We start from the raw sequence: 140025 nt of genomic DNA on the forward strand, positions 1-140025 counted from the left end.
CATTTTTTATTCAAAAATCTAACAATCCAAATGAAATTTATTACATCCCCAACTAATTCAAAATTTCACCAACTAAGTGAATCTTACTACAAAGTGTTCACTAAGAAACAATAATAAAATCATAATGTAGAAATCCGGAAATCTCCTTCTCTCACTGAGCCTCCTTTGCAAGCTAATCCATATGCACCTGAAAGTAATGAAGGGGTGAGCTCACAAGCTCAGCAAGAAATTGCTAAACACTATCATCGTTCAGCAAGCTAATCCTTACTTAAAATCCGTATATATATACATATATAAGTGACCGCGAAATATCTACTAATCATCGTCATTCTATAATATTAACTCAACCTGTGAACTTGTGACCCATCTAGAATTTAAATTACTAAAATTCCCACTTACCTCACATGAGCCCCTGGCTCCCCTTAATCAGTTGGCGTTTTAATGCCATTACCTCACATGAGCCCCTGGCTCCACTCCGAATAAATGGTGTGCATTGCATAGTCCCTGACTACCAAATACACACATGTGGCTGGGTTGTACGTCTACTCACCCAGATGGCCCCTGACCACGTCCACATACTAAGGGCACCTTTAGCCCCTTGGCCATATCAAAAGAGTAATTTAACTCCTGTAGACAGTCCCTGACTGCGCTCAACAAACTCATCATTGTATAAGTCTCAGACTACTACTCCAACTAGTTTAATCACATCAATTAAACACTAAATATGTTTAAATAATTTCTCCTCATAATATCATGAGTTTATCAATCACCTTAATTAATAATTAATTAATTAATTAATATTAACATACCAGTACCAACTTAATAGTCCTAATTATAAAAAATTGTAAACTTATATTCTAAATTTCAACCTCAATATCACTCCAATTGTTCTGCCATTAATTGTATATAATACTCCATAATAAACAGAACCAAATCCATGAATTCCACTCAAACATAACGACAAGTGTAACAATCTATTTCTTATTGTCGTTCTACCTTACAGTTACTAATCGATTCCATTGTTTGGATCATTTTTGTATTCCCAAAGAAGTCCCTACTTCCCTTTAAGCTTCAATCTCAATCAAACTTAATATATATAGCACACATGTATATATATAAGTGCATACCTTGGGACAATAATGCAAACCCAATAATTAACTTTAAGTGAGTGCACAACTTATCATCACTAAGTTCATTCTCTTATTCTGTTATTTCCACACACAAAGGATATATTCTTACCCAGCATATCAGAACATGAATAGTGTCAAACTCCACCAAATTTACTACATAAATAACACCCAAGTGGTGGACCCCACAGAAGCACATTTCCATTTGTTCTCCACACCACAATTTCGGCTGCTAGCATGCATGTGCACCAATATATATATATATATATTATCAAAAACCAAATCAACCTCTTTAGACATTCATTTAAGTGGCACCCGCACAAGCCAAATTCAGTTTTCTCTTCATTCCACATTCCAGGCTTCTACGGATTCCTTGCCTTTTCTTTCATATTTCCTTTACTAAATTAGCACTAAAAAACAAAACTATCATTAACCCTAATTACTAAATTTCTTTTATAACCCAACAATCAATCAGTATAAATCTATGCTAATATGCACCTCCAAATAAACAAAAGAAATAATGAAATAGATATAATTTCTATTCAATCAATAATTCGTTGTATAATCCCCATATCACTAAAAAAATAAATATCATGAGTCCTACAATTAAATCATATCTAATAATCTAACCATTAATACATGAATAAATACAGAATTAGAAGCAAGAATTAACTTGCCTGACAATGGAATCTGCTTAAGCTTCTTCGTTACTCACAGAATAGTATTGCCCGTAAAAAAAATAATGTCGATACACCAAGTCTAGATATATATCTAGTAGTTGAGTTCTATATGGACTCTTAAAAAAAAAAATAAAAAAAAATCAACTAAACTGATAGCTTGATATCTCTCAAATTCCGTTATACGATAACCCTCATAATTCCACATAGATATATATATTATATGGATAAACATGAATTCAAAAATTAATATATATATATATATATATATATACACACAATATATATCTGGTTGTTACAGGAAAAAAGCAAATTCTGTTTATGGTATTGAAACTAATGTGGTAGATTCAAATATAAGTTCCAAACTTCTTATTAGAAACTATTATTTTTTTTGGTTCTGTTATCTCTAGACAACTTTTTATGACTTGAAATCCCTACAAGGCACATTGCTATGCAGTTCACTTTTCTCTGATTTCATATGTTCCTAAAAGCCAACAATAAATGTTTTTTTTTTTTTCATGAAGTGGTGAAAGCAGGGATATATGTTTTTTTTTTTTTTTAATTCCTTATGAAATAATAATTCCTTATGAAGGATTCTCCGATTCATGAAATAATAATTCCTTATGAAAAAAATAATAATAATTAATTAATTTTCAGGTGATTGCACAAGTTACAGAAAAAAGAAATTAAAAATCCCTTCAGTATGAAGGATTACAATTCCATTGGGTAAAGGGTTGAATGAATATAAAATTTAAGTTTGCAATACACCAGTTAGCAGATAAAGATAACGTTATCATCCAAAAGCAGCAATAAATGTTTTTTTTTTTTTTTTTTTTCAAGTAGTGATGGTAACGTTATTTGGTTATATGGTGAGCCACGCAACACATATTGTTTGTTATTATTTTTTGTAACACACTTGTATTAGTAACACATTTGCAACTTTTCCTACTTTTTTTTACAGTATTGGGATGGTGAAAAAGAGGGAGACAAAAGACAAAGGAAGCCACAGTCAAAACCATGCCAGCTTCTACAAGTAACCGGAAAAAGAGTTATCCACCAAAATCTAAAGTGTGGAATCATTTCACAAAAGTTCCGAAAGAAAATGGGAAGCCTCATGATGAGTCTACTTGCAATTATTGTGGGGCTTATATAGTTGTCCTGCTAAGAATGGAACTAACACTCTTGGTCGACACTTGACAATCTGTTCCAAGTATGATGGTAATAAAACCTTACCCAAAAATTTTGGAGGTGATGGTTCTCGAAGATTTGAGTTGGCAACTAAAACAAATGTTGATGTTGAAATGGATGACATTTGAGGACTTGGATGGTATTCTTGGATGGTATTCTTGGTAAGTCCGACTTAGAACGTTACTTGTATGATGGGAGTCACCATACAGATTTTGACATTTTGGAGTGGTGGAAAGTAAAAACATTCTTTTAGAAATGGCTTGAGACATTTTGGCTATTCCAATTTCAACCGTGGCTTCGGGGTCGGCTTTTAGCACCGGGGGACGACTACTTGACTCATCACATAGTTCCTTAACTCATCGTATTGTTGAGTGCTTGACTTGTGCCCAAGATAGGCTGATGAGTTCTTTAACATCTATTGATAGGCTGATGAGTTCTTTAACATCTATTGATATAGAAGAAAAATTAGAGGAATTCAAAGATTTAGAGAAAGGTATTACTTTCCTTCATTTTCTTATTAATTTTATATGTATAGAAAATTATTTTACATATATGGCAGGAAATTTTTTTTACATATATGGCAGCTTTAAAACAATTTTCTAAAAGTAATACTTTTTTCTAAATCTTGGAGTTCCTCTAATTTTTCTTCTATATCAATAGATGTTGAAGAACTCCTCAGCCAATCTTGGGCACAAATCAAGCACTCAACAATATGAGGAGTTAAATAATTACAAAATTAGTCAAGTAATTGTCTCCCGATACTAAAAGCCAACTCAGGAGCTACGGTTGAAACTGGAATTGCCAAAATGTCTTGAGCCATTTCTGAAAGGGCAGGATATGAATGGATTTTTACTTTCCACCGCTCCAAAGTGTCAAAATCTATTCCCATCGAGAATAGATTAATCACCTCCCTTTGCTCATTTCTCAAGTGGTTACGACAATTCCTTCTATTCTCATCAATGATACCATCCAACCTCTTAATGTCATCCATTTCAACATCAACATTTGTTTTAGTTGACAACTCAATTGATGAATAATATTTATAAAGGTCATCCATGACATCTTGTATCTTCTCCATCAACCTTGCTATTCAAACAAAATTTTGCAACACAAAAATTCACAAACCCTAGCTTGTAATTTTGTGCTTGGTGCAACACTTGAGTATCAAAAAGCTTTTGAGGGGTTAGAGGAGCAATATTTAACTTTTGCAAGGGGTGCTCTATTTGAAGAGGATTGATTGAAAGCAAAGAACTTGCACAAGTTCTTGGAGCATGTTTACATCATCACACATCGTGTATCGGGGCCTAAGTATGTCACTTCTAACTCCTATTTTCAAGAAGTGAGTGGAATTCAAACTTTGCAACAAAAGTGGTCAAAAAATGAAATTGCTTCCTTTAGTTATATGGGAAAAAAAAAAAAAAATGACCATAAAGTTTGAGAAGTATTGCAATATTGACAAAATTAATTTTTTTATTGATCATAGCAGTGGTTTCAGATCCTTGTTGAATTTCATCATGTTGGAACATCCAAACATACTGCTATTTTAGATGTAGTCTTCTCCGCCTTAACATAATTCTTGAAACATTGATAACGAAAAGGAGAACTCATAACATATTTTACAGCTTCACGAATCTTAATGATGGAATCACTCACCTCATCTTACCCTCCCTTCAAATAACAGCCCATTGCGCTTATTGAACTTCCTTTTCAAAGTTGGAACTGCCGTATCATTACAACTTGCATTGTCAACAGTTAACATGCAAAGTTGATCAATTCCCCACTCCAACAAACAAGCTTCAACAACTTATGCAATGATGTCACCATTACGTGGAGTTGGAGTCACACGAAAATTAATAATAATTTTTTGTAACTTCCAATCTTTATCAATAAAATGTGCCATAAGACACATATAACCAAGATTTTGGATGGAAGTCCACAAATCAATGGTAAGACAAATTCGTGAAGCCGATGAATCAAAAATCCATCTAAGTTTGCATTTCTCAGCTTCATATATATTAATGCAATCTTTTGTAATAGTAGTTCGAGAAATCAACTTAAATTTTAGCTGTAATACACTTAAAAACCTTTTAAAGCCCACTTTCTCCACAAAACTAAAAGGAGTTCTTCAACAATAATCATTCTTGCAAGCTCATTGTGACAGTCTTCTTGGTCAAACTTCCAATTACTAACACCAGAACCATCACCTCCAAGAATTAGTTATTACATTTAAAATTGCCTTTGATAATCTATTTAGTATATATATATTAATCAATGTTGTACTTTGAAGATACAAAGTGGATTAGTGGTGGCCTAGTAGGAGTTCTTGTCCTTCATGCTCCTGTGTTCGGGCTGTGAAAAGTCATCTTTTCATTTATATTCTATGTGTCACTTACACTTACGGTTGTTCGGGCTTGATTTTTGGTTTCAGTGGGCGGGTTGACCGGGCTTAGCATTTCAGTCTTCATTTTCGGGTTCAGTGGGCTGGCTGACAAGGCATAGTATTTTGGTCTGGGCTCGGGATGAGTTTCGGGGCTACATGACATATCAATCCGAGCCCGGACTGAATTGAATTCGGGCTCAATAAACCTAGCCCAAGCACAGACCGAAAACAAAAAATCATTGTCCAAGCTTGTAAAATATCGTACTGGGCTCAGATAAATTCTGGTTGGACCCACCTGAGTTGTAGCCCTGCACAATTATCAATTTCTCTATCATGTTCTTTTACTCTACCTACTACTTCAACCATTTTGGAATCCTACTCCACAAGAAGTCTGGAAGACTCTAAAACACTGTTGGGATTATAAGCCCTACAAGCCAATTATTTATTCGATATTTTATTAATAAATGTGATATTCATGCATTGAGTTTTACATATATTTGTATGAGATACATTATAGTCCTCAAGTTGCATTATAGGTGACTTAAGTGTGTAAAAGAGATTTATACGCAGGAGATTTGGGCTCACAGGTTTCTTGCACCTTGGCATTGTTCACAGTCAGTGATAAAAGTTGGGTACTTTTATCTGTAAAATTGTAACACACTTGACCTCTATAAGATAGGATGGTTTGTCTCAACTATTGGTGTAGTTGACTATAAGGTAGTGTGTTAGTGTGCTTGGAGTACATTGAACTGGATCACCATAAGATCACACCATACAATGTACTGTCATTATTCTGGTGTGTTTCTTATCTACTAAATTCATAGGCGCTAAATCTTGAGAGATTTAGTGAACTAAAGTTTCAGTACTAGTCACTTTGACTTACCAATGTGTGAGATCTTTTTAAGGTCAATACCACGGTATCTTGGGTGGCTAATAGTGGAGCTCTGGGAACACAAATGCTCAACATGGAATCCACACTCTTTATAAGAGTTAGAATACCCCCTTGATGCAATTTAATAAGTTTGATCACTAGAACCTGGCCAGGGCATTTTAGTAAAATGTTTACTAAATTATTTTTCTATTATTTATTTAGAAAAATATTTATTTTGAAAAATCTTTTTATAAAAGAATTTAATTCAATGATCATAAGGATTAAATTGGTTACTCAAGGAATATAAAATATAAGCCATAGGTAGGACAATATATATTTTCCTGAGGCTACTTATGGATATTCGGTAGTGGAGGGGCTTATATGTAATTATTTAGTAGACAGGGCCTTGTCGTAATTTCTAAATCCTAGAGTGCAATTACAATACTATTGTGGTACTTCTTGTAATTAATAGGATATGATAGAGTTATCTATCTCTATCCAATTGTAGCTAGGATAAGGAAGCCCTCTTGGATCCTCATCTCTAGCCCTATATAATATAAACCATATCTCTGGTCATATATGCTGGATACATCGATACAAAATATTTTGGTCGTACATTATCCAGAATACAGAGATTTTGAGAGAAAAGGTTAGGGTTCCACAAAACCTATATTGGGGTAACAGAGGTGAAGACTCATTGGTGTTCAAGAGCAAAAGAGAACAATCCAATTTATTGTTATTCTCGGAGTATTGACGATTAATCAATCGTCAAAAAGGTATGAGATCCCTTCACAATATTTTTTGATTGATGAAAAATCACATGGATTAGATCCTGAAATTTTTTAAATGCTTCCGTTGTGCCAACAATTGGTATCAGAGCAACCCACGTGTTTTTCATTAAATCATTGTGAATTATGATTTGATTTCTTGATAAAGGTCTATGTTTGATTATTTTTATTCATGATCATGAAATTTATTTTGATAGCATGAATAAATTGATGTGTTGTATTTGACCAGACCCCCTACCTGATTATTGTGTACCTACTATTACGATTTGTATTGAGGGTCAAAGTGACTGCATAAAACAGCCGTGGTAGCGAAAATAGGCTACCCGGTGGGATTTTTTATTTTTGTTATTATTATTATTAGTGTAAAACAGTCCATCAGATGGACATCATTATTTTCCATTAATGATTTAATACCAAAGGTTTTACTTTTTACATGATGATTCATAATCATATAAGGGACGAACAGGCTGGAAAAAGGCTATATATAAAACAGTTTTATATAGGCAGTCCATATAGATTATTTTCTATTTAATACAATGATGATGGGCTTTTTGTGCACAGTAATCTAATAGTTTGAAAGTCTTGTGAATATACAATCACAATTCATGTATATATATATATTAAATTCATTACAGGCCACATTGATAGTCTAATGGTAACTTTTTGACTATCTAGCTAATGGTCAGACTATTGCTTTTGATCGATTACTTTACTGCTCGTTCAATGATATATGCGAAATTAGTATTTCGCCTATGTACAGTATGTTTTTTTTTTTTTTTTTTTAAGTATGCAATCTATTTTATTAATGAATATATATGTGCCATATACATGAATTATTAAAGTTTGATTGCAGGCACAGATTAATTATTTAATCTCTCTCATGGCCCGATTGAATTTTTAATTTATTATTTAATTACAGTTGATGTAATTATTTAATTAGTTCGGTATTTTAAAGGGCTGATCTAATAAAGATTGGTTTTCCCTAACCGAATAAGTTTATTTTATTTTATCTTGTTTAGGATTTCTGCAAGCCCTAAATTGGGTATAGGACAAAGCCTTGTACTATATTTAATAAAATTTAGGGTTGAGAAAGGATTCAAACAAGATAAGAGTTAAAGACTTTCAATGGAGGAATTTGGAGGTACAAGATGATCATGAAATGATATCTAACCGGCCATGAGAGGGGTTTTGCACTTTTTGGTGCAATATGATTTTTACTTATTATGTTTATATTCATGTGATAATTGTCTGCTTGAATGTCATATTTTATCCATGAATATTTTTTTCTACATGTTGGTTAATTTTAAACTAAATAAAATTGGAATGTTTTATTTGGGTAGTTTTAGGAAAATTAGCACTTTCCAAAATAATTTTAAAATATGATTTTCTGAAAATTAAAAAAAAAAATTATTATTAATTAAATTTTGTGAAAAGTGTAGGATTATTCCATAATCAAGCTCAAGAATTGACCTAGTTTGACCCAAATGGTTTAGGCTCATTGGGCCTAATATATTTTAAAAATGGATTCCAATATTATTTTGATTAAAATTAATATATTACATGATGATATTATACATGGGATGTATAAATTTTTTTTAAAACTCTCTAATTTCAAAAATTAAGTGGGAGCGGGATTTAATTTAAAATTCCACAGCCTTCCATTGTCGATCTATTGTAAGGTGGAACAAATACCTCGCCACCAATCTTGGGTGCTCCTCTGGAGGGTATTTGTTTCACTGGTTACTAGATATAGATATCGCATGATAGAACTAACGGCAGACGAATAGAGACGATCACCATCTGGAGGGTATTTGTTTCACTGGTTACTAGATATAGATATCGCATGATAGAACTAACGGCAGACGAATAGGGACGATCACCATTAGGAGACGGACTTTATTCAATTGCACTACTTCTAGACAATGGTATACACTTGACTAAGTGGGAGTACGCTCCACCTTAGGGGGTATTTTCACTTAGAGGCCAAGGATAAATCGGTTGCCGTATTTCATTTGGCATGAGATGCCTAGACAGTGGAATATGGTGGAAATTGTTTCCGTCTAATCAAGGTAGTGATATAATCTCTTGGTAGTGGCATGTTCTTATTGTCCCCTGAGAGAAATGAGTGAATACCTACATGGATTATTATTACCGATGTTTTCATTACATTACTGTTTTAAAGAGACCCACTGAAAGAGTATATGAAAACTAAAGTTTAATTTTTCTAAATGTATTCCCTTTTATTTATGCATGAATGTTTATATTTCAGATGTCAAATATTTTTAATTCGCTTGCTTCCATACTTAAGGACAACAAATTAAACACGTCGAACTATGTTAACTGGAAGAGAGATCTTCACACTGTGCTCACTCAAGAGTGCCCTCCTGAGCTTAGCCCTAATGACATCCAGGAGCACAAAGAAATTGATTCTAGTGCTAGGGTTGTCAAGGTTAAGGGCAATAAGCAATAGAAGTTCAAAGGGAATTGTTTCCATTGTGGCAAAAAGGGACACAAGAAAATGAATTGTTTGGTATATCTTGCTAAGAAGCACTCTGAAGATATTTTTCATTCACTTGTTGCTGAGACATGTTATGTGGCAGGATCTACAGATACCTGGTGTGTAGATTCTAGAGCCACTAACTATGTTTGCAATTCTTTGCAAGGGTTCCAGGAAACTAAAAAGCTAAGTGATGGGGAAATTTATCTTCAACTTGCTTCACAAGCAAGGGTAGCAGCAGTATCAGTGGGAGTGGTAATTTTAAAAATAAATGGTAGGAGTTTATTATTAGAAGATTGCCTTTATGTACCAGAAAGCAGAATAAACTTGATTTCTATTTCGGCTATTTCAAAATCTGGTTTTTCAGTACTATTTGATTCAAAAGTTTTGATAAAGAAAAATGGAAAGTTGATCTGCTCTGGTACATTGGTGGACGGTCTATATCTAATTACTCCTACACCTTATTCCTTGTATGATACTAAAATGATTGATACATCGAGTGTCTTACCACAAAAAAAAAAAGATTCCTTCAAATAATTCTACATATCTTTGGCATTTGTGTTTAGGTCATATTAATCTTAATAGGATCCAAAGACTGGTTAAGGATGGGCCTTTGGGTTTTTTAGTGGTTAAACCATTTCTAGTTTGCGAATCTTACTTAGAGGGTAAAATGACTAAAAGGCCATTTACGGCCAAGGGGCATAGAGCTAAAGAGGTATTAGAGTTGGTGCATACAGATGTATGTGGTCCTATGAACATCAGGGCTAGAGGAGAATATGAGTATTTCATCACTTTCACAGATGACTACTCTATGTATGGCTATGTTTACCTTATGCATCGCAAGTCTGAGGCTTTTGATAAATTCAAAAAGTTTCAGGTAGAAAGTGAAAAGGCAGACGGGTAAAAGCTTAAAAACTCTTCGATTAGATCGAGGAGGGGAATACCTCTTTAGTGGATTTGAGGACCATTTACGAGAAAATGGGATTATATCCCAAACATCTGCACTAGGCACACCACAACAAAATGGTGTTGCTGAAAGAAGGAATAGAGCCTCACTTGACATGGTAAGATCGATAATTAGTTATTCAAGTCTACCAGTATTCTTTTAGGGATACGCTCTAGAAACGGCGATTTATATTCTGAACTTAGCTCTATCTAAAGTAGTTCCTAACACTCCTTAGGAATTGTGGGCTGGGCGTAAGCCCAGTTTACAACATTTACGTATATGGGGGTGTCATGCACATGTGCGGAGAGGAAAGCTTGAGAAGATGGGACCAAGATCAGATGTTTGTCTTTTTGTAGGCTACCCAAAGGGTACAAAGGGTTATTCATTTTATGATCCTAAGGAGCAAAAAGTATTCGTTAGCACGAATGCTGTTTTTCTCGAGGAAGATTATATAATGAATGGTCATCTTGAGGAAGACATCTATATGATGCAGCCAGATGGGTTCATAGCAAAAGGCCAAAAGCATATGGTATGCAAGTTACATTGGTTTATTTATGGACTTAAGCAAGCGTCTCATAGTTGGAACATTCGGTTTGATCTAGCAGTCAAATCTTTTGGATTTGATCAGAATCCGGAAGAATCTTGTGTATATAAGAAGAGTGAAGGAAACGTGGTGGTGTTTCTACTTTTATATGTTGATGACATACTACTAATTGGGAATGATGTAGGAATGTTATCAACAGTAAAAATTTGGTTATCCAATCAATTTGATATGAAGGACTTAGGAGAAGCCAGTTACATTCTAGGGATTAAGCTTTTGCGAGATCGTAAAAATAAAATGTTGGGCTTATCTTAGACTGTTTATACTGATAAGATATTGGTCAAGTTTGGTATGCATAATTCCAATAGGGGTTTATTACCTTTCCGGCATGGAATTGCTCTTTCTAAACAATAGTGTCCTAATACACCAGAGGAGGAAAAGCGCATGAAGGCATTTCCTTATGCGTCAGTAGTAGGAAGCCTCATGTATGCTATGCTTTGTACTAGACCAGATATCTGTTTTGCAGTCAGCATGGTCAGCAAATATCAGTCCAACCCTGAACAAGAACATTGGATAGCGATGAAGCATATCCTTAAATATTTAAGGAGGACCAGAGATTACATGTTGATCTATGGGGGTGATGATTTACTTCCAGTGGGTTACACAGATTCTGACTTCTAGTCAGATAGGGATAACAGGAAATCTACCTCAGGATATGTGTTTACCCTTGGTGAAGAAGCCATTAGTTGGAAGAGTGTGAAGCAATCTTGCATTGCAGACTCCACCATGGAGGCCTAGTACGTAACAGCTTCAGAGGCAGCTAAATAAGCTGTATGGCTTAAAAATTTCCTCTTAGAGCTTGGAGTGGTACCACTGGCACGATCTTCTATTATCTTATATTGTGATAATAGTGGGGCAATTGCTCAGTCCAAGGAACCGAGGAACCACAAGAAGGGAATGCACATTGAACGCAAATATCATCTCATTAGAGATATAGTTCAGCGTAAGGACATTGTTGTCACAAAGACTGCATTTGCAAATAGCTCTGCAGATCCTTTCACTAAGACTCTACCTACTAGGGTTTTTGAGTCTCATGTTGAAGGGATGGGTGTTAGATGTAATGGTAATTGGCTTTAAGTGCAAGTGGGAGATTGTTGGGATTATAAGCCAATTATTTATTCGATATTTTATTAATAAATGTGATATTCATGCATTGGGTTTTAGATATATTTGTATGAGATACATTATAGTCCTTAAGTTGTATTATAGGTGACTTAAGTGTGTAAATGAGATTTAAACGTAGGAGATTTGGGCTCACCAGTTTCTTGCACCTTAACATTGTTCACAGTCAGTGATAAAAGTTGGGCACTTTTATCTGTAAGACTGTAACACACTTGACCTCTATAAGATAGGATGGTTTGTCTCAACCATTAGTGTAGTTGACTCTAAGGTAGTGTGTTAGTGTGCTTGGAGTACATTGAACTGAATCACCATAAGATCACACCATACAATGTACTGTCATTATTCTGGTGTGTTTCTTATCTACTAAATTCATAGACTCTAAATCTTGAGAGATTTAGTGAACTCAAGTTTCAGTACTAGTCACTTTGACTTACCAATGTGTGAGATCTTTTTAAGGTCAATACAACGGTATCTTAGGTGGCTAATATTGGAGCTCTGGAAACACAAATGCTCAACCCCTTGATGCAATTTAATAAGTTTGATCACTGGAACCTAGCCAGGGCATTTTAGTAAAATGTTTATTAAATTATTTTTCTATTATTTATTTAGAAAAATATTTATTTTGAAAAATTCTTTTATAAAAGAACTTAATTCAGTGATCATAAGGATTAAATTGGTTACTCAAGGAATATAAAATATAAGTAAGCCTTAGGTGGGACGGTATATATTTTCCTGGGGCTACTTATGGATATTCGGTAGTGGAGGGGCTTATATGTAATTATTTAGTAGATAGGGCTTTGTCGTAATTTCTAAATCTTACAGTGCAATTACAATACTATTGTGGTGCTTATTGTAATTAATTGGATATGATAGAGTTAACTCTATCTCTATCCAATTGTAGCTAGGATAAAGAAGCCCTCTTGGATCCTCATCTCTAGCTCTATATAATTTAACCGTATCTTTAGTCATATATGCTGGATACAAAATATTTTGGTTGTACATTAACCAGAATACAGAGATTTTGAGAGAGAAGGTTAGGGTTCCACAAAACCTATATTGGGTGGGGTAACAAAGGTGAAGACTCATTGGTGTTCAAGGGCAAAAGAGAACAATCCAATTTATTGTTATTCTCGGATTATTGACGATTAATCAATTGTCAAAAAGATATAAGATCCTTTGCAGTATTTTTTGATTGAGTAAAAATCACGTGGATTAAATCCTGAAATTTTTTAAATACTTCCGTTGTGCCAACAAACACATCCACCACTTATTCCACCATCCAAAGTCCTCCTCATCGGTTTCCCATGGCCGTTTGTGACATTAAGCACTCGTGTTAATCCAGTGTTGATCCCATCAGAATTGATAGGGATATCAATTGGAGATATATCTATTAGTGTAAAGTTGACTATACCAAATCGACATTAACCATTTACACCCGCTCTTTTGAAATGGAAATCAAAAGGCAAGTGGGTCATTCACTTGTATCATTCTTTTTGTAGTGATTTATGAGTTGAATTGCTTTCTTGTCCTTTTCATTTTTATCTTTGTTGTCTTTTTCATCTTCATTCATGTCCTCTTTTATTTATTCTGTAGTTCATCAAAAAGTTTTTAATCTGGTAGAAAGTTTAGCTTAGTCTTATGAGATGATTACTCTTAACTTCGGTTCATTCAATTAAGTGTCCACCACCACCACCACCACCACCACCACCCTGGATGATATGTGCTTTTCTCTCTTTTCTGAAAGGGTAGGTTGTGAGTTCAAAGTTCAAATCCTATTAGGAGCTTTTAACTTCTCGGGAAAAAAAAATTAAAAATTTATTTGTATAAATTGAATAATCGCAACTAAACTCATTTTGATTAACACTGTTTCACGCAGAGTTATTGCCTCTTCACTCTTCTCTCCTCAAAATCTTGAATTATGGCAAGTACTCTCGAACTAGACTTCATAGAATTGATTTGGGACAAGGAGTGCTCATGCAGTCAACCGAAATTGTTTGATTTAAGACTTTGGTTAAGTTCACAAATTTGTAACACAAGTTAAGCAAGTGTTGCTAATAAAAATAAAAAATAAAAAAAACAAATAAAGGTTCACTTTATCTGAAAATCAAATTCAGCATTATCCAAAGAATGATACCAAATTATTTTGACAAAAATGGATTATGATGTTTATATAATTGGTCAAACTTTGCTGCGGAATCAAAATTTGCATCTCAAGGCATAATTTATGATAAGTGCTTGATATCTAGAGTCTAAATCAAGATTAAGGGCTATTTTAAGTTGGAGTTAGTTGGTTATGGCTTGTTTGACTTCAAATTAATATTGATTAAAAAGAATTAAAAAATAAAAGAAAAATCCAATATCTGAATGCGAACATGACACGTGGAAAGCCCAACTTGTTAGTTGGATTGACTTTTCGATTAAGTCGTTTGTCATTTCAGACAAGTAAAGTGAGTTTGAAAAGCATTTTTTCTTTTCTTTTTTATTTTTTTCTTCTGAAAAATAAAAAATAAAAAATTTGAAAGAAGCTAATCAATTGATTAAAAGATCTTTAGACAACATCAGTAGACCTTTTTCAAAAACAGTAAACCTCCAAATTTAGATTTTTAAAAGGAATGCTAAACCTTCTAGAAAAGTAAAACTCCAAATATAGATATTTTTAAAGAATGCACTTTATTCCCAAGGTATTGGTCAAAAGGAACATGACTCAAATGAAATGCGTTAAGATAAATTTTTTGTTTTTTTAGTTAACTCGATGTCTGGGATAACTTGACAATTCCACTAATTTTCAAAAACTCAAAAAGGTATCTTTCTACTCAGACCTGGTAAGTCATTAGAGAGACAGCAAAAATCACCTAGCAGGACTCGAACCTCAGATCTTGAGCTTGCTAAGTTCTAAAATCCGGTAAGTCATTACAGAGACAGCAAAAATCACCTAGCAGGACTCGAACCTCAGATCTTGAGCTTGCTAAGTTCTAAAATCCAATAAGTAAATCGCTAAGCCATATCCGAAGTGAATAAAGATAGAATTATTTCGATGTTGATCAAATATTGATCACGTGGTATAATAATTTGAAGGTCTTTTTGATAACCTTTTTATTTCTTATTTATTGTTTTAGTTTTAACATAATCAGTATTCATGTAAGAAATATTTTTAAGAAAAGAAAAGAAAAAAAAAATGTTGGACTTGCATGTGATAAAAATTTGGTGAAAAAAGTGTGAATTTACAATTTACCAAAATTAGGAAGAAAAAAAAAAATTGAAGGGAAAACCACTAAGATGGGAGTGGCATTTTAGTAGTTGTGTCTAAAATACAAGGGTAAGTTAAATCTTCAGTTCTCATTCTCAATGGTTTGTCTCTGGTTTTAAAATTACGCTTCACAAAAACCATTAACACTGCGCACAATCCGCTAAGAGTATGTGTGTGTGACTGTGTGTACATATATAGAATATTGATTACCCATTTGCAGATATATATAAATATTAGAGAGAGAGAGGCATATAACATATACCCAACCATTCTAGAGAGAGAAACGGCGATTTCTCATATATCTTACATACAGAAAATCCATAGCAAAAGACCACAGAAAGAGCAGAAAAGAAAAAGCTTAGAGAGAGAAGTGGAAAGTTAGAGAGAGAAAGATATCGTATTTACATATGTAATGCATCACAAGAAATCTGAAGAACAAATCGGAAAAGAAAGCAGCGGTGTCTCTTCCGATTTCAACCCTACACCGCCTCTTCTCGGTTCTTCAATTTACCAGAAACACCAAGGCCTCAATTTTCAATTCACTCCGCAAACTCTATCTTCTGAGACAAACCCTCAAGTTCTCATCGACCTAACGGAGTGCCAAAATGACCGAATTACCCCTTCCCCTTGGCCCAAAATTGCTCCTCATAAGCGACCTCTGGTGACCCAAACAACAAAATCTTCAAGTTATCTATCTAAAACCCCAACTTTGTCCAATTCTCTTCATCAATACCCTTATTCTTCGTTGAAGAATCACTTCCCATATCGGTTCCCGAACCCTTTGGCGTCCAAAGCAGCCGCATTTCAACTCTTCCACCGCCTCCGCCTCCGCCACCTGCGCCGCCTCCACGGCCATGTCCGCTTCATTCTGTTGTTGTCTCTTCCCCTTTTCTATTTCTTGGTTTCGCATCCAAGTCACTCTCTTGTTCTTGATTTCTTCTCGGCTTTCGCATTCTCCACTGCCCTTTTAATTTCTCTCAATCTAGCACTTCCTCGCCTTCCATCAATTCGCCTATTGCTTGCCCGTTCGTTCCCAATCAAGCTCACCTCCTCCACTCCGGTGTCCAGACCGCCATTGCCGGTGTTCTGGTCAATTGGGTCCGGGCCAATATCGGAGAAACGGGTGAATTCGGGATGTTCGGTTCAGGCTTATAGCAATGGGGATGTTTACGAGGGTGAATTTCATAAGGGGGAGTGTTCTGGCAGTGGGGTGTATTATTACTACATGAGTGGGAGGTATGAGGGTGATTGGATTGATGGAAAATATGATGGATATGGAGTGGAGACTTGGGCGAGAGGAAGTAGGTATAGGGGGCAGTATAAACAAGGCCTTAGACATGGATTTGGGGTGTACAGGTTTTATACAGGTGATGTTTATGGTGGCGAATGGTCGAATGGGCAGAGTCATGGGTGTGGTGTCCACACCTGCGAGGATGGTAGCCGGTATGTGGGGGAATTCAAGTGGGGGGTCAAGCATGGGCTTGGTCACTACCATTTCAGGTAATTGTGGAGATGGGTTATTGGATTTTATTTTCATTTATAAGAACCTGATGTTTTAGTAGTTAGATTCATTTGCGGTTACTAGATTATTGTTTGATAAGAATTTTGTGATTTTGAATGCTTTCATGCATAATAATTTGGTTTTTGTTCTCACTCATGGAGTTCATACCATATGGGGTTTTGTTCTTGTAGTTTGTTGAATGTGCAGGGGGTTTCTTTGATTATGTAAGCTGTGTAATTGGTTGCATTGTAATGTTTTTATTAAATCGGAGATAAGCTTTAAAGATTCGAACTTTGGCTGATGAATTTGGACCATGAAATTGACGCAATGTGGATATTAGATTGCATGGGTGGTGTTCCTGTTAGTGGGGAAGATTTTATGTTGATGTTGTGATGCGTTAGTGCATTGCTATCTACTCAATATTGTGTTTCACATTTGGTTTCTTAAATACAATATCCTAACTTCTTTATTCTTTTGGGTCAAATGGGCGGGATTGTAATTCTATGAATTGTCTCTTGCATTTTGTTGATAGCTTACAGTTATAGTGTCATCCTAGACGGCTTTTGTTTCCTTTGGGAGCGCTTTCCTTTTGAGTGCCTTTAATGAAATCTTACTTATCAAATATATAGGGTGTGTGTGTGTGTGTATATATATATATATATATATATATATATATATATATATTTTTTGTGTTTCGTGAATGTACTGGAAAAAAATTATAATACAAATTATTTCTGTTAGAAGTGTTTCTATATATAAGTTTATGCTGAGCTGAAATATTGAAATGCAACCATTTTAAAATCAGTCGTGAAATAATGAAGTGAAACAAAATTACTTGTAGTTAGCTTATGTATGACTGGTACACCAAAAAAGGGAGTCTAGTTTTAGTTTACAAGCTCTTAGACAATAGAAAACAATAGTCAGGGGACATGGACGGGACATATTAACATTGATATGATGATGACATTTGTGAAAGACAACCTCTAAATTGTGTATGCTTATATGTGTTTGTGTGAGAAATAGAGAGGGGACCTAATTATTCAGTAGGGGCAAAATAAATTATAAGATTTGACTCCATATAGAATGTTAAATATGGACAAACTTGGCGAAATGGTGAGATTGAGCATGCCAAATATGTTGGATATTTCAGTGATATATTCTTCTTATTGGTATATTTCATATCCTTACTAATAATAGATAAGGTTCATATTCTGAAAAACCTTGATCTTTTTTTAATCCTTTTTTTTTGGTCCCATTTTTTTTTCTATTCCCAAATCGATACTTCAGACTTGGTGGCCATTGTCTGAAGAGTTATTTTTTATCCTCACACATGGCAAATCGACCATCCATAAACTGTTTCATCATGATTCATCTAGAAGAATTTGCTGTCATTCTTGTCTTGGTATTGATTCCTAAAGAAGATATAACTAGCTGCCACATCTCCACTTGGTTCAGCCTGGAAATGATTAGATCTCACCTTACATTGAACACTGAATTTTATAGTTTTCTGCAGCCATAGCTATATGAATAATCACATGCCACAAAAATGCATTTCTGTACAAGGCCACATGTAAAATCATATTTTTTATTCATTTTTTATTTTTAAATCTACATCTGGGCATTTACTAATCTGAATATCATATCTAGAAACGGAGACACATATGCTGGAGAATATTTTGCAGACAAGATGCATGGGTTCGGGATCTATCGTTTTGCAAATGGGCATCGGTATGAAGGAGCGTGGCATGAGGGTAGAAGGCAAGGACTTGGAGTGTACACTTTTAGAAACGGTGAGACCCAATCCGGGCACTGGCAGAACGGGATTCTCAACATCCCAAGCACACAGAGCATCGCATGTCCTTCTTCTCCTGTTGCTGTATATAATTCCAAAGTACTCAATGTAGTCCAGGTATTATTTATATTCTTGCCTTGATTTTTAGGAATTACGCCCTAGAAGTATTTAACTATTAAGTGATTATCCGCATTGTGAGAAATATGTGATCCAGAATGTGTGACGCTTGCCTGATTTAAAGTGTCTGTCTCTTAAACTATGTGTAAGCAACATCTTCATTGGATTTGGTCGATCTCATTCTAGGATCTACATTTAAGTTCACTCACCACAACTATTATTCAATTTTCTTGCACAAATGTTCTGTTCTATATATGGGCATTTTTTGAGGTTTTTTGCTGAAAATTTGTGGTTTTGCAAATATGTTAAACTGAATAGAAGGTTTTCACTTTTCAGCATGTTTTGAAGATAAATTCTCCACCTTATTGTATTTTTCTTGTTTTGGTTAAGGCCAAGGGCATGGCTCAAGTGTAGTCCCATCTTCAAAAGGTTCTAAGTTTGCATGCCATGTCAGCATGAGAACAAAGTGTTAAACCTCATCTATTTATGTGCCTATCATAACATCTTGTAGAGATTTAAAGTTGAGTACAATTTGATGAGTTTTTTCCATAAACTTGGAACATACTTTTTCTTCAACCATCCAGTTAGGTAGGATTTGATAAAGCTAGATGTTGGAAATATCATGTTGATCTGATAGCAGTGTTTCACTACATGACCGTGAAATATGATCCTTTCATCTTGACACGGCATATTATATAATAGTGGGTTGGTTTGGTTTTTTATGTGATTTGCTGCTGGTTCTAATCTTTGGAGAACCAATCAATTCTAAGTCGGCTTGATTTTCTCCTGAGCTATCCAAATGACCCAAGTCATTTCCATGAAAAAAGAAAAAGAAATCAGTCTTATGTACTCTTTCACCGCAAGCTAAAATGTTCACCAATAGGAGAGACCTCACAATTTGTAAAGTTGGAACTGTATGCCTATTCCAAAAACAGGTCACAGGAATGAAGACATAAATTGCATCTACTCTTCAAAATTTGTCAAAACACCTGAGAGAAACACAAATGAAACAATTAAAGAAAAAAAGATGAAGGCATTTCTAATCTGATCTTTCTTACTATCAGGAAGCACAACGAGCAGCAGAGAAAGCCTATGACGTAGCCAAGGTGGATGAAAGAGTGAACAGGGCAGTGGCAGCAGCCAACAGGGCAGCCAATGCAGCTAGAGTTTTGGCAGTCAAGGCTTTTCAAAAACAAATGCATCATAATGGCAATGGTGAGAACATTCCTACGCCTATTCTGTGAGAGACCAAGTAGACCTGATTATATCTGTAACTCAAGTTACAAGTTTCTACTACACAAGGTTGCTGCTAGAAGAGGATGACGCTTTGTTACTTTTCTGTTAAACTCAATTCTTGTTCAGTTTAATTTCCCTCTTACTGCATTTTTCTAGTAGAGGTGTGTCATTTTTGTTCGTTTGTGTAAAGTTATTTTGTGTAAAGTTGACCTAGCTGTAACGCAAGTGCTCGTGCCTAGGTAAAACCTTAACCCAGCTGATTTTTTCTTTTTCTTTTTTTTTTCAGCAAAATGGTAAGTATATAACCCTGCTGATGTTGCTTGTTAATTAGTGACAAATTGTATGGAATTCTCTTGGCATAAACTGAGATTGAGGAATTGTGAATTACAAACTTCTCTCGGATATCATTAGAATCCTTGCAAAATGTAATGATCTGTATTTCGTTACCTTGGGCCACAGGATGAGGGCATGGGCTGTTCATTAGAAAAAAGAACCATATTCTTTTCCAGATATTATGCATGCTTGAAAAAGGGAGGCATCACAGGGTTGAAAATCTCAGCCAATAGCTTTAAACATCCAAGTAATACAACTGCACAATGTCAATAAAGGTCACACACAACCTCATTACATCAATATCTAATGTATTTTCCTTTCCCATTGCACATCTCACAATACTGAACTCTAAAAAAACTAAAAAGATTTCAAAACATATTTATTTTTAAAGTACCACTTAAAAACTTGCAACGCTAGAAATTCTCAGTGCTTAATTTTCCACACTCTATAGTTTTATCAATGACATTCACTTCTGCCCATGACTTGAATGACATTTGCCAATGAAGATCTGTATAAATGTTTAATTTCACAATTACTCTTGGGTATAGGGAAGCCTTGCTTGAAGCTTTCCACCATATTTATGCGCAAATAGCTAGCAGAAGACAACTGTAGCTACCAAGTTACACCAGAATAAATAACATTGAATAACACAGACTTAAAATCTCACCGGAACATGTCACATAATACAAAATAACACCCACTTAAATGTGAAAATATTAAATGGTTCATCAGAAACAATATATCTTTTAACAACCAGTCAAATTTGATTTAACTAACTTCAAAAGCTCTGCATTCAAGCAGATATCCCATAAAACATAAAATGACTAGTATTACACTCATCCACACATTCATGCAAATTTAACTCTCAGTCTGCTCCCTCAGCCTTCGGATGGTGCTCCTAACAGTCACAGCGCTTGCAGTACTGTCATATAATAAAACAGGACGAGAGATTACAAACTGGAACACTTGTATGCTTTACATATTGCATGTGTTTGTGCATGTGTGTGTGAGAGAGAGAGAGAGAGGGAGAGCAGGATAGAGGATAATTACTTTAACGTGTAAGCACCGCCTGCTTTGACTTTGCCGCAATCTTTGCATCCCCAAATTCCCACAGCCTTTCTCTTCACTGCATACTGCATATAACACAACCTTCGATTAAGACAACTGCATGTATTGAATCGACAGGCTCCAAAAACCCAACAATAAACAAGCTAACATAGAGGATGATTCACCTTCCCACAGAACTCGCAGAAGTATTTGCTATGCTGACTAACTTCCATCTTCTTAATCTGCTTCCGCAAACTAGCCCCATAACGGGTACCTGAAATGTTATTAGATAAGTAACTAACCTCTCTAATAAACATGTGCAAAATTACACACTTGCATACATAGAAGCACGTAGACAATCATAGTATAGAAGGAAAAAAATACAATATTCATGCAGATTCAATTAAATAGTTCACGGAGTGGAGGGAAGAAAAATGAGAAAACCATCATTGCAAATTTTCCATTCTGGCACTGTAGTAGTCCATCGGCTCATGTTAGAGAAGGCATAGGAGCTAGGATACAACTGGCTAGAACGATTACAAACATATATACCAATAGGTAGATAGGGAAAACTTATATTCATGCAAGAAACCTCTCAATACAAATAATCATATCCAGATACGAAGGATTGAGGGAGTTGAATGTTCAGATATATGTCTAAGAAGTTAACAACTCATCACTTATTGACTTCAATTTCTTTTAATCATATTCAGATTTATATAAAATTTAAGAATGAAAAGGAAAAATTAAGAACAAAAAGATAAGGGAAACAACTATGTTAGGCACATACCGTACTTCCCAACGATACCAGCCTTCTTGGTTCTTTTTGTCTGCATACAACAAAGGAATAACGTTGAAACCAGAGCACAAAACCATGATAGCATAAAAATATGCACAAATAGATTGTTATGGGTATTCTGAAACGGAAAAATCCACAATGCAAAATAAATAAATAAATAAATCTTATTTCTCTAGTCCATTGGAACACAACAAATTTAGCACCAAATCAAGGTAAACATAGCAATCAAATACAACAAGGAAACTGAGCATTCTATCTTCTTCTCCAAGGATATAAGATAGCAAAAAATGCTAGAAAAGAGGAAAAGACCTCCCCAGGTAATGTACTGTGTACTGCCTCGTATTCTATTCAAAGGATTCACATAGACTCCTCCGCTTGAGCAATTTCGATGCTTTCAAATCCAATTATAAAAAATTAAATGTGTATACATCCATTCATATAAATATAAATATAAATAAATAAATATATATATAAACGAATATGTATGCACTTTTCAACACTACAAATACTGGAATGAGACCGTAATCCAAGATCAACCACTTAAACGACTCCCATAGACCAATTTAAAACAACGAGCTTGATTCCGTACAACTAAACAAACAATATGTTCAAATTTATGAGGTTCCTTCACAGATCTATTCACAAAACCTTAATATGAACAAAAGGTTAACAAATACTAGCAGAAAAAAACAGAAAAATGAACGCTATAATTAGAAAAATCACAGAACATTAAAAGTCTTAACTTTCAAGCTTCTCCGAATCAACAATAAATAACTCCAGATTAGATTACAATCCACAAAAAAAAGTACGTTAACATATATATTGTACATATATATATAGATAGAGAGAGAGAGAGAGAGTACCATTTTGGAGAGCTTAGGTCGGACAAAGAGGAGTGAGAGACGAAGGTTGAGGAATCTGCAAGACCTAGGTTTCGCTGTTAAGCAGTCAAATGAACGATAGTCTCTTATACGATGGTTTCATAACATACAACGTATAAGCGTTGCCCTAGAGCCCATTATAGGGTAATTTGGGCCCTGGCCTATTCCGTATTGTGGGCCAAACTGTTTTAGCAGGCTTCCGTGGCCCAATAAGCTTTGTAGTGGTGGCCCGGTGGATGGCCTGAAAGGGCTAGGCCAGACTTGTTTAAGTAGGCTTTGGCGGCCCAGCAGCCGACCTGAATGGACTGGACCAGACTGGTTGAAGAAGGCTTCAGTGGCCCCATAAATATAGTAAATATTTCCCCACAATTGTTTGTAAGTTATGGTTAAAATAACCCTTTCTTTTTAGAAAATGTCAATTATGTCACTATTCCAGAAAAAATATATATTTTTAAGGAATAGTTTATATATATATATATTCTTTTTTTAACTAGATGAAATAATAATTAAAGGTAAAAACCGACAGAACATCGAAGAATCATTTTGATTGAAAATGTTTTAGTTGTATTGCTAGAAAGTAGAAAGGCATTATCCAACTTATAAAATATACATCTTAAGAGAGGATCTTCTTTTTAATTTTTTAAAATAGCAAGTCTTGAACATAAAAAGATACATGGGTTAAAGATATATATATATATATATATGACAAAATGATTGGGAAGAATAATGATCCAATAAAAATAAAAAAAACTCTAACAACTGTATCAAAATATAATCATTGGACATGATCCTTTTTATCACATTTCGAACGTGGTTAAATTGTACCTGAAACAGGTCTTACAGGTTTTGTAATCCCAGTTGGCTTGCACTTATTGTGTGTGCGTGGATATGGACATACATCACCTTTACCTTAAAATAGGCTCGGATGCATAAATTATCTTGTGCCATAATTTTCTATAATAAATAATTGAACATTAAATTCAATATATAAAATTCTATTTCCACAACCCAAAAGTCTGTATCCACGAAATTATTGTCTAGTTTAGAACATAAAAGAGTTAAAAAAAAAAAAAAAAAAAAAACTCATTATGGTCCCTGCAACAGGTGAAAATAAGTAATGTTCAAGTTTGAAGCAGTTGGTGTTTTTGGGCAATACCATGTGAGATGATATGCTAAATTTTGGAGGCTGAATTGAACTTTTGGCAATTTAAAGAAATAAATATTAAAACATGAAGAAGGATACCTCATGTGAATCTGCCCTCTCTCTCCCCCCTCACAAAGATACATTTCTGCAAATTGAAAGGGTAAGGGTACCCTAAAAGCACTAGAAATGAATATCTTTTAACCACAGAGTGAGCATCAGTATCCTTTAAATGAACTTGTCTAATCTCCAACTTTTGTTAGAATTTCGAGGCCGGAACTTCTCTAGCTGCAAATCGGAGCTTCCACGAATTTCAGCCAAAGCAGATTCTCCCTTGTCTGAATTAATTATCTCCAGGATGCTACCAACTACATTGGCTGCAAGCCCTATCTCTACCAGTCGTCCTTGTTCCTCCCCACCTTCGTATATCAAATGTGCGATCCTTGAAAATGGAATCAAGTTTTCGAGGATCAGTTTTGCCAAGATACGACCAAGAAATTCAGCTGCTCTGGGGGCATCATTTACAACATCCTCCAATTCAGTGAGAACAGATTCAAACCTGGCCAAAGAAAATGCAAAATTACCAAATGAAACAGGAATTCAACTTAAATTTGGGAGTTGGTCGCATCTAGGATGACATTTTCCTACCCTTTGATGAGTTGATCTGTACTTAATGTAACCTCCCGTGATTTTGTAAGGTTGATCAGAAGCTTAGCCAAATGATCCCTCTCCGCATCCTTCCTCTCAAAAGAATCTGTGACCCAGATAGATACCATTGATGGATAGAAGCTCGGAGAATTCAACTCTTTGACACAAAGAGCAACTTCCTTCTCGTCTTTAGCGCTGAAAATAAGAACAGTTCCATTTGGAATTCAAAAAAATGAATATATGCATATAAAAATCAAAGCTACACTCACAATTCAAAGATAACATACAAGGAGCAATGACAGCTAAAAAGATGCACATAATGAATGATCTTCACAGCATCTATTCTCAAACCCACACCAAAGCAAAGTTAAGAGTGCATGTCAATAAAAATTATACTATTCTTCAACACCTCTATAAAAGGATCCACATTAGAGCCATTATATTTCAATTCCCAAAATTTAACACTATTGTTACAAAAGCCATGGCCTAGATTTTGCCTAGGACACAATAAAATGTTTTTTATACTAGAGTATCACATCCAATTTATACACGTAAAGAAAAGCGTGTGAATAGGAGTATTTCCAGAAGAGTACAAGAGTTCGTATAGTAGCTTATGGATTAGAGGAACTTGTGTGTTTGGATTTGGCGCCCATATTCAAGTTCACAATTTCAGATTTTTTATTTTTATTATTATTATAAATAAATAAATAAATAAAAAGAAAGAAAATCGTGTCTAGCCCTGAAATAACAGGTGGCAGATGCCTATCCCGTCATTCCCACCCCCCCCCCCCCCCCCCCCCCCCCCCCCCAACCCACCAACCCAACAACATTGTTCTTTTCTTTATTTGTTTTATTCCTTTTAAAATCAGTAAAGGCAGTCTTATACTAAGTTTAAAGGTTTGCAGATTATAGTAACAAAATTGGCCAATCAGTTGTTTAATGTAAAGAGAAGAATGTACAGCCTTAACGAGACACTGTGGCAAGCCTGAGACCCAGCAACCATCCTGTATCCCTATTGATCTGAGAACCAATTCTTTCAATGGGAGAGAACATTTATGGAGAAAGCCAAGAAGAAAAATTGAAATTCCAAATTAAGGAATATGATTCCCCAAAAGAAAGAATGAAGAGAAAAAATAGAGAGAGAACACCCATGCTTGGAACAAACAGCAAAAAAAGGTGGAATTGATTGTTCAAAATAACTTCTCCAAGGTTATATAGAATTAAACCACAGCATAAACTGAATCCCTATCATGAGCGAGCATAATCATTTAGATCTACGGACCGAACCCCAATTAATAACTAACATTGCTCAGGGTCGGATAATCTACCCACATCCACTAAATTTTCGCAAGCTTTACAACTATCCATGAATGGACCTGAAGCCAGCAGCCTTTCTTTGGAATTAAATGAACCGGTCATTAGATCTAAGGAACTTAAGGAGATTTTCACAAGGTCTATTTCTTTTCTTGGCCCCAAGTAAGATCAACCAGGATGAAAATCCCCGTCTCCTTCCAACCAGGAGAGAAAGCTCAGCGAGCTTTGCCTTAGAAGGTTGGCCCATAAGTATGATCATATGGAGAAATAGTAACCTAGAAGAATACTAAAACATAAATTGGAAAAAAGTGAACCGCTTCAGCCTAGGATAAATTTTTTATGGACCTCTTTTCGCAAATTCATTTGATAGCATGAAAACAGTCAACTGCTAAAGGAAATTCAACACCTCCTCCCTTCTTACTTCCCATTTTTTATTATCAATTCATTTTGGGAAGGACAAACCAATCGAGTCTCACCATGAAAAGATAGAGACCTTAAATTTTTCTCTGAAAAATCTTTAGAAGAATAAACTGACAAAATTGTTGATATATCTCAAGTTGTTTATTTGCCACAACTTGAGATATATATTTCATTTCTTCAGAGATTTAATGAGCCTTCATGATCCCCGTCCACTTTTCAAAATACAATCGCAAGACAATCTGTTATTGTCCCCCTACAATTTACTAGGTAAGGCAACATGGTCAGAAGGTGTAGAAAAAAGATAAACCCCAAACCACATTGAACGAGGACAAGTTTCATCTCCCTTTCCTATGCCCAATTATAAGGAACCTTTCGCCAGTACTCAACCATCAAACATAAAAGAGAGGGAGACGGGGATCGGAAGGATCATACTGCCAGGTGGAGAGTGGATGGTGGAGAGCGGAGAGACAGTGAGCTGTGAACATACTCAAGCTCCTCTTAAGATGACTTGTTCTCTCACTCCATTTATATTCCCGTGACACTAAAAAGTTTAGGCTCTATTCTTCTTAAGATCACTTGTTTCCACCCCAATCATACATATACTTGATCAATTCATAGCAAATGAATGCATGTTCATGTATTAAGTCTTCAAGTAAAAAAAATTAGGGTAAAATACAATGACACCCCCTGAGGTTGGCATAAGGACAACCATATACAAGTTGGCCTATTTTTGGACAATGACACCCCTCAGGTTTTAAAAATTAACAAAGACACCCTGACAATAGTGAATTGACTTTATTATCCTTTGACACATTAAATTATCAATTTAAACAATACAACCCTTTTGATTGACTTAAATACCCTTGAATTAAATAGGTTTAATGGGTTACCGGGTACAACCCATGTGAAAAACCCAAATTTTATCTCTCCTCATTATCTTCTTCTCTTTCCCCTCTCAAACCCTAACCCAAACAAGCCGCCGCCACTACTCTGCTTGTCAAACCACGGCCTCTCCGCCCCTAAACCCCTCACCGCTGTCGCCGTCGTTGCCACCAACAAAGCCGTCGTCGCACACCTCTTAGCGAATGAACCACCACCACCATAGTCTCCATTCCCAAAACCACCACCACTGTGTATTCACCCACCGCAGCCGCCACCAACACAACCACAACCACAACCACCGCCAGCGCCGCCACGTCCACTTCCATAACTACCAATATTCCAACCCACACCACCACCACCACTGTTCATTCCCACAAATAAAACCCGAAATTCACCGAAAATCCAAAAAATCACCAAAAACAATTGTGAAAAAGAGAGGAATCGATGGCTTCAAGACGACTGCAAGAGATCCAATTGGGACTCATGCATCTTTGAACGGCGGCATCACGACGACGGCACTGTGAGACGGTGGCGGCTTCTTCACGACAATGGTAGTCCCCATCGCCCATTGCTAATCCCGTCGTAGACCTCGCCGTCGTCACCGCATATCATCCTCCTCTAATGCAGATCCAGCCAATGAACGACATCTCCACAGCAAAACCCACAACCAGCAAAATCAATAGCACCACCACCATCCCTATCGCACAACCACCACCAGCAGACGTCACCACCGCCATCCCCATTCCCCACCACATCCATCGTCCCCATAGTCAACAATCGCAACCACCGCTGCCATCCCCATAGTCAACAACCACTGCCACCATCCCCATTGCAGACAACCACCGCTGCCATCCGCATTGCAGACAACCACCGAAGTCGTCCCCATAACTGACGGTGATTTAGAGCAGAGGGAGAATGTTAAGAGAGAGGGGGGGGGGGGGGGGGGGGGGGGTTTGGAGTTCAAAATGGGTGGGGGCTTTGCTCTAAGATTACATTAGTGCCCATATGTTTTATGATGTGGCATGCTCTAGTGTGGTTATTTTTGTCCAAACAAATATGGGGACAATCTTATCATCCCCATGAAAGAGGGGATGTTAGAGTTCCCCATATATGTGTGTGTGTGTGTGTGTAGAGAAAGGAAAAGGGTAATTCAGAAATTAATCAAATAATGAAGGGTAAAGTAGACTTTTCACATGTTTTTAAGCTCTGTTTGGATTTCAAATCTTACAAAGGGGTGTCATTGTCCAAAAATAGGCTAACTTGTATATGATTGTCCTTATGCCTAACCTCAGGGGGTGTCATTGTACTTTACCCAAAAAATTTATAATAATAATAAAAACACCCGCCAAGAGGAGTGTCAGGAGGGGTGGAAAAGGTACAACCTTGACCCATGCATTATGAAGTAACAAGCAAGTGAATGTACAAAAACAATCATGCTATGTTTGGGAGCACCGAATCGGTGGTTTGGATTTGAAAAAAATTTAGTTAAAACTTTGAACTAAATTTGCTCCAATTCCAAATCCAAGATGCCGATTCGGTGCTTCCAAACGCAACATCAAGGAATTTGCTTTTTTAGTTTTACATGGCAGTTGAAGCATAAAAATTGAAACTCCCATTCTTAAAATCCTACAAAATAATTCTATGCATGCAATGAAATTGCCTCATATGGTCCTTGGGGTCATTGATTGGTGAATTTCATGTCAAAAAAATCAGCTTTGATCAAATTGTAATTTTGTTAATTTTTGAGTTAAACTTGAGTACGTTCTACATTTGAATATATTCAAGTGAATGTTGATCATCATTTGACAAAGTTTAATGAAGATCAGATAAAAAATCATATGGTGGTCAAGTTGATTGAAATAAACAATTGAGAACAGATTTGATCACACATAAGGATAATGTAAATTTTTTATAAATTTGATTTTTCAAAATTTCCAAGTTGTTTCTGTTTATATAGTTCTCTAAATTGTATCCGAGGCTTGTAGTTCTGGAAAAAAATGTGTCGCAATTGGTTTTAGACTCACAAGTTGAGCTGGTCTGTAAAAAGAACATATTGGAGCAATAGTTATGCACTGGTACATGATCCTAGCACCTCTATATTCCTCAACAGAAGTTATGCACTGGTACATAGAATTTACGTATTGGTACATAGTTTGACAGTGATAAAAAGCAGGAGTTCCCAATTTCGAAATAGATTTTATTTGATATTCACAGAAAGGTAGGTCTGTATCCAATCCACCCCAGCGGGCATTCCTTGATTAACGAGAACAGTGGGTAACGACCCTTGTATTTGATGTTCAGCTTGGGAAATATAGTTCTGAATGATATAAAGGTTAGTTTAAGAAATAGAAATATAAATAAATGCATACACACACAGAGAGAGAGAGAGAGAGAGAGAGAGAGAGAGAGCATACATCTACCAAGAGATTAAGAGACTTAGAACTTATGCATGCATTGATCATTGTTCTTGTTAGAGTATTTGTTTTATTGTTGGGTGCCATATTGTACTATTTTTTATATATATTATTATTGCTATGTTATATTATTATTATTATAATTATTATTATTATTTCTTTTTATTTTCTTTGTTTTACTCAACAGTTCTTAGTGCTGAGACTGAAGATACTACAGAACAATAGAAGTTGATTCATAATTGCTTGAGAAGATTTTGATTGACAATCACTATATAGAAGATGGTCATGATGTACATTGACAACAAGCAATGATAGGACTCGCAAGGCTAGTATGAGGATCGAGTGGAATAACATGTGAAGACATGTAGAACTAATTAAAATGACAAATCGAAGATAAATTAACAGGTCAGTGATTTTACAGAGTATTTTGAGTATTTGACAAGGGTTCCTTGGTATTTCTTAATTTAAGTTTTTTATTTTCACATAAAAGTTATGGGGTTAACTTTGCTGCTTTATTTTTTTTATTGATTTATGGATGATTGATTTGTGCAGTTGCTTAGTTAAGTACTTAGATTTATTGTAATCAATAATAAAAGAAAGAAGAATTGAAAGAGAGAGATAGGGGAAACCTTTCACTGCCCTCTAGGTCTAGTGGCGCTAATCCACAGATCTTAATCACTAAGATTTTCGTTAAGCACAACTTTCACTCGATATTAGAGCTGGTTATTCTAACTCATGAGTTTGATTGTTTTACAAAATCGCAAATATTTGCTTTTGGAATTTGTTTTCCTAAAACATGAATTCATAGGTAAAACAGGGTCGATCAATCTTTGTACCACAAGTTTTTAATGAAGAACATTATTCACAGTAACATGAGAGTGCTTCTAAAATCCATTAATGCAAAAAATGGGTTGTAGGTTGGACTTCTCAAATGAAAACTGAAGAATCAGATATTGAAAAATGGATACACATGCTTGCTCCTAAATTTTCAAAATATCTTCACACAAATCTTTGTATCTAAATCAAAGTTCCTAAAGACCTTCTTTTCCTTATAACATGATGGTCTCACCTTCTCCATATAGTCTCTTAATTATCTAACCCAATACAGCACCTCAAACTCATGCATAACATAACAAAATTATAGTCACAAGTTTGAAGAGGCTAATATACTGGAAATTTAATGGACTTAGAACTAGTGTGGAAATAGCTATCAAAAGTAGATATTTGTTGTTAATTTAACGGCAAATAACGTTATTGAACATCACTTGCAATACTAGGATATCAAGATGCTTTATACTGGATGCCAACGGAAATGGAAGAAGACTGTCATTTCTCATTGTTCCCAACCTAGGAGATTCCTCACTTTTCTCTCTATTTCCTTTTTGTTGATATCTAGAGAAGTAGACTAGGCAAATTTCTAGTGCTACAACTATCAGAAATAAGGTTTTCTTCAACATTTTATTGAGACACATTCAAGCCTCACATACTTCCATTCAACACAGATGTAAAGGTGCAAGCACTCACAAACTTAATTGTTGGTAATGCAGCGCTCCTTGATGATTATATTGAACATGTGGAATATTGGGGAAAATGCAAATATGAAAAATCGCGTATGAGACCACATAATACCTGTAGAATTCTTTAATTGCTGCTATTGACATGTCCCGCAAGCGTTTTTCTTGCCATACCTCCTCTGAAGAAATATTTTGTGTGAAAATTGATCCCTGAACTCTTGTGGATGGTGAAGTTGGTGGGGACCTACCAAAACTATGATCTGCATTCCTTGGGTCCCTGTTCCCATGACTCGTGTATCGTTCTTGTATACTCGATTGGTCATAAACAGATGGACTGGCAAACCTGTCTGAGATGTATCTCTGATTGAGATCCTGTCTTGAGCCAAATGTGGTTCGCTGTGATACAGAACTATAACCATTTAAACCAGCTGTCATTCTCCTGGAGTCTCCAGGACTTGGTGTCTCAGCAAACGGAATGCTTGGCATTGATTGCTGGCCTCTAAAGGACATTCCCCTAGCAAGGCCACCTTGGGGACCAAGGGTAATAGAATCATCACCAATAGGTCTCCTGGAGTCTCCAAGACTTGGTGTCTCAGCTAAGGGAATGCTTGCCATTGATTGCTGGCCTCTAAAGGACATTCCCCTAGCAAGGCCACCTTGGGGACCAAGGGTAATAGAATCATCACCAATAGGTCTCTGGGTCAAGGGATTTGACATAGTCCTATTCTCGAACAAATGTCTATCCTCCAACCGAAATTCTTGAGTGCCATGACCACGGAATTGCATGGGTAACCCTCTGAAACCACCCATCTGCGCATTTGGAGAAATAAACATATTTGACCCTCTCGGACCAAAATCCATTGGTTGACCCCTTCTAACTGAGGAACTCATGCCCGAACCACGTGCCATCCGACCAGCTTGTCCGTGCCGTTCCTGAGCAGCATCCCTGTGCACTTCATCAATCTTCTTCGGCCCTTCGACTTTCCTCCTCTGTCGCCATTTGTTCTTTCTCAGATCAATCGAATCCCTTAACATGAATCTCACCCTAGAAGACAGTTTCATGTTGTTTGATAACTTCTCCATCATATCAAAATATGCATCCATATGTTCCTTGGCTTTTGGATGGTCAATCATATCTCCAATTGTGCTCATTAATTTGCACAGAGCTTCAATATCTTCCTCATCAGGATTCTGATTCTGACCGAGCAACTTCTTAATGCATTCATGCATTATTCTCTCAGTCAACATTTTCTTCTTGTACAACTCCCCAATCAGTCGAATGTTACCCAACATTCGTCTTCTTGCCTGTGTTCTCTTCTCCTCTCTTTTCCCTTCAGATTCTTTAACTTCACCTTCCTCGGCTCTATTAGCTTCTTCCTGCTCCCTTGCCCCTCTCTCAAATTCTTCCTGGCACTTGTTTAGAAGTACTCTTTTAAAAGTGATCTTTTCATTGTCTTCACTGAAATCAGGTAACTCTCCAGAAAGGTGATAACAGAAGTTGGCGTACATTTCACAGAAAGTTGGTTCCATTAGAGCTTTATCAAATATCTGCGAAATCACGCCAGTGAGAGTAACAGCACTGTCAATGTTAACCGCTTTCACTTGCTTAAAAAGTTTTTCAAAGTTCTGTGGAGTTAGCTTATTTAGGATAGCTTTTAACTGCCTTTGCTTGGCCTCTTCTTCATCTGTTATTTTACCCACTTGATATTTCCTATCAGCTTTGTGCATTACTTGTAATGGAGTATGAGGAGAAGGAATTAAACCCTTTTGAAAACCAGTGGCACGTTGCCATCTGTCAGAATCAGGGCTATTCCGATGCATACCTCCCTGAGAACCCAATGATTGCATAGGCCCAGATAGAATGCCGCCAGCATACTGAACAGGTACCTGCACACCTAGATTCCTTATAACACCATAATTTCCTCCTTGGCCAGGTCGAAAACCTACAAAATTTCCCCCATATCCAATATCTAATCGCGGATCCCTTCCTGAGGCAAGAGGACCGGGTTTACTCCATTTCTCATCGTCACCCATGCCACGCCCATGCCAGTCTGGTCGAGATCCCACATTCTGCCTATCAATAACTCTTCCAGGAGAAGGATGTGATTCAAGAGAAACAGTGATATTAGAAATCATCAACGCCTCTGCTATATCAGATCTAATTTCAAAATTCTCTGGAAGATCAGTGCACTGCTCTGAAAATGTAAGTAGGAAATCTCTAGAATACTTTTTTGCCATTACTTCATTTCCATCTGAAGGTTCCAAATTCGGAGTAGAGATGTCAGCTGCGTCTTCCCAATCATCTGGTTCAGCTTTACTCTGCCCACTTTTTTCACTGGATACAACACCTTCCCTAGAAGCATCAACATCTGCCACTTCCAAATTATTGCTACAACTGTTTTCTAAAGAGACAGCAGTTTCTCTCTTTTCCTCTGGACCCTTGTATGCCATATAAAGATCGGAAGTTGTCCCAGCAGCATCTGCTTTTTGTAGAATCTCTTTCCTCTTTTTCTTCCCTCTAGCAATAGTACTCTTTGCTCTGTTAGGTTCTAGCATAAATTTATCCTTAGAACCTAAGGTTGAAAGAGAGACCACACCCAAACTAATAGAATCAGTACCTTTCCTTTCATGTTCCAAAGTTACTTCTGGAAGAGATGAATTTGAAACATTAGACAACTTCAGATCTAGCATACCAGATCCTATAAGAACTTCTTTTCTATCCATGCTATCACACATACTAGAAGAGGTATCTGAAGTTGAAATCTTATAGCCATGAGAAGAAGTAGATAAATCAGAACTTGATAATTCAGCATTTATATCATCAAGCGCAATGGAAGTGGTCATCACTGAATTATCAGCCATCCCGTCATCTTTTGTGCAACAACCCGCAGGCTCTTTACGATCCTTCTGTGTAGCTTGCAAGGATCCAAGCTCATTGCCAGTAATTGTTAGCTCAAGAGTGGAGTTCAGTTCAGTTTGTCCTAAGGCAATTTCATCCTGTTTAGCACCTTCAGTTTGTTCTTTTGTTCCTGCAGTTTCAGGCTTTAATTGTTCTTCATGCAGAGGAAAATCATCTTGCTGATTACAATGATTAGTGTCCAATGTATCAGTCATTTTTCCACCACCACCAATAATTTCCACTGCCACACATGTTGAGCCTTCGCCAACACAATCAGTTTTGGAATCAGAAGCATCATGCCTGTCAATACCGGTGGTTAAAGGTGGGTCCCCAGCAGTTTCAGTGACACCTCCAATAGTACCTGATGAAGCAGGATTTGTACTAGCCTCTCCAGTTTCAGTTCTATCGTTGAAAAAATTAGTATGTTCTAATTCTTCTAAAGACTCAGAAGGTAAGCACAAAGAAGAGGTAGAACGTCCACCAACCTGCAAAAAAAGTACGAAATCCAGATCCACAACTTAAAATAGTCACTACTAGTAGAAATCCGGTAGAAACAAATCACCTGACAGGAACACCCTAGAATACCTGATGCTGCGGTTGGAAATGGCTTTGTCCTTTGTTTCCTGGCTTCTCCTGTTGATCCTTGATTGAGTCAGACCTACAAATTATTTCCCTGATGCCTTCATTACAACTTGTCACAACTGATGCAGACTGCTCAGTAGGAGCAGGAGAAGTAGACAAAGTGTTGGGAGCCAGGGTATCCGCAGAAAGAGAAACAAATGCTGCAACAGATTGTTGCCTAGCCACAGGCAATGTAGTAGTTATTGGTGCGAGACCAGGTTTTGATTGCTGTAAAGAGCTTCTAGAAGTTGTATCGGGATTCCTTTGAGGATCAATTGAGCTAGCCTCCCCGTGTGGCTTAGAAATATTAGTAGACTCACTTTTCTCAATGACAGGTGAGTCAATTGACAATGATGAATCAGCAACCCTTCCTCCATGAGAACCAGCACCTGGTTTCACTGTCACCTGTACTGGAGCTGATGGAGCTGATGAGAATATGTTATGAACATCACGAGTATGTTCCAAATTAGATGGTTCACCAATAATGGGAGATGGGGCCCTAATATTACTAACAGAAAGGGAGTTAAGGGCAGATTGGTTCATCAAAGAAGTTTGAGGGCCCTGGCCAACTTGGTAGTTAAACCTTGGCGCCTGAGAACCGGAAGTAACTTGGGCACTAGTTAGAGGAAGAGAACTTGGAGCTTGGAAAAAGAGGGAACTGGCATTGTAAGAATTAGAGTAGTAGTTGATAAGATGGGCAGGTGGAAAGGATGAAATTGCTTGAGATTGGGGAGGCACATTTGGATGCGACCTCGAGCCTGATGACCCACTGTCCATACATGAATCTGTCCTCTTATCAAGTCTCAACTCTTCATGCGTGTCAGGATGAGTTATCTTGACTTTACGAGGGCCACCAAAGTTTCCTGCCTGGTGTTGAGAAAAGTGTGGGGCCATACCAATTCCCAAATTGCCTAACTGAGCAGGTAACTGAGAACCCATTTGAGATGTGAAATTCAAATTCTGGCCCGGGTGAATGATCCCCTGAGTTTGCACCATATGGGACTGGAGGTTTGGAACAAATACCTGTTGCTGCACTTGGGGATTTCCCATTGGCAACGGCATAGGCAATGGCACAGGCAATGGAGGAGCCCCCATTCCTTGAGACTGAATCTGTGGGTTTGGACCACCAAATTGAATGGCAACCTGTGGTTGCTGGAACTGCATTTGCATTGGTTTCCCAGTCAAAGAATGAACAGAAGACTTCTGCGGCTGGGTTACAGGGGGTGCAGATAAAACTTGCACGTCCTTCTTAGCCTTGGGCATTGGATGATCATTGCTAGTGTCAGATTGATCAACATCACCTGCATCCTTCTTTGGTAATTGCTGCTTAGGAGCTGTTGAACTTGGCATCATAGGTACAGCTCTTAAAGAATCATGGAGCAGCTGCCACACAGAGAATCACAGAGCACAAGGAAAATGCCAATGAGCACATAAAAAACAGCCTTAATGATGTCAAGATTTTGCTACTTGTTTTTATAGCCAAAAAATTACACAAATCATGCTACTAATTTGTTTACATCAAAAGCCAAAATGGCACTTGTTGGGTACACACCACTAACACAGAAGAACATACCATATCCATACCAAATTCAAATTCTAAGTTGATAAACCTTTCGGGTATCAATGGTAAAAGATGTTAAAACAACCCTAAATTGTTATAAACCAGTATTGCTTGATAAACATCCATAAAAGAGGAAGAGAGCCCACAAACCTGGTCACGTTTCTGCTCATCCAAATTTGGGGGTGCTGAGCTAGTTCGAGCAGGTATCTGAAAAAGAAATAGGAACACAATCTTTTATCTCTTATAAAAAGACTACGAAAATTGTTGAATTGCACAAAGTCTAGGAGATCTTATAAAATATACATGAACTTAATAAATAAATAAACAAAACAAATATGCATAAAGTGCGTAACAGAATACTGAAGTACCTGCATTCCATTCATGAAACCAGGACTTATGGACCCAAATTGAAGAGTGAATGATGTCGACTTATCTCCTGGTTCTAAGCCATCAGACAACAGTATTAACATTTCATTGAGTATAATTATAGTACTAGTAGTCTGGTTCAAGTACAAAATGTCAAGAAAAAATAAAGACTGAAGCTCACAAACTATTTCAAAATTAAACAATGCCAAAGTTTTTATAATTTATGGAAACCAAAACACTTATCCACAGCTTATAAACATAATCAAACACTAAATGGATGTTACCCTTCAAAGGTGTCACGGGCGTTGTGGTGTCAGAACTGACAGTAGCAGGATGAGAAGATGGAGGCCTTGGAACAGATCGGGTGCTTTTCTGGGAAGACACATCAGTTGACTTGACAGTAACGCCTGTGACCGGAGCATCAGATGCTGCTAAATAAGAACAAATGAAGAGAAGTTGTAAGAATTTAAAAATCAGATTAAATAAGCAAAACCAATTTCTTTAATTCTCCCATCATATCGCCCAAGATTGTTAATCACATATTACAAATCAAGATAAAATATTTCCATCAAAATGTACAACACACCCACAATAAAACTAAAGGTTTCTCTTCAAATTAAATTTTCTAAAACTAACGCTATTCAAGATTTTACTCAGAAAAAAGAAAAGGGAAAAAAACCACATACCAGGTAACGGTGGTCGTAAATTGGCACCATTCTGTACTGTACGGGCAGCAGAAGCATTATTAGAATCTGAATTCAAACTCACATTGCTTACCCTAGATTGTCCTCCGTGTGCATTATTAGACTTCTTAAAGCTAACACAGACCATAAAAACATACCGTCATCATAAGACCCAAAAAAAAATAAAACCCACAAATCCTAATTTCAAATTTACAAATCTATATGCATTTAGTGCTTAGTGCAGTTAGATGTATGTATATGTGGAAATGGCCTTCTTTTATGTACATATCTGTATGCATAACTGTAAACCCTAATCTACCTTCGGTTGGACGAAAATGAAGATGAGGGTGGAGCGGCGGAGCCACCGCCGCCCTTCCCACCACCGCCGGAGAAATTCCTCGACTGACCGGAGCTCGCGGATCGACCCAATTTTCTATTAGGTAACGGCTCGTTCTTCTCAGCCCCTGATTGATTGAAGGACATATATCCAAACCTTCAAATCGCTCCAATTCTGGTTGTATATATATTATGTGCACCAACCTGAAAGATCCACCGATCAAACCATAAAATTGACCAAAAATCATTCAAAAAAAAAGAAACGCAAAATGACATTGAAAAAACACATAATAATCACATGAATTAACATTACAAAACGAAGTTTATGGTTTTGATCTTTCAGAGTTATGGGTGTTCACCTGGGAGTGTAGAGTGAGAAGATTAGGGTTTTATATGGTATAAATATTGGAAAGATTGGCGGGAACCATGATGAGACTGATAGATATATAAGAAGATAGAGAGAGAAAGAGAGAGAAGAATCAGAAAATGTGTGTTTGTATTAGGATGGAGAGAGAGAGAAAATAAATACTGTGTTTGTAAATTGTTAAACAAAACTGGTCAAAAGAAGAGGTTTTTTTAGGAGATCGAAATCGAAATGTGTCGCGCGTGGACGTACTCTTCGCTCTCTCTCTACATTGCATCGCCATCTCATCAAGTTTTATGTGGGCCAGGAACCGGCTGCAGCCGGTTCAAGTTACCGACCAGACCGGTAAGCATTTCAAAAGGACTTTGAGAAGCAGCCGGTTCAAGTTACCGACCAGACCGGTAAGCACTTCAAAAGGACTTTGAGAATTTAAATGGTTTTGGTTTCAGTGGGTCATCATTTCCCAAGTTCAAAATTGAGTCAGAATCCTCACCATTTTGATGTGTACTTTTATTTTTTTATTTTTTCATTTTGTTTTTGTTGGTAGTGTTACATTATACTTTTATTTATATATATTTTTTTTAACAAATAAATTAACCCTAAAGCATAAATGTCATAATGCATGTTATGTATTTGAATCAAACTTTTAAGAACTCCGTTTAAATCATTTTGAATTTGGTTTAAGACTTTAAGTTATAATTATTCTTATCAGTTAGGTAGTCCGATATTATATCGGTTAAATCAAAATAAGTTTTTAAAAAATTGATCGAGCCAGTATGCATAATTAATAAATTTTACAATTACAATAATAAATTCCGATTTCATTATATTAGAGGCTCATTATTTTCCCCGCACCCATTTACAAACCATGGTTCAAACCCCACTAAAACTTAACTCATTTGACATGATTTCGATTTAATTGTATTAGAGGCTCATTATTTACTCGGCACGCATTTACAAACCATGATTCAAGCCGTACTAAAACTATACTCATTTGACATGTTTAATGAATTTAGAACTAAAACTTGAACTAATTCTTCAAGTCAAGCCTGAGGATAATATTAGTGTTAAGTAATTTTTTAAAAAAATAAATCCGAACAACCTCGAATAAATAAGTATATTTGTCAAGTTAACAATTATAAAAGCTTTGGGCTTTGCCTTCGGCTATATTATTATAAAAGGGGGTGTCTTTATGAATATATTCATATTTGCATATTTGTTAATGGGAAGAAAAAATCAAAGGATTCACAGCATCTCAAAATGATTTGTTGACAGATTTTGGGAACCATTCATTTTGAAGCTCAGATCCTAAATTTTTCCTTCTGTTTTACAAGTGGTTGGCTAAAGTTTTGTCATGCCTTCACAGGTACTCAATAAATCACCAACTTTATCTTTCTCTATTTTCTTTTTTCTTTTTTCTTTTTTTTTTCCCCCTCTATAACTATGAAATTGAGAGGATAAACTGCATACCACCTTCCAATTATGCTTTTTGTTAATACTCACAAATGTGCATTTTCAATCATATTAACTATTTATTTATTTTTGCAAATTCCTCCATAACCCAATGCACTTCTTGCCTTGAAAATATATATATATATATATATATATATATATATATATATATATATATATTAACTATTTATTTATTTTTGCAAATTCTATATATATATATATATATATATATATATATTTATTTATTTATTTATTTATTTTTATTATTATTTGAAAGTTATGTTGGTCAATATCATTTAATCCATAATCCAAGGGGCATTATCCAGTAGCAAGTCAAGCTGGTAGACTGCCCAGTTGCCCAGTTCCAGAGCGGGTGTGCCCATGTTCCAGTCCCCTTTCCCCTAGTTTGCCAATATATATATATATATATATATATATATATATATATATATATATATATATATATGTCATTAAATCCAAGAACATGGACATATACCTAAATCAAACCAGAGCATATGTGGCAGCACAGAACCTGCATACAGGCCATACACCCCACACACTGCCCATAATAACATACAACCAGCACTCATCATATCAGCATTTTCAGTCCTCAGCGTATTAACACCAAAACATGTCTGCTCAACAGAGATAAGCACCATCTAGCATACAGAATAAATCACATCACAACACCATAACTCAACCTAAGGGTTCGAAACAGAAAATTCGGGCTGTTGAATTGCCCTCAGTTCTTCATTTCCAACTGATCCTGTGCATCCATGTGTTGAATGGAAAGAAGTCTGAATCTAACATTCCGAACAATTTCTCTCAAAATTGTATCACTGTCCCTCTACTCTTCAGCATACATCCTTTTACCAGCTTGTTAATGACAGCTACAAAATATTTCACTTTCAATGCTAGCATAGCCCGGTGCATCATACCAGACCGATATTAGGCCACTGTAAAGCACATTTACCGGCTAAGTATCTCCGAATTCTATTAGAGAAACTGCAATAAAAGAATAGCTGCTCCCTATCTTCAATCCTACTTCTGCCCAACAAAAAAAAATGCAGCTCCCTGAAGAAATTAAGCCCACCTGCATCATTCTTTGCTTAGTCCACTGTCTACCAAGAATTACCATCCATAGAATCATAGCATGCTTTGGAATGCTATACTTAAACCAAACTACATCCTGCTAATCAACTTTATAGTTTATTCTGCTTGTACCTCAAGAACTCCCATGCTGATTTGATGGAAAACTTGACATACTAAACTAAGATAAAAAAAACCCGGCTGATTTTAAGGAGAATTTTCTAGCTAGTTCATGTCGATTCTTGCTAGGTGCAAATAATTCTTTGGAGGGAGGATGTGTAGGTATCAACTAAAAAAAAAATTGTTTTGCATCTTTAGTTAAACAACAATTTATAAACTATTATTATTTTTTATTTTGTTAACGATTGTAGTGTCGGGTCTCTTAAAGTACTCTATAATTTACCACTGAACACATACAGTTCCGTCCCACATGCACCAAGTAATTATTGAAAAAATTCCATGGAGGTGGCCCCAAAGGGATTCGAACTCCCAACCTCCAAGATGTGAGGTGAGAGTTTTTGACGTTATAAACTATTATTGACTTGTTAAATACATAGTTTGTTCTGATAATTAATGACTAATAACTCAAATTGATAATTTTATGAGCAACTAGCTTGGTTCCAGTGTAGGATCATTAATGTTATACAATTTAATGATTAGTAATAGTTAAAAAAATCTGTAACTGAACATGAAAATGCATGCCAACACTCGGAAGAAAATAGTGATTTTTTTTCCCCATATATAGCCATATGGGCCATCTTGTAAACAAAGAAATTTTTCTAGAATTAAATGCACAGGGCATTTTCTTCAGGAACATTAAACAAGCACAATAAGCGTAAGACATATATTGCATAAAAAATATATTAAAAATACAATGAATACATATATATACATTTATGGATATATAAATCTTATATGAAGTTCAAAAGAAATTATAATCCTACATTATAGCTGGGTTTTTTTTTTCTCTGTATTTTTTTTGGCTTATGGCGACTCAGCCTGAATAGCATTGTTCATATAAAAAATACCAAATCCAAAACATTAAACAAACGGTCAATCAATTTATACACACTTGGTATAAAAAATACTTGAATTCTTTTGAGAGCAACAGGCAGAACAAAATGCAACAACAACACTTACAATTACCTCCATAATTACAAAGTAAATGAAAACTATTATCTATCCAAATCCAAAACAATCACATTTTAACACTTTTTTTTAATTGATAATACCATTAGTTATGACATTTATAATCTGGTAGCAATACTCAAGAATGACTATCACAAAGCTTAAATGAAGACTCTCACAGTAGTAAATGTAATTAAGTTTGGGTCAATAATATATAAACAAAAAATGTTTCTCAAGTTGAGTAGGCATATGGACTTCACTACCCTTCGTGAGAAACTTAGCTTATGGCGACTCAGCCTGAGTAGCATTGTTCATATATATAATAACGAAACTGAGTATGACAAACTTATAATTCAAAAACATTAAAGAAACTATCCATCAATGAATTTATATGTAACTGGGATAAAAAGTGTTAATATATTATAAATTAAGATTTCAAAACCTCTTTGAACGGTTCCTCTAGAATCCTTTTAGTTGAGATTTTTAAGATGGAGACTTTCAACGTTGTTACGATTATTTCTCAACGTTATGCATATTTTTCTCACACTATCGTTGGACTCTTAATCTATAAATAGGAGTCCAGCAATTCAGAAAATATAACAACGTATCTAACTATTCTCTTGTTTTTTTTCTTCCTTACCTATCATTATTGTAATACTTTCTTTTGGGCAACTGATACACGACTTGGTTATATACTTCCTGTCAACGTGCTGATAGAGGAGTTAGTGGCTGTGGGCGATTGGGGTTATATCTTAGAACTACTATAGCCATCACCACCTGCACATAAGGAGAAAATAGCAGTTTTAGGACAGTGTGTCCAACACGTGTCTCACCATATCCAGCTTTCTTTTACCTTTATATATATATTTGTTTTTGTTGTATTATAAAGATTAATTATGCAGTTCACTCTTATTTGAATTTCTATTAATATATGTTATAATAGTGTTTGGGTTATTTAAGTGTTTGTATATTATTACTATTATATTATCAGTTCTGACGCAACAATCTAAAACTGCTATTTCATATGAGTATATATATATAAAAATATATATATATATAGTCTGTTAGATATATATCGTACCTGTAGCAATTTTATAAAAACTCTATCACTTACTGCATAATAGTAATTGTAATATACAATACATCAAATATATATATATTCATCACACTATTAAAATTATTTTTGAAATGTGATATACGATATATACTATATATATATATATTTAACCTTTTCAAAGTGATTGAAATTCTGTGTATATATATGATTTATAATAATACTGTTCTTACTGTTATAGAATATTCGTTACTGTAACATTTTTTTTTGCTTTGTAACGTACTGTTTCCTTTTGTTTATTCATTAAATCTATGTTATTTATTATTGTTGTAGAAATTACTTGAATATAAATTAGGTTGAATCCTATAGTGACATTTTTTTTTTATTATTACAATTCTACAGAAAGTTCAAATCAACTTTGCCTATAGGATATTTAAAAAAAAAAAAAAAATTGTTGAGCAAATTTGATGAAGCCAATAGTGTTAACCTGAGAAGTTTTGTAGTCAAAATTTTAAGCGTTGGCAGAAACAAATGAGGTATTAGCTAACCGTCTTAGGACTTTTATCAGCCTTTGAAGAACCTCTCACTACCACTCCATCACAAACTCAAATTGTCTCCACCCCAACAACAACAACAACTGAAACTTCAACCACTAGAGAGTCCACTACTTCATGTATGACCAAGGAGCAAATTGATTACCATTGTCACAATAGAATACTTAGTGCATTATCTGACAATCTTTATGATATCTACCATCATACCTCTAGTGCTAAAGAATTATAGAATGCCCTAGAAGCTGAATATGGGATTGACGATGCTGGTATAGAACGATTTGTGGTGTCTAATTTCAATAATTACAAAATGGTAGATAATATGACTGTAAGTGAACAAATCCATATATTCCAAGATCATTTGAGAAAAGTGGAGAAAAATGGCACAAAACTTAGTGAAGATTTCAAAGTGTCATGTCTTATTGAGAAACTTCCTTCTAGTTGGTTTGATTTTTCTAGATCCCTTAGACTTAAGCAAGGAGAGTTAACATTGATTAAAGTTATTAATTCCATCAGAGTTAAAGAAAGTCATAGCTCTAGATTCAACCAAGGTGATAAGTCAACTAAGGTGAACCTAGTTGAAAACAAATAAAAATTCCAATCATTCTATTAATAGAGGTCGTTACCAACCTAGAGGGAGGATTTTCAAAAATAACAAAACCAACCAGCGTACTAATCAAACCTTCCGCCACAATTATAGTAATAATAGTAAACCCAAAAATCCTAAAGGCAAAGGTGATCACAAATTATGCTTTGTTTGTGGGAGGACCAACCATGTGGCAAAAGATTGCTACTACAAAAAGACTGAGCCATACAAGCCCAAGACCATTTCAAATGAAAGAGGTCCAAGAGATCAAGTTAATATGTTGTTGGACCAAGAAAACTCGTGTGAACCCTCCTTAAGGTATCTTAATTCTTTATATATTAACTTTACTTATCATAATGATGATTGGTGGTTAGACTTCGGTGCTAGTGTGCATGTTTGTTTTAATCATACTTGTTTTAAATCTTATTAGAACACAAGTGGAGGAAGTGTAACTCTAGGAAATAATACGGTCACACAAGTACACGGTGTTGGAGATGTGGAATTGAAGATGACATCTGGAAAGATTTTAACTTTAAAGAGAGTGCAACATGTTCCTGAAGTGAGGAGAAATCTAATTAGTGGATCATCCTTAGTAAAACAAGGATATAAAGTTGTTTTGGAGTCTAATACGGTTGTTATTACAAAAAATAATGTATTTATTGGGAAAGGATATATTAGTGAAGGATTGTTTAAATTAAATATAATTTTGGAGGTCAATAAAAGTACTTCTCATGTTTTAATTATTGAATCTTGTGATGTATGGCATAAGAGATTAGGACATGTGAATTTAAAGAAAATTAAAAGAATGATGGATCTCAATATAGTACCCAAGTCCTATGTTGATTTCAAGCAAAAGTGTGAAATATGTGTACAAGCTAAGCAACCTAGGAAACCTTTTAAGTCTATAAATGGAAAAAATACCCACCTCTTAGAACTCATACACAGTGATGTGTGTCATAATTTCAAAACATTGTACAGACTGTCAATCAGTTTATATGCACCTGGGATAAAAAGTATTTGAACTCTTTTGAGGGCAACTACACTGAAAAAAATAGAACAAGAGTGGTGTTGTCGAGTACCTGCATAATTTCAAAGTAAATGAAACATGATTAGCTATCCCGATACTGAACAATCACAATTTTTTATTATTATTATTTTTTGACTGATAATACCATTTATGACATTATAGATCAATCTGGCAACAATATTCCAAATATATTATCACTTTCACAACACTCATTAGGTGCAAAAAAAAAAAAAAGAAGTCAATTTGAGTTTTGTAATAGAACATAAAGAAATACCTAAGTTTTACACAAACCTTCAAGAAGAGTATCCAAACTCTTTGGAGATTGCCAAGTTTGCTGAACCCAAGCCAAAACTTTCAATTAAATTAGTCTCCTTTGGCTGGTAAACTATCTTCTCAAACATATCCTTCAGCTTTTCATGTCCTATCATCTCATCCAGAATTTTGTCATTGAAAACTGCAGTAGAATCCCTATCCTTCTCCTTGTCTGTGGAAGAGAAAACCAGCTCAGATAGACGATCCTTCTCGGCCTGTCTACAATACTTGTCTCCCTCTGTTGTCCCGGATGTCATGAGATGGTAAGTATAGACAACTTTCTTTTGTCCAAGCCTGTAAGCCCGACTTATAGCTTGCCTTTCTACCGATGGATTCCAAACAACATCAAGCAGAACAACTCTTGAAGCACCAACCAGATTTATCCCCTCAGAACAACAATTTATTGATGCTAGCAATACCTTTGCATCACTCCTTGGACAATTGAAAACGTTTATCATATTTTGCCGGTGCTTCTGATCAAGCTTTCCTTCCATTTGCAACACTTCGCTCCCTTCATTCCAATCAAAAACTTCTCTAAGCTGGTCCTTTATTAATTCTAGTGGGTGGATGAATTGACTAAAGATTAAGACCTTCTCGTTCATTACAGCACTGAGACGGATGAGTTCCATGACAAATCTTCGTTTTAACACCTTTGTCAGGATTAAGTCTGAGCTGCTCTAATTTATTATGGTCCATGATGGAATTCTGTGTGTCAAACAAAGAACAGTATAGTAATAGAGATGGGTGGACAGAAGCAAGAGCCACCTTATATTCATATTCTAGCATGGATGGTCCTTCTATTCTCTCAATGAGGTGTTTTTGCAGTAGGGGTGGATTTAGAAGGACTACACAGTCTCGCAAACCAGGAAGACTTTCTTGAAGAATGCTGCCTTTGTGAACATGAACAAATGGTGCTATGGTGGCTTTAAGCCTCTCTATGGCTTCATCAACAACTTTTCTACTTGAAACAGCCCTTTCTTCCCTCTATTGCTTTCTACCGTATTTCCCACCTCCCAATGAAATCGTGTCTGCAAAAGTCTTTTCTTTCGCAAGAAGGCCTGTAACAGTTGATCTTACAAGACGCAATGTATTGAAGAGCTCGCCAAAATTGTTCTGAAACGGGGTTCCTGAAAGTGTGATCCGCCGTCCGGTCTGAAGTTTCAAAAGTGTGTTCCAAATGCAACTCCTTTGATTGCGAGGCGTGTGCCCTTCATCAAGAACTACCAAGTCAGGCAACCCAAGTAGCATCTTTCTCCACTTTTCAACTTTCTTATCAAGAACAACCTTCTTCGGCTTCTTTCCTTTACCTTTTATGATTTTTTCTCCAGCAAGCTTCTCAAACAAACTGTAGCTTACCCCTAAGATGCTCTTGTCCTTGCTCCATGAATACATCTTCACCATACGAATTGCATTTTTATTTTGGCACTTGCTCTTCGGTAGAAATCTAAGAGCTGTCTTATTTTCCTTGCCCGACAACTCTGGATTGTTGAGGTTGTGGAATGGAAATTCAACTTTCCATTTTCTGAATTCTTCTTCCCAAGTGAGAAGCATACTAGCTGGAGCAATAATGACTGGCCTGCAATTTGGGAATAATTTTAAGAAGGTCTTGATAAAGATGATTGTCAAGCGGGTTTTCCCAGTTCCAGGAGCATGTGATATAATGCAGCCACCCACTCCACTTGAATTGGAACTCTTTAACTCATCAAGCTTAATGGTTCCTGCCAAATTATTCCATAAGAACTCGAACCCTTCTCGCTGGTGAACATACATGCTCTCTCCAATACCAGGGATAATGTCCCAAACTGTGCCCTCAGTATGATTAAAAGAGTCCCTGAAAGTCTCCCTTGAAGCTTGAATATCAAGTTTGTCAGACAAGTCCTCGCCACCGATATAATTTTCTCTCTCTGATGCTTTAGCAGTATATATTCTCTGCAACCGCAAAAATAGAAATTATAAGTTTCATTAACATAGCTCTTCTGAGACAATGAATGTCATACAGTTTATTGATTGTAAGATTACTGTAAAACATTACATTAATAAATGGCAGGTGAAAATTGCTTACCAAAGGTGGTAGAACATATTTACTCTCAAGGTCAACATAAGAACAATGGAGGCATCTTAATCCAATTTCCTCATCAAGGACAAGATGATGTTTCCCTAGCCGGCAAAGGGTGCTTTGATTTGTGTCAGCTTCTTGAACATTTGTCTTGTCATTGTCCTATAGAAATCACAAAAGGTAGTCACAAACATTTCTCAAGACAATTTGAATGAAAGTTTAAGAGGATTCATGAAAATAGATCAAACAAAGTGCAGTTTCATGCTCCATTCAACTGCTCACAAATGTCATATTTGATAGAAATAGAGTCTGATTCAGTCTTGCTGCATTCCATATTTTCTCCTTGTTTCTTTCTATCCAAGTAAATAAAAAGGAATGCACAAGCATGAATGTTTCAATGCAATTTTAAAGTCATTATAATGTCAATATTTAGTTACAAAAATAAAAAATGAAAAAATAGAGGTAAAAAGTAATGAACATAGCATTTACAAAACACCATATAAATATATCCCAGACGCTGGACCATGTATTGCAGATAGAGAGAGTTTTTAAAGATAGACCCCAAATTGATTTAAAGTTCCACTGGTTTAAACCGAATAGGATCTTGAGAGAGTGTTCTGTCATTCAAGGTTTTGTTTGTCTCAATGGAAAATTATCCGATAAAAAGAGAGTCAAAATCTTAGATGCATAACTCAAGATAGACAATCAGTTGTCCTTCGTTTGGAGAATTATGATATTCGTTTAAAGAATTTGCAACACGATTTCTAAGCTTTTGTCCAAGGACAGAGGAAGATAAGAAGAAATAAAAAATTACAATAAATTAATAAAGCCAATATTTAGTTCACAGAAATTAGAGTTCTGTAATCTTTTCTGTTTATAGGATGCAAAACCTTCATGCTTGTTTTATGCTAAATGCAACTAGTTTGTAAAAAGGCTTTGTTGAGTTGAGTATGCTATTCAAAGCAGTAACACTGTTTCTATAAAGAAAATTTTCATTTATTAGTTTTAATTGCAAGTTTGTTCTCGGCAAACAAGTTATCCACCATATAATCATAGTCTGACAATTCTTCCACTCTTCTTATCCTATTTTCATATTTTAGTTCTCTACGATCTATAGAAAAAATGCCACTAATTAGTGTTGATCTTAATCGAGGCTGCTAAAGAGGGAGAGACTGGGTACAAAGTGACAGCTCTCAGAGTAAATATGCATTTAGATGTTTGCCAGTCCAATCTTTTAACCATTGCATCAACCACTGATCAAAACTCCAAAATAAAAATAAAATGCATACAAAAGAGGCCACCAAGCAATAAAAATATACACCACTTAAGAGTGATAACAAAAAAGTTATCTACAATAAGTAGAAATTTTAATTATTTAATCATATGTCGTTTTTTGTTTTCAAATTTAAACAATATAGTGAACTATAATAGTTGAATGCAGTTTTAGTTAGGCTCCTTTTGTTTCAATGGTACTCATTTTCTGACAGAAACTTATATTACTCTCATTACCTTTCTAAACAAGTATATTTCTAGTGGCATCTTGAAAATTTTTCTAAGTGAACACTTTACATTGTGTAAAAATTGCTACAACTTAAATATTAATTCAGCCGATATGTATCTGACACAAAATAGGCAAAATTAGCGCACACTTTTTTTAAATTTCTCACGAGTACGCAAAAATACCTCCAGAGACTCAAAGCAACTTAAGAAATTTACCTCAGGAGGATCAAAACTACCCATTTCCTCGGATGTAAGAACAAAATTCATCTCGGCGAACAAGTCATCCACCATTTTCTCAAATTCCGATTTCTCCACTGGTTCAGGCTCCTCATCTTCAAACTTGAACTTCAAGGGGAGGGTATACTCAACTGAAGATAACTGCTTAATTTCTTGTTCATCAGCCCCACATTGAAGTGCTTCATCATTATTCAAAATAGAGTCAGCAAGAATTCTAAAGATATCATAACCTTTCAATGTACGAACCCCCTTCCTCTCAGTAGACCTTTTATCTCTCTTTTCTACACCATCAACACTAAAGTTATCATTATTCCGAACAGGACCTACATCATTATCTTCTTTTACCCTTGCTTGCTTTGTATTAGTTGACTTCCTTGATTCCACTTCTTTCCAATATCCCTTTTCTTTGCAAAGTTGCTCATTATGGGCACCATCGCCATTGAACTTATCATTATTCTTCCCATCTTTGGAAATTCCATTGGATTCTTTATCACCCTTCACCTCATATGTTGAAGAACCATGCTTCTTCTGCTCCAATCGTTTTCTTCGCTCATAGGTCCTAAAAATCTTCCTTCCCACATCACAGACTTTGAGTGCACCAGCTTGCTCCACGTTAGCGGTGTTCCTCAATTCTCCAATTTCTTTATCTTCCACCACCTCCCCTTTCCGTTTTATATCATAGTTTTCACATGCACGAGCTCGCTTCAAGTCGATGGAGCTCCTTGATTCCTTGGCTTTCCTAATTCCATTCTCTTCCCCCAACTCTTGTTTATCCCTTTGATTGCATTTAAAATTACTTAATTTTTCTGCATGAACTCCATCCAATTGATTACAGTTTTTCTTCACATTTGCCTTGTCTGAAAAATCAAGCCTTGTCTGATTCCTCTTTCCAGAACATGCCCTCCTCTTTGAAGCAGGAGTATCACTCATTTCTTTCACATTGTCACTACCCTCGTTCACTTCTTCATCAACTTCATCATCTATATCGTAGTCTTCTTCATCAAGCTCATCATCTATATCGTAGTCTTCATCTTCACACTCCTCTGAGGAAGAGCTACTAACACAGGAAACATAGTTGTCCGCATCAAAATCCTCATCATTTAGATCATCATTGTCAGTATCGCTAGAAGTAAGCGATTGTTCTGAGTTCGGATCAACAATGTCAGTATCACAAGAAATCAGCAATTCAGTTTTTCCTGTTTGAGGACCAAATGATAATAATAGCTTCATTCAAAGCTGATCTTGTCACAATTTCCACATCTGATTCAGCACTCTTCGATCCAACACCACCATCCTGATCATCTAATTCTACTTCACTTTTTTCATCATCATCAACATTCACAGCTTTACTTTCATCAAGTTTTGGTTTCAGTTTAGGATTCATCACCGAATCAAAATTTACCTCGTAACATTTTACATTACTTCCTTCAAATTCCATTTCCTCACAGTGATCAACATCAATCTCCGGGATGTCTTCACTTTCATTGAATCCTAGCTTTGACTCAAACTCCATCTTAGAGTCGTAATCATTTTCATCATTTTTTTCGGCTTTAGTCTCTTCACATTGATCATCATAACCTACCAGAGAAGCAACAAAAATTGTCACAAGCAAAAAAGAAGCAATAAAAAAAATATATACCATTAGTTTCTGCTCTGTAAAATGTTTTGAGAACTGTATACCACTGCAATTTATATCATACAAACTGAAATTTTAATGAAATTCACAAATCTGGCCTAAGAATTGAGGGAAATTTATTATTTTTTCACTTTTGCATAGCCATATTTTGGACTGAAAATCATTTTTGGATTTGTTTTATTGACAATCAGTTCCTTCACCATAGATAGTTGGATTCAAGAGAAACAAAGGAGAAGTTCCCAGCACAGGCATATCTCAGACACACTAAAAAATACACACTCAATTAGTCAACTAAAGTTCAAGCCTTATATTGATCTCAAACTTAAGTCACATACAGCAAGAGCGAGTACGAAAAAGTAGCAAAATTTAAGTCACACACGGTGAAAATAATAGTGTGAGAGCATATGGAGCTTGAGAGTGACACCCGTTTATTTGGTGTGTCACTGCTATATCAGCAGCTACATCGCCAGTAACACTTATTTAGAATAATTGCGTTAGATCGTCATGATCCATATCACCAAAACTGAATCATGATGAGTATCATTTTCCTTTCGATTTGAACATCAAACAAATTAGAGTAGTGATTCAAATTTCGAACTAAACGAAAGCTATACAAGTCAGTGATCATAACGAAGTGAAAATACCAAGTAATTGTACAAATTTAAACCATTTTCATATCTTAAATCTTACCTAATTTGGCTTTGCTCTTTGGTACACAAACTCTTGGAACCCATCGTTTTCTCTTTCTAGTGGATTTTGGCAAAGACTCTTCTGTGTTCTTTAACATTTCAAAAAATTGTTGTTTATAAGATTGCCATTTTTGAGACCTAGTCGTTTCTGCTATACAATAATACAGCTCTTCTTTGTGGTACTCCATGGCCTCAAAATGCCAGAGACAGAAAAGGGTTGATCAAAGATGTACAGTATTGTGATTTTCAGTTAATTACCGAAAAGAAAAATACAGTATTGTGGTTTAGTGAGAGAAATAGGAGGGAAATTAGAGACAGAGGACGAAAGTTGGTAATGCTGTAGTAATCTAGAGAGATAGTGCGTGCGTGCGTGCGTGTGTTTGTGTTTTGAGAGAGATGATGTGATGTGAAGGAGTGTTTCCCAGGAGCCCCAGGACTACTTGGCATGCTGGAGAGAAGCAGATTTTTTTGGCTTTTCTTTGGAGAAGCAAAAGTTGACGATCTTTTTCGAGAAGACAAGGGAAGCTACTCGTTTCTGTGTGTAACTATGTTTTTTAATGCAGCTCCATCTAAAGTGCAGTCGATACAAAATATGTGGGGGCTAAGTACATAAGTCTCCCTTTGTCTTTAAAAATAAATAATAAATAATAGGGTTAATTATAACGGCATCTAATGAGGTTTACCATATTAACAGCCATATATAACTCAGTCCCTTTTTAAACAAAGATATCCCTTAAGTTTGCAAACTTAAATAATGACACCCTTTTAAAAAAACAGAACCAAACACAGCCTTAAATGACATAAAATGTCTAATATGCCCTAAGATATATTTTAATCATTACCCAAAATGACCAAACTACCCTCTCATCTCAGCTCTCTCTCGTTTCTCTTTCAGTCCCTCTTGACCAAACACAGCCTTATGAATAAATATTTGACAAAAAAATGTGCTCCATATCTGTCCACCCAAAATACACGGTTGGTGAAGAGCTCGGACGGTGAGGACGGGCTGGTTCGGGCAAGGTGGTGCCGGCGATGGGCTGTAGGAAGGACTCAGCCGTGATGGTCTGGTTCACGACGAGATGGCAGCGGCGGTGGACTTGGCCATGGATGATGGCGAAGGCGGCTTACGGCTGTGGAGAAGGCGACGACCGTGAAGGAGTCAGCCGTGAAGAAGAAGATCGGTTTTGATGGAGGCAACTACGAGCTTGGTTTTAATGGCAGCCGACTAGGATGGTGGGGAGATAGGGACGGCAGACAGCTGGGCCGTGGAGGACGGGCTGGTTCGGCTCGGAACTGTGGTAGAACTGAATCGTGGGGAAGTAATTGAGGGGGACATTGGGAAGCATTTTGATTTGAATTTGGATGAAGTTGTTGCAAACCAGCAAGTGATTTTGCAGTGTAGTCATGAGAACCCCGAATCGGACGGTTGTGAATCCGTATGTTCATTTTGGGCAACGATCAATTTGGCCTAGGGGTTTGCCATTAGAGAATGTAGGTGAAGTTGGACATGAAGAGTTTTACAATGAAATGTCTGGAGGAATGCAATTTATACAACAGGGTATATCGAATGGCCTACCGGATGTAGATTCAGTTTTCTATTCCACCAGAAAGTTGGGTTCAGAAGCATTCGATATAAGGTTCGATGAGCATGCCCCGAAAGTGGCTATGCCTTAAGGTAAAATGGTGCCAATTAATTCATTCAATACTTTGTTTCATTATAATGCATTTTGGGGTTTGATGCTTCCGGTTTCTATTAGCACAATGGCTTCTGATGTATTGAGGGTTTACTGGGCACAGAGGCTGTTGTGGGAGATTGTTGGATTTGTAGCAGTTTATCCTCCAACAGTTCATAGGTATGACAATATTAAAGCATATCCATTTTCAGAAGAGAGGGATCTTCATGTAAATGTGGGTCGTTTGATTAAGTTCTTGGTCTCTTGGAGATCTGAAAAACATTGATTGTTTAAGAAAATTTTGGAATTAAGTTATTCCATGGCGAAAGAAGGGTTTTGGACTGAGAAGGATGTGAAATTTACTACTGCTTGGCTGCAGGACTTTGTTGTTATTAGGTACCAGCAGCCGAGGTTGATGGCAATACTAACTGAGGGTAATAGATTGCGGCTGTGGATGGCTCGGATGAGGGTGACAGCGGGACGATGATGAGCTGCGGGCTGTGGCGGCTTGATGGACGGTGGGGAAGAAGGGCTCACAGGAATGAACGGGAAGATGGAAAATTTGGAAGAAGGGATTTTTTCAATGAGGGTAATTTGGTCATTTTACGTGGTCAAAGGGTAAACATGTACTTTCATTATGTTTGGGTGTCATTGTTCAACTTTGCAAACTTGAGGGGTGTCTTTGCCCAAAAAAGGACTAAATTGTATATGGCTGTCAATAAAGTTAACCTCATGGGGTGTCATTGTAATTAACCCTAAATAATAAATGTTCATTTTAGAGAGGATAAATTTTTAAGAAGCCCTTAAAATGGTACTCTCCCCCAAAAAGAAATATTCGTTTTAGAGAGTATAAATTTTTAAGAGGCCCGGAAAGTTATTAACTTTTTGTTTAAATTTTAAATATTTAATTTTGAAATTTTAAACTCTAAGAATATATATGAAAAGATATAAAATATAGGATTAATTTTACCGACACTCCCTGTGATAACCTTGTGGGCGGGTGTGTCGTGAACGGGTGCGAGAAACACTGTCAGGCTACCACACTGGCGAGCTACGGGTGCACAATTTCCACATCACCTGGGAGAAGGAAAGGTGAAGTGCTTATATATAAGTGTGTCATCTCCAATTGGTATCAGGCATTTTGGGGTAAAGCCCAAGAGCAAAACCGTGCGGGCTAAGGCCCAAAGCGGACAATATCATACTATGTGGTGGAGTGGGTCGTTACAAATGGTATCAGAACTTGACCTAGCTAGAAGTGTGCCGACGGGGACGTCAGACCTCCAAGGGGGGTGGATTGTGATGACCCTGTGGGCGGGTGTGCTGTGGGCGGGTGCGAGAGACACTGTCAGGCTACCACACTGGCGAGTTACGGGTGCACAAGTCCCACATCGCCTGGGAGAGGAAAAGGTGAAGTGCTTATATATATGTGTCATCTCCAATTGGTATGAGGTTTTTTGGGGTGAAGCCCAAGAGCAAAACCGTGCAAGCTCAGGCTCAAAGCAGACAATATCATACCATGTGGTGGAGTGGGTCGTTACACTCCCTCAGATTTGGCCAAATATCACGTTGAAATAACTTTCGATTTGTTCCGTTTTTCACTCACACCAGTTGACACCATATAAAATGACTTAAATACCCTTTGACTTTGTCAATAAAAACTTTAACCTAAAGAAATATACTAAAAAACTAAACTATTCCTAAATATTTTGTAAATTTACAATTATACATATATATATATATATATATATATATATATATATATATATATATATATATATATATATATATATATCTGACTCATGTGAGTATTATATACCGTGTATATATATATTTGATGTACTATATACATATTACCCTTTGCATGTTGGAACCAATATATTAAAACAGTGAGTATCGAGACTTATAAACGCGTAATCGCTTCTCGAAGATAGTTGAAGCCTCTATCACTTTCAACGGAAGACAAATGGCAGTACTATCTCTGGGATTCAACTAACCCCAGATATCAAATATGTGCGTTTATGAAGGTAACACTTCTTCTTCATGAACCTATGTACTTATCTCCATTCGATCAACATAAAATATGAAACTCACACACTTAAACTCAATAATTTGAAAACATTTTTTCAAATCTCTTTTTCTCTCTTACTTGTATTGAGAGTGTGTATTTTGTAGGATTCGTAAACCTAGATAATGTGAACGATGGAGATCAGTTCTAAGGTATCATATTTCTTTCAACATATATGAAAGACCACTTTATTTCATATGTTACTTATATCCATATAGGTTTTACCATAACCTTTTGATCAATTCCTAACAGATCCTTTGATAAAATGATTCAGTTCATTGACCATGTTTATAACACGTTATTAATCAATGACTTTGGCAATATAAATATAAATTATTGCACAAATTTAGACATACCTTTAATGAAAAGATTATTTTAAGGAACATAGCAGATTCAAATATAACCATGAAGCCACACTCGAAAGGAAATGAATTATAAATCATATTCATATGAATATTAGGAATATGGTGTTTATCATTTAGAATGACCAGCTTACTAGAATTGCAATTTCATCTAATTGCCCTTGTGCCCACCAACATAGGATATTGGTTACATGATTCCCTCACTAGGCATGGAAGAATTCTGGTCACTTTTAGTATAATGAGATGCCAATTCAATCCACATTGTGATCTTCTCATTAATCAAATTAAAATTTGATCAAATAGTGTTTTGTCATCCAGAACAGCTGGACATGGCTTAGTTATGGCATAAGCGATTTTCAATTATCGAAGGAAAAATAAAATTTTCCTTTCCACCGTTGATATATATATTACCATCAAAAGCCTCAATATTCGATTGAGAAACCGAATAACCAGTGTTGGATAATAACGAAAATGAATCAATTGAGAGAAAACTATCTTCAAATTGTTGGAACCAATATAATAGATTGAATGCATCAAGTGAAAACTTAAGTTTAAAGTTTGTAAAATCAATACTTTGTCTTCATAAATATAGAGTTACTATATTAATTCGAAACATAACTCTAACATTGCATAGCCAAAGATTAGCAATGGCTCCAATCAGAGCAATCTGCAGAGCGCTCCTAAGCCGTTTATTTCCGATGAAGTAACCCTTTGCATGACCAAAGATTAGCAATGCCCCCAAGGTAAAAACGATGGATGCAATGACAACCTTACTAGCAACTGGGATGAACATGTAAGGGATAAGGGGCACTAATTTACCCACGATGTAAGCAATTGTTTTTTTTTCATTGTGCTCTGAAGTGCTCTCTTTGAATCCGGCTTCTCCAATCCAAAGTTCAAATCTGCACTTGTAACAACGGTTTTGTTCAATCACTAGTTTTTTTTTTTTTTTTCTTTTCATCCCGTTGAACTTGGCAGGCATGAAAAATGGACTATAAGCTATAAGATTTATGAGGAAGATCAAATTGTATGTAAAGATGAACAACAAAGAAGAAGCTAGAATAGTTTTTTTTTTTTTTTTCTTTAATAAATTATTTTATGAAATTGAGATTAATATATATATATATATATATATATATATATATATATTGTAACGACCTACTCCACCACATGGTATGATATTGTCCGCTTTGGGCCTGAGCCTGCAAGGTTTTACTCTTGAACTTCACCCCAAAAGGCCTCATACCAATTGGAGGTGACACACTTACATATAACCACTTCACCTTTCCTCTACCCAGGCGATGTGGGACTGTGCACCCGTAACTCACCAGTGTGGTAGCCTGACAGTGTCGTTCGCACCCGCCCACGGCACACCCTCCCACAGGGTCATCACAATCCACCCCCCTTGGAGGCCCGACGTCCCCGTCGGCACACTTCCGGATGGGTCAAGCTCTGATACCATTTGTAACGATCCACTCCACCACATGGCATGATATTGTTCGCTTTGGGCCTGAACCCTCACGGTTTTGCTCTTGGGTTTCGCCCCAAAAGGCCTCATACCAATTGGAGGTGACACACTTACATATAAGCACTTCACATTTCCTCTACCCAGGCGATGTGGGACTTGTGCACCCGTAGCTCGCCAGTGTGGTAGCCTGACAGTGTGTTACCTCCAATTGGTATGAGGCCTTTTGGGGGGAAGCCCAAGAGCAAAACCGTGCAGGCTCAGGCCCAAAGCTGACAATATCATACCATGTGGTGGAGTAGGTCGTTACAAATGGTATCAGAGCCTGACCCAGCAGGAAGTGTGTCGACGGGGACGTCGGGCCTCCAAGGGGGGTGGATTGCGATGACCTTGTGGGCGGGTGTGCCGTGGGCGGGTGCCAGAGACATTGTCAGGCTACCACACTGGCGAGTTACGGGTGCACAAGTCCCACATCGCCTGGGTAGAGGAAAGGTAAAGTGCTTATATATAAGTCTGTCACCTTCAATTGGTATGGGCCTTTTGGGGTGAAGCCCAAGAGCAAAACCGTGAGGGCTCAGGCCCAAAGCGGACAATATCATACCATGTGGTGGAGTGGGTCGTTACATATATATATATAAGTTTTGCATTTGGTTTTTTGTTTTGAAATTATCTTAAAATTATTAAAACCAAAATAAAAAATTTATATCTTTTAAGTTTTTTATTCTACATAATGGCATATCTACTTTGAGAATAATTTTATGGGCATTCTTAATTAGCTTGTGAGCACAGCAACACATGTATTTATGATGCACTCATATTAGTTGTCCTTTTTTAATATTATAACTTTTTAATTACATTGTTTCCTTTTAAAATTATATCATTGTGGCTTTAAATTTAAATGTTCATGTTACCAAATTGGAAATTTTTTGAAAACTCAAACGGTAATTATAAAAAAAAAATACATTTTTTGTTTTGACTTCAAATAGTATAACTAATTTGAACACCTAAAAAGAATAATAGAATATTAATATAGGACAGGGGCAATATATAATATGATGATTGCTTAAGAAGAGAGGATGTGTGAATAAGGGTGAGCGTGGGGGTGATGGGGTAATTTCTTCTTTATAGGTTTTAAAATAAAAGGTATTAAAAAATGAGGGTAAAAATGTCATTCCACACCCATTTTAACGGTGTTAGTAACGAAAAAGTTATTTGAGGTGTGAGTGATATTATTATTCGAAAGATGTTTTAAGGTAATATTTAGCAAAATCTAAGAGGGTGTTAGTGAAATTAACCCTAAAATATATTGTTTGAAAAAAAGAAGTGGATATTTATTTTGAAACACCTTAAAAAGAAAATATGATATTTTTTTATGGAAAAGAGAGAGTATATATATTCAAAGTAGTTTTGAGGATATTTTTTCATATCTTAAAAAATTCAGAGACTGATTCGAATAAGCATAGTGTTGTATCAATTAAGCTATTGAATAATGTCACAAAGTGGAATATAAATGGAGAAATAAAAAAAAAAATAATGCTATCAAGGGTGCTAAGGAGAAGTCCCTGCCAATTGCATGGGTTAGTGGTTAGAAAAAGTCAACACAATTGTATACAGCCATATGGTTGTGTGATTATTCAGGATTATGTATCAAGAGATCTCGTGACCAGTGATATTTTATTAAATTTTTAAAATGAATGGTGAAAATTTAAGTGCCCAAAAAGATAAAATGGGGGATGCTTATGTTTCTTGTTAATGACAAAATTAAAAAAAATAAAAAAGTTTGGGACCATGTCAAATTTTATTTTGAGAAATATTTTTCTGCACCAATAATTTCATCTATGTTATCAATCAATTATATCTTATCATAACCTTTAAAAAAAAAAAAAACCTTATCATATATACTTTAATGGAAAATATAGCACTTGATTAATATACAAGGAGCATTCTAAGTATTTCTCCTCCCTGTTATATTTAATATATGATTTCTACAAAGTTAATTATTTATATTTAACAAGCACACCTGGAGTGGAATTTTAAAATTAATTTAGATAACATGTGTTGGTTAACGAAATTAGTCCATTCGTCCCAAAAATAAAAAGTATCTGTCTTTTCATTTTCTGTTTTTTTTTTGGTATCATTACTATTTCATTTTTCTTGAATTAAATTTAGGATTAAAATTATAAAACTCCCATTATTTTCAAATTTTAATCATAAAACTCCCAATCTGTTTCAAAAATTTCGTACACTTTTCAAAAGTAATCACATTTGCCCCAATATCTATATCCGACCTGTTAATAGGGTTATGAAATAACAAATTTAATCTTACTACTTAATGTTAAATTAAAATTAAAAATTATGTTTTAAAATTACAAAAATACACTTTAATCTTCTTCTTCAATCCCCCATATCTCTCTCAAACTTAATTTTTATAATTTTATAAAATAATTTTTAGTTTTTACTTTAACATTAAATAGTAAGATTAAATTTTTCATTTCATAACTCGGTTAATGGGTCAGATACTAATATTAGGATAATGTGATTATTTTTTAAAAAGTGTAGGAGTTTTATGAAACAAGTTAAGGTTTTATAATCAAGTTTTTAAAGTAATAAGGATTTTATGATTATAACCTTTTAAATTTATAAAAAAAAAAACTGTCACATTAATTTGGATCCACTACTAATAAATTTGATAATTCATTCACCATCAATATAATAAAAAATATTAAAAATCATCTTTTTATTCTAAAAAACGAGACACTATTTATTTATTTATTATTATTACTAGTATTATTTTTCTTAATTTTTTTTCCCTGGACAGAGGAAGTATTACTCTGTATTAACTTTCGATTGTAATTTCATTATACTAATTTTTTGGATTTTTTTATTTTGTTTTCAATTGGATTTGACAGTGTGTCTTGTCTCAATAAATGCAAAACAGGCAATTGAGTACTTAAGTCTGCAATCTGCAATTGAGTACAAAATCCAAAGGACTTCTTAATCTGTCACAACTCACTACCAGAAATTTTTTTCTATTTGTTTTGTTTGAAATTATAAAATCAAATTTTTACTTTGATAAAGATGCAAACTAGAAGCACAGAAATTTCGCAGTAATGCTAAAAGTCTTGTCTAAAACTTAAGTTACTCAAAATTTAAATATTTTTAAAAGATAACAAAATAATTGGATTTTTATTTTTTGGCAGGTTAACAAAAGTTTATAAATTGATGTTTAACCTAATATGCAAAACACAACTTAATTTTGATAGGTAGTCATGTACTAGCTACAAAACTCTGCTGGAGGAATTTAGGATTTAAAACCAACTTCACTCCCATTTGGACTCATATGGATCTAGTGACCCAACATATAAATTTTATATTATCAATACAAACAAAAGAAAGATTTCACTGGTTGAGACAGAACTAAGAAGTAAGAAGTAATTTTATTTGAATTTTGTTCTCTTGTCCTCTTCCTCTCTCTGTATGTATATATATTTGGACTTTGCTAACCACAGGTGATTGTTGCTTTACTGACGCTTGCCGTATTAATTTAGAAATCAGTTACCCCGTAATATTTATGACTTTAAATTTACTTGGCTGAATGTAAAAACTAGAAGAAAAAAAAAATGCAATATTTTAATAGTTGTGTTTAAATTTTGAATTTTTTTACAAAGAAATATCGTTGTGTTTAAATATATTTATGAAAAAATTAAAAATTTATCCAAAAGTTAAACCTCTATGACAAAGTACTTCTATGAGGAAGCACGGTTGAGAATATCAACTAGTCAGAAAATATAAATTAAAGTCAAATAACAATTGAAACATTATAAGTACCAAATTATGTATGGGTGCCCTAAATCATAACAGTGATAATTTGTGTTCAAAAAGGTCAAATAAAATTAGATATTTATTAAATGATAATTTTTAAAAGAGAAAATTTCAAATTTTCTTTTCTCTTTTTTTTTTTTAATAAAAGATAAATAAACACGTGATCAATAAATTACGTGAGTTGCTGGGATAAAAAGTTAAAAAAATTATTATAGGGATAGATTTCATTACCCAAACAAGCTACTTTTAAAGTCATAAATGATATTCATCGATTCCAGCTTAATTGGTTCGGTTGTAGAGAAGTAATCTATACATGCAGATGGACTTGACTTGGCACGTGAAGTCTCGAGTGCAGTGATCGGACAGCCACCATCAAGTACTTGTTTTGTATTAATTGACACAGAGATAATGTCAAATTCAATTGAAAAAAAATAATAATAAAAAAACATTAGAATGAAGTTTCAAAAATTAATAATAATTTCTTTAACCAAAATTTATTCTCCAAATATATATATATATATATATAAATATAAACTCTTCAAGAGTCACAAAAGCTCGAGAATTTTCAAAATTATTACACATAATTCCAAATGGATTTAGACCATGTCTAATGTAAAATGTCATTTTTTATGTCAAATTTATATTTTGACAAAATCTATATTATAGATTTGGCAAAATCTATATTTTGACAATAGTTAGTGTCAAAATATTATATTTTATCAATTCTGCTCTAAATATGCATTTCATTCAAAATACTATTTTTTTAATACAACAACTATTTTTTCCCAACTATTATTACCAACTACCAATTTTCAATAACCATTTTTTTTTTTTTTTTAGTGTTTGTATTTTATTTAGCTTATTTGCCTGATTAAAAAAAAAAAATTAATTAATTATCAAATTCAAGGTAAAAGATAAGAATGTAAATTATATAAAAATAAATTGATAAACTTGTCATTTACCTAACAAGCAAACCTTATCAAAAATCATTTCAGCCTCCCCAATTGTCTTCATCTCTATTCTCGTTCTTGACTCTGAACTTGCCCTCTCTCTCTCTCTCTGCAACTGCAAACTACAAAAATCTACAAGAATCAGAAGTTCTTTCTGCAACTGCTAACTTATATGTATGGGTTTTGTTTTAATTATTTATTTATTTTTTTTCTAAATCAACTAATCAAGGTCTTTTATTATTGTTTTGCAAACTAAATCCTATTTGGTGAAATTTTTTATGATCTTTTTAATATATATATATATATATATATCTGAACCCTCCCCCCCCCCCCCCCTCTCTCTCTCTCTCTCTCTGAACTTGCCTTCTCTCTCTGCAACTACAAACTACAAATTCTACAAGAATCAGAAGTTCAAACCCATATCGGCATATCATTTCAGATTGTTCAAAAAATCAAAACTCATATCTTTCAGTTTTCATCGCCCGCTGTTCTAGTTCGGGTTCGCCGTTCGCAAGCTTCAGCCACTATCTCTCAATTCTCAAGCTTGCCCCTCTCTCTCTTTGCAACTGCTAACTTGTATGTATGGTTTTTGTTTTAAATTTTTTTTCTAAATCAACTAATTAAGGTCTGTAATTCTTGTTTTGCAAACTAAATCCTATTTGGTGAATTTTTTTATGAAATAGCAGTAACTATTTGTTGTGCTACATTTAGCATCAGATTTAGCAAAGTTAAAAATTGGCAGCCCATATAGCATACCATTGGATAGCCCATTTTAAGCCCACCTGTTATATATTTGAAATAGCAGCCAATATAGCACACCATTAAAGATGCTCTTAGAGCATCTCCAATCCAATGCTAAAAGGGCTGTCATTTCTAAAATATAGCAAAGGGACTTCAAAAGGGCTCTCCAATGCAATGCTAAAAGGGGTGCCAATTTTTAACTTTGCCAAAAGTTTTGCCAATTGTAGCACAAGAAATAGCAACTGCTGTGACACCCCCAACATTTTCCACGCATAAGATGATCAGGCTTATACACGAAAAACGAGGGATATCAAAAACAATTGGCAATATACAAGTATGGAATACAAAATGATAATAATAAAAGAATTTAGACAGGAAAGGAACCCTAAATAATACAACATCCATCCATCCTTTATTTAATATAGTACTCCATTACAACTTGGAAATCCTATATCAAGGATCCCTAAATAGACCTGAGAATTCAACGTCAAAAGTAAATAAAAACTGAAACTGAAGTAATGCATAAAACTTCTACCCTGAACTGGATCGTAAGAGTAGATGAGTTCGGATGGTGGTCCTGTGATACTCCCGGATTTCCGGATGCAGGTTGGCCAGGCCCACGCCCGATTACCCGAGGATATCAAAACAATTAGCAATAATCGAACACAGAATAATTATATCAAAAGAGATAAATAAAATTTGCTGAAATGAAAACTAAAAGAGTAATCCAATATTTGAAAACCTCAGAAAAATAACTCCATTGATAAATAAGATATTTCAGATACAACTGATTCACCACGAACACATATCATTCTCCAATACAACTCGGGAATCCATCTAGTGGACCCCTAAAATAACCCACTGAACTCAAAAGACGGGAAACAAAACCCAAGTCTACACACAAAATATACTCCTATGTCATCGGTGGAGTGAACAACTGTATCTGCTCAGCACGATCAAGTTCTGCAGCCTGGAACTAACGAACACCTGTAAAGAATAATAGAAGAGTGGGTCAGGCCCACGAGCAAGTTCTAATCTAACTGCAATCCATACAGTGACCCGATACGCAGATACACCGTAGATACCTCACAATATCTATCTAGTCCATACATATATATATCCACACTATGGGATATTCACTGAACTACAATAGGGGTCTCAACCTGAATAGAAGGTAACATGCGAAAACGCACCCAAAGGTGGGCATGAATACCTAGACCTAACAGGGTACACCTTAACCTACTATAGCTAGCTACGCATCCACTGCATATACGCGTCCTAAGCAACGAGTCTGAGACTCAAGCTCATCTCGTGGTACCATAACCATATATTTAAAGTCCATTCAAATCCATCCATAGGAATTCGCATAAATCGTTCAGCTTATTCAGCTGCACAAACTTATATAAGGAATCCAATAAGTCATTCAGTTTATTCAACTGCACAGACTTAAATATAAGGAGAATTATGTTTTTATAATTCGTGCCCTTCTTCCCAAAATAGGTAGGACTGAGTATTCTGAATCAGTCTGTCCCCAATATGCCACCGTCCCATACCGGTGCATATAATCCACAAAATCCATATAACTGATAGAACATGTAAAACTGTTCACCAATTTAAAATCCATAAGGCAGGAATTAGTATTTTAAGCTAAACCATACCTAGTATGCCACCGTCCCATACCGGTGCATACAATCCTTCATATCCAGGTAAATTACAAGGCATAAATAATAAGCGCGTAATTTACAGTCCAAAACCAACCATCCACATCGTTGCAGAATAGTATTTAGTATTTTAACAACTTAAAACCAAAACCATGTAAATTACAAACTGTGAATGATAGTACAGCAATTTAAAATCCAAAATCCAATTAATTACAGAAGATTTTTAAATGTTTCAGCAATTTAAATCCAAACAATTAACCATATAGTTGCAGGAGATGATTTAATAAATCAACAACTAACATCCAGAGCCTGCATAGATCACATCTAACACATCAATGACCATATAATATATTTAAGACCATTTTATAAATATATTACATCCCACTGGAATGCCTAAAAATAAGCTTAAGTATTTAAAACTTCATCCATCCACCAACCGTATACAATTGTACATAAGTGTTATACAGTTTGATCTGTTAATTTAGAATTAACCTTAAATCAATTTAGGGTCTTAATAACACCCAAAATTAACTATTTAATCCCCCCGTGAAGTCTTATTAAATTTCTAAAATTTAATCAAGCCATTTAGTTCCTTTCTCTGTTAGTAGCATACACTGTTGTATATTTTTACACTGCTTCATCCTTTGTCTTAAAGACTTAAACCATGCAACAATAAGTTTAATAACACTTAAAATTAACTACTTAGATCCTCTGTTAAGTCCCTACAGTTCATTAGAATCACTCAAAAGCTCAAACAGTGCTCAAAACACCAAACAGAGCCCTAGAAAACACTTTCTGGACGTAAAACAAATTGGAGCCGGCTCTTGGAATGGAAGAGCCGGCTCTTCCCCTATTGTAGCCGGCTCCAATTCCCTAGGAGCCGGCTCTTGCTGAAGGGGAGCCGGCTCTTGACTTTCTAGAGCTGGCTCTCTCCCTCTTGAGAGCCTCCAGTTCATCCCTGCTCCGTTTCCGTCAATCTGCTCCTTCTCCGATCAATTCCTACCCCTCTGCTTGTTTCTTAAACTGATCTAAATGATCTAACACCCTCCTGATAGCATCCCCAAGGTTTGATTATAGCAATTTAAATCAATTAACAGAAGTAAACTTGTGCAAAAACTGAAACCTCATGCATGGATTACAACGAAGCAAAATGCAACAGAGATCTAAAACAGAAATAGCAACCTTCCTATGAGATTTACATAACTCCCGTAGTCTTTCCATACTTAGTTTACAGTAGTTGCAATAAAAACAGAGACAAAAACTACGACAAAAACCCTCATGCTTAAAGGACATAAAACTGAACCAACTTGCATGCACTGTAACAGATATTGCAGAAATCATCACAGAAATAATTCAAAGCATACAAATGATTAATTTGATGTATAACATACATGAATGATTTAGTTGTTAATTTCCTTAAAACCCTAGAGCATATCTAGGTGCACAGAACACGGCTCAAAGGGAAAGAGGAAGATAGAACTTGCCTGAATAGGTTTGCAAACAAACCCTTGTTGCCGTTGGTCTCAGTTTTTCCGACATCCACTGAAACTTGTCTAACCTCCTAGAACCTCTGCTCCTTCCTTCTCCTTGGTTAAACCTTGGAACCCCAGTCGAAATTCTCACAAACTACTCTGTTCTCACCAAAACTCCCTCTGTAACTCTCTCTATTTGGTAGACTTTTCCGTGTAAAAGCTACGACAATATGTAACCCTAGGTTTAACATATACTGAGGTATTTATAATTGCAAGATTAAAACCCTAATCCACAGAGCCCTAACTTCGTCGGCCCACAAAGTAACCCAGTTTAGTTACATATCAAATGCTTATGAGACGGCTCCAAAAACCCTAACTAAAACGTATCTAAAACCCCAGTTAATGGGAATTACATAATTACCCTGTTCAAAAATTAAATACTTAATAAATAATTAATTTAATAAAACCCATTAATTAAATCAAATAAGCAAGTAACGAATCACTTAAAACACATAAAATAAATAAAACAATTAATTAAAATAAACAAACAAATAAAGAATTACACCCTTAATTAAAATAAACAAACAATTAAAAAAAATAACACAATTAATTAAAATAAACAAACAATTGGACACATAAGCATATAGATACAAAATCAATTTAAAAAGCACAAAAAAAAAATTTAAATTCCATTTTTATCCCTTTTGAAATTAGGGGTATTACAGGTCCCACACTGCTAACCTCAACCTTGGAACGGGTACTGACCGTATCCTAAAATAACAACAATAGTGGGTCAACCCCACGAGCAAGTCCTCTTTACTGTGACCCAAATCAGAGAATCAAATAAATTAATCATTATGGATGAGTACTATATCTGTATATATCCTAGGGGAACTACCCAATGTATAATATGACCTCAACCAGAATAGACGGTGATCACTTAGACTCACACTAGGTGGTTAAGTGTCTCCTTTCCCTACCCGGGAAATCAGCTATTATACATGGTGCACGGTACTGACAACACAGACTGTAAAGACTACACAGTAGTAACGCATCTCAATGTACTAATGAGTTACTGAGCATAACAATTAGGCAATACATGCCAATAATAATACTAAATATACTGAGTATGTCAATTAGGCAACACATGCCAATAATATGAATAAATATACTGAGTATATCAATTAGGCAACACATGCCAATAATATTAAACCACATACCCCGACAGCCACACATTTGTCTATAGCAACGAATGCATAAGGTATAAATGAGTCTAAACTTATTAGCCAGCTCACATGGTTCTATGTGGCAACACATCCATATAATATAAATGTGACATGATTAAACAGTCCATTTATTTCCTGAGATGCACACAGCATAATAATCATGGTTTATATATCATTTAACAGTATAAACATCCCATAAGATATCATGGATAATTTATATGACTAAAACCATGGCATTATTTAATTTAACAATAATGTTTGATACTATTGAATAAAATAATAACACTATTTATATTTAACAATGTCGTTAAATAAATCACATTCATATCCGTACGATAAACGAGCCAATAAATGCTTAGAAAAGATTAATCGGCCATAAGAATAATTAACGGGTAATAAAATAATAATTTCGTGGCCCGTTAAACCCGTAACTACCAACACAGGCCCTAAAACTCCAAGTTTAAGGTTCTGGAATTTACAAAACAGGCCCTAGGGGTATTCTGGTAAGTTCACGCAGCTGACAGGGCCCCTCACGCGCCGCCCTAAGCTCCCCCACGCGCAGCACAACCTTCCCCACTCTCCCACGCGCCTCCACGCTCGTCTGGCATCAACCACGTGCGCGCACGTATGGCTTCCTGCAGACGTGTCACTTCCTGGTTGGTTGGCTGCATCCGGACTCTGTACTCGCGTCACACCGGATCAATCTTAATGAGCCTAATTAATCCTACGGCCAATGATTCGCGCGCACCATCATATGGTGTTCCGCGCTACGCCGTATTAATCTAAGGATCCACAACCCATCTAACGGCTGCTGATCCATACGCATACTTGTTACAATACGCCGCAACACGCCAGATAGCTCCGGTCACCTTCCTCGCTGCCGGTGGCCGGAAACCTCGCCAGAGGCTTGCCGGAAATTGCAGAAAATGCCCGAAAAATTCCTAAAAATTCTAAAAAAATCTCTAACGCCTTAAGGAATTATTTTTAGCTATTTTGAACTTCATAGGATAATAACTAATTATCTACCATCCTAAATAATTAAAAAATCATTAATTTAATAAACTAAAAAAAATAATCATTTATTAAAATCTAAGCATGCTTTCAATGCTCCATCATAATCTAAATAATTTAAACAATTAATTTATGAATTCAAAGGGGAAAAATAGATAATAACTTGCCTTTTGGATTTAAAATAAATCCGCCCGTTGCGCGTAGTCGGATAAATTTCTCCTACACCGGTCCAAGCTCCTTTCTTTCTCTCTCTTCCTTTCCACACTTTTACAATGGCTCACTGAAAGCTATAACTTTTTCTAACTCCCTTCCATTCCTTCTAAGGTAGGCTAACTAATTTATATACAATTTATATAATATAAATAGTACAAATATCTAATTTTACATTTAACTAACCACATTCCCAACCATATAGCTTCAAGTCTACCCATAAACATTAATGAAATCCTATCATAATATCTAATTTCATCATAACATTATGATTTAATACTATTATTATTATTATAACTATTATTATTATTATTATTAAAGTATTATAATTATTATAATATGATTAATAAACTATTATAATTATTATTATTATTATTATTACATAAGAATACATTATATCATAATAATACTTTATAACACAAATATAATACTTTAATTAACTAATATTGCTTAATTAAACATAATCAACAAATAAAATTATTAATAATAATACATGCACAATTAAATGAACTCAATATAATAATGGTAAAGAAATCTACACATTAATTAATTCAAATAAACTAAACTCTTTAATAAAATACGGGGTATTACAACTGCTATTTCAGAGAGAGAGATATAATCGGGGGTTCAAAGGCCATATATATATATATATATATATATATATATATTGTATATATACATATATTTAAAAAAGATCATAAAAAATTTCACCAAATAGGATTTAATTTGCAAAACAAGAATTACAAATTGATTTTAGTTGATTTAAGAAAAAAAAATTAAAACAAAACCCATACGTACAAGTTAGCAGTTGTAGAGAGAGAGAGGGGGCAAGCTTGAGAGACAGAGGCTGAAGCTTGTGAACGGCGATCCCGAACTGGAACAGCGGGCAATGGAAACTGAAAGATATGGGTTTTGAACTTCTGATTCTTGTTGTAGTTTGCAGTTGCAGAGAGAGAGAGAGAGAGGGGGGGGGGGGGGGGGGGGCAATTTCAGAGTTGAATGAGAATAGAGATGGAGGCGATTAGGGAGGCTGAAATGATTTGCCCTAAAAATTTATATGACGAGGAGGCTGAAATGATTTGCCCTAAATATATATATATATATATATATATATATTAATAATAATATAATTAAATATATATAATATACGTATATACATATAATATATATAAATTTTTAAAAAAGAAAAAATATATATATAATAATATAATCAAATATATAAATTTATACATATATATATATATTTTGAACCTTTTTTAACCAGATATTTTAAATATTTTATTATCTTTAATTAAGTTTAATTTTAGTTTTCTTTTAATGTTTACAATTTGACTTGGAATGTGCCTAATATTAATATTTACTGATCCAAATATGAATGGTGGGAATGGTAGTTGAAAAAAAATAGTGATTGTGTCAAAAAATAGCATTTTGTATAAAATGTATCATTGGAACAGAATTGCTAAAATGTAGCATTTTGACACTATAGCACTGTCAAAACATAGATTTGGCATCCGAATTTAGCATTTTAACATCGGAGATGCTCTTAGGATGTTAAAGGGAGGTGGCACTCATTTTCTAAGCTCCTCCAATCAATGAATTTTTTATTTTATCTTTAAAATTCAATTCGAGATGCCCACATTAGACTTTGGGCGAGTCGAGAGCACTTGGATATATATATATATATACTAATTTCATTAACATCGTCTCAAATTTGGCCAAATATCACCCTCAAATATATTTCGAAATTAATTATCACCCAGACCCCAATTTACTTTTCCGTTATTTTTTCCATTAAAATGGTGCAAAATGACAAATTTATTCTTATTTTTTAAATTTATTTTAATCAAAAATATCAAAATTTTGAAATAACCAAATTGTCCTCATTTATTACTCTGTTACCTACAAAACTATTCATCTTACTCTTTTCTCCAAATATATATTTTTTGGTGTACATTATGAGAAATATATATACATATATATATATATATATATATATATAAAGAATAATTTTTAAAAATAATTATAAATTTATAATTATAATTTGGTTTGAAAAAATAATTATAAATTTATAATTATAATTTGGTTGTTGTAAATAATTTGGTGTAATATATATATACACATAAGGAATAATTTTAAATTTATATAATGAAGGTTAAAGGGTATTGAAGTCATTTTAATAATTTTTTAAGTCAACAACTAGTTAGAAGGATAATCATGTTATTTTACATACAAAAATATATCTAATGCATTTAAAAAATAATTATTTAAGTGTAAATGAAAAACGAATCAAAGATTTATAACGCCCGGTGATAGTTATTTTCCCCACCTGTAAGTGAAATTAATTCAAATAATATTAGTGACTATTCCCGCCCCTGGTAGTATTTTTCTTTTTTTAACAAGCTCCTGTTAGTAATTGGATAAGGTGGTTTTCAAGAGCACGCACGCCATGACATGAGTCCTGACTGTCCTTCACATTAATCACTGCATTTAAATACGTATATACGTAGTACTATATTAAATAAACTTGACTTTTAACAAATCTACCAAAAATAGAAAAAAAATCTATCCCAAAGTACCGGTTAAATTATGAAGCATGTCTACTCAGCCCCCAGTATCTGTATTGATTGGATCGATGTAAATGGTGTTGCAGTTGCGCCAACTCATTCATGAATTTTGTCTTTGATTTCAGGCACATAATGTGAAGACACCACGCTTTTGCTTGGAAAAAATACACACACGCACACATACATACATACATATATATATATATATATATATATATATATATGGGTTAAATGTAAAAAAAAAAAGAGAAAAATCCCACAAAAAAATTATTTTACCTTTTTTTATCAAAACTTTATTACTTATATTAAAATATATTATAATTAATTTAAATATTTTTATCTCATACAATATATTAATGAAAAATTAATAAAATATTTTAAAAAAAGAATACCTTATTTTCATGTAATATATTCATTAAAAATAAAAAAATTGATTAATATTTTAAAAAAAATTATAATAATAATTTTTTATTTAAATAATTATTTAAAAAATTAAAGATAAATTTATACAAATTTAATAAAAATATCTCATAAAATTAATATGAATTTTTTCATAGTTTATTTTGATAAAAAAAATATATTAAATGTAATTAAATAAGAAGGGACATTACGATCATTTAATAAAATATAGTATAGTCAATAGGGTATGTTATAATAAAATGAGATAGTTTACGGAATTTTATGTACAAAATATATTTAAAGTGGTTATTTGTAAATTCAAATATAGTTTTTTATTTTATTTATTTTTTATTTTTTATTTTTTCATATATATATATGTTCTGCTTCTCTCTACCGTACCATGAGGTTCCAGTAACTCTTTCTTTCCCCTTCTCTCTCATTTTCCTTTCCTTGTCTTTAGTATTCTGTCATGGATCATCGTTCTTGTATAGCAAAAAGGACCCGCTCTCAAAATGAGCTATACCATTCTCCTATAGCAAAAAGGACCCGATCTCATCACATCCAACGTTTCTTTGAAATGACGAAGAACACATATTCTTTGCCAAAAACCCGTAGAAAGAGAGCACGACATGTTTCAAGAGTGAATTTGGGTAAGATTTAAGATATTTGATATTTTGACTTTTGTTATGATCACTGATTTCTTAATTTTTGTTATGATCACTTGTTTGATGTTCAAGATGTCACGCAAAGTGTTAGTTTCTTTACAATATTGTTGTTAATAATCCTTCCTTGGTAGGTTGTAATGAGCAACGTGAAGAGACTAAAGCTGACGAAATGGATGAAAATGATTGTGACTCTAAGATGGAGTTTGAGCCAAAGCTAGGATTCAACGAAAGTGAAGCCATGCTGGAGATAGAACCGATAGCAAAAAGGACCCGATCTCATCATATCCAACATTTCTTTGAAATGACGAAGAATACATATTCTTTGCCAAAAACCCGTAGAAAGAGAGCACGACATGTTTCAAGAGTCAATTTGGGTAAGATTTAAGATATTTAATATTTTAACTTTTAATTGTTATGATCACTGATTTCTTAATTTTTGTTATGATCACTTGTTTGATGTTCAAGATGTTACGCAAAGTGTTAGTTTCTTTACAATATCGTTGTTAATAATCCTTCCTTGGTAGGTTGTAATGACCAACGTGAAGAGACTAAAGCTGAAGAAATTGATTGTGACTCTAAGATGGAGTTTGAGCCAAAGCTAGGATTCAATGAAAGTGAAGCCATGCTGGAGATTGATGTTGATCACTGTGATCAGGGGATGGGATTTGAAGGAAGTAACGTAGATCCGAAACCGAAACCGAAACCGGAACTTGATGAAAGCAAAGTTTTGGATGTTGATGATGATGAAAGCGATACTGGCATTGATGATCCGAACTCAGATCAATGGCTTACTTCTAGTGATACCGACAATGATGATCCAAATGACGAGGATTTTGATGCGGCCAGTGTTAGTATGGAGGAGTCGAGCTCTTCTTCCTCAGAGGAGTACGAGGAAGAAAACAATGAGGGTAATGAGAATGCAGAGAAGAAGGCATGTTCGGGAAAAAGAAATCGGACAAGGCTTGGTTTTTCAGGCAAGGCAAATGTGAAGAAAAATGGTAATCAATTGGATGATGTTCATGAAGAAACAGTAAGTAAATTTAAAGGCAATGAAAGTGATAAACAAGAGCCGGGGGAAGAGAATGGAAGTTCGAAAGCAGAGGAATTCGACACGAAATTGAGGAAGGCCGGTGATGTGAAGCAAGCTGGTGCACTCCAAGACTGTGATGGGGGACCGAAGGTTTTTAAAACTTATGAGTGGAGAAAAGGATCGGAGCGGAAGAAGCATTGTTATTCAACTAGTACATATGGGGTGAAGAAGGGTGATAAAGAATCCAATGGAACTTCCAAAGAAAATGGGAAGAGTAATGATAAGTTCAATGGTGATGGCGCGGAAAATGAGCAGCAACTTGGCAAAGAAAAGGGAAATCACAAAGAAGGGGAATCAAGGAAGACAACTGAGACAAAGCAACGAAGGGTAAAAGAAGATAATGATGCAGGTCTTGTTCGGAATAATGATAACTTTCGTGATGATGGAGTAGGAAAAAGAGAAAAAAAGTTTACTAATGAGCAGCAACTTGGCAAAGAAAAGGGAGATCAGGGAGAAGGGGAATCGAGGAAGGCAACTAAGACAAAGCAAGGAAGGGTAAAAGAAGATAATGATGTCAGTCTTGTTCGGAATAATGATGACTTTCGTGATGAAGGAGTAGGAAAGAGAGAGAAAATGTTTACTAATGAGCAGCAACTTGGCAAAGAAAAGGGAGATCAGAAAGAAGGGGAATCGAGGAAGACAACTAAGACAAATCAAGGAAGGGTAAAAGAAGATGATGATGTAGGTCTTGTTCGGAATAATGATAACTTTCGTGATGATAGAGTAGGAAAGAGAGATAAAAAGTTTACTAATGAGCAGCAACTTGGCAAAGAAAAGGGAGATCGGGGAGAAGGGGAATCGAGGAAGACAACTAAGACAAAGCAAGGAAGGGTAAAAGAAGACGATGATGTAGGTCTTGTTCTGAATAATGATAACTTTCGCGATGATGGAGTAGGAAAGAGAGATAAAAAGTTTACTTATGAGCAGCAACTTGGCAAAGAAAAGGGAGATCAGAAAGAAGGGGAATCAAGGAAGACAACTAAGACAAAGCAAGGAAGGGTAGAAGAAGATAGTGATGTCGATCTTGTTTGGAATAACGTTAACTTTCTTGATGACGGAGTAGGAAAGAGAGATAAAAAGTCTCCTAAGAGAAAGCCACTGAAAGGTTCTGATATCTTTAGAATTCTTGCTGACTCTGTTTTGGATAAAGGAAAACCACTTGAAGGTGAGGCTCATGAACAAGAAGATAAGCCTTCAGATGAGTATACACTACCCTTGATCTTCAAGTTTGAAGATCAGGAGCCCGAGCCAGCGGAAAAATCTGAATTTGAAAAAATGGTTGATAACTTATTTGCTGAGATGGACTTCGCTCTAAAATCCGAGGAGATGGGTAGCTTTGAACATGAGGTAAATTCTCAAGTAGCTTTGATTCTCCTGAGGTAGTTTTGATCCTTTCGAGTAATAAAAAAATTGTATGCACTAATTTTTTTTTTTTTTTTTGTCAAATAAGTGGATGGTTAATCTTTTATGTTATGTAAGTTATCTCACAAATAATGTTGAGCACAGGGAAATTTCGACACATAGTTGTAATATTTCTCTTTATGATAATGTCTAGTGTGGTCGCACAAACAACTTTGATATAACACATAAGGTGATGTAATTTTCAAAAAAAAAAAAATTGATGTAGCAAGTTTAGAGGCTGTTGATAGACTCTAAAAATCACCTTTGTCAAGCAGGGCAATTAATTGAAACGTGGTTTATCTGTTGAAGTCTTAACACTTAATCTAGAAGAAAAGTCTTGAAAAGAAAAGGTGGGAGTTGTTATTTTGTATCTAAATCCGGAAAAGCAAGAAAATGAGAGTGAAATAGGGTTCTGTTAGAAAATGAGTACCATTGAAACAAAAGGAGCGAAGTAAAACTGCATTCAACTGTTACAGTTAACTGTATTGTTAGTGTTCCTCTTCTGGCCTCTTTTGCTTAGGAGTTGACTTGCGTGATCAACTCTTATAGGTCGGAAATTTGTGGATTGATAGAAAGGAAACAGAGTTCACTGCATTGTTCTAAATTTGAAAACAAAAAACAACAGATGATTATAAATAATTAGAATTTCTACTTATTTTAGATAAATTTGTGATTGTAAATGTTAAGTAGTATATATTTTTATTGCTTGGTGACCTCGATTGTATGTATAATGCATTTTATTTTGGAGTTTTGATCACTAGGGTCAATGCTTAATTGATGCAATGGGTAAAAGATTGGACTGCCAAACAAAAAAATGCAGATTTACTATGAGAGCAGCCAGTTTGTACCCAATCTCTCTTTCCTTGCAGCATCGATTAATGGAGATCAACACCGATTAGTGGATTTTTTGAAATAGTAGAGAACGGAAATAAGAAAATATAATAAGAAGACTGGAAGGAAATTTTTTGTAGAGAACTCAGACATTGATTAAATGGTGGATAACTTGTTTGCCGAGAACAAACTTGCAATTAAAGCAAATAACTGAAAACTTTTATACAAATAGTGTTAGTTTTATTTTTTTCTTTGGGACTAGTTGCATTTAGTATAAAACAAGCATGAGGGTTTTGCATCCTTTAAACAGAAAGACTAGAGAACTCTGGTTTCTGTGATCTCAATCTTGGCTTTATTAATTTATTGTATTTGTTTTTTCTTTTCTTCGTCTGGCCTAGGACAAAAGCTTAGAATCGTCTTAGAATTCTTGTCGGAAATTCTTTAAACCAGTATCATAATTATCCAAAATGAAGGATAACTGATTTTCTATCTTAATTGATGCATCTAATTTTTTTGACTCTCTGTTGAAAGACACAACAAACTCTTAAGACCCTATTCATTTCAAACAAGTGCAAATTTTAATCATTTTGTGGTGTGTCTTAAATGCTATGTTTATTACTTTTCTCCTCTATTTTTGGGTAACTAAATATCGGAATCATAATGACTTTTAAAGTTGCATTGAAGTATTCCAATGCCTGTGAATTCCTGGGACAGAAAGATACAAGGATCAAATATGGAATTTAGCAAGACCAAATCATACTCTCTTTCCATTTACATAGTCCTGAGAAATGTTTGTCACTAAGAGCTCTTGTGATTTCTACAGGTCAATGACAAGACAAATGTTCCAGAAGCTGAAACAAATCAAACCATCCTTTGCCAGCTAGGGAAACATAATCTTGTCCTTGATGAGCAAATTGGAATAAGATGCCTCCATTGTTCTTATGTAGACCTTGAGAGTAAATATGTACTACCGCCTTTGGTAAGGAATTTCCACCCTCCATTTATTAATGTAATGCTCCACAGTAGTTTTAGAATCAAGAAACTGTATGAAGTCCATTGACTCTAACAAGCTATGTTAATGAACTTGTTAATTTTCTATTTTGACAATTGCAGAGAACATGTACTGCCAAAGCATCAGATAGAGTAGATTATATTGGCAGCAAGGACTTCCATATGTTTGACAAACTTGATTTTCAAGCTTCAAGAGATAATTTCAGGGACCCTTTCAATCATACCAAAGGCACTGTCTGGGACATCATCCCCGGTATCAGAGAGAGCATGTATCTTCACCAGCAAGAAGGTTTTGAGTTCTTATGGAAGAACTTGGCAGGAACCACTAACCTTGCTGAGTTGAAGCATTCCAATTTAAATGAAGCGGGTGGCTGCATTATTTCACATGCCCCTGGAACTGGGAAAACCCGCTTGACGATCATCTTTATCAAGACCTACTTAAAATTATTCCCAAATTTTAAGCCAGTCATTATTGCTCCAGCTAGTATGCTTCTTACTTGGGAAGAAGAATTCAGAAAATGGAAAGTTGAATTTCCATTCCACAACCTCAACAATCCAGAGTTCTCGGGTAAGGAAAATAAAACAGCTCTTAGATTTCTACGGGAGAGCAAGTGCCAAAATAAAGATGCAGTTCGTATGGTGAAGATGTATTCATGGAGCAAGGACAAAAGCATCTTAGGGATAAGCTACAGTTTGTTTGAAAAGTTTGCTGGACAAAAAATCATAAAAGGTAAAGGAAAGAAGCCGAAGAAGGTTGTTCTTGATAAGAAGTGGAGGAAGATGCTGCTTGAGTTGCCTGACATTGTAGTTCTTGATGAAGGTCACACCCCTCGCAATCACAGGAGTTGCATTTGGAACACGCTTTTGAAACTCCGAACGGAAAGGCGGATCATACTTTCAGGAACTCCATTTCAGAACAATTTTGGTGAGCTCTTCAATACATTACGTCTTGTAAGATCAGCAGTTGCAGGCCTTCTTGCCCAAGAAAAGACTTTCGCAGACACGATTTCATCGAGAGGTGGGAAATACGGCAGAAAACAGTGGAGGGGAGAAAGGGCTATTTCAAGTAGAAAAATTGTTGATGATGCCATAGAGAGGCTTAAAGCCACCATAGCACCATTTGTCCATGTTCACAAAGGAAGCATTCTTCAAGAAAGTCTTCCTGGTTTGAGAGACTGTGTGATCCTTCTAAATCCACCCTTATTGCAGAAGCATGTTATTGAGAGAATAGAAGGTCGCCAATTCATGATGGATTACGAATATAAGGTGGCGTTGGCCTCTGTCCACCCATCTCTATTACTTCATTGTTCTTTGTCTCAGAAAGAGAATTCCATCATTGATCATAATAAATTAGAACGGCTCAAGCTTGATCCTGACAAAGGTGTTAAAACAAGATTCGTCATGGAACTCATCCGCCTTAGTGTCGCAATGAATGAGAAAGTCCTGATCTTCAGTCAGTTTATCCACCCATTAGAATTAATAAAGGACCAGCTTAGAGAAGTTTTTGATTGGAATGAAGGAAGAGAAGTGTTGCAAATGCAAGGGAAACTCGATCAGAAGCACCGGCAAAATATGATAAGTATTTTCAATTGTCCAAAGGGTGATGCAAAGGTATTGTTAGCATCAATAAGGTGCTGTTCTGAGGGGATAAATCTGGTTGGTGCTTCAAGGGTTGTTCTGCTTGATGTTGTTTGGAATCCATCGGTACAAAGGCAAGCTATAAGTCGGGCTTACAGGCTTGGACAAAAGAAACTTGTCTATACTTACCATCTCATGACAGCCGGGACAACAGAGGGAGACAAGTATTGTAGACAGGCCGAGAAGGACCGTCTATCTGAGCTGGTTTTCTCTTCCACAGAGAAGGAGAAGGAGAAGGAGAAGGAAAGGAATTGTACTGCAGTTTTCAATGACAAAATTCTGGATGAGATGATAGGACATGAAAAGCTGAAGGATATGTTTGAGAAGATAGTTTATCAGCCAAAGGAGACTAATTTAATTGTAAGTTTTGGTTAGGGTTCACTGCAATACACAGTTTAAGCAAATTTGGCAATGTCAAGATTTTGGATATTCTTCTTTAAGGTGTGTGCAAGACTACGGTATTTCGTTTATGTTCTATTACAAAACTCAAGTTGTCATTTTTTTTTTCCTCACTAGATCATGAGTGTTCTGGTAATGATAATAACTCTGGAATATTGCTGCCAGATCTATAATGTCACAAGTGGTATTCTCTGTTAAAAAACTTGTGATTGTTCTGGATTGGAATAGCTAATCATGTTTCATTTAATTAATGCAGGTACTCGACAGCACCTCTCTTGTTTCATTTTGTTATGTGTTGTTGTCCTCAAACGAGTCGAAGTACTTTTTATCCAGGTGCATAAAACTACAGTTGTTCCATTTTGTTATGTTGCCCTCCAACGACAGTTTGTACATGAGTGCTCGTGTTCCATTTTGTTCCGTACTCTTGCCATCAAAAGAATTTAAGAACTTTGTAAATATGAAGGTACTCACAGCACAACTCTTGTTCCTTTTTGTTCTGTACTGTTGCTATCAAAAGAATTTAAGTACTTATCCCAGAGGCATATAAACTGATTGACTGTTTGTTCAATGTTTTGAAATTGTGAGTGCTCTTACCTCTTGTTCCAGTTTTTCTAGCACTATTGCCATCAAAAGAATTGAAGGACTTTTTATCCCAGGTACATTTAAAGTTTTAAGCCGATTGGCCGTTTGTTCAATGTTTCGGAATTGTAAGTGCTTTTGTTCCATTTTGTTCTGCATTGTTGCTCTCAAAAGAATTTAAAGTATTTTATTTTTTATTTTTTATCCAGGTGCAGATAAATTGATCGACAGTTTGTTTAATGACTTGGAATTATAAGTTTATATCATACTATCTTTCAGTATTTTATATATAAACATGCTACTCAGGCTGAGTCGCCATAAGCCAACTCTCTCTCGAAGGTTAGTGAGATCCACCACCTCCCTTGTGAGAATCATCTTATGCCTTCTCGAAATGAGAAGCATTTTTCTTATTTATTGTTGATCCATTATATGAACTCATGAACTTAGTTATATTAAGACAGAATTGCAGCTCATAGTTCAATTGTTAGATTCTAAAAGTTTAAACAAGAGAATATTTGGTTTACATGTTGATGTTATCCGCCTGTTTGTTTTGATAGTTTCTTAGAAAGATAATGCAAAGTAAAAGGATTATAGGCAGCACAACAAGGCATACTTAAATGGACAGATCTCTGTTTGCAAAGCCAGGCACGCCCATCGGTGTCTAGTCCGAGTCTCCTAGTATTCCTTCTTCTTCTTCATGCAATTCAGGGAAGTAGTTTTGCTCTTTGATAGAAGATACGGTCGATCTTAGAAACCTAGGATTTGTATCCTAAGTGGCTAACTGATGTTGAAACATTCATTTTTAGGCATGCTTCAGAGAATTACATCACCTAATGTGTTATCAAAGTTGTTTGTGTGAGCATTCTAGACATTATTATAAAGACAAATATTGCAACTACGTGTCGAAGTTTCCCTGTGCTCAACATTATTTTGTGAGATAACTTGCAATGACATAAAGATTAACCATCCATTGTAATGCACACAATTTTTTAATTACTCAAAAGGATCAAAACTACCTTTGGAGAATCAAAGCAACTTGAGAATTTACCTCACAAGGATCAAAACTTCCTCTGTAGAATCAAAGCAACTTGAGAATTTACCTCATAAGGATCAAAGCTGCCCATCTCCTCAGATTTAAGAGCGAAGTCCATCTCAGCAAACGAGTTATCCACCATTTTTTCAAAATCGGATTTCTCTACTGGCTCAGGCTCCTCATCTTCAAACTTGAAGATCAAGGGAAGTGTATAGTCATCTGAAGACAAGGGCTTATCTTCTTGTTCATGAGACTCACTTTCAAGTGCTTCTCCTTTATCCAAAATAGAGTCGGCAAGAAATTCTAAAGATATGATCACCTTTCAGGTTACGCCTCCTCTTAATAGGCTTCTCATTTCTCTTCTCTGTGCCATTTGTTGGTGTCACTAACCTCAAAGTTTTCATCTCGAATAATATAGAATTTAGTATCCTTCTCCTCTTATAGCCATGTTTCAGAATCATATCTCTCCTGGCCCTTCATATTATAGCATTCACTCTTCTCTATTGAAGGTTTGTGCACTTTAATTTCTGCATCATTATCTTCCTTTACACTTGCTTTCTTTGTCTTAGTTGACTTCCTTTAGTCCCCTTCTTTCCAACCTCCCTCTTCTTTTCCAAGTTGTTCATTTTCGGCACCACCACCACTGTGTTGGGTTTATTTCCTTCTATATGGAGGAAAGCCCAAGTGGGTTTTATTAAAAGCCCAAAGCCCAGCCTTTAGGGAAAAGAAAACCCTAAGGAAGTTAGTATAAAAAGAGAGAGAGAGAGGTTAGCCGCAAGGGAAAGAACAAAGAGAAGAAAAACGCAGGTTTGTCCATTCTGCCCAGGTTTGATCAAACATCCGATCCCGCTTCGTCCGTGGTCCGATCAAGCTGAAATTTGGAGGAGAGGTTCACGATTCAGTGACGCACAATCTGAATGGTGGAGATCAGATTTTGAGCTCGGGAACAGTGATTCGTGCCCGTGAACAGTAACTGGGTTTTGGTAGAAAAACGCAAGTTTTTCTATTCTGTCCAGATTTCATCAAACGTCCGATCCCGCTTCGTTCGTGGTCCGATCGAGCTGAAATTTGGAGGAGAGGATCACGACTCAATGAGTTAAAATCTGAACGGTGAAGATCGGATTTTGAGCTCGAGAACAGTTATTCGTGCCCGTGAACAGTAACCGAGTTTTGGTATTTTTCTCTTCAATTCTCTTTGTTTTTTTGCCAAGATTATTACTATCTTGATGAGATGTTTTGTAGCCTCTAATTGCGATTAGAGAAGACTTTGTGTACCCATTATTTGGTTGATAGTGGAGATTTTAATTGGACTAGGTCCCGTGGTTTTTCTTCCTTACACTGGGGAAGTTTTCCACGTAAAAAATTGCTTGTGTTCTTGTGGCTTGGTGTGATTGATTTGTTCTCTATTATTTTCAGCACATATAAAAGTAGAGATATATTATATTTGCTTGCATATAGGGAGAAAAATTATTCCGCTGTGTTTGTTTTTTGTCATCTCTCCCAACAAAGTGGTATCAGAGCCAGGTTCACAGATTGCCAGATTGGCAGTTTGAGTTATGGAAGCAAATACGAGTAGAATGATTAATTTAAATGGTTCAAATTATCACATATGGAAAGGAAAAATGGAGGATCTTCTTTATGTGAAAGATTATTACCTACCGGTGTTTAGTGCTGAAAAACTAGAAAACAAATCTGATGTGGAATGGACTTTGTTACATCGACAGGTGTGTGGGTATATCAGGCAGTGGGTGGATGATAATGTTTTGAACCATATTAGTGGAGAGACACATGCACGTTCTCTATGGAGTAAGCTTGAACAGCTATATGCTAGACAGACTGGAAATAATAAATTGTTTCTGATTAAGCAGATGATAGCTTTTAGATACCAGGATGGGACTCCTTTATCTGATCACCTGGATTCATTCCAAGGAATTATTAATCAGCTGGCTGGAATGGGTATTAAGTTTGATGATGAGATACAAGGGTTATGGTTGTTTGGTTCATTACCGGACTCGTGGGAGACGCTCAGAACTTCATTGTCTAACTCCGCTCCAGAAGGTGTAATCACAATGGATATGGCCAAAAGTTGTTTGCTAAATGAAGAGATGAGAAGAAAAACATAGGGATCCTCTTCACAGTCAGAGATCTTGGTTACAGAAAAGAGGGGGAGAAGTAAGAGCAGAGGTCCGAAGAACAGAGATAACAACAGAAGCAAGTTCAACAACTTTGCAAATGTTGAGTGTTATCATTGCGGGAAAAAAGGGACACATCAAGAAATATTACAGGCAATTGAAGAAAGAAAACAAGAATGAGAAAGGGAAGGGAACGAAGAATGGAGATGACAAAGATGATGATGACAGAGTTGCTACCACCACTCCTGCAGACTTCCTCATTGTTTATGATGATGAGATGATAAGTGTACCATGAGACTAGTTGGGTGATTGACAGTGGTGCCTCCATTCATGCTACATCTCGGAAGGATTTCTTTACATCTTATAAATCTGGTGATTTTGGAATAGTAAAGATGGGCAACGATGGCTTGGTTAAAGTCATTGGAATTGGGGATGTGTATCTGAAGATGAATAATGGCACGAGGTTAGTTCTCAGAGATGTGAAGCATATTCTTGACATTCGCTTGAATTTAATTTCTGCAGGTAAACTTGATGATGAAGGGTATTGCAGCACTTTCAGTGATGGCCAGTGGAAGCTCACTAGGGGTGCTATGGTTGTGGCTCAAGGTATGAAGCACTCTGCACTGTACGTTCTGCAAACAAAGATCTCTAACGACATTGTTAATGCGATGGAGGATAATGATACAACAGAATTGTGGCACAAGAGACTGGCTCACATGAGTGAGAAAGAATTAGCTCTACTAGGGAAGAAAAGTCTACTATGTGGACTGAAAAGTACACTTCTGAAAAGGTGTACTCATTGTTTGTCAGGGAAGCATAGCAGAGTCTCCTTCAAGAATTCCTCTTATTCGAGAAAGTCAGAGATACTGGATTTGGTATATTTAGATGCGTGTGGCCCTATAAAGACGAGAACACTTGGTGGCTCTAGATACTTTGTGACCTTCATAGATGATCATTCAAGGAAGTTGTGGGTATATACCTTGAATTCAAAAGACCAAGTGTTAGCAGTGTTAAAGCAATTTCAAGCCCTAGTTGAGAGATAGACTGGGAAGAAACTGAGATGCATTCGTACTGATAACGGCGGAGAGTATTCTGGTCATTTTGATGAGTATTGTAGACAGCAGGGTATCCAGCATCAAAAGACAACTCCTAAAACTCCTCAGTTGAATGGCGTAGCAGAAAGGATAAACATGACACTGGTTGAGAGAGTGAGATATTTGCTTTCATAAGCCCAGTTGCCAAAATCTTTTTGGGGGGAGGCATTGAGCACAGTTGTTCATGTGTTGAATCTTACACCCTGTGTTCCTCTACAGTTTGATGTGCCAGACCGAGTTTGGACAGGTAAGGATGTTTCCTATAATCATCTTCGTGTTTTTGGGTGCAAAGTATTTGTGCATATTCCAAAAGATGAAAGGTCCAAATTTGATGTGAAAACGCGACAGTGTATATTCTTTGGCTATGGCCAAGATGAGTTTGGGTGCAAGCTTTATGATCCAGTTGAGAAGAAAATTGTAAGAAGCAGAGATGTCGTGTTTGTAGAAGGTCAGACGATTCAAGATATTGAGAAAGTAGGGAAATCTATGTCTCAACAAGGTGATATCTTGACTGATATGGATCCAGCTCCTCTGAAGAATCTGCCATCTCAGGTTGAGAATGATGGTCAGGATGACCACCAGTGTACAGGTGATGTGGATGTTCCCTTACAGGTTCAGGGAGATGTTGAGACTGATGAGCAGTTGACAGCGCCAGAGATTCCACCAGTGATTCCATCCAGGAAGTCTGCCAGAGATCGACGTCCTTCCACTCAGTATTCAGCAGAGCAGTATGTGTTATTGACTGACGGGGGAGAGCCCCAGTGTTTTGCAGAAGCCATAGAAGATGAACAAAAGACAGAGTGGGTTGAGGCCATGCAAGATGAGATGCAGTCATTGCATGATAACCACACCTTTGAGTTAGTGAAGCTACCTAAAGGAAAAAGAGCTTTGGAAAACAAGTGGATTTACAGGAAGAAGCAAAATGAGTTATCTTCACGGCTACGGTACAAAGCTAGATTGGTTGTCAAAGGGTTTGGTTAGAGAAAAGGTATTGACTTTGATGAGATCTTCTCTCCAGTCGTAAAGATGTCATCGATCCGTATAGCACTCGGCCTAGCAGCTAGTTTTGACTTGGAAGTTGAGCAGATGGATGTGAAAACTGTCTTCCTTCATGGTGATTTGGAGGAAGAGATTTATATGAAGCAGCCAGAGGGTTTCAAAGTGAAAGGGAAAGAGGATTATGTGTGCAAGCTGAAGAAAAGCCTATATGGTTTGAAACAAGCACCGAGACAGTGGTATAAGAAGTTTGAGTCTGTTATGGGGAAGCAAGGCTACAAGAAGACAACTTCTGATCACCGTGTATTTGTTCAAAAATTCTCTGATGATGATTTTATTATTCTACTGCTTTATGTGGATGACATGTTGATTGTTGGCAGGAATGCTTCAAGGATTGAACAGTTGAAGAAGCAATTGAGTAAGTCATTTGCTATGAAGGATTTGGGGCCAGCAAAGAAAATTCTTGGCATAAGAATCAGTCGTGACAGGAGTGCCAAGAAGTTATATTTGTCACATGAGGAGTACATTGAAAAAGTGCTTCAGAGGTTCAATATGGACAACTCTAAAGTGGTTAGCTCTCCTCTTGCTACCTACTTCAGACTGAGTACAAAGCAATGTCCTTCTACAGATAAGGAAAAGGAAGACATGGAAAGAGTTCCTTACGCCTCAGCAGTAAGAAGTTTGATGTATGCAATGATTTGCACAAGACCAGATATAGCCCATGCAGTTGGTGTAGTTAGCCGATTCTTGTCAAATCCGGGAAGAGAGCATTGGAATGCAGTGAAGTGGATTACGAGATATCTTCGAGGCACTTCCAGTTTGAGACTTGGTTTGGGAAACGGACAACCATTGTTAGTTGGCTACACAGATGCAGATATGGCAGGGGATGTGGATACTCGTAGGTCTACTTCGGGTTATTTGATCACTTTTGCAGGTGGGGCTGTAGGTTGGCAATCGAGACTTCAGAAGTGTATTGCTCTTTCTACGACAGAAGCAGAGTTTATTGCAGCAACGGAAGCGACTAAAGAGTTTTTATGGGCAAAGAAGTTCTTGAGAGAACTTGGTTTCAAGCAGCAGAGGTATGTGTTGTTTTGTGATAGCCAGAGTGCTATTCATCTTGCTAAGAATTCCAGTTTCCATGCAAGATCTAAGCACATTGATGTACGATACTATTGGATTAGAGATGCGTTGAACAATAAGTTACTTGAACTTGAGAAGGTTCACACTGATAATAATGACTCTGATATGTTGACAAAGACATTACCAAGGGAGAAGCTTGAAGTTTGTTGTTTGATTGTCGGGATGGCGATTCCCTCCATATAGTCGGAAAGAGGGAGATTTGTGGGTTTATTTTCTTCTATATGGAGGAAAGCCCAAGTGGGTTTTATTAAAAGCCTAATGCCCAGCCTTTAGGGAAAAGAAAGCCCTAAGGAAGTTAGTATAAAAAGAGAGAGGTTAGCCGCAAGTGAAAGAATAAAGAGAAGAAAAACGCAGGTTTTTTCCATTCTGTCCAGGTTTGATCAAACGTCCGATCCTGCTTCGTCCGTGGTCCGATCAAGCTGAAATTTGGAGGATAGGTTCACGACTCAGTGACGCACAATCTGAACGGTGGAGATCAGATTTTGAGCTTAGGAACAGTGATTCGTGTCCGTGAACAGTAACCGGGTTTTGGTAGAAAAATGCAGGTTTTTCAATTCTGTCCAGATTTCATCAAACGTCCGATCCCGCTTTGTCCGTGGTCCGATCGAGCTGAAATTTGGATGTGAGGTTTACGACCCAATGAGTTAAAATCTGAACGGTGAATATCGGATTTTGAGCTCGGGAACAGTGATTCGTGCCCGTGAACAGTAACCGGGTTTTGGTATTTTTCTCTCCAATTCTCTTTGTTTTTTTGCTAAGATTGTTGCTATCTTGATGAGATGTTTTGTAGCCTCTAATTGCGATTAGAGAAGACTTTGTGTACCCATTATTTTGTTGATAGTGGAGATTTTAACTGGACTAGGTCCCGTGGTTTTTCTTCCTCACACTGGGGAAGTTTTCCACGTAAAAAATTGCTTGTGTTTTGTGGCTTGGTGTGATTGATTTGTTTTCTATTATTTTCAGCACATATAAAAGTAGAGATATACTATATTTGCTTGCATATAGGGAGAAAAATTATTCCGCTGTGTTTGTTTATTGTCATCTCTCCCAACACACTGAACTTATCATTATTACTCTTCTCATTTCCTTCCGAAATTCCATTTGATTCTTTATCACCCTTCACTTAAGATGTCCAGGGTCGAGGTTGAAGAACAATGCTTCTTCTGTCTCTTGTTACCAGATTTTCCTTTCTCTTCCCCCAACTCTTGTTTATCACTGTCATCACTTTTAAAATTACTTAATTCTTTCTTTGGTTTCTTCATGAACTCCATCCAAATGATTATCACTTTTCTCCACATTTCCCCTGGTTGAAAAATCAAGCTTTAGCGGATTCCTCTTTCCCAACATGCCCTCCTCTTTGAAGAAGGTGTATCGCTCCTTTCACTGCCCCCACTCTCTTTTTTCATCAATCTCCTCGAACACTTGGTTTTCTTCTTCAAACTCCTCCGAGGAAGAGCTCGATTCCTCCATACTAACACGGAAATCATAGTTACCTGCAGCAAAATCCTCATCATTTGGATCAGTATCACTAGAAGTTAGCTATTGATCCGAGTCAAGTTTCAGTTTCGGTTTAGGATTCATCATAGAAGCACAATTTACCTCCTTATGATAGTTTACATTACTTCCTTCAAATTCCATATCCTCACAGTCATCGACATCAATCTCCAGAATGTCATCAATTTTTTTTGGTTTCAGTCCCTTCACATTGATCTTCATAACCTACAAAAGAAGGAACGACATTTGTCACACTCACTTCCTCAATTGAAACTCTTTAATTTTTTTCTTTTAAAGTTCGCTCACATGTATATATTTTTTATAACGTGCATATTTGAATAATTTTCTTCTTCTTCATCTTTTGAATTTTATAGTTGTTATAATATATATATATATATATATATATATATATATATATATATTTATATTCCGTATATATTTTTTTTTGAACCGTGTCCGGTGCCCCCCTCACTCGAAATCCTGGCTCTGTCCCTGGGTGTTAGCACATGTAGTCAAAGATGAAAGAGACTTTTCTTCTGTTTTCCAGGAAATTCAAGCAATAGAAAGAGACTCCTCCCTTACACAAGGAGGAGAAGACATGGAGGGGTAAGTAATACTCTATGGAGAGCAATGTTTTGATTCTTGGTTAAATAACCAAGTAATTATTACTAGGATAATAATGATTTAGAGTCCGAAAGTCGGACAAGTTTTACTGATTTGAAAATATAAATACGGTATTAGTTCAAATGGTACGGCATTTTTCCTTTAAAAAAGAGGTTGTGTGTTCGAATGGAACAATATTACAAGTGTATATTCACAAAAAAAAAAAAAAAAAAAAAAATTCATGTGTGACATGCATAAGTTGTGTAAAAAAAAACCCAATAGAATAATGCATGTCTCACATGCATTAGTGGTATATTTTGAGAGTGAATGTGAATGGAACTTTTTCTAAACTGGCAAAACTGCTTAAAGTACAGTAGTACATGAAATACGGTGGAAATTACTGCTCCCTAACCGTCATTTAGGGTGGAAATTACTGCTCCCTAACCTGTCATTTAATTCAGCTAGTCAAAAGTCTTTGCAATTACACTTCAATAGCTAAATACTTGCCAACAGATGATGACCAATCAAATATATGCACGAATATATATTCTTTTGTATATTCATTAGTATAATTCTCAATTGGATTTCATACAAATCTCGTGTCAAATGCAAACAGGCATAAACAGGCATGACGGTGACACTAATTCACATAGCACCCAATCACTGAACTTGGCGTGCCCAGCAAAGTCCATCTGCATATTATATTATATAATATATATATATATATATATATATATATATATATATATATATATATATAGTTTCCTGTAGAAGTCTATCTGCAAACCTAACCCAAGGAAGAAAATGGATCAAAAATTAAGAAGAGGACAAAATTTAAAGAAAATAACTTGGCTCTATCGAAACCCCTCAAATCTTTTTCATCTATGTGTTGAAAATATTAAACCAATATGATAGGACATTTGATTAATTTCATCGTCCACATTCAAGTGAATTCTAACTCGTTTGTGACTGACTATCTGTAAAAATTAAATTGTATTAATTTAGGCTCAACGTCAATTTATAAAACAACTATTTACCCTGCCAAAAAGTAAAAAATTCATTTATTTTGTTATTTTCAATATTCAATTTGAATAATTTATTTTATGGCATAATGATATATTTTCTATTTTGAAATTGAAAGTCAGAAAATTACCAAGACTTTTAGTATTATTGTGAAATTTTATTTGCTTATAGTTTGCATTTCTAAAGTTTTGTGAACTTTATCTTTTAGACATTGAATAATATGTTTTTATATACATATACAGTTCTTTTGGGTAGTTAAATAATCATATAGTTTTCTTTAATAATTAATGATTCAATTTGATAATTTTATGAAAAATTAGATTGCTTCAATGTTGGGTGATTAATGATTTACTATTTAATGATTAATAATAGTTTTTTTAAAATTCTGTAACTACACATGAAAATGCACCCCAGCACTCAGACAGAAGAAAAATAGTGATTTTTTTCACACACACGTCATTTTTAAACAATGAAAATTTTCTATAAATTAAATGCACAAGGGTATTTTCTTATTTCAAGAACATGAAAGAGGCACAATAGGCATAAGATATATATAGCATAAAAGAATATTAAAATATAATAAATGTATAAGGATATATAATTTTTTTATGAAGTTAAAAAGAAATTGTAATCCTAAATAATAGGTGGAAGCAACTTATGGTCTTTGCACACTAGTGAATAAAATGTCTATTTTTTGAAAATTCAAAGACTTGGGGGAACTCTTTAAACCTTATATTGCCTCTTTTTATATTTGTGTGAAAAAATAGGAAAATGTGATAATAAATCAGCTCAAATACATACTCTTTAGAGGAAAACAATCATTTTGTGTTCCATATAATGGAGTTTGCTTTAAAACTTAGCATTATTGGTTTCTCCTAATTTGTTAAATAAAGAAATAAGAAAAGGAAAAAGAACAACTCCTCAAATTTGTAAATAGAAAAAGGAATTTGATATTTACATTCTAAGTCTTATACACTTTATTTGCTTTTTAATTTTTTTATTTTATAAAAAGTTACAATTATCTCGATCACAATAATGAATCTAAAAGTAATTGTGAATTGTGAAAGTGTTTTTAAAGAAAGGTTGTATCCTTTTTTTTTTTCCTCATAAAAAATTGCAAATAAAAAGTAAGAATATAAAAGTTAAATGAACATTTTATTTCTTAATTAAAAAAAAAAACATTTTTTCAATTGAAAAAACGTACAGTAATTTTTTTGCAAAAAAAAAAACCATATTTAAAGCATACTGAAAATACTAATTTTGAGTGTTCAACCTAATTTTTCCAAAAAGAACATATTAAAGCAGTTGAAAATACTAATTTTGAGTGTTCAACCTAATTTTTCCAAAAAGAACATATTAAAGCAGTTGAAAATACTAATTTTGAGTGCAGAACATAAATTTTGTTATTACAAACATAATAATAAAAGATCCAATCGTAAAAAATCTGAGACATATACTTGGTGGACATCTAGACAAAAGAAAGTCTTGTTCTAGTACCAGGTAGCTCTGTTCGACGTGGGACCCATTAAATTTTAGGCACATAACACTCAAATATATATTTTTTCTTTTTTAAAAGAAAAAAAAAATAAATAAAACGTTTCCGGAGAAGAAGATTAGCCAAAATCAGTATATATAGCTTTCTAGTGCATAGTTGCAGACTTGAACCAAAGAGGACCTTAGGACGAGAAGGAATCAATGTGAGGTCCGTTTTCTCTCTCTAACCAACAGCGTTGAAAATTTGTAAGAGTCTAAACAGTTGAACAAATCCAGAAAAGATACAGTTTTTTTTGAGGTTTTCCACATGTTTGATTTATTTTCTATTAAATTCATATTTCACATGCTCTGTCTCTAACGTTTTGCTTGTTTTTCTCATTTGGGTATAGAATCTATAGATAGATTGATTTGATTTTTTTTTTTTTTTTTTAACGTTTTCTTTCTGGTAGTTGTACTTGTCCCTGTACTTTCCCATCTGGGTATCATTTTCCTTCTAGAATTTCACTTTCCATGTGTCTCTCTCATCTGGGTGTTGTGATTTGAAACTCTGTTCACACTTTTCTACTTAATTCTCATCTGGGTGTTGATGTTATGTGATATATATCTCTCTATCTTTGGTGTTGCTATCAATCCATTTTCTGTTCACTCGACAAATTTTTTTATTTGGATTTCTTTGGTTTCAATGTTTTCTATCAAATTTTATCTGTTTTTGTAATTGGGTTTCTTTTTGTTCCTTACAAAACTCTCTCTCTCTCCCTCCCTCCCTCTTCTTGTGATGTTCAAATAAAATTTAGTACTCTTTGTCTTGTTGAATTTGGTATATTCTTTGTTCACTAAACAAATTTTCTTATTTGGGCTTTCATTGGTTTCAAAGATTTCTATCGAACTTCCTCAGTTTTGTAATTGGGTTTCTTTTTATTTCTAACAAAATACCTATCTCTCTCTCCTTATGATGTTCAAATCATCAAATAGATGTTAATACTCTTTTTCTTGTTCAATTGGGTATCTGTTCTTTTCCTCAGGAATTCAGTGGCATACTTGATGTGTGAATCTTGAAAGCTTTTTACTGTTTTTTGAAAAAAAAAAATGAAGTGTTTCTATTACTTCAAGGATAGAAATGATAGAACCAGTACTAGGGAACAAAGATCAGCGCCAGAATTGAAAACCCAGAATAAATCTGATGTGTCTGATAGGGTGACCAAGTCTTCATGTTCAGCACCTTCGCCGCGTAGTATCCCGGAATTGTATGAAGAGAAGGCTCATAACTTGCGAGTCTTCTCCTTCTCGGAGCTAAAGCAGGCCACTAATAGCTTCAATAGGTTACTTAAAATTGGAGAAGGCGGATTCGGAAGTGTATATAAGGGTTCAATCAAGCCTGTTGATAAGAAATGCGATCCTATTGTGGTTGCTATTAAAAAGCTCAATAGCGATGGCTATCAGGTATGAGCTTTGAGTATGATCTTATAAAGTAATTTGTCGGTTAAGCTAGCTAAGAAATTTTTCTAGACAAGGCATGGAATATGGGGATTAATGTATTTGGTTATTTTCAGTAAGTTTAAGATTGCAAATGTTGGACCAAATTTGATTTGATTTGATTTTATTTAATCTTTATTCATTTGTATTATCTATGTTAGTCAGTATGATCCTTTTATTTTAGTTATTTATTATACATGAATTTTGTTTTGATTTCTTCCTCATTAAATAAGCTAATATTCAGTACAATTGACAGCCTTGGTTGTTCTCTTTGAGAACTGTCCTAATCTTGGTGCTTTCAAATATTTTATATACATTTCAAGAGATATTGGATGTAATCCATCTGTACTAATTTTATAAGTGTGGAGGAATGCACATGTATGGCCATAGCTTTGGCTTTCTGAATTTACTTTGGCACTGTCTTTGTTTGTTTAAAGAACGATTTCCGTGGAAACGGACTTGATGCTTTGAGTTAGTTTACTGATTCTTTTCTATTCATGGTAGAATACCCCTTAAATCTATTCTTCCAAATATTGTTGCTCATCAATGAACTTATCAATTTACCTCAAAACAAGCATTGTTTTTCTTCTTCTCTACCAATCCTCAAACTCTAGACCTAGAGGTTGGTCTGGCCACACAAACCAACTCCTAAGCCAAAGAGGCCACAAGAGGACCGGTAAAACAAGCATTGTTTTGCGAACACCTTCCAAAGTGGTTTTCCTTTGCTGTTTATACTTCAGTGTTTTAGCAAATCCTTGATGGAATTCCTCAAATTTTCCATCTTCCTACTTTTGGTTCCACGGAACTATTTGTATCAACCATCTGTAGCTACTCTTAATTTGTGGATTTCTTGTTCTGCTACAAATTTAAACAAACAATGGTTTCCTTTGTATATCATTATGTTCTAATTTAGCCCGCTATGCCTCAATGACAACATTTGAGGGCATCCATTTGATTGCAAGTCTTGTTTAAACATGAGATACATTTATCATGATGTTCTCAATAGTACATGAATAAAGTTTACCTTGATATGGTGATAATGTAAATTATCATGTTTCCTATCACACTCAACTTCATGTCTCAAAAGTAATGTAAAACATGATGTATTTTATAAGATTTTGTGTGTATAGATTATGATCCCCTCGAAATTTGTTTGTCACATAATGCATGCACCTCCTGAAATGCTGGCTACTTGTCTTTGGAACTGTGCATTTATTTGTCCAACTGATCATTCTGTTTACATATTTTGATGCTATAAATGGTCGATCTATTTGTTCTGACAATGTCATGCTTCCTTCTTTTTAATGTAGGGTCATAAACAATGGGTAGCAGAAGTACAATTTCTAGGTGTCGTGGAGCACCCGAATCTTGTTAAACTTATTGGATATTGTGCTGTAGATGGTGAAAGAGGGATCCAACGGCTGCTTGTATATGAGTTTATGCCGAACAAAAGCTTGGAAGATCATCTTTTTAGTAGGGCTCATCCACCTCTTCCTTGGCAAACAAGGTTACAAATAGTGCTTGGAGCGGCTCAAGGATTGGCTTATTTGCATGAAGAACTAGAAGTCCAGGTTTAATTTCATAATATTTTCAATTGATATGATTTCACTTCATCATGTGATATTGTCTGTACTAAGTTTTTTTATTTCATTTCAACAATATCAATTAGTAGTGGTGCATTTGGGTACCACAGGACAATAAAAGTATCCCTTCTCTAGCACTTGGAGGCCCAAAAGTTTAGTGGTGCATTTTGGTATCACGTGAAAATAAAAGTATCCCTTCTCTAGTTGAAACCACAAAAGTCACCATTTAAGATGAAGTCACTTCAAAAGGATGGAGTCATCACCACACACACACGCATCCACAAATTGTGTCGATTTTTCCTTTTCTGAAATCCTAAAATGATTCTACGAATGCAGTTACATTTGCTTATTCATTATCCTCTGAAACAACACAAAACTAATTTGTTAAAATCCCTGTAGTTTTCAAAGGCTCCTGAAAACAGTAGGAGAAGGGGAGGGGGTTCCTGACCATAGTGGCGCACTGCATGTGTCTCCTGGAGTGCAAGAAAATTTGATGCACTGTTGTATTGCCAAAAGGACACCTTCCTGTTACATTGGGTGTTTTGTTATTAACAACTTCCTTAGATGTATCCACAACATTTCATAAGTTGAATTTCCGCAAATTCAATTATAGAATATCCCAAAGTATTTATTTATTTATTGTTATTATTAACATTATTATCCTCTCTGGTTAACTTTTTTTTTTTTGGTAAATAAGATTTTGTATATCAAAGAAAGCTACAAAACAGACCAAGTTTCTTGTTAATCAATATTTCTTTTGCCTTAAATATAGATTATCTTTCTTTCGTTCCTTCCTTTTCTTTTTTGTCCCCCTTTCTCATCTGGAGATTTTTTCTCTTTAATTGAAAAATAAGATATAAATAAACTGGAAAATGCTTTCTATGAAGTGCATTAAGGATCTTAACTATACTATGATAATTTGTAACTGGTAAAGCTTTAAGACGTATGGCAAAAGGTTGGTCAAAGGCCTTGTATCGTTGTCTGAAACCATGCTACTTTTATGCTCATGATAACGGGTACCTTGGCTGTTATTTGCCTATGATACTATTGTATAGTCACTACCTTTTGATAACTTACAATATTTGATTTATATTAGTGCTTGAATGAAGCTAAAATGTTATTACAGTAATTTGGAGTAAATGGTATATTGGCCCGTTATAATTGTAATTTTGTCAATAATATCTATGTTTTCTACAATTATAAGGCATTAGTCTTTAGAGGTTGTCATTAATCCCATGAAAAAGGGAACAAGGTTTACTGTCAATAACGGGGATATTGGATGTTATTTATATCAGTTCTTTTCATTGTTGTAATCAACTGTTGTTTTTTTCTTATGGTTTAGGTGATATATCGAGATTTCAAGTCATCAAATGTGCTATTGGATGAGGATTTCAAACCAAAACTTTCGGACTTTGGGCTTGCGAGGGAGGGGCCAACAGCTGGGCATACTCATGTTTCAACAGCGGTTAGTACATCAATTTCTTCTGTAGCTTTGTAGGTTGCATGAGGTTCATTTATTTGTGACCTGCATTCACTCTGATGATGTTGAGTGGTAACCAAGGATGTTTTCCTGAATGGGATCAGAAATTGGGAATTAGTTCGGATTGACCTGGGATTATTTGATACTGGTTTCGTGTGGGAAAGCAATGCATGCTTGAGAAGGCTTGATTTTTTATTTTTTATTTCTAATGCTGGACTTGTATGGGAAATTCTGGAAATAACTTGAAATTATACATATAGTGTCATTCTATACTCAACTATTCACATATAATTATCAAATTTTGGAATAGTAACATGATGATTTCAGTTTCCGTCAAACATGTCACTGTGCATATATAGGTTAGTGAATGACCATGAGAAAATTGAATTATGTGATTAGGTTGTCGGGACATCTGGTTATGCTGCTCCAGATTACGTCCAAACAGGACATTTGACAACCAAGAGCGATGTATGGAGTTTTGGTGTGGTATTGTATGAGGTCCTCACAGGCAGGCGGTCATTAGAACGAAATCTACCCAAGCCAGAACAGAAACTTTTGGACTGGGTGAAACACTTCCCTGCTGGTAGTAAGAAATTTGGCACGATAATGGACTCAAGACTTGAAAATCAGTACTCTCTTAATGCAGCTCGAAGAATTGCAAAACTAGCAGACAGTTGTTTGCTGAAGAGTGCAAAGGATCGACCAATGATGAGTCACGTGGTGGAGGATTTGAAACAAATAATCCAAGTTTCTGATGAAGGAAGCCCCTCCGAAAAAGGTTTCGAATGTGATGATGATTCAGTTGACTCGGACGAGAAGTCAAGTCAAACGGGAGCCCCTGAATCTTCAAAAAGGCGGATGGCACATTTGGCTAAACTAAGCGAGGTTGTGGATGGAGTCGGTAGAAGAAGATTTATGATCATGCAGAGGGCCAAAGTCCCTTAAAAAGTGTTTTTGCTGCCAATTTTGTTTCTTCGATAAGGTTATGGGTTCGTTTTGGGGTCATCAATGGAAGAATACAGCGGGAAAGCAAGCTTAGAAACTATTGAAGTGAACTAAACTTCTTGTGCCATTGGAAATTTTTACCGTGTGTTCATGCCAAATTGCCAATGGACTGAAATCAGAACTTTAACCTTTTTTTATGTACATATGATGTGATGAGAGATCATATTTTAGCTAATTTTTTCTCCTTGTATTTTGCCGCCTTTGGCTAATGAGAACCCGAAGACTTGTGTATGGGTGTTATTGTAATTGCGTTTGCCTCAAGTAGAAGGAAGATCTATGGAAAGAAATGATTTCCTTGCATGCCTTCTTGAAATTAAATTTTTATCATTTTGCTGGCAAAAAATCGGTGAACTAAATAATAACAATAATATATATATATATATAATAAAATAAAAAAATAGTGCAACTTCCAATGGTTGGATTTGCCCATTATGAAGGGTTAAAGAGTATAGAGTGTAAAACTGCCGAGATAACATTGTCTTAGAACAGAGAAGGTATAGAAATAAATAAAAAAAATAAAAATAAAAAATAAAAAAAAAGGCGGCTGCATCTATGGTGTTCAATTTGATTACTAAGTTTCAAAATGAGTACAAGATAACAAATAAGTACATCATTTCTCACATTTCAAGAAATGGAAAAAATGTAGTATTTTCGTAATCATCGTGAAATTACATCATTTGGCATTGACTGCACTATTGCAAAATTGTTGTGATCTCTGTAATCAACATACATAGAATTCTTCAAGCTCAGATTATCACACTTTCTAGATGACCAACGATAAATTGCTGACCTTCCCTACAAAAATGAGATGACAGACTATCCCCATGCAGATTACATAAAGCTTCAATAAGTTGAGTTGCGGAAGAAACAAAATTCCTGCAGCACATCTACAAGGTTCTTCCAAGGCGGAACAGCTGCTTCTTGCAGCAGTCGCTCTCACCATGCTCCACTGCTACGAGAAAAATAAATGCATCAATAGTTTCCATTTGCAAAGGCAAGCACATAACTATGGACAAGCCTCTTAAATCAAGAAATTATTCAACCATTTGATTAACAATATACCAAAATTCCTGCAGTGCATCCACAAGGTTCTTCCAAGGCGGAACAGCTGCTTCTTGCAGCAGTCGCTCTCACTATGCTCCACCACTGTGAAAGAAATAAATGCATCAAGTCAAGCGCATAACTATGGACAAGCCTAAAAACAATAAATTATTTCAACTATTTGATTAGTAATATAGGAGCAGAAGGAGTTATATAATTCAACTTCGCTAGAAAGTATGTCCGTGTAACCTCGTTTTATTATTTTTCTCTAATTTTCCATTCCCTTTCAAGAAAATGGAGGCAAAGAAATGAGAACTAAGATTCTTCTCACAGCCATACGTACCAAACCTTAGAAACCAAATAAAGCATTATTAAAAATTTATTATCAAGTTGCAACTTTTCGGCCACTTTCCCTTATCAAATTCCTTTACACACCCTAAAAGAATGATCATCCATCCACTCAAGTTGAGATGTTTGCTTCTACTCTGGTCACACCATGAGTATCTCTTCCACATCACATTCACTATGTTTTCTGCCTTGTTCTGTGATTTGCTTCGCAATGTACTTCCTCGTCATGCATCCAATTTTGTGCCTTGCTCATGACCATCAAAACACTAAGAAAAATATCGTTATTATCAAGTGATTCAATAGGACCCACGGAATAACTTCCTCTCACAAAATTTTACTGAACTTTGATTTGAATATTGAATCTAATTCCTCGTGTATTTCTAGGTGTCGACTAATATTTTCACAATCTGATTAACCCACAAGGATAACACGTCGGAAACAGAGGTTACAAGCTATGTAACCCCATCGGATTTCAATAGGACTTAAAAATCAAGTAGAGACAATAAGCTGTACCTATGGCCACATAAAAGTGAAGAAACTGAGTTAAAATTAGAGAAGTCTAGAGCCCACAGGGAGAGAGAGTTCTGGGTCGTCTATTTCTTCCTTTTTTTTACCAATCTCTTTATTCTCTTCAGATAAGCAGAGAAAACTCTCTAGTGCAATCTACTACTAAAGTAAACTACACCGTATACCAGATCATTCGACATCTGGTTACTGACTAGCAAAGTACAAGGAAGAAGATACATCTACTTGCTAATCATCATAGTTTCAGCCAATCTCCTGTAGGATTCTTAAACTCCATTGCATCGTATGCGATCAAAGTCTATTCTACTAGGAGCTAATTGACAGTGGTAGTAAATGTATACAACCATAAAGCATCTTCCGCCTGTTATGTAGCATCCATATAAACTCATATCACTTCTTGTGATTCCAGATGAAGGCAATAAATTTCCAGACAATGAATTTGAAGATGCATCACATATATTGCCAAAAAAAAAAGAAGACAGCATATGTACTTTTTAAACATAAATAATCAGAAATATAAAATTTTATGCAGAGTTGGCTATTGAGAGTATAAACCAGCACAATACACTGATTGACATGGTTAAAAGCAATTTAAAACAAATAAAATGAAGTTGATAATCAAATGTATAAATATTAAACCAAGTATTCTAAACATTCTCACAAAAATAAAAAATGTTCCATTATCTCACAATTGAGACTGTTCTAAAAGATGCCGAGAATTCTTTGGCTGCACAAAATTTCAATATTACATTGCATTCAAAATCTTTTACCTGTTCAATGAGCTACTCAGCACATATGCGCCTCTGCTAACATGTGCACCTCTCTATAGCCCAAACCCTGAATAACTGTTATGAATTAATACAAAGATATAAACCCCAAGGGGTTGACCTAATTGGAAAAGACTTGAGCCCTGGTGCCTCATGAAGCATCAGGTCTCAGGATCAATTCTTGCTAGGTGCAAACAATTCCTTGGAGGGGGGTGTGTGAGTACCAACTAGGGAAAAAAAACAAAAAAAATTAATACAAAGATATACAAGTGTAATATGACCATGTTGCTAATCCAGAAAATATAAACAGATTACCTCCAAAGACAGCTTCTCAGTGGCAATGCTTCTTGCCATAACATCAGGTGCTTGCCAACAAACAGACCATAAGCAACCGTTTTCATCAGTTCTAAAAGACTAACAAAGGCACTTTACATTCCACTTTATGGTCCCACCCTGATCATGTCACTAGTTTCAACTCAACCATCAATTCAGTTTGAGAATATGATTTCTGCATTCTGTTAGTAAAGACCTAAACAAGATTATATAGAAAAGAATGCTGGTGATAAAACCAGTCCTTCTATAGGAAATGCTAACTATTTTTATGTGGCTATCATATTTCCCTCCTGAGCTCCTCTACCACCAACGCAACTCATCTCAATAGGAGTTATGACCCAATATTTCAGGCTGTATTGATAAATCTCCTTTTGTAATTCCACTCTATTTAGGACCATATCTTCAGTTAAATCATAGGTCTTTCTTACAGCCTCAACCCTGCACTTTTCTGACTTCCCCTTATTCTGGAAGCTCCCTCCATCCTGAACCATATTGTGTGCCTTATCAAAGCAGTAAATGGTTTTCAATAAAACCATGTCAGCTGAATTCCTCAAATATTTCCCACAATTATTCCCACAGCAGACACATATATTGCTCCAGGAAATCTTCAAAATTGGCATCGACCTCCACTCATAATAAAAAGCTCCGGGAAATCTTCAAAATTGGCATCAACCTCCACTCATAATAAAAAAGATTTTCTCACATTCAACAACTGAAGTGCTATAAATTTATTATGTCAGTCACTTTGCAACCATTAGACCCACTATTAATCATTTTAAAAGAAGATTGACTTGTTTCACCATGAATCCTATCTCTGTACAAATAGTCATAAGTAATATACATGAGGAAGTCCAGAAAGAGACACTTTTCTGATGTTTGTCTAGAATATTCAGCTTCCTCTTGAATGTTACGATATGCTCTGTCCAGTATTTTATAAGTTATTTTATCAAAGTTGAAAGAAATCTGACTCAACTTTTGCCCCCACATCAAAGTCCTCTCAGGCAGCCCTTGCTTGCAAAGTTGAGACAATAACAAGTTAGTTGTAACAACATTCGGAATAAAAGCCATCTTAAGTAATTTTGCAGCTAAGATCATAGCGCGATCCAATACGTCAATGCAAACACCATTCAACATGATGTTGTATGTAACTGTGTCTGGTACAAGACCTGCCGAAACAAGCTCATCCAACATCATCACAGCTCGACTCATCCTCCGACTAGTACATAATCCATGGATGCGTATATTATACGTTGAAATATCAGGGTCCCACCCCCTGGCATACATTTTGTTCACAAAATCATCTGCATTGACTAAGTCAAATGCCTTACAGTACCCACTGATCAAGGTATTGTAAGTAACAACATCTGGTGTCAAACCGGTCCGGTGCATGTCCATGAAAGTGTCAATTGCTGACTTCATTCGACGCTGTTTACAGAACCCATTAATGATAAGATTGGCGGTGAAGATATCAGGGAGAAGACCCCTTTGCTTCATCTCCTTCTCCAACTTCAACGCTTCACTCAATTTTCCGCAGTTACAAAACCCCCCGATCAATGAATTGTATGCGAAATTATTTGGAACAAAACCTTTGCTTAACATTTCCAGAAACGCATTATATGCTTCCTCCACAAATCCTGCTTTAGAAAGTCCATCAATGAAGGCCGAGAAGGCAACAGCATCAGGAGATATCCCTCTCCCTTCCATCTCTGCCCACAAACTTTGAGCTGACACTATGTCACCTATTCCAAAATAACCATCTAGGAGCACTGTGAATGCCACTATATTGACAGGGAAACCCTTCTTTATCATTCTATCCATAACCTCCCTCGCTTCTTGCAGCCTTCCTTTCTTGGACAAAGCCATAAGGAGAGAACTGCATGTAGAAGATGACGGAGTCAAACTGAATTTCATCATAATTTTGTATGTTTCAAAAGCGCTGACCACAAATCCTACATTGCTATAAGCTGCAATGATGGAGTTAAAAGCAATTACACTGACAGGTATTCCTTTCTCAAGCATATCCTCTAAAAGTTCCAAAGCCTCGTCCAACCGTCCAGCCCAACACAATCCTGCAACTGATACATCAGACAATGTACTATCTGGGAGCAAACCCGACATGGATAAATCCCTTAACAACCTCTCACCATCTTCTTCCTTTCCATACTTGTAATGTCCACCAACCAAAATGTTAAAAGTTATACCATCAGGAGCTATACCCTTGTTCCTCATTTCTTCATAAAGCATATTTGCTCGACTAACATCCCTAGCCTTAACATACCCATCCATTAAAGTGTTATACATTGTGGTGTTCGGGACAACACCCAATTCTTGAACTCCATCGAAGAGTTTCCTTGCTTCCACAACATTTCCCTCCTTGCACAAGGCATTAATAAGTGTACTAAATGTAACAGTGCTAGGATTGCAACCCCTTTCAACCATCAAGCGTAACCAAGTCAACCCCTCTGATGTTCGCCCCCTAATGCAGTTTGCACTGATCACAATGTTATACGTAACAACATCTGGTTTGCATTGGTACTTCCTCATGACATGTAACAAACTCTCTCCAATTTGAAGATACCCATTTTTGCAAAACCCAACAATCATCATATTGAAATTATAATTTGAAGGGCGGGGCCCTTTAAGAACCATATCCCTAAATAACTTCCATATACTACCATAATCACCAATTCTAAACAACAATCTGAAAAGAATTGTGGAAGCTGACGGACTCGGCCCCAGCCCATTCTCCCTCATCCTATCTACCATCTCCAATGCCCTTGGAACCATTTCTGCATTCAAGAAAGCCCGCATAAGCGAATCAAGAACTGAGAAATCCGACTCGTACTTGAGGTGCCCTCTCCACATAAACTCCACCAGCTCCCTACTACGACAAAACCCAATTCTAACAATTACCCATGAAAGCACATCTTGTGCCAAAAATCGTAACCCCTCCACCGATAAAAGATGGGCCGCAACGCAACAAGACTGCACTATTCCCTCTGAATCATCTCGAAATACGAATTTGAAAAATGCAAACGCAATTTGTCGATTTTCGAACAAATTCATGATCTCTACAAGAAAAAATGGGCAAAATTTTTGTGAAAAACCCTTCAAAATATAACCTTGCTGTTGCTTTATCATCTTGGATAATCCAACCACAATCTTACGCCTCTCATTTGAATTTACTATACAAGTGTCTGAAGTATTTGATAAATTGCGAATAGGCAAAAATTGTTCAAGAGAATTGAAATTCTGATCAGCAGATGAAGATGCTGAACTACAATACGAACTACAAGAACAGTGTGTGGGTTGAAAATTTAGGTTAATGCGTAGGGTGAGACTATGGGAAATTAGGGTTTGCGAAGAGTATGAAGTGAATATTCTGGAGAGAGAAGGGACAAATGGGAAAGTATAACTCACCTTGATAATCCTGCGCACACGGCGCACAGCAGCAAACATCCGGAGTTTCACCGGAGACTCGCCGTAGAATGTTTTCCGGTGAACGTCGTGTCTGGGTTTGTGGTTTTCCCCAGCTAAGTTGAGCGGCGCATTGTAGCAAAGTTGGGGACAGCAAGTGATACGTTAGAAGAGGATAGATTTTGAATATTGTGATAAATGGGCTAAGGTAGGTAAATTTTAGGCCCATTGAAAACTGGGCTTTATGCTCTATTGTGATGACCTGTATCTCATAGCCTACAGACCCAAGTGATAATGGGCTTAGCTAGGTAACTTTTGGGCCTAATGAACACGGGGATTTCTGCTCAACTGGAATGGACTTGTATCTTATCCCACAGACCATCAAACCAAAACTAATTGAGAATGAGCTTTTTTTTATCGGTCTGGGTAGAGACCAAAGATGTTGAGCCCAACCGATCTGATAGAACAACTCAAAAGATAAAAGATAAAGAAGTATTGTTAATTTCTTCGTGCTAGTTCCACGTTAAAATATTTCATTTACAATTTTTTTTTTAGGAAGTGGTCTTATAAAACTCTTTGACTCCCAAATTTGGAGTAACATACTTTCACGCAAGGTTTAATAAGTACTCAGATTTTTATTTATCTTTTATACTGAAACTTACACAACCACGTTGGTTTTGTGGAAACTTGAATTATCAACCTTTTAATTTGGAAAGTGAAAAAGTATCACCGCCTTTGACATATAAGTAGATATATTTATGCAAGTTTGAAATAATATCAGTCTTTTTTAATATATAAATTAGTCACTATTGGATTTCAACTAGTTTTCAATTTGAAAAGCATTTTCCTTTGCGCAATTCTCTTGTTGATATCGAAGATAGAGATTTGAGAATCCCCTTCTACCCAAATTTTAAGAATGCCCCAACTAGAAGCAATGAATTAGTGATGGATGATCTAAAATGGTGTGTGCCACCAGAAATAGGGTTCACTCATTCATTTTACACTTCTTAGCTACTACACGCTCTCTATTATACCAGAATTCACTCCATTTTTAGAAACTAAGCTGAACTATTAGTGAGATGCAGAATTTGACATGGAATTGGCTTGACAATATTCCTTAGCTTCGGATTTTAATACCCATCTTCAAAGGAGATGTTCTAAGAGAAACGTGGTTGAAAATTGAAATTAAAAGTCTAAAATAACAATAAATATGTTTATGTGAGTTTCAGGTGATGTCATTTCATCAATATATATTGATAATTTTATTTTGATTTGGTTATCGAACTTAATTCTTATTTTTGAAAAAGTTTTGAAAAGTATTTTCCATGTTCTACTGTTTTTGGAAATGCCTGGCTGGCTTATCTAAATTTGTACAAGTATGCATACCCATAAAAAAGCAGCTGCCTAATTGAACTGTCAATAAACTAAAACAAATTGGACTGTGTAATGGAGTGGCTCATGCCATCAGCCGATCTTCCCTCCGTTCTCGCTCCTCGAATCTTTTGTGGGACATCTGGCCCAATTGGCTCCTCTCTGTTATTGCCAAGGATCTTGCGTCTATTCTTGGTTGAGGTGTTTTGTGTTTTTGTTGTTGGGTTTTCTGGTTTCTTGTTCTTGGTTCTGTTTGTCTCTTGCTCCAGAACCAAATGAATACCAACAATTAATTAGCATATGCCAGACATTGTCCTAAACCAGAACTCCAATCCTCTCCGGTAACAACTTTTCGTAGTTGGTGAAATTCATCACTTGTAATAATAAATTTATGGTGAAATTTCACAAATAAACAAATAAAAATAGGTGAAATTTTAATATCAATTTCACCATAGATTTGTGATTATAGAGTACCTTTTCACCTTTTAAAGTTAAAAAAAAAGAAAGAAAGAAAGAAAATAAGTCTGTATAACAACCGAAACCCTAGATTCATATGTTGATTTCATTGAAGAAATAATATCTTTAAGACAACCGAACTTTAAAATTAGAATTGAAAAAAAAAAATAGTTAAAATTTTTTTTATTTCAATTTCAAAAGTGTTTTCGATTGCATGAAATTAGAGCCTTGAAATAAGAATTGAAAAATAGACACGTGCAGAAAACACACATAATTTCCCTAAAGTATACTTCGCATAGTATTTTTATTTTTATTTGAAAAAGTATGTAAAAAACCACTCATAATCTTTTTACATTATGCAAAAATATCCTATCGGACATAAATTAGTGTTGTAATACCCGTTTTGCCATTTTACTCTTCTGAAAATGCCCAAAGAGGTATATATACTACTAATCTCATAGTATATGGGTGTTATGTGGGCATTATTTTATTTTATTTTTTTTTAAAACTTTTTTCTCTATATATATCTCTAAATATATTTTAAAAAACTTTGATAATTTGTAAAATAATGATTAGAATTTTTTGAGATTCCAATTTATTATTTTCTATTAATTTTTTTTTTTTTTCATACCAACACTGTTAAACAAATAAATAAATAAATAAAAATTCTCAATATCAGTGTGTATTAGTTTTCGGAGTTTGGAAAATTTATGTTTTCTTTAGTTTGCACTTTATTTTTATTTTTATTTTTTTTTCTATTTTTATCTTACTTTTCTTTTTATACTTTATTTATTTATTTATATTTTTATCTTTACTTGTTCATTGCCGGCGTCCTCTAATAGGGTTTAAATTTATTTGTACCTGATTGAAACTTTAGGGGTGTTTTTTTGTAGGAGATTGACATCCTCCAATAGTGTCCTTTTCGATCATTTTACAAAATTATTTATTTTTATATATTTTATAAAATGGTTCAGTGGTAATTTAGGACCTACTTGCACAAAATTGAAACTTTAGAGGTATGTTTTTCAGTGAGGGATGTGATATGCACTGTAAGTATATGTTTGTTTCTGCACTTGTCCTAAAAATTGAAAAAAAAAAAAAATTTAATTTCCTAATTGCTTTTTAATTTCAAATTTTCAATTCTATGAAGCAAAATATAGCCTAATCGTAATATGAATGTAATTTAGAATTTCTTATATAATTCCCTCAAAGTAAATAAATAAATCTGATTAAGCTTTTGTTGACACACCTTCATCACAAAAAATACTTTAAAATTAGAATTGAAAATAAAAAATAGTTAAATTTCTTTTTATTTCAATTTCTAAAGCGTAATTGGACTACATAAAATTAAAGTCATTTCTTAATTGCTTTTCAATTGCAAATTTGATGCCACCAAACATAGCCTAAGCCCAATAGCAATTCAGCATTTCTGATATGATTTTCTCAAAATAAATAAATAAATCTGATTAAGCTTTTGTTGACACACCTTGATAATGAAAATTATTTGGATGCCTAATTGCTTCATAAATATTACAAAACAATAAGGGAAATTAACTTTGATTACAGAGATGAATACATTACATCCCATGAAAGGACACTCATCTTATAAACAAAAACATTCACCAAAAACAAAAATCAGAAACACCAAAAACAATCAAAATTGTCTGATGGGTCCCACTCATTCACGCCCACCATTCCTTTACAAGATCATCAAACTGAATTCCCTCATCAATTTTCTTCAGTTAAAGAGGTTTAATTGTGGGGAAATTTGTGTGAGATTGATTTTTGTTTATCTTGTGATCATCATCATCTTCAAATCAAGCCACCACAACTGTGCCTGTCCGTACAGGTTTGCTAGGGCTAGATTGATTCGCAGTGTCTGTAGTTTGTCTGTGAGATGATGACGATGATGATGTTGATGTTCTTCTCTTTGAGAGCTTCCAATTCTTCTTCTCTGCGGCCTCATCTATCTCCATCTGTTCTTGCCTGCACTCTTGGCTACAAAATGGAGTGTTCCCTCTGCAATATACAACCATTTTTTTGTTCAGTAAATCATAATCTAATTATATTCAAACACACAATTAACAATCTATTTCTATTCTCTAATAAATAGCACTAAAAAAAAGGTACTTTTTTCCCTAAATAATTTAGGGTACAATATTTTCTCGCACAAGTTTATTGAAATGGATTTTTTTTTTTTAATGAATTCTAGCAGAACTTTATATATAGATGTGTGTGTGTGAATCCTAGGGTGTGATTACACATAAGCTATTTTTAGAATTTAAATAATAAAAAAAAAAAAAATTTAGTACAAGTCTTAAAATTTAAATGAAATAAAATTTAGTTCAAAGATGTAACTAATTTTTTTCCAATTTTACTTTTAAGAGGCTGATTTGATGCTCCCAAATTCAACATCATCTTTTTCTAATTTCAATTTTAAAACGCCAATTCGATATTCAGAATCCAACAAGATGCTATTATAGATTGATTCTGTTTTCTTATGAATCCTATGAATCCATAAGAAAAGATCAAACCTTTTCACATTAAAAATAAATAAAGAAAACGAATAAAAAAAAATCAGAAAATTTCCTAATCAGAGACAAAAGTGGTGAACTAAATTTTTCTGTTCTTGATTAGCTAATTTCTTTTTTGCAAATTCACACATGGGTATTATAGATGTTTGTTAGATATATATATATATATATATATATATATATATATATATATAAAATTAAAAAAAAAAAAAAGAAGAAGAGAAACGCATAATTGAAGTGATTAAAGTTGGGTCAAAAAGTGATTTGAGAAAAAGCTAACCTGTACATGAAAATGTCACTGTTGTGGCCTAGTGGCTTATGGCAAAGAAAACAAGCTTCAAGAAAATGGGATTGGTGGTGGTGCTCTTCACACCCCGCGTAGTATAAAGCTGACTTCATTGTCTACAGAGTTTGAAGAAGAAACTGGTGAATTGTCTTGTGGTGGTTGCTAAGATGATCCTGGGGCGTAGATGTTGAGTGAAAGAGAAGAGGAAGAGGGGGGTTGTGGGAAGAGGCAATGAATGGGCAGAGGTGTTTATATATTGAAAGCAAGCCAAGGGGGTTGAGAATCAGATAGATCATGGACCAGTGAACTCAGATGGTCTTGACCAATCGGATTTCCACAACTATACAGGTTTCTAATTTTGATTGGTTGAGATTCTTGGGAATACCTTTATTAAAAAGAATTGAAGCTGCAGTGGTTTTCTAGAATCAAGGGGCTGAATCCAGTGACTGAAGTACATGCATCTTGCATCCATTGGCCACCAAACTCGTCTTAAAAGCACTTTTTGCTATTTAGTCCTCCATGTTATGGGTATCTTTTATGTATACATCAACTTTGATATTCTTTTGGTTCATGGTACATTGCTAAGATTCTCTTCAGATGAACCCTCATAGTGTAATTTTTTGGGTTGCAATTCAAATGTTTTTTTTTTTCTTCTTTAATTTAATTCAGAACAATAATAATTTAATTCTCGCTTTCACCAACCAATATACAAACAAGTTGACTTTGTTTTTTATGATGCTGTCTCGGCCCTGAGCTCTCTGTAGATCCGTGCCAGTACGTAGTATTAACTTATCGTAGTAATAAATTAAAGTCGAAATCTAAATGCATGGAAATTTTTTATTTTTTTCTTTGACTCTCTTGTTTAATTCTCTTTCCGGTCTTACTTCGTTTGTATTATTTTATAACTATTTTTATTATTGATTTTTAAATTTTTATTTGTTATATTTGACTACAACTACAAATGACAACAACCAATGAAAAAAGAAAGCAAGAAAACAAATTAAATAAGAAATTCTACAAATGAAAGCGACTAATTAAAGTAGGAGGAGGATAAAGTCAAAGAAAGCACTTTAGCCAAGAGATCCCTATTTAAGCCAATAAAAAATATGGTGTAAATTATGCTTGAAAGGAAGATAACATGGTTTTAAACTATATAAATTAATCTTAGTACTCATTTATTTATTTTTGTAATTGAGAGGAGTGATTCTAATAAAATCACAAAAAAAAAAAAAAAATTGTAATTTAATATTTCCTAAAACATCCCCGATTGGATTGGCAGGTAGACAATTCAAACCTAATCAAATTATACTGATAAAAGAATAAATAATATTATTTAATGTGATTAACATTACAAATTTCAAAAAAAAGAAAAAGAAAAGAGAGAAAAAGTAGTTCAGGTATGATTGATAATTCAAACTTGTTTTGGGCCAGAGGAGAAATATTTCATCAAACTTGGGGACTTAATTGTAAAAGGACTTTTCTAGAGTCTCCGGTCACTCTGTCCTGTCTCCATACCACATCGGAGTCGAGTAGACGTGGGCCCCATGGGTCCCACACCCCATAATGCAAACAATAAAGATTAACGACAGTGGGACCCACCTCTACATGCGGCTCCATTCCCGAGGTCATTGTCTCCGCTGCCCGAAAGGTCTGCCCGTAAACACAGGGCAACTACACTCCAACGTATCTTTTTCTCTTGCCCGTACACGTGCGACCTCGTAAGCCCACCCAGCGAAGCACCCAATAATAGTCACCCACGGTACGTGGCATCCAACTGACAAAAGTCACTGTTATCTCGATCGACGTTCTTGGAGGTGTCACGGTTCTCGAGGGTCAGTTCAATCGACGGCTGAGATCGTGAAGGCTCAGGACAGCCCGCGTGGAGATCAATTATTGGTGGATCCACTTGTGCTTCCTCACACGACTACACGTGGGATAGGCTATTTAAAAAATCATTTGCTTTTTCTAATTTGCTTCTTTTTTCTAACTTTTATTTTATTAAAACCCGCCCAATGCAACTGCATAATAAAATAATCCAAGTGTATTTGTTGATGATTAAAGTTCTTGATTGGGCACAAATTGAATTTTCAGGCAATGATAATTATACGCGTAGTTTTGGGAATACTAAATTCTCTTCTTAAATTTAGAATTAAAAAAAAATTAACTTAAATTTTGAATTCAAAACATTCATATACTCCCAAACATAACAACATTATATTTAAAATAACTAAATTAATATTTTAAAATTAAAATTAAAATAAATTTTAAATTCAAATACTCAATTAAATGCTCTTAAACATAAACTTCGTTGTTTTCCTTCCAAGTCAAATTTATTTTTGATGTACATTTTTTATTGAAATAGTTGGATGTGGATTAAATTGGCCCACACCGTTTCCTCACATAATTTAGTTTAAATTTTAGTTTTTCTTTCAAACCAATTTATCGTAGGAAAAAAAAAAAAAAAAAGTTATGACATCTGAGGGTTAGTGCAATCATCTCAGGGTTAGTGCAATCAAGGTGGAGATCGTATGAGTCTCAATTATTATTATTTTTTTATTGTTATTTTTTGGAATGAGCTTCAATTATTGGTGGTTGTACTTGTACTTCCAAATAATTTGGGAGTGTGCCGCCATGGGTTATTAAAATGAGTGGCCATTACATGTGGCGGAGCTAATGTGAGCTTCTCTATAATCGAAAAAGATATTTGGTGTGCCAAACATATCACGTCACGTCACTGATGTAGTCGGTCAATAAAAATATCTGTAGTATCATTTTATAAAATTGATTCGAGTTACTTTTAAAAACTGTTCATATTAATTTTTATTGACCGAAATTACTTTTAAAAACCGTTCATATTAATTTTCATCGACCGAATATACTAATAACCGATATGGTCCGACACACCAATAACTTGATATGCCTGACACACAATATCTAAGTCATTTGCATCTGGTACCAGTATTTTTTATTTTTTATTTTTTAAGTTTGGTTCTCTCCCAAAAATAATAAAATACACCTAATTGTGTTTATTGATAATTAATAAAGCTTCAAGTTGAAATTATTTGATTATAATATTCAGAGTTGATCTCAACAATGAAGAGAGAACCTCAGCACATTGCTTTTTTTTTTTTAAAGTTAAAGCAGCACATTGTTTCTTGTCTACAAATATCAACTAAATTTTAATGGCAAGCAAGTCTTAATCTTTCAAGTTCTAGTGTTAGTTGCAGATATTTTAATTGCAATCCAGTCTTTCAAGTCTTGGTGCTAGTTGCAGATATTTTAGCCAGTAGTCCCTATTGTTTCTCCATCCAAATAAATATTGATGTCAACTCCAAAGAAATACCCCAATAACAAGGAGGTGGGGAATTTGAATCCCTTGAGCTGAATTTTTTCAGTAACTACTTGATGCAATGGTTCGTTGTATCATCCGATATGCTACCCGTATCGACTAGTTCACACTAACTTTGTCGAAGTCAGTTACACCGCAATCACGACCGATACCACAACGGTGACTAATATTTCAAACCATTGTATGTAAGATGAGGATACTACACGTACCCTGTGGTCCCTGTGGGTGAATTATAAGGTGAATATCGTTGAAAAAAAAAAACTATTAAAAAAAATGATGTGTAACATCATATAATAAAAGAGAAATACCAAAGCAAGCTCTGAATACGAAATATCTCCACAAAAATCAGCAGGAAATTCAGCCTACAAAATCCAGAACTTCTTCCAATCATAGGCAGAAAATTTGTACAAGAAGTCTTGAAATTTTCACAATCACTAGCAATTCCAATGACATATAAACTTTTAAGCGAAGTCGATGAACCTCAAAATTGTGTTGAACAGATGATCATCATCTGTCCATCCATGTGATAAAAAGACTTCTGTGCTTATTCAACCCCAATAATTCTTGATACATAACACTAATATGTTGACACAAAAATGAATTCTTGCACACGGGTGAGCAAGAAACTTTCTCCACCCAGAGTATACTAACCGTTAGATATGAATGGTATGTTTTTTTTTTTTTTTTTTTTGATCATATCCAACCGTCATTATTTTTTGTGTAGAAAATTTCTTGCTCACGGATGTGCAAGACACAGTAACGGCACCAAGCTAAAAGATAAAAACTCTCACAGAGAGGACTGATGCTGGAGAAAAAAGAAGGGAAGAGAAATGCATAGTTTCTCTCGTTTATAACTTTTCTCAAAATCACGGAGACCACACAATAAAATTAATTCAGAGATGATTTATCATTTCCACATTCAACAACAAGGGAAGGAAAAAACAAAACAAAGATATTCAAAGCAGTTTCGGCTGTGAGACAAATCTGAGTTGATGAGGCAGTCTAAAGAGGCCAAAAGAGAATTTTCGGAATTATCAAATTAAGGAGCACAGACTAGTAACACTAGCCTGTGAGAGCTGAATTGAGAGCACTATGAACGTCCACTCCAATTTGGGCTTCAGCTTTCTCCAAGTCGGTTGAGGCCGAGCTCAGCTTCTGGGTAAACTCAGCAAGCCCCTTTTGGACCAGGGCTGGATCTATTCGATCGACCGGCACGGCCTCGACCGCAATTATATCTGCAAAAGAGTTTGCATGGATGAATGCAAACCCGCTGCTGACGAAATACTTCGTCACATCATTCCCTTCATGCACTGACATAACCCCAGGTTTCAGCTCTGCAATTGTCGCTACATGTCCAGGAAGAACACCCATCTGCCCAGTTGTTGCTGGTATTATGACCATGTCAACCTGTAACCCCCACATATCTAAAAGTAAGACGATGATAGCTGTATGCTCTTCCCCTTTTCCCTTTAGTTCAACAGATATTTTCTTTTGATACGACAAGTTCATATAAAATGCCATCTAATTTAGACATAGCATCAATATTTTAAATGTCTACTTCACTCTGCAGATATTTCAATCCCCTGAGCTTTGCATTTCAATATAAAGGAAACATATCAAAAACAAATAAAATGAAATATAGTAAACAACCGTATGTCAGTATCATTGCAGGTTCCATAACATAAGAAAGGGTGAATTCTGTTTCCCTGTAGCATTTGAGATGAGGTTAGGCTCGGGCCTTCCTGGATACAGTTTTAGGACTTAATACTGATGCAGTTCCAACGCTTAATATTAATTTCATTGGCAATATTAATTTCCAGAAAATAAAAATACTCTGTTCTAATGGATGATACTGTGCCCGAATATTAAAATAACCAAAATGAATGGATTTCAATTATATGAAGTGTCCAAATGACCTCCTCGCTGAATTATCTCAAGCAGGAAAAACATACCTCCTTCAGGGGTCACTTCAACAGGAAAACAGTCCAGCCATATTTGCTTTTGTTCATGTCTACGATGCTCAACACCACATCATATGATGTAGTGAGTTCAGGTGCTGCAAGTATACATTGGCCTTATATTTCTAAATTGACTTCTTCTCAATTTCATTAAGTACTCTGTGAAATCTTGATTTGTCTAAATTACATGTAATGTGGGGCTTATTTGGGTGTGTTATGTACTCTAGTGTTCCAAATAGGCTAGTGTTTGAAACAATCACCCCCTGAAATAGGTAGGATAGTGCCAGTGAATCATGAGCTAAAGAAAACAGCTGAGTTCTATAAGGAAAAAGAAAAGGATATCACTTCCTGATCTAAAGAATTTTCTTGACCTGAGAATAAGAGTAGAACTTGTTTAATGGTTTTGTTCGTACAATTTTGTGTTGTATAAACTCATCTTTACCCAACTTCAGCGCCAGTTTCTATTTAAAACTGAGAAACTGAAACCTTTCCAAGCATTTTTCTTGCTAAGTGCAATCAAAAGTTCTCTTGCTAAACTCACCTATATAAATTTTGAAGATGTAATCTAACAGGATAACTAAAGAAGTTCTCACATTCAAAGCTGATCATACAATGTCGGCCAAAAATACAAATAGAATTTACTTGTGGAATTATTTAAAACCCACCTAAATTACAAAGAATAAACCCCACTAAACCAAAAGTAATGAAGAAATCCTCAAAGAAGGCATACGTGTGCCTATAAGTAAATCATTCAGCAGTATGATGATGATTATGATCATGCACCATCGATTGATTGGAAAACAAGACACCAATTGTAAAATCTTTTGACTGAGGTTAGTTCAATCATATCTTTTAATAGCATTACAAAGTTTAAAATATATTAAGGAAAATATATAAGTGGGACTCCAAAGCTAAAGCATTGTCAAAAATTATAACAATGAAAGCAGAGTAGAAGACCTTTTTCTACTATTTGTGATAAAAATAAAAAATAAAATAAAAAACAAAGAATTTAGGTAGGTAGTTAAAAGAAAATCTGCTATACCCACCAAAAATAAATAATTAAATAATGACGAGCACTGGGCAAAATGATTCTTAGGAAACAGGCTTTTACAGTAACCACCGTCTAGCTCTCCATGGATAGCAAAATTCAGAATTGAAAATTTATATTATCATTGAAGGTGTGAATGGAAACATGGTCAAATAAATTATTTTCAACTTCCTAAAACTTGACAACTAGATTTCCCATTGAAGCACCAAAATTTAAGGCTTAGGAGTAAGACAATTTGACTTTAGATATTGTAAATCCCATTCATAACTAACAATCTGGGTTCGCCAAGCAGCAGAAATCTAAAACCTTGACCAAAGATCCTAGTACACGGAATGTGTTTTTTTTTTTGTTGGGGGGGGGGGGGGTGGGGGAGAGAGGAAGAAGGAATAACCCAAATGTACAGTCTTTGCACTAAAAAGGGTGAATGCAAGCCACAAGGTTGACACAAACCATAATGGGCAACATAAATTGATCCGTATTCAATAAGTTAACATGGCTGCAAGAGCTCCAAAGTTGTTACAATGAGAAAAGTGAAATCCAACTAAATACACCAATAAGTTCAATACTAGATTCTTTTACTTATAAAACAAAAAGTTCAATACTAGAATCTTTTGACAAAGTGAGCGGAAAATGAACAGTTGAGGGTTTGGCTCATTTAAAGCCTCATTCAAGCTCTCTTTTATTAAACAAGATAACCTCAAGCATAACTTTCAATCTTGTTTAGTAAAGAAATCTAGCTTGAACAAGACAGTGGTTGGCCCACTCAGCTTCGGCTTGGCTCATTTAGATTTGACCTGGATTAGTTAATTATGAATATGTTTATCCAAATACGCCTTTGCTGGTTTATAATCTCTAAATTGTTTCTTTTTTCTCTCTTTTTTTTGAAAGTAAGCGAAGGGAATAGAGAGATGAGAGAGGTGGGAGGGAGTCTGGGAGAGAGATGATAGTTTTGGAATATGGAAGGATAAGAGAGAGAAAAAAGAGGGGAAAAGATATACTGATTATCTTCCTGGCAGTTTTCTCCAGCTTCATCTTCAATATTTTAAAACTCAAACTCATCTTCTCATCTATCAGCCCATGCTTTCTATTGAAATTTCCTAAATAAGAGGCAAACCCCTGCAGGATTGTTTGATTTTACCAAGAAGGGTTTACTAAAGCAGAAAGCTATCTCAAAGTGCCAAGAAGTGAGAGTAGATATAATGACGTCTCATTTCTCAAATATGCTACTCCGTTGTCTGTAACACACACTCACGTATATATAAATATACCAATAAATGTGTAGCTATAAATATAAATGTAATAGGGATACATATAGCACATGAAACAAGTTTGAACCAAGCTGTGCTCAAGCTTGACCGAACAAGGCCAAGCCATACCGAGCTTGACTGAATAATGCTAAGCTAAGCTCGAACATGCCTTGGCCGAACACACTAAAAAACAAGCCAATCTGTCGTTAATTAAGAATGTGAAGGGGCTGAAACACAAGCAAAAAATACTAGCTTTCACTTAGAGTAAGCTTACGACCATAAACATTGCTATCCATAATCCTCTTTCTAGGTACTAAAGAATGTGATCGGCATATTTTCATAGGAGCAGGAAAGAGTGGATCTTGTTAGAGGTTTTAAGAGGGAATGAACAAGTTGGAGGTATGAATATCCATTCCCCAAGTAAAGAAGGATAAAATCTTCACTGGCCATGTGGTGATAAAGAACTCAAAAGCTCGGAGTCCACTGAGAGATACTTTGACTGCTATCATCGGGATTTGATGGTCCATTAATAAAGGGAAAAAGAGAATTTTTGGCAACTATATTTTAAGGCACTCACCAAGGAAAAAGTGTATTTTGAAGGATGGGAAGCAGGTACTGGAAGTTTTTCTAGAGTATTGTATTGAAGACGTGAGTCCTTAAATATTTACCCTTCTTGTATAGGAAAAAGCGTATAATAAAATGGTTAGCTAGGAAAGAGCCATCACTTAGCACAAAGGCAAAAACTCCTATTTGAAATAATTAATCTAATCTAACACCAATTTCATGCCATATCTTGTTGAACAAATAGCAACTGACCTCATTATACATTTCTTATTCTTTCTTTGTTCTGAATTTTTACTTATTTTTTTATTTTTTTATTTCGTGAGTTGGGGTTGGGGGTGGGGAGGAAGGGAAGGAGTTTTGAAGGACAGATTGTTAAATGGAAGTATCAAATCTGTAAACTTATAAAAAGATATGCATGCAGAGTTTAAAATTTATAGGTAATTAATAGAGGGAACAGTTGAGGAATAAAGTTCATATTTAAAAGCTAACCCTCAACTTTCGCTGCAGCAGCAATCCAATCCTCAACAGACATCGTAATGGGAAAGCTATATTCACCATTTCACAAGCATGCATAACCACAAACTTGTATGCATGAAACATCAATACTGGCATATTAGTACACTAATTCTTCAATAAGAATTGAAACAAACTAGAAGTTGACAAAGCGACATACACAAAGATAGGGAAACAAATTTGTTTGGAGGCGGCCCAGAATTTGATGATAATTCAAGATAACATATACTTGCAAAAATAAAAAATAAAAATCCACGTGAATTGGTAGAGGGAATTAATGCTAACGTCTTATCCTCAAATCCAATCAAGTTCTTAATTTACATTGGGTTTAGCTAGAATCTATTGCTACGAATTTGATTTTAATTGAGAATGTTATTATTTCCATAGTACATGCTATTTGATTACATTGTGTTAATTGATGAAAGTAAAACAGTGATAAATGTAAAACTAGAGGTTTCGAGAGAAGTTCTGGAATCAAGAGGCTTAACAGGCAGGAATAAAACTAAAAATATGAAATGTGATTTTAGCAGAAGTAGGACAACATATGGGGATGTATTAAATAGCGAGGGTAATAGATACCAAAAAGCAAACAGTTTTGATACCTCAGTTTGATTATTTACAAAAATATATGGCCAAGTAGACAATTAGTTAGGAAAGGATCCCTCCCCAGCGGTAGCCTATTCCTAGGTTTTTCCTAGCCCAAAGAGTTTACCCGAGCTAATGATAGAGGCAAGACTGCTCCAGCAGTTCTAATCCTAAAGTGCACTTGCTCATTATTCAAGTAAGGCTATAGCTATATGCTTAACATCATAAGTGATCTCTGTTCATTCTTATCCAGAACAGGCTGTCAGCCCAACCCAAATCTAGCTTCCGCCTTACAGTTTTGTGTGATTGATGTACTTAAACTGAAAGTTAATTCTACGAAACTATTAGACCAAACATGCTTTATTAATTAAGATACTGAGTGGTTAAGAAATACTATATTTATAAAATAAGTAAGACCCAAATGCTGATATAGCATGTGAGGTAAAAATAAGATAAAAGTAAAAATGAATATATTGGTAAGAAGGGAAAAAAAGTCATCCATTGGAGAGAAAAAAGAGAGATAGCACTAAGATGGTTTGCCCATATGAAGTGAAGACTACTAACCATGTTGGTGAAAAAGAATGACATGGATCACATTAAGTGTAAACCTAAGGGGAAGTCAAGACCCAATTTAAACTTGGATAGTATGGGAAGATGTGATAGCATGTGCTTTAGCTAAATTTACCTCAAAGAGAGTGGAGTAACAAAACAGGAATGCTGTAGTTTATCTCATATAGTTCAAACTTCAAACAAGGCTTTGTTGAGTTAACATGAGTTAAATTGAATTAAATATTCTCTTAGTGTCATTTTCACAAATCAATGATAGTTAAATGCAGAGAAAAGACAATAAAGATTGAAACATCCATAAAGGGGTATGAAGCATCTTCAAGAAAACTATGCATAATATTTACTTCGCACACAATGACTGGAAACAAAATCCATATGTACATTCTTCAAGCATATAATTGTTAATTTAGGATATAGATAAAGGTCCAATTATAAAATGAGGTAAATGTAAAACAAGGATCAAAGGTTCACTTGATTGAACTGAACTATTAAATACCAAATAAAGTGTCCCAAATATAGATAATAAAAATTAAATGTCCAACAAAACATGCAAAAATAAACAAAAACTTAAAATATTAGACTAAATAGTTAAGGTCATCCAATACTCGGAAGATATGTTAGCTTTACAGACTCAACTATTCACTCTCGCGTTACCAGCTATCGAAGTGGGGTGCATTAAAATTTCAGATAAGATCTAAATCCATAAGAACTAACATAAAATTATTGACAATGAACACAAACAAATAAAACCCAGTGAAATAAGATCAAAATGAAATGATTAACAGTTCATCACCAGAAATTCCAGTAAATTCAAACCAAAATCACCTAAAACGAGACGAAACCCAAATGAAACAAGGGTTTGCACGACTCACCTCTTTGTTGGAGAGCTCAGGGGCATAGGGAAGGACGAAATTGACAGTGAGCTTCGAAGGGATCGAAGATGGGGTGGGAGGGCGAGGACCCATGAAGGCCATAGGGGTCTTGGGTGGGTCTATGTTGGGGATCACTTTCCTCCACGCTTCGACGAACTTCTCATCGGTCGCCGGAGTCGCCGGGAGGTCGGTGGAGAACGTCCGGACCGCCGTGGAGCGGGCGGCGAGGGTGGATCGGGGGACGAGGCGAGTGGCTGCTTGGCGGAACATGGTTGGTGGGTGGGTGGAATCGCTCGGCTCGCAAGGTCGGAGATGGGTTTGAGATGGGACTGAGAGAGGATCAGAAGGCCTGTGAAATGGGTTGTCTCTCTTTCTCTCTCTAGATTTTTTTGTTTCTCGCTCTAGGCAACCTGAAATGGGGAGATTTTGATGGGATGGGGTTTGGTCACAGACACACTCACTTCGCAATTTCTCCAATGGGAAGGGAAGTTTGTTCTTGGTGATTGGCTACGGAGATTGTTTACCGCTTCAGTCACCCTTGTATTGTGTTTGGATCGAAGGGATAGAAAGAAATGAGAGGAAAGGAAGAGAATGGAAAATTATTTCTCAAAAAATGAGACAAATGATAATAGTGGTGGAAGGTGCGTACCACTGTGCCAGAGGAGTGTTACATAGTAGTATATTTTTAGGGGTGAAATTTCTCTCTTTTCTTTCAAACTATGATTCGAATAAAAAAAAATTTTATTGACAAAAATAAAATAAAAATAAAAATAATGAAAATACTAATAATAATGTTACTAAAATTGCTTCTCATGGTACGAATTATGAGCACTGTTTGCGGATTCTTAGATTGTGGCAACTTTTGATACATATGAAAAATTAATTAAATATTTTAATCATTTCATAATTCGAAAAGTTCGGCCCTCTTCGTATGAGAAGTCTCTCTCAAAACCTTTACTCTTTTTTATTTTTTTTATTTTAATTTATTGAATGAACTTATGAAGAGTTTAATCCTTAAAATTATAATTTAATAATCATCTCTCATGAATTTTGAAAAAGATGAAATGTGAGATAGAGCAAATAAGCTAAAACATGTTTTAATAAGTTGCGACACAAACTCGTCTTTCTCTAGTTAGTTCTGGTATTTTTTTTTTGTCGGAAGGTCGTTAGTTCTGCTTTGTCCGATAACCCGACAAGTTCAAAAGGCGAGTTAGTTTATTGACTTGACTTGTATTTATGAATGCATGTAAACTCATACTAGTTCAGTATTCACTATTAATTGTAATTGAGTCCAACAATCTTTGAGATTGACCATTTATTAAATGAAATTAGTAAATCAAACTCAAACTTGAATTGAATTTAAAACAAACTTGTTATACTTTTTATGAGCAACTTATTTTCATTTAGGTTCTGATTGTTTTACTGTCAAATATTTTTTAGATATCATTTTCCTCATTTTTTTTTGTGTTTTGAAAGGGGAAAATGGCAAGATGAGGGAACAGCCAACTGCATTGACATCCTCTTGCCTCTTGGTGTTTTCCTTAAGTTTGGTTGCCAGGTATTAATAATCACCACCTCTCTTCTCTCACCACACACAAATATATGTGTGTGTGTGTCAAAGTGTGTGTAGGCACATGTTTGTATATACATGTATGTAATTAATATACAGAATTATATGGGTGTGTCAAAGTGTGCTTAGGCACATGTTTTTGCTTTTGTAATGAATTATACAAGGTTTTTTTTTTTTTTCACCCTTTAAAATATGATTTAGTTAACTACATAAACACACACACACAAACACACCCATATATATATGTGTATGTATTAATTCTATTGTTTAAAGAAACATTTCTCTATGTATTATTCATATACGTGTGTGATTTTAGTTAAAAGTTAATTATGTTGTGAGGATGCAGGTGGAGTTCTGGACCTGTTTGTTGCTGACCTTCTTTGGCTACATCCCTGGAATTATCTAATTTGTTAAGGAAATGTACTCATCATGACTTTCCAAAAACGTCCCCAATAATTTATTTCAAGTAATTAAACATGTATAGATCAGGATTAATTAATAATTCATGCATCATATCTCTCAAGTTCATGCATCATATACGTGTGTGATTTTAGTTAAAAGTTAATTATGTTGTGAGGATGCAGGTGGAGTTCTGGACCTGTTTGTTGCTGACCTTCTTTGGCTACATCCCTGGAATTATCTAATTTGTTAAGGAAATGTACTCATCATGACTTTCCAAAAACGTCCCCAATAATTTATTTCAAGTAATTAAACATGTATAGATCAGGATTAATTAATAATTCATGCATCATATCTCTCAAGTTCATTCAAATCATTCAAACATATATATAAACATTCCCCACAGAGTCTCCAGATGAAAAATGATGTCGAAGTTTGAAAGGATTATTACTACCCTCCACAATTGTCAAAGTTAGATAAGATCAACTTACAATAAAACAAAACACACACACACACATTCAAAGATTCAATCTTTATACATTGAAAAGGTACCCATCTTTTGAAGATTGTCTCCATAATCTCTCGCTTGTTCTCAAAAGGCGCAAGGAGACAAATATGATTTTAAGTTGGGAAAAAAGTCATTTCATAGTTCAAGAAGGAATCGTCATGGGATACATTGTCTCTAAGAGAGGGATTATCTCCGCTAAGGCCCAAAGAGAGGAGTACGTCATTGATGGACCTCCCTTTCCACCAGCCGGTGCTGACATTCCTGTCGGGCAGGCATAGGAGAGGGATGCTACTGATGAGAGAGCTCCTCCGGCAAGAAAGTAACAATAGTTTGAAGTACTCTTCCTGTCAGGTATAGAACCACTCCAATCAGTATCTGAATAAGCTGTAATAGGCAAGAAGGGTGAGTCGGGATTGATCCTGGTTAAGCTGCGATCGATCAATAGAGAAGGAAAAATGAAGGCAAAAATTCTTGTGCAGGCAGGATCGATCACACATGAGTTGCGATCGATCACCAGAGAGCTGATTTTGAGCCTTTTGCTTGAGAACTTTTAAGAGACTGCTTTCTTGAGAGCTTGTAAGTTTGATTAATGAGCAAAGATTGAATTTTTGAATGAAAATACCACAATTAAGGTACCTTTTAAGTCATTAGACATTTTTAATATATAAATATTGAATCTTTGAAAGAAAAAGAGGCGCACTCCACTCTCTACATCTAAGCTACACTTTTATTTTTTATTTTTTATTTTTAAAGTGAATGACAAAAAAATTCATAAACTAATTAAGGCATCATTTCTTATTTCGTTATACCCTAACTACCCTTTGTACTATAAATTTTAATTTATTTACCTTTTTTACTTACTCTAATGTTATTTATTTATTTATTAAGGAGTCTAAAACCAATGGTAATCCATTGCAAACCTAACAGGGAGAAGGGTGATTGTGATATTTGAAAAAAAATTATTATATATTTATAAAATTAGGGATAAAAGTGTCATTTTCTTTAAAAGTATAGTGTAAATGTGGAGCAGGTTTAATTGGTTGCCCAGCCCAACTCAGTGTTAAAAAGTAGCCCTATTCAATATTATAGGATACCTGAAGACTCGTCAGCTATCGAGAAAACCTTTCTTTTTATATATGTTAATGAACAATAAAATTGATTAAAATGCACGAATACAACGAGGTATTGTATGTCGACTATTATCGGAATGTTGCGATGTACATCCTTATAAGTGATACCTAAATTCATACATAAGATCTAAAAAAATTTGATTAAAATGCTTTTGATGTTTCAAATGAACTACGTCAATAATTAAACTACATCAGACGAGATGTCTATCAGTTTCTTCGCAATAATCTTCTTCTATCGAGAGAGAAACAGATTAAAAGAGTTCGAACTTCAAACATAAGATCTAAAAAAATTTGATTAAAATGCTTTTGAAGCTTCTTCTACAGAGAGAAACAGATTAACAGAGTTTGAGAGATTAACAGAGTTTGAACTCACTCTTGTCCTTAAATAAACAACTATAAGTTGTAAACAGTTTCTATACCTGGACAACATACAATCTGGTCTTTGATCTCTAAAGAGATTTAGAAGTAAAGAGAAAACTTCAGATCTATTGAAAATGGTAGAGAAGCCCGGATGGTCTTTGATCCATAGCTGTAAGCCTACTTTCTAAAGAGATTTAGAAGTAGAGAGAAAACTACATATCTATTGAAAATGGTAGAGAAGCCGGCCGGATGGTCTTCGATCAACAGCTGTAAGCCTACTTTCTAATGAGATTTAGAAATAGAGAGAAACTACATATCTATTGAAAATGGTAGAGAAGCCCGGAGTATTTAAAGTAATAGAAGCAGCAGGCGGTAATATTTTTTTTTTATTTGTGTGTGCAAGCAACGTTTTTCAAGTTAAAAAACCCACCCAACCTAATTTTTCTCCATGATACCTCATACGGGCTTAATCCCCATATGGGAGGCCTTAAGAAAAAAAAAATCATGAACTTAAAAATGCGACCAGGTAATTATGGTCTATAAAATTAAAAAGGGTATGGTAAGGCTAAATGAATGAGATTTTAAAATCGGCACCTAACATTGCGTTCTAATGTGTTAGGTCACACATGAAGAACGTGTTAGGTCACTTATGACGAAGAATGTGAAATGTTATGCCATATATGACTATCATTTGGGTCTGTCTAACTAAGAGATTATATTAGCTTATAGGGTTTGGTTACGCTCAATAAATGTGTTAAGCACCCTAAGACACCCTTACCAAGTACGAGTATCTATTCTTTACATTGCATAATAATATTGTGCAAGTACATGCTAAAGATTGTGGTGAAAGTTTATATGGAGAGGGAGCAATGAAGGATGGGAATGAGGGTGGAATAATGAAAATGAAGAATAAGTTGCCTAAGCTGTTTATGCATCCAGTCAGGGAATCAAATCAAACTTAATTAATGATGCTGAGTTTAAGGATATCGTCCGTACGAAATGGAACTTGAATTGTTTAGATAATTCGATTTTGAGTTTTAGGACCTCCATTCCGCATGAAATGAGCTTATAGATAAGGAGGAAGGAGGTGGAATGGTGAGGGGAGGGGGAAAGGAGGGAGCCATCCACCATGAAATTTTTTCTATGGGGGTGATGTTCAATAATGTAAAGGTGCCATTTTTTGACTGAAGTGAGCTAATGATAGTGAGGTAACAGAGTAATACAACTTACTATTTCAGAGCCATGAGACACATGTTATACGCTTTATTATTAGCTATGATGAAAGAGAGGATGATAATGTTTAAGTATGACAAATCTGCACTCATTATTAGTTTTGCCCCTTTTAAGTTCTTCAATAGCTATAGTATCATAACTCTCAAATTCACCCTCCATCTAAAAAAACTCTCTCTTTAACTCCCTATACCTGCCTAGCCTTAGAGCTGGAGGTTCTTGAGGAATTTTAGGACACTTTCAGTACTTGAGTTCTTTTATTTTTTGTTTTCTTCTCGATCTTATGCAAAGTTAATCCTAAACTCCCACTTTGAGAGGTGGAAGAAATATCACTATACTAAACCTTCAGTTCAGTAGTGCATTTTCAACATCATTGTTAAATAAAATTTATTGCTGGAGAAAGTCTCTTGTATATTACTTAATTGAATAGGACTGTATAAGGAGAAATACAATTTCAACTTCTGCCCATCCCTAATATTAAGGTTTCCACATAGATTAATATAATAGAAAATATCAGCTTCCTTCCCAGAAAATTGAATGTTTTCCACCTTTACAAAATGAAAGAAATATTTCTCACCAAGCATTTTTCAACTTATATGCCTCCACTTGCAGTTGGCATCACACCTCCCAACCAAGCCCTTTAAGGGGAAACGAACTAATAGCCACATCTGGTTTTGCCCTCTTCATTTGGCTTACCAGCAAGCAAATTACTGCAGTCCAAAACCCTTTCCAAATCTTCATCAGAGATTTCCATTCGTATCACCCAGATCTTCATCAAATCGAAGCAGTGCAAGAAGGTCCTCCTGAAATAACACAGCTTCATTATTGGAAAAGTTTTAAGGGAAGCTGCATAACACGCTAATAGTGCCAAGAAAATCATTTCACATCGTTATTAAAACAATTGATCACTCAAAAAAGCACATATGGAGGCATCATAAGGAAACAAAAAGCTCAAGTGATGTAACATCGACATCCTTCCGTACTATTTATTGTAGTCTAATTAATCTAAAATCCTGGTTTACAAATATGGAAATCATAGCATAATCTCTTTGGCATAAAAAAGGAGTAATAAAACATACAGCAGTAAATGAGAGTTAAAACATGCGTGTATATATATATGGTGAAATATATGGCGAACCAAAATAATATGCACAAAGCTCAGAATTATTGCAGCCGAAGATTTTTATTTATTTATTATTATTTTTTCTGTCAAAAAAGCTGACATTTTTTCTTTTGGTGCTACTAAGGTTTCAAATTACTCAAAAAAGAGGCTATGATGAGGGCCCTCTCACGTGAGCTCGTACCCTCATCCATGCTGTGTCGTCACGCACCCAATCTAGTAGATGAGGGCCAAGCTTACAGTGATAACGCCCTTATCATAGCTTTTTACTACTAAGAATTTCCATATGTATATCTACAAATGCAACAGGTTTTAAAATTATTTTCAAAATACTACAAGAAAAGTTCCAAACTTCACATATACTATGGGTTCATATACAAGTTCATAAGAAAATGACATTTAATGTAAAAAGGCAAAGTACTTGAGACAAATTATAGATGGGATGAGAATATATCAGGCAAAATGAAGTTCAACAAGGACCAAAAGTCGGCCAAATTGTTATGCAGAGGAATCCCAGTTAATAGAAGCTTATTTTCAACTGGTAACAAACTAACAACTTCAGTTCCTAATATAATTTGTATTCTTAAGTTTTTAACCTGTGGCCCTACAAAAAGAAATATACAGTTTAGATAGCAGAAGTACAACTGCCCAACCAGAGAACTCAACATTCACGTATGTTTCGAGAATAAGATATTCATGGACAAATTTTATAATATACCTTATCAACAACAAGTATAGTTCCAATTGTAATGTCTCAAGTGCTTCTTGCATCATTTAAAGCAACCTCATAGGAAGTAATTATAATGGGGAATTTGGGGCCTATTGTTCTCAGCATGTGCTTCCTCCTTATCTCATTGTTGATGGTAGTTCGTGAATAGGATGAGGAGATCGTTCCACGTAAGCCAAGAGATCTGAGATCAGTGTCCAAGTGGAGATCCAAGCAACACAAGGGATTCTCTAGGTATGGAGATTAAGAAAGGGAAGGCCGACCTCGGTACCATGCAACCTCGAGCTTGTCAGAAGATAAGTGTTAATGTGGTGGTTGTCTGTGTTTAAGGCTGATTAACACCCCTATTTATAGTGTTCTCATCCTCGGTCAATGTATTTTGGTCCTTTTGCTGAGCCCGCTCTTATCCACAGGTTTAATGGTCTCTTCCTCTGACGGATGAGACATTGATGGATGGGCCGCGATGCTTTGCCCCCCGGTCAAAGGAGGTAACGGTGTTCCCTAATTAATGCGGGTCTTATCAAAGGTCTTTCGTAATTAATGCATTGCTTATCCTTTATCACTCGAGCTTAGGTACCGGGTATCCTTTCCCCCTTGTGCTGGCCTCGGACTTAGGCGACCCCTTAGATCTCAGCCACCTATCCACATATCCTCAGATTCCCGTGCTTCAGTGGGGATAGGCCCTTTTCTAGGTCCTGCCTTCATGACCTCACAGGTTCCCATCCCAGTTCTATCCCGAGGTCTTCTTTGCCAAGAAGGGAAATGTGTACACAGGTTAGTCGAGGTTGCTCTTTCAAAGAGCACCCTCGATCGAGCCAGGGGGGGGGGGGAGGAGAAGCCCATCCTACTGTAACGGGGCGTGTCCACAGTAGAGGAAGGGTAGCGACCCCTCCCTCGACCAGTGAGTTCCATTATTGGATAGGTAGCTCGAGAATACCTAATCCACCGTGGGCATGCTAGGTCAGCACTGGCCAGTTGTGCCTATGTTGCAGAGATGGCGCCACTTAGTCAGCTATCGTGGCGTGGTCATCAACATTTTGCCCCCCTGCTCGAGGTCGCCAAGGGGGAGCTCGAGCAAATTATTAACTTGGTTCAGGTTTGCCGTCATTATTGCTGGTACTAAAGAGTCGCATCAATTCAGTCTCGAGGAGTCACATTACCTTGAGGAGTCATGTCGTTTTGGCTTCCTAGGCCACGTGTCACTTTTTTACCGGTGCGCCGAGTTGCGACGCTTCGAATGCCGAGCCTCTGTCTTTTCGTTTGTCAGAGGCGCGACGCTTGGGGTGTTGACCCCTACTATTTAAGCCCACACTTGTTTTTTTTTTTTTTTTTTTTTCTTATGAGATCGTGCAAATTAAATTTGACTTCTTAGAAATCTCACCCTCCCCCACTTTTACTCGAGGTAGGATAACAGTGATGGCCTTGCGCGACAATGTCCTTAACGTCCCTCCCTTGGCTGAATGGCGAGTTGCTCCCTATTTTGGCCCGAACGATACCTTTTGGGGGAATAGCGATGAGCTTAGTGAGGTGAATGAGACCCCAGCGGGCATATTCCTATTTGAGGGCGAGCCTTATGCACAGGCAGGAATACCCATCCTTCCTAGTTCGATACTGCGATTCAGAATCGAACGCGGTGACTTTCCCCATTCTAGTCTCGCTTTTACTGGTCAGACCGGTCACGGCCGAGGCTGGGATCTATGGACGGATGCCATATTATCTGATGCCGAGTTTCTTGAGACTCTAAAGGCTTCAAGGATTGCGGACGCGATCAGGAACACCCGCGAGCTAACCATCCCCAGAGACGTGCATGATCTTGCCCTTCTCGTATCTCGGTGGAGTCGCGATACCCACACTTTTGTTACCTCATGGGGCGAGTTTACCCCCCATGATAGAGGATGTAGTACAACTTATGTGTTTGAATGTGTTTGGCGAGCACAACCCTGGCTCTTGGGTGCTTTCTTAAGACGAGGTCAAACTCGTTACCAAGCTTCGCAACGGTGTCACTGCGGCCGAGAAGATCTCTTCGCGCTATCAGGATGACGGTCTTCGTGAGGAGTTTCCAGAGACTGGAAAGAATTGCACTTTCGTGTCGCTCCTCCGTTACTATTTTCGGGACTTTCCTCCTCAGGACCAAGAAGGAGAGGCCTCCTTCAATGGTCCTAAATGCAAAGACTCAGCTCGCCTCGCCGCTTTTCTTCTATCTTGGCTTTCGAGGTTCATTTTTCCAGGTCCTCCTGATGATGGACCGTGTCCAGATCTTATTCTTTTGGCTGTTAGGTTATCCTGCGGCAACAGCTTTCCTTTAGCCGCACTATTTCTTGGTACGCTCTATCATGAGCTCGACTTGGCGCATGCCCGGATGGAACGCTCCGTTGGGCGTATGAGCGTGGTTTCTCCTGTCAACACAATCTTCCTTCAAATGTTCTTATATGAGCATTTTCCCCGTTATGGTCCTTGCTCGACAGCGCTTCCTTGGGACAAAGGTTTGAAGCGATCTTTTCAATGGCATAAACATTCCACAAAAAAGAAATTGGCGGAGTATATTGACAGCAAAAGTTGCTTTCTAGCTCATCCCTATACTCACGGGCTGCGAGTGGAGTGCTATTCCTCAAAGGATGGCATGGTTATCTCAGGCAAGTCTCTGAGACGTACCCCAGCCTTGATAATGATTGCTCTGTACACTGCAGGTTACCTTCCTACCCTCCTTCCTCCTAACTCGGGTGTGGGTAAAGTTTACAATCCCTATAGGGTGGCTCGACAGTTTGGATTGGATTAAGGGCTTGCTCGAGACTATGGATATGGTGCGCGCCAAGACTGTAGTACCTATGCCTTGGGATTTCTACGCTTCATTAATTCTGAGGAGGCCGAGCTCTTGAGAGATCGCCAGATTCTTTATGTTCCCTTGACCTCGCGAGTGGGACGATGGGGAGCGCAGACGAGAGCATACTGGAAGGAAGTGATCAATTCTTTTAAGCAATTTGTGGTTAGCACTCCAGTTCATGTCCCTGCTCGTTCTTTGTTGAAAGGTGACGCCTCATTTCGTCCCTTCAAGAACACGTCGATAGCGGCTCACGGGAAGATTTGCAGTACCTCAGGTTTGTTTCCCTTAGTTTCATCCAGTGTCGCAGCGCCCGTGATAGCTCTTCTAGCTACAAAGACTCGTCGAGATAAATGCAAAGTCGATCGGGACGTTAGTACTTTTGTCCCCACGGCCACTTCTTCCAAGAAACCTAAGGTTAGTGCAAGTTACTATCTTCGCAATTTCCATCATTTCTTAATACTTAACTGTTCCTTGTTTGTTTCCAGAACACCTCAAAGGATCCCCCCCTCGTTCACAGTTATATTGCTCCCGCGGATGCTTCTCTTCCATCTACTCGAGCGGGGGTGGCTTCGAGCACAAGATCCCATTCTGTGCTACTTAAGAAGACCTCTACTGTAGGTGCCACAGTTCATGTTTCAACAACTCATACTGGCTTGGCAGTTCCTCCCGATCCACTTCACACTCTTGTAAGCATCTTTGAAGACTCCGAACGAGCAGCAAGAGAGATTCTGGCATCGGACCTAAATCCTCTTGTACCTTCCCGCTGCGGGATGGGGAAAAAGCTGATCCCCTTGGCTTGAGGCTTAGGCCATCTTAACGAGGAGACGAAAGGAGTCAATACCGAGGTGGACCCTGCCATAGGGACCTTTAACTTTGAGAGAAGCCCAACTCGCTCGCCTTCAAACGCAGGTAAATTAATTAAATTTTTTTTTTTTTTTTGAAAGACACCTTTGTCTTCATGATGTTACAGACGTCGAAGCGACCGCCTCTGATGCAGCCGAGGCAGCTAATGGTTCTGAGGGTCATCATTCTAGTTAACGAGGTGAGGACAGCGGCACTAGCTCGCAGGTTAAGATCGTCCACGTACTACCGCGAGAGCCTATTGCCGAGCTGCGGGAGATGGTTGAGTCAGCCATCCAATCCCTTCCTCCCCCTGAAGAGGATAGCTTAAATGAGACAGGGAGCTCGACCTTCAACGACTCTTCCAAGGATGAGGCCTCGGGCTTACATGGTCCAGAACAAAATGATCCAAGTGTTGATCAAGTCGAGGCCATGGCTCCTCCGCTCCTAAAGTCCCTCGAGCTCGCCAATCCTTTGATCGAATTGTAGTTGGCTTCGCTCAGTTAGACTTCCAGAAGGGATTGCTATCTCAATTGGGAGCACTGCTTCTGTCCCATATACCAAGGAAAAGGGTGTAGTTCCTGTAGCGCCCCTTGTGGTGGTACGGTAAGCCCAAAGGGCGAGCGGTAACTGCTCAGCCCACTTGTTGTGCTGCTCCTTCAACGTTCTGCTCAAAATTCGAATCAATGTCTTATTAGTGGCTTCGGCTTGTTCGTTCCCCTTCGGATAATAGGGTGTTGATTTTCGATGGGCCACCTGATATCTTCGAAGAAGCGCACGTACTCTGCTATTGATAAAAGGGGTTCCATTATCCGATACAATGACCCGAGGTATGCCAAAACAGCATATAATATTCTCTTTGATAAAGTTTGCCACCACCTGGCTAGTTGCTGTTGACAAGGCAGTCGCCTCGACCCATTTAGTGTAAACCTCTATTGCCACCAGTATCCACTTCATCTTTTTGGACTTGGGCGAGATTGGACCTATTAGATCCATGGCCTAAGTGTGGAATGGCCAAAGAGCCTCCGTAGGATGTAACTCCATAGCTGGTGCGTGGATAGCATGGTTGTGAACTTGGTATTCCCGGCATTTTCGGGCATAATCTTTACTATCAGTTTGCATTGTAGGCCAATAATAACCCAACTGTATGATGCGATTGTACAATTTTTTCCATCCCTGGTGCTCGTCCTCGTGTGTTTGCTTCAAGACCTTACGGGTTTCGGTCAGACTAATACACCGCTTAGATTTACCATCAAAGCCTCGCCTCATTAACTCGCCATTACAGATAAAGAATCGCCCAACATCCTTCCTAAGCAGCGCGGCTTCCTCAGGATTCTACGGTAGCGACCGCTTTTCAAGATACTCCATATACTTCTCCCTCTAATCCTCTTCAATATTAGCCACACATTGGGCTTCCTCGAGTTGGTTTCGGCACTCTGGACATGCTTTTTGAACAGCTGCTGTATCTTCTGCCATTGTCAACCAGTAGTATCCCTGCCTTTGTATTTTTCGATACAGGCTCAGTGAGTTGTTGCCACGCGTGTGCTTATGAACCTCGTTTAGCACTCGGCTGGCCTCCTGTTTCCCGATGCATCTCGCCAAGGTTCCACTGGGTGCTCTAAAATACAACACTCCAAGGTACAGAGTATAGTTTCTGAGTACTTGTAAGGGAATTTCTCCTGCATTGGCTTTCAATTGGGCTTCATACGGGCTTCGCCAGTCCTCCTCACTCCTTCGTTCAACAAATTCTTCATTATGTAAGCAGGATTCCTCTTTTTTTTTGATTCGAATATCTACCGATTCTACTATAATTTCAGCTTTAGATCCCAAGGTTGCCAGGGCATCCGGGTGTCGATTGGCTGTCCGAGGTGCATAAGTTATACAGAGCTCGTCAAAATTACTGCTAAGTTTTTGAATAATTGTTTTGTATGCCGCTAACGCCGGCTCCTTGATTGCATAGGATCCATCCAACTGCTTCACCACCAAATTTGAGTCACCTTGGACACGCAACCACTTGATCTTAGCTTCCCGCGCTGCCAATAAGCCCAATACTAGGGCTTCATATTCTGCCGTATTGTTGGAGCATCCTAAAGTGAGTTTAAATGATAGATTTTGGACTTTCCCTTACTCGGGTGTTAGCACTACTCCTGCGCCGTTTCCAGTGGAGGTTGACGATCCGTCAAACGACAGGGTCCACATCATGCTTTGATCCGTGCAACAGACCGACCCGAACTCGTCATGGGGTAAGTCATCGTGCACTGGCTCGAAGTTTCCAGAAGGGAATTGGGCTATCAAGTCAACCATAGCCTGACTTAAGATGGCGCGGGGTGCGAGGCACTGGATATCGAACTCGGCCAACATTAGAAGCCAGCGCGTCACTCTTCCCGAGATAATGGATCGCGAGAGCAGGTACCTCAAATGGTCATATTTGGTGATGAGGTGAATGGTATGAGCCAAAAAGTAATGGCGAAACTTTTTGGCCACAAATGCTAGAGATAGACAATGGCGCTCTATCGGAGAATAGCACGCTTCGGCTCCTTGAATGATTCGGCTTATGTAATACGCAGGCCATTCTCGGCCATCTTTTTCCTGGGCGAGAAGCGCTCCTATGGAACGTTCAGTCGACGTGATGTAAAGCCTGAGGGGGACCCCGATCTGGGGAGCTATCATGGTAGTGGTCGATGCTAACAAATTCTTGAGTTGGTCAAAAGCCTGTTAATGATCCTCATTCCACCTAAACTCGGAGCCTCCTTTCATCAAGGTGCCAAAAGTGTGCGTTATCTCGGCAAGCGCCGGTATGAAGCGTCGTAGGTACGAGACCCGCCCTACTAAACTCTTTAGCTGTTTGAGGGACCGCGGCGGGGGCATCTCCATGATGGCCCGAGCCTTACTTTCCTCAATATCCACACCTTGCCGATGAACCATAAATCCCAGGAATCGGCTGACTTCGACACCAAAGGCGCATTTCAACGGATTCATTCTCAACTTGTACTTTCGACACCTTTCGAAAATACTTCTCAAGTCAGCCAAATGATTAGCCCGAGCTCGCGATTTTACCACCAGATCATCCACATAATCTTCTAATTGTTTGTGCAACATATCATGAAAAATAGCTGTCATGGCTCGCTGATAGGTTGCCCCGGCATTCTTTAGGCCAAAGGGCATGACCGTGAAGTAGAAATTCCCCATAGGGGTACGAAATACCGTTTTTTCCGCATCACACAGCGCCATCCTGATTTGATTGTACCCGCTATATCCATCCATGAAAGAGAACATTTCGTGCCCTGAGGTGGAGTCTACCAAACTATCAATCATGGCCAGCAGAAAATCATCCTTAGGGCATGCCTTGTTCAAATCTCTGAAATCAACACAAATCCTGATCTTTCCATTTTTCTTCTTTACTGGGACCACATTCGCCAGCCACGTAGGATGCTGAATCGGTTTGATAAAGCCGGCTCGCAAAAGCCGCTGTACCTCCTCTGTTATTTATAACTCGAGCTCCGGCCAGAAACTCCTTTGCGCTTGCTTGACTAGGCATGCGTCCGGTCGCACATTAAGATGATGAGCCACTACCCGAGGGTCCAATCCTGGCATTTCTTCGTACGTCCAGGCAAAGACGTCTTCAAATTCCTTTAGTAGGGCTATTAATACCAGATTTTCATTTTGTTCCAACTGCTTGCTTACATAGATCACTCGGTGACAACCGTCAGTGGCTAGATTGACCTCTTCCAGCTTTCCCTGGGTAAGACGGACAAACTCAGCTTCCATTTTGACCTCGTCCTCATGACAAGGAGACTCCGCATGATATGTCTCCACACGGGGGTGCGGCCTCGCCCGAGATCGTGCCCCCCAACACCGTCATAAGCGGTAGGCGATCCTCCTGTTGGCTAGACGTACTCTCTTGCAAACGGCCGGCCCCTTCTGACTGGTATTCGCTCCTGGCATCTTTTCACTTCCTTGTCGGTCGATGGCCTCCCACTTCGGCAAAGAGTAGGCCTTCAACGGTTGGGGTTCCTCCGCCTCCTCTAGTTCATTAAAGAATGCAGCCTCCACCATATGAGATTCCCTATTGGTGAATGGTCGATCAGAGCAGCGGACCGTTACTTGCTTCCCGTTCCAGAACCCTTTCATACACTGGTGGTACGAAAATGGAACAATTCAAAACTTATGCATCCAACCGCGACCCATAAGTAAGTGATAATAAGTGTCTGAATCAATGACATGGAACTTAACTGGGATTTTGAATTTTCTAATAACCAACTCTGTTGTCACATATCCCTCAGTTCTTCGAATATCACTCCCAAACCCGGCAATTTCAGTCGACTTCCGGATAAGCTTCTCACTTGGCAATCCAGTACGACGGAAGATTTCCAACGGCATGATATTGATGGATGAATCATTGTCAAGAAACGCCCACTTGAGTTCGACCCCATTAAGAGAGGCCGTAACATACAACGGCCTGTTGTGCAGTGTAAGAGCACATTTGTCTTCTTCAGTGAAGACTATGGCCGACCCGGTCGATCTCTGAGGTACTGGGAATGATGTGATCGACGCGACTTCCTTTACACCTTCCTTCGCCGCCAACCACAGGAACTTAGCAATTTCTTTCTGAGCAAGAGGGGAGAAATCCATCTTCTGAAGGATATTTTTGACTGGAGCGGTTTCCAGCAATCAAAATGTATCGAGATCGTCTTCCCTTACCAGCGCGACCTGGGCAACACTGTCCCCATGCTGATGGTAGTCATTGCCGGGGGAGGAAACATCCTCCTCAACTCATTCTCCATCATTTGCTACGCCGGAGACCATCATTGCAGCCCCTCGATCATGTGCAGGAAATATGTCCCTGGGAGGGAGAATGAGTTCACCATTAACAATCCGTCTATGGAAAGTATTTCGTAAGGCCCAACAATCGTAGGTAGGGTGGCGAGTATGCCGATGATATATGCAGTATTTGGGGTGAGCCATTTTTTCTGTAGTAAGCTCACGAAGAACCTCAGGCAGTCTGATATCTCCATGTTGGATCCACTTCTTAAAAATGGTTTCCACCTTTTCCGGGGTGCATGGGAATGGAGGAGGCGCCTCGTCTGGATTCTTTGTCTGAGGGGCGCGGCTGGCCTCGCATTCTTTTTGCTATTCGACTCATCTGCAGCCGAAACCTGAGATCTACGTCTGCCTCGGTACTCTTCTTGCGTAGCGCCCGGCACACAGATAGCGAGGTTACTTGCCAAATTCCGAGATGCCTCTATCAAATCGGCAAACGTGGGTAACTTTAAGTTAATGAGATGGATTCGGTAGGATCCCTGCATGCCGGGTATGCATATCTTAGCCAGTGCCTCTTCTTCGTGGGTTTCGTAACATTTCATGGCTCGATCATGAAATCTATGGACATACGTAAGCAAGTCTTCACCAGGTCCCTAAATCTCCTTGGTTAAGGAGAGAGTAGTCACCTTTTCCTCTGCCTGAAAGAACTTCGATTGGAAAATCGTGGCTAATTGGTTCCAGGTAGTGAGCGACCCGGACTCTAAATTCGCATACCATTTGTAGGCCCTATCTGTGAGAGTTTTTGAGAACTCTTTAAGTCGCAGTGTGTGATCGTTTCCAAAGGGCCCCAAAGCTTCAATAAACCGGACCACATGTTCTCTCGGATTCCCTTTTCTCCCATCAAACTTGCTAAACTTAGGGGTCAGATACCCCGGGGGATAAGGGAGGAGTGCGATGGATTGCGCATAGGGTGGTTCGGGAGCTGCTTTTTGCATCAGCATGCTTTTTTCATTTCTTAGCAGTGCTTGTAGATCTGCCATAGTTACATACAGCGACCGCTGCGCGAGATCTTGCTGACATCCGAGCTCCTCTGATCCCCTATTCCAGTGCCGTGCCTCTCTGCGGCTGGTACTTGGTATACTCAACCTTGTAGGTGCCGTGAGAGGAGTGCTGAAAAGAGTTCGGCGGGCCCGAGGTGGCGCGTCTCGTGATCGTCTACATCGGCCAGCGGCTCGTCTTACTTCAGCTGATGATGAGAGCGAATGTTGTGTTAAGTTTTTTGGGGTCACGTGTTCCCCAGTAAGCTCGTCGGAGGGGATGCTGCTTGGGCCTAAATCTCGTCGAGGTACCCCTCTATCGACAATCTCCCGCAGCAATGTCACCACTTCTCTTTGCGTGCCCTCTAACTGCTCCATTCTATGAGATAAAACATTATAAGCTTCAACCAGGGCATCAGGATAGATAATCCTGGTCCCAGGGAAATACGACCCAGGCATACTCACAGATCCGTTATAGCCCTCATCTAAAGCAAGGCTAGTTTGAGAAGGTGGACTGATCTCCCGTATACTTGACATATGCGAAGCGCTCCTCCCCAATGAAGTCGCCAAAATGTTGATGGTAGTTCGTGAATAGGGTGAGGAGATCGTTCCACGTAAGCCAAGAGATTTGAAATCAGTGTCCAAGTGGAGATCCAAGCAACACAAGGGATTCTTTAGGTATGGAGATTAAGAAAGGGAAGGCCGACCTCGGTACCATGCAACCTCGAGTTTGTCAGAAGATAAGTGTTAATGTGGTGGTTATATGTGTTTAAGGCTGATTAACACCCCTATTTATAGTGTTCTCCTCCTCGGTCAATGTCTTTTGATCCTTTTGCTGAGCCCGCTCTTATCACAAGTTTCTTCCTCTGACGGATGAGACATTAATAGATGGGCCGCGGCGCTTTGCCCCCCGGTCAAAGGAGGTAACGGCGCTCCCTAATTAATGCGGGTCTTATCAAAGGTCTTTCGTAATTAATGCATTGCTTATCCTTTATCGCTCGAGCTTAGGTACCGGGTATCCTTTCCCCCTTGTGCTGGCTTTGGATTGAGGCGACCCCTTAGATCTCAGCCACCTATCCACATGTCCTCAGATTCCCGTGCTTCAGTAGGGATAGGCCCCTTTCGAGGTCCTGCCTTCATGACTTCGCAGGTTCCCATCCCAGTTCTATCCCGAGGTCTTCTTTGTGAAGAAGGGAAACGTGTACACAGGTTAGTCGAGGTTGCTCTTTTAGAGAGCACCTTCGATCGAGCTAGGGGGGGGGGGAGGAGCCCATCCGACTGGAGTTGGGCGCGTCCACAATAGAGGAAGGGTAGCGACCCCTCCCTCGACCAGTGAGTTCCGTTATTGGATAGGTAGCTCGAGAATATCTAATCCACTGTGGGCACGCCAGGTCAGCACTGGCCAGTTGTGCCTATGTTGCAGAGGTGGCACCACTTAGTCAGCTATCGTGGCGCGGTCATCAACACTCATCTATTTGCTCTTTATCCCCATGGTAGATAATTGCATTCACCGAGGGATCAAACCTTTAAAGGAAATGTACAGAATGAATAAATTTATCATATATAAAAAAGGGAAGACACGATAATTTAAGCTAGTAACAATCAATTTAGCTTTTAATTCCACTACTTGGAATCAGCTAATTCAATAAATCACCAAGACAGAAAATTACCTAGATATCTCGTTTACCCAATTTGAGAGGGTAGAAAGAGGAGCAATAACTAAGTAGGGCCCATCCAAACCTTTTAAGTGTGCAAGTAAGCCAATAGTTTGAAGTTTGAACTGTCTTTCTGCCCCATTTGATCTGCTAGGATCCCATTTAGCACATTTTGCCATAAAGATATCAACCATTTCACACCTTTAATTTGGTAGGACTTCAGCTTTCCATCAGTCAACAAAGGCACAAGTTCAGCCTCACCTCCTCAGTGAGGTTCATATCGTTCAGAGAAGTGCCTTCTCGAGACTTTGTAAGCATCACTGCAACTGCTCGTTTTGCCATCCTCTGAAAAATATCACCATTTTTTCACAGGCCAAAACAATGTCAAATCACATAAAGAAATTGAATGTGCATTGGAGAAAAATCTACGCAGTCTGGTAACTAAAAATTGAATAAATAGGACATACACTTTAATCTTTAAGTGGGCACCTGTAAAAAACAAAATAATCATACAAAGAAGCCATAAATGATAAAATAAAAAATAAAAATAAAAATAAATAAATAAAAAAAAGTCCATTTGGAAATATGGAAAGCCAAGTGGGGTTAGCAACAACCCTATCAAGCTTCTTAGAAATATTCTCAGAAGCAAAGGACCTGTTAGACCATGTGCTCAGTCCCCCCAAATCTTAAGGCCAGAGAACCTTAAGTCATCCAAATTACAGTCCATAAGACAATCATTCAATTGCTCCATTGTAGGGGTCCATTGCTCAGTCCCCCCAAATCTTTCTCCAGGTCATCTAACTGCGTTAAATCCCCCAGGAGAATCCGTGGTTCTGATTCAACAGTAGAAGCAATCTCATTGATATCATTCCAAAGAATCTGTCTTTCTTCAGGGGTATTGGCTCCATAGATAAATGTAGCAAAGGAATGAGGAAGGGAGGAGTTAGTGTAGGAAATATAGCAATGAATGAACTGGCTTGACATTTTAATGCTTTGTAAAGAAAGGATAGTTGGGTTCCAAATAACCCAGATTCTACCAAGAGGAGCAAACTGGCCATTATTAATGAGAGGCCAGTCAGTGAGAGAACTATGAATCAAGGCTTCATTATGAGACCTAATTTTAGTTTAAGTAATACAATGAAATCCAGCTAGTGTTCAATCATAAACTACTTAATCTCTTTATGTCTGGAGGGACTGTTCATCCCTCTAACATTCAATGGAGAAAACATCATTGATGGGGAGGGGTTTGGAGGTCACCAAAAAACCTGTTATAGGCTTCCCTTGAGGTAGCTTGAGCTTCCTTTAGCTGATTTCCTTGCCTCTTTCCTCTGTTTCTTGCTTTCCCTAGGTGTGAGTCTTGAGCAGCCTTTTTTTGGCCCCTCTTCTTGTGTAGTAATACTAGTTTATTGCGGACCTGTGAACCCAACTTGTTAATGGTACTTCATTTGATTGCTATTTTTTTTTTTCTTCTTATTATTATTAATAAATCCTTGTTGACCTCTAGTGCTCTTGTGTAATCTTCGATCACATTAGTGCAAGATATGTTTTTTTTGGATAAGGTAATTAGTGCAATATGTTGATGACCCTTTCTAGATCTTCCTTGAAAAGTGTATATCATCGTAAGATTTAAAGTTAAAGTTAAATCAATTAAAGATACCATTGTTTGATATATCTTCTTGTGGTTATGCTGGCTCCCTATGAGTTGAATATGGTCCAAAAGTTTATTAGTTGGACTTTAAAGTTTAGCAAGCTCAAAATCTGAGAGTTGAGTTCTATACGATGTTTTCTGTGATTAGCTTCGCTGTCCCCTGCAGTGATTTACCCTTCTGGTTGGAGAGTTGCTCTTCCGAGTCTTTAGGAATTAGTCTGATTGTTAAGGGATTCTAAAAAATTCGTGTCATTCCGGACACCTCGGATTAATAAAAAAACAAAAAAAAAAAGAAGAAGAAGAAGAAGAAGAAGGTAAGACAACTGTCACATGCTCTACATAGATATTATTAGCACAGAATAGCTCCAACTTCTGTACAAGTAAATTTATTATTATATTTTTTTTTCTTTCAAAATTTAGGCATTGCACATGCAACAGATAGTACTATACAACAAACAAATTTTCATAATTTATATAACAAAGTTCTTTAATGACGTTTTATTCCTTATTTTTGGACTTCTATTTTTGTTTCAGTATATTTTATTATATTTTTAATTTTTGGTGGCACACTCTACTTCTACTAAAATATTTTTAATTAAGAAAAATATAGACATAAAAGAAATATAGAATAAAGAAAATATAGCCTATACAACATGTCAATGTCCCATGAGAGATCGCCCATCATGAAGACATCAAAAAATAAAGTTTGAGTACCAGGTGGAGAAAGTCTTGTCAGGAATTATCATGCCCACTGGTTCTCCGGCTTATCAAAATTGATGACATCCTATACCTTCTCATACATTTTTTTTTTTTTTCCTTCTCATACATGTATTTCACTCACTTCAGTCTTCAATATAAAAGTTAGCCCAATAAATTATAGAGGGAAATTAATAGGTGCATATTACTCCTTTATCTGATATTTGATATTTGCTTTTTTTAATTTTATTCAAATAAAACTAATAACAAATCATAAATTATAAAATATGATTAAGTACAACTCTTGTGCACGCGGGTAATATTTTTATGCAAATCATGTCACCAAAATGATCTACATAAAAAATGATATCTTTGTGCACGAGAGTAATACCTATATGTACAAACGTAGTATTTTTGTGTACAAAAACGGTATTTACATGCATAAATAATATCTCTATGCACAAGACTGATACTTATAATCACAAGAGTAATATTACATGCACTAAAGTGATATATCTGTACACAAAAGTGATACATGAAAAAGAGTATACATGTAGTTTGGACAAATGACTAGCACTTTTTCATGTCCAAAAATCATCATCTAAAAAGCATTGGCTTTGACCCATGACTTTGTAAATTGGTTTCTAAAACTCCATGTTTTCGTAATTATCACAAAAATTAGTACCAGAGGGGTGAAATTTCTCTTTTCTTTCAAACCATAATTCCAATCATTTTTTTTTCCAGTAACAAAAATAAAATGAAAATACTAATAATAATGTTACTAAAATTGCTTCTGATGGTACGAATTATGAGCACTCTTTGCGGATTCTTAGATTGTGGCAACTTTTGATACGTTTGAAAAATTAATTAAATATTTTCATCATTTCATAATTCGAAAGTTCAGCCCTTCTCTTATGAGAAGTCTCTCTCAAAACCTTTACTCTTTTTATTTTTATTTTTTATATTTATTTATTAAATGAACTTATGAAGAGTTTAATCCTTAAAAATTATAATTTAACTATCATCTCTCATGAATTTTGAAAAAGATAAAATATGTGTTATATATATGTATGCGCACATAAATAAGTGAATTCATGTTTCATATACATTTTCAAATAGTTAAAATGAAAATGTTGAAATAGATAAAGGGAGACATTAAAAGAAGCACAGCCAGGTTACTATCGAAATGTGAGATAGGGCATGGCTGCAAATAAGCCGAACCATGTTTCAATAAGTTGAAGCACAAACTTGTTTTTCTCTAGTTGGTTCTAGTTTTGACCGAAAATCCAACAAGTTCAAAATGCGAGTTAGTATATTGACTCTTGTATTTATGAATGTATGTAAACTCGTACTAGTTCAGTATTCACGATTGTAATCGAGTCCAACAATCTTTGACATTGACCATTTATTAAATGAAATTAGTAAATCAAACTCAAATTCGAATTAAATTTAAAACAAACTTGTTATGCTTTTTATGAGCAAACTAGTTTCCATTTAGATTTCATTTGTTTTACAGTAAAATATTTTTTAGAAATCATTTTTCACATTTTTGATGTTTGGGAGACTCCAAGGTTAGAAAATAATTTGTCATGTAAATCATTTTACCCTCAAATAACTTGAAATGAATTACCAAAAAAAATTTAATAAGTCATTTTTCACAGACTACTTTGGATCATATAACTATCCGTATTCTTATTAAATTCCTATGTCCCTCAAATAACTATTCATTTTCAGCCCTTCCAATCTAAAAATATAATTTTCAATCTTCTCTCTATATGTATATATAGAGTGAGAAGAGAGAGAAAGAGAGGGGAGAGAGAGAATGACACAAATTTGAGTTGGTTAAGGAACAAATTTGAGTCGGGGGTGTGTTATGATATAGGGGGATAATGGAGAGAAAAAGTAATCAGAAGGAGAGGGAGGGATACTATTCCCTCTTGGTGAGGAATAATGAAGAAAGAGAGAGGATTAATTGTGGGTCATATTTCTTGGTAGTGGAGAATACTGAAAAAAAAAAAGAGTTAATTATATACGAAAATGGATCTAAAAAATATTTTATCAAACTGTTACGAAATATCAAAAAATAAAAATAAAAAAAAAATTTTTAAAAGAAAAATATTTTATGTCAAAACAAATGAAATTTCATGGACTAAAAATCGTATAAGAAAAACATATGAGTGACGTGCATATAACACTAGATTCAGATAAAGTAGTGTGAACTTGTATAAATTATTCAACCAAAAGTAATAGATCCATAAATAAAAACGAGGAAAGATCACTTTCAACGTGCAACAAACTCTTTTATGTTTGGTAGTAGTTGACTAGTA

The 140025-nt window shown here is 36.1% G+C and overlaps 8 protein-coding genes and 1 pseudogene across 13 annotated transcripts; 3 read left to right on the plus strand and 6 right to left on the minus strand.

Moving 5' to 3' along the window:
- Positions 1 to 15550: 15550 nt before the first annotated feature.
- LOC132299198 (uncharacterized) lies at positions 15551 to 20402 on the plus strand. The gene is made up of 3 exons (XM_059795686.1): positions 15551 to 16944; positions 18593 to 18854; positions 19919 to 20402. The coding sequence occupies exons 1-3, from the start codon at positions 15857 to 15859 to the stop codon at positions 20096 to 20098; spliced, it is 1530 nt and encodes a 509-aa protein (XP_059651669.1). The 5' UTR covers positions 15551 to 15856; the 3' UTR covers positions 20099 to 20402.
- Positions 20403 to 21104: 702 nt separating this feature from the next.
- Positions 21105 to 23256, minus strand: LOC132299199 (large ribosomal subunit protein eL43). 2 transcript variants are annotated; one of them, XM_059795688.1, is made up of 5 exons: positions 23133 to 23256; positions 22261 to 22300; positions 21656 to 21744; positions 21474 to 21556; positions 21105 to 21345 (listed from the first exon to the last, which is right to left on the minus strand). In XM_059795688.1, the coding sequence occupies exons 1-5, from the start codon at positions 23133 to 23135 to the stop codon at positions 21282 to 21284; spliced, it is 279 nt and encodes a 92-aa protein (XP_059651671.1). In that variant the 5' UTR covers positions 23136 to 23256; the 3' UTR covers positions 21105 to 21281. The 2 variants fall into 2 exon arrangements, with proteins under 2 accessions (XP_059651671.1, XP_059651670.1); XM_059795687.1 differs by lacking the exon at positions 23133 to 23256 and having other exon boundaries at positions 22261 to 22306.
- Positions 23257 to 24100: 844 nt separating this feature from the next.
- On the minus strand, positions 24101 to 38504 carry LOC132299200 (eukaryotic translation initiation factor 4G-like). Of its 3 annotated transcripts, none has more exons than XM_059795690.1 (10): positions 38309 to 38504; positions 37933 to 38153; positions 37617 to 37747; positions 37215 to 37358; positions 36933 to 37006; positions 36715 to 36771; positions 34968 to 36386; positions 31599 to 34867; positions 24940 to 25134; positions 24101 to 24850 (listed from the first exon to the last, which is right to left on the minus strand). In XM_059795690.1, the coding sequence occupies exons 2-10, from the start codon at positions 38094 to 38096 to the stop codon at positions 24520 to 24522; spliced, it is 5784 nt and encodes a 1927-aa protein (XP_059651673.1). In that variant the 5' UTR covers positions 38097 to 38153; positions 38309 to 38504; the 3' UTR covers positions 24101 to 24519. The 3 variants fall into 3 exon arrangements, with proteins under 3 accessions (XP_059651673.1, XP_059651674.1, XP_059651672.1); XM_059795691.1 differs by having other exon boundaries at positions 36933 to 37000; positions 37215 to 37361; XM_059795689.1 differs by having other exon boundaries at positions 37215 to 37361.
- A 6881-nt stretch (positions 38505 to 45385) lies between these two features.
- Positions 45386 to 51818, minus strand: LOC132300999 (SNF2 domain-containing protein CLASSY 4-like; annotated as a pseudogene).
- Positions 51819 to 71720: 19902 nt separating this feature from the next.
- LOC132301000 (SNF2 domain-containing protein CLASSY 4-like) lies at positions 71721 to 78742 on the plus strand. Its single transcript, XM_059798300.1, has 6 exons — positions 71721 to 71901; positions 72048 to 72290; positions 72441 to 74353; positions 76062 to 76217; positions 76352 to 78328; positions 78543 to 78742. The coding sequence occupies exons 1-5, from the start codon at positions 71721 to 71723 to the stop codon at positions 78260 to 78262; spliced, it is 4404 nt and encodes a 1467-aa protein (XP_059654283.1). The 3' UTR covers positions 78263 to 78328; positions 78543 to 78742.
- An 11226-nt stretch (positions 78743 to 89968) lies between these two features.
- Positions 89969 to 95715, plus strand: LOC132299202 (probable serine/threonine-protein kinase PBL19). 3 transcript variants are annotated; one of them, XM_059795694.1, is made up of 5 exons: positions 89969 to 90082; positions 90897 to 91314; positions 92658 to 92918; positions 94273 to 94395; positions 94810 to 95715. In XM_059795694.1, the coding sequence occupies exons 2-5, from the start codon at positions 90961 to 90963 to the stop codon at positions 95353 to 95355; spliced, it is 1284 nt and encodes a 427-aa protein (XP_059651677.1). In that variant the 5' UTR covers positions 89969 to 90082; positions 90897 to 90960; the 3' UTR covers positions 95356 to 95715. The 3 variants fall into 3 exon arrangements, with proteins under 3 accessions (XP_059651677.1, XP_059651678.1, XP_059651676.1); XM_059795695.1 differs by having other exon boundaries at positions 89970 to 90120; XM_059795693.1 differs by having other exon boundaries at positions 89970 to 91314.
- A 128-nt stretch (positions 95716 to 95843) lies between these two features.
- LOC132299201 (pentatricopeptide repeat-containing protein At1g12300, mitochondrial-like) lies at positions 95844 to 101998 on the minus strand. Its single transcript, XM_059795692.1, has 5 exons — positions 101850 to 101998; positions 98412 to 101500; positions 98100 to 98166; positions 96478 to 96561; positions 95844 to 96367 (listed from the first exon to the last, which is right to left on the minus strand). Exon 2 carries the CDS (start codon positions 101493 to 101495, stop codon positions 99150 to 99152), a length of 2346 nt encoding a protein of 781 aa, XP_059651675.1. The 5' UTR covers positions 101496 to 101500; positions 101850 to 101998; the 3' UTR covers positions 95844 to 96367; positions 96478 to 96561; positions 98100 to 98166; positions 98412 to 99149.
- A 3166-nt stretch (positions 101999 to 105164) lies between these two features.
- LOC132299205 (FCS-Like Zinc finger 3) lies at positions 105165 to 106813 on the minus strand. Its single transcript, XM_059795697.1, has 2 exons — positions 106488 to 106813; positions 105165 to 105692 (listed from the first exon to the last, which is right to left on the minus strand). The coding sequence occupies exons 1-2, from the start codon at positions 106604 to 106606 to the stop codon at positions 105491 to 105493; spliced, it is 321 nt and encodes a 106-aa protein (XP_059651680.1). The 5' UTR covers positions 106607 to 106813; the 3' UTR covers positions 105165 to 105490.
- A 3846-nt stretch (positions 106814 to 110659) lies between these two features.
- LOC132299204 (ATP synthase subunit delta', mitochondrial-like) lies at positions 110660 to 117813 on the minus strand. Its single transcript, XM_059795696.1, has 2 exons — positions 117197 to 117813; positions 110660 to 111249 (listed from the first exon to the last, which is right to left on the minus strand). The coding sequence occupies exons 1-2, from the start codon at positions 117464 to 117466 to the stop codon at positions 110905 to 110907; spliced, it is 615 nt and encodes a 204-aa protein (XP_059651679.1). The 5' UTR covers positions 117467 to 117813; the 3' UTR covers positions 110660 to 110904.
- Positions 117814 to 140025: the final 22212 nt, after the last annotated feature.

Source organism: Cornus florida, unplaced genomic scaffold, assembly GCF_030987335.1.
Source record: "Cornus florida cultivar Cherokee Brave unplaced genomic scaffold, ASM3098733v1 CherokeeBrave_3.0.0_Hap2_Chr03, whole genome shotgun sequence".
NCBI lineage: Eukaryota > Viridiplantae > Streptophyta > Magnoliopsida > Cornales > Cornaceae > Cornus > Cornus florida.

What these genes read in the sequence shown, in the direction of transcription:
- LOC132299198 (XM_059795686.1), top strand. Translation starts at nt 15,857, where the DNA reads ATGCATCACAAGAAATCTGAAGAACAAATCGGAAAAGAAAGCAGCGGT. An exon ending in CTTGGTCACTACCATTTCAG is followed by an intron (nt 16,945 to 18,592) that starts GTAATTGTGGAG and finishes TATCATATCTAG; the next exon opens with AAACGGAGACACATATGCTG. An exon ending in AAGTACTCAATGTAGTCCAG is followed by an intron (nt 18,855 to 19,918) that starts GTATTATTTATA and finishes TCTTACTATCAG; the next exon opens with GAAGCACAACGAGCAGCAGA.
- LOC132299199 (XM_059795687.1), bottom strand. Translation starts at nt 22,306, where the DNA reads ATGCAGACAAAAAGAACCAAGAAGGCTGGTATCGTTGGGAAGTACG. An exon ending in TGGTATCGTTGGGAAGTACG is followed by an intron (nt 21,745 to 22,260) that starts GTATGTGCCTAA and finishes ATAACATTTCAG; the next exon opens with GTACCCGTTATGGGGCTAGT. An exon ending in GGCGGTGCTTACACGTTAAA is followed by an intron (nt 21,346 to 21,473) that starts GTAATTATCCTC and finishes ATTATATGACAG; the next exon opens with TACTGCAAGCGCTGTGACTG.
- LOC132299200 (XM_059795689.1), bottom strand. Translation starts at nt 38,096, where the DNA reads ATGTCCTTCAATCAATCAGGGGCTGAGAAGAACGAGCCGTTACCTAAT. An exon ending in ATGAGCAGAAACGTGACCAG is followed by an intron (nt 36,387 to 36,714) that starts GTTTGTGGGCTC and finishes TCTGTGTGGCAG; the next exon opens with CTGCTCCATGATTCTTTAAG. An exon ending in ACAGATCAACTCATCAAAGG is followed by an intron (nt 24,851 to 24,939) that starts GTAGGAAAATGT and finishes TTCTTTGGCCAG; the next exon opens with GTTTGAATCTGTTCTCACTG.
- LOC132301000 (XM_059798300.1), top strand. Translation starts at nt 71,721, where the DNA reads ATGGATCATCGTTCTTGTATAGCAAAAAGGACCCGCTCTCAAAATGAG. An exon ending in TGTTTCAAGAGTCAATTTGG is followed by an intron (nt 72,291 to 72,440) that starts GTAAGATTTAAG and finishes CTTCCTTGGTAG; the next exon opens with GTTGTAATGACCAACGTGAA. An exon ending in TGGGTAGCTTTGAACATGAG is followed by an intron (nt 74,354 to 76,061) that starts GTAAATTCTCAA and finishes TGATTTCTACAG; the next exon opens with GTCAATGACAAGACAAATGT.
- LOC132299202 (XM_059795694.1), top strand. Translation starts at nt 90,961, where the DNA reads ATGAAGTGTTTCTATTACTTCAAGGATAGAAATGATAGAACCAGTACT. An exon ending in TCAATAGCGATGGCTATCAG is followed by an intron (nt 91,315 to 92,657) that starts GTATGAGCTTTG and finishes TTTTTAATGTAG; the next exon opens with GGTCATAAACAATGGGTAGC. An exon ending in ATACTCATGTTTCAACAGCG is followed by an intron (nt 94,396 to 94,809) that starts GTTAGTACATCA and finishes TTATGTGATTAG; the next exon opens with GTTGTCGGGACATCTGGTTA.
- LOC132299201 (XM_059795692.1), bottom strand. Translation starts at nt 101,495, where the DNA reads ATGAATTTGTTCGAAAATCGACAAATTGCGTTTGCATTTTTCAAATTC.
- LOC132299205 (XM_059795697.1), bottom strand. Translation starts at nt 106,606, where the DNA reads ATGAAGTCAGCTTTATACTACGCGGGGTGTGAAGAGCACCACCACCAA. An exon ending in AGTGACATTTTCATGTACAG is followed by an intron (nt 105,693 to 106,487) that starts GTTAGCTTTTTC and finishes TGTATATTGCAG; the next exon opens with AGGGAACACTCCATTTTGTA.
- LOC132299204 (XM_059795696.1), bottom strand. Translation starts at nt 117,466, where the DNA reads ATGTTCCGCCAAGCAGCCACTCGCCTCGTCCCCCGATCCACCCTCGCC. An exon ending in CTGAGCTCTCCAACAAAGAG is followed by an intron (nt 111,250 to 117,196) that starts GTGAGTCGTGCA and finishes TGGGGGTTACAG; the next exon opens with GTTGACATGGTCATAATACC.